We start from the raw sequence: 144,179 nt of genomic DNA on the forward strand, positions 1-144,179 counted from the left end.
GAGGTCTTTGATCAGAACTGATGTATGATGTGTCATAAGGCATTATGCCAGAAAAAAAAAAGTCACTTAAGCTTCCTTTCCAGTGGCACTGAGCAAAATGAGAGTTATGGTTCCCATGCTGTGTCTTATGCTAGCATGTCCATGCTGAAGAAATTTGGCCAAGAAGACAACTGCCGAAACTTCACAAAGTGGAAACAGGTGTTTGGTTTTCTGTTGGGGAAAATCAGCAATGCATGATATGGGTATTTTCTTAGCATAGACTTATAAAGTCTATTTATATTGCACACGTGCCTCCATGCGTGTGGTCCCACACAGACTTCCTCTTTCAAAAACTTCAGCCCAAAATTTAGTTTGTGGTTTCTGCTGCTTGCAGTAATTTCTCCATAAAGAAGTGACAACAAGCTCTTTTCTTCAAAATATGACACGCCGTTTTCACATTTAGAAAAAGCACAATTGGAATCTGATGTGCGATATTGCCATTTGGTGCTACCTATCTCATGAATACTGAAACTACCTTTGTAGGTAGCTGACTGCATTGTTGTTGAATGACTTGATTAACTGGTCTTTGTTATTCTGACATGCACTGGCAAGCCTCTTGTGACCATGCAGGGTCCTGCTGGGATAAAATGTGGACCTGCTGGGATGAGATGCCTGTATTTTAATCCCAGGGTTGGTATGCATCCAGCTGTACGACAGCACAGCATCAAAAACAGAAGGAGGAGCAAGTAATGGGCCAAACTAACTGTTGAGCTTACATTTATTCTGAGGTTCTAATTTATTTTTGAAAATCTTGCAAATAAATCAGATGATTTTCCAAATGAAGTAGTATTATATACCTGTTTATATTGCAGGACATAGTCATGTACAAACAGCAGTCTTCTGTTCAGTCTGAAAAATAACCAGGGTTTTCTATGATGCTATCTAGAAGAAAGGGGAATATTGGCAAGTGCAGCCAGATAAGGCATTTTCTGCTGTGTCTGTTTAATACCACTTAGAAACAACATAGAATTTGTAATTATTATTAGGGATTTAATCAACCCATGAAAGTGTAGAGGAAAATAATGAAATATGTGGTAATATTCCTAGTATGTACTTTAATTGCTGATTGCTTGATTACTGCTGAAACTGATGAGGCTGAGTGTGATGATATTATCAGGAAGTTAAGCCTGAGAGCAAGATATGAAAACGTAACATTTAATGTGAACATGATATACTGCAAAATAGCATGTTTGAGGGTTGAATTGTGTGACTCCCTGCAGAGATAATTTAAATGCTGTAAAGCCATATATGTAGAAATGCTACTGAATAAGAAAACAGGCAGCCTCTGAAGAAAACAGAAGTGGCTGTAATACAATAGAAGAGTTACAGAAATCGGGGTGAGTGGCTGTGGCACCATATTCAGACCAGTGGTTATGACATTATTAAAAGAGTCCCAAAGATCCAATGAGACTCAGAGTGAGGTAATTTAATACTGGCATCCCAGGAAGTTACAGGAATATAGTGTTGAAATATACATGACTCATCACGGCACTCAAAGCTGTAAAACCAGGGTTAACTTTTTCAGACATTGGACAGATATACCACACGACGCTTGGAATGACTCAGGAATGCAACACGCACAAAGCAACTGAAAGAGGTGACATCAGACTTGAGGTATGTGGTGGCAAAAGCATAAATAGCTGTTTTCAAAGGGGTTTCCTTCTGGAACTCTCATCAGTTTCTTTAAATACTTAAAAGCAGTAGGACTGAGACACAAAGCATCTCAGTCAGTAATTAACAAACTCAAAACGGTGCTTGCTAAGAATGGGGCATTGTCAGAAGTGACCTTTTGCTAGATAAGAGTAAGGACTCTCTAAAGCATTCAGGCATGTAGCTGAGAAATCCAGCTGAAGTCAAGCAATGGAAGTGAAAGAACGATTCAGACCGCTGAAACTCATGTGTTCTTAAAAGAAGAAAAAAACCCCAACCCTACAATATTCTAGGGCCTGAAACTGTTAAGAGTGAAGAAGTAACCCTAGAACGGAAATACCTTATTCAAATATTCCTTTGTATAAAATACTCACATAGATCAAATATACAATAGCTTAGAAGTGCCTGGAACCCTCCCTTATGAGCAAAACTTACTGCCAACTTGTCTGTAGAGCAGTGACTCGCTTCTCTCTCTTCCCACTCACTTGTGCTTATGTACTGCCCTCCACCGCTCTCATGGCTTTTAGGAGCAGTAGCTGGGATCTAGCTGGTATTTTGGGTAAAGTCTTTTGGCTTCCTGATTCTCATTTCTTGCAAAAGTATTAGGTGTTGGATTAAACAGAAAATGGAATGAATTTATACTGTAAAACATAGCTGATTTTGTATGACGTGTTAGAATTTGTCTGCAGGAGAGTCCTGATCCAGCCCTTACTTTCTCTCAAGAATCTTCTCAAAAACTGTCAAACAGAAGGGTGTGTAGTTGCTCTGACTCTGTGACTAGAAACGAAGGAGGGGGAGGAAAAAACCCACCACCACCCAATTGGAAATGTTAGGGCTTTTTCCTTAAAAAAAAAAAAAAAGGCAGCAGGGGGAAAATAAAATAATAATAAAACCCCAAACAAACCAGGATTAGGACCACGAGCTTGGAAATCTAAGTAAACTATAAGATTAAAACTGTCTTCCCTGGGTGATGGGGATGCGTTTCACCATGACTTATCCTCTACAATTCAGTTTGCCAGTTTAGCTCTTGGGATTGAGGTCAGACAGACCTACAGTGTTTTGACCACATATAATCATGGATTGTCTCAGTAGCAGCTGGTGAATGTTAGTGAGTGAGCTCACAGTTTTAGCATCCATACACGCTCCTGGCTACTGTTTGGTTAATGCAACAGAATTTTTGTTAGTTTATAGCTAATTCACTCTGCTGTAAGGACACGCTTACAGTACTTGCTGGAAGAGAACATTCTGATCATACAAAGTAGTATTTGCACTATGAGAAGTTCACTGGATGCATAACAGTAGGTATAAGAGAAAGTAACTGGCAAGAATACCAAGTGAGGTGATACAGGGGGACTGTGCATAACTCCAAGACTCCTCCAAAGACAGCAGTTGCAGTTGCTCTGTCCTGCGACTATTCAGTTTTTCGTCTAATTTAATCTTTAAAATCCAAGTGCGCGGGGGTTTCTGCAGAGACATTTTCAATATATTAGCAACTTCTGAGTACATAGTCTTTTGTATTATAAATATCATAATGACTTTATCTCTAACAAAGTTGATTTCTTTTGTGTGTATAGACAACCGTATTTTATTCTCCAAAGCAAAAACATTCTGTGAAGAAAATTAAATCCTTTTATTACATGGAGAACAGACTGACAGTTTCTGAATCCCAAGTCCTTTGTGAGTTGCATTTTGTTCTGGATGGAGGTAGAAATGTAACTGCCCTGGCAAGCACTTGCTATCACAGCAAATAATTGTTTCCATATGGAGACGATTTTTCTGTAAAGTGTGTATTCTGTTTTCTGGGTAGGGAAAGGCCAGATTTGGTTGTGCTGATGTCGGGCATTATGTAACCCTAAAATGCCCTAAGGTGATCTAGTGAATGACAGTCAGAAGTCTCACTGTTCCACATGTAGGGTCTCATAATTTGTCTCTTACTCTTCTGCAAACCACTCTTTTTTCAGATGGTCAGCACTGCTTTTCTAATAAATAAGAAAATCATTAAGATTGATTAGCTCTAATCTGTGATGCTGGTAGCTGGGAAGAAGAGCAGCTTCTGTGTGTTTGATGTGCAGCCATCAGCTGGCAGGCCAAGCACCGTGCTGCCGAGCATCTCCGGGTACGGTTTTTAAAGATCAGCAGTTGGTAAAGTCTCCAGTCTTCTGATCTGCAGCTGGACAACCGCTTCCCACACCACTGTGCAGTCTGTTGGTTAAAAATAGTTTAATTCCTACTTCTTATGCCTAAAGGAAAGAAGATGGAGAACCTCAGCACATTTCCAAGTGAAATCATACCAGTCAGGCAAAAGTACTAGTCTAGCTAGAAAAACATGCCCATTCTTTTTGTTAGGTATGTTGACTCTGTGGATGTGCAGTATCAAAGCAAGCAAATCTGTCTCCATGCTGCTATTTACGGGGCAGTGACCACCGGTCGCCGTGACCCCGGAGTAGATGCCCCGCAGATAAAGAGCTTGGCTGGCAGAGCAGCGTGACAGAGCAGTTGGATGCTGGCAGAAGCATCCGGGGTTGCAAGTGGAACTGCAGGAGTATGTGGACCACACATGGTCTTTGAGGTGACTCCAGACTGCAACAAAAACCCCGAGAGCCTTTTGCCATAAACACAAGTGCCAAATGCTTTGTGTCAGCGTATCGACTTTGATCACCCAGTATTTGCACAGGTTCTGCCTAGGCATGTCAGTGTAGGTGTGTAAAGGGAACAAAGGCATTCCCCAAGTCTGCAGAATTAATTTTAGAACCTGTTTTCGGGACACATGAGAAAGCGGTGTATTCGGGAGCTGATCAGCCGGTAGGATGACAGCAGCGCTCCCGCTGGCGGAGCAGCATGAGCCCCCGGGAGGGGAAATGTGGCTGACGAGCCGGGAGCTTCTTCGCTGGCAACAAATCCTGGCGGATACTTTGCGAGTTATGAAATGACTTCGCTTGCATCAGCTATACCGGGGAGTACGTTTGGTTTCTCTTTTTGCTGAAATTCGTGGGACTGTCCTCAGACAAGGACTTGAAATTGGCGTTTCTTCCAAAGGGCCACGACACCTGGCAGCGGCACTTCCCGGTAAGTTAAGAGGAGAAGAATTCGCCGGCGGGGTCACGCGCAGCGGCCGCCGTGCCCAGCTGCGTCGGGGGTCCGTGCGTGTCCCCCGGGGCCCGCGGGCAGCAGCGCGGAGCAGGGCCCGTGCCGGGGGTGCCGCGGCCCCTGCCGCCGCCCCGGGCGGGCCGGGCTGTGCCCCGCGGGAGCCGCCCCCTGCCCCCCCGCCGGGCTGTGCGGGCCGCGCGCGGGCAGCCGGGGGCGGGGCGGGCGGCGGCCGGCAGGGGGCGCCGTGGCGGCCGGCAGGGGCGGCGCTGGCCGAGGCGGGCGCGGGGCGGGCGGCCGAGCCGCAGCCGTGGCCGTGGCGTGGCGGCGGGCAGCGGCTCCAGGTCCGGCCGGGGCGCCGAGCACGGCACGGCAGGGCAGGGCAGGTGAGGCGGGGCGGGGCGGCGGCGGGGGCGTCCCCCCGGGCGGGCAGGTGGGACGGTGCCCGGGGTGCGCCGCCGGGGAGCGCCCGGGCTCGGTGCCCCGGCACGAGCCGGCTGTGTCCGCGGCGCTGCCCTCCCCCGGCCAACACCCGCGGGCCGTCGCCCGGGGGGAAAGCGGGCGCGGCGGGAGCGGCTGCCCCGCGCCCGGCTGCGACGGCCGGGCAGGATCGGGGCTGCGGCCCCCCGGCCCCGCGCCCCGGGGAGTCCTGGGGCAGCCGGAGGGCCGGGGGGCGGCGGCCTCGGCCGGGCTGCCGGAACCGGCCCGGGGGGGGGGCTGCCCCCGCGCCCCGCCTGGCCGCCTCGGCGGGGCGAACTTTGCCGCCGGGATGGGGCCCGCGGGCAGGCGCCCGCGTCTCGCTGCTCTCGGGCTTCGTTCCGCGCGTGTGAGCGGTCCGCGCGGTTCCGCGGCTCCGGGCCGTGGGCGCCTGCCCGGCCCCCCCCCCCCCCCCGTGCGGGGCAGGAGCCCGAGAGGGGCCGGCGGCCCCCCCGGAGTCCCCGGGGTGACAGAGCCGGGACGTGCCGCCGGGCCGGTACACGGTGGCTGCAGTGCCGGAACTTGAATTTATCTTTTTGATGCCTGTTGCCTTTAGTGTATTTGTAAGCAGTCCCTCTCATTGTGTATACTTTAACCTAAATGTTTTTGGAGCTTTGAACGGACTTAGTATATTTCTGCGCTGTGGGTTCCTGAAGGTTGAGCCTGAACCTTTTGACAAGCACGGACTTTTCATCAGAACTGTGTTCTGGCCCGGAGATCGTCTTGGCCTTCATGCAGAAAGTTGCCCTTAAAAAACCCCCAAAGCTATCAAAGTGGTTTTTTTTAAATGCTAGGAAGTAAAGGGCTAAACAATGTATTTCTAAATACTGTAACCTGAATTTCTGGACGAATCACTTGACACAAAAGCTGGCACCATGGAAATGACAGGGTGGGCAGAGTGTGTGCAGTGACCTTAAGTCTTTTATTTTGTCTGGCCTTATAGTCTGAGATGAGCATCTAGTTCAGACCTTAAATGTTCTCTTTTACAAATTTTAAAAATACAGTTTCTTGTGTGTGGAAAAAAAACCTACAGAGTAAGTGGCTCTATCCTTGACTAACCGCAAAAGCTGTCACATATGATAAGTTATTGTGCCAGTATTACAATAGTAATGGGATATTAAACCAACACATTTTGGCAGTAAGTAGCTGTAATACTTATGCCCTGTTTTGACGTCTGTAGAAGGAGGATTAGCTCAGACAGAATTTGTAGTGGGAGGGTGTGAGTGGGATGAAAGCAAAAGCTGCTTAATTTTAATCTTCTCAAAAAGGTAACTAAAAGTAGTGCACATGGTTCAAACACATATGTTCCTCTCTCTAATGGCTTTTAATTGTAGTCTCTTAAATATTTTATGTAAACTCAGTAGTGCTGAAACATTAATTTTTATAAGATTCAATACATGCTAAACAAGCTCCCTGTTCTGCAAAAAAAAGAAAGTGTTGAGGAATAGCAGGGACTTCAGGCCTTGTGTTACATGTTTCAGTTTTATAATTGTGAACTTGCCTTTCTTTAACAGCCTTCAATTGCTTTTGGGATTTTTTTAGTTTAAAAAGTGGGTGTCTTGGAATGAACACACACAAAAAGCAATGCTTCAGGGTGTGCAAAACTACTGTCCCCCGTGAAGATGGTTTCCTCCAGCGGTTTTACAATGGGGTGTGTATTTTTACATATTATCTTTCATCATGATCTCCTTAGATGAAACCTTAAGTGTCCTGTGAAGTTTCTTATGTAGGTCTTTGTTCATTTTCATAATCTCACAGGAGACCTTTGAAACTAGTCTTCAGTTGAATTTTTCTGGATGCTTTTTCTACTGAAGTTGCAGAATATTTAAAAAATGTATTTTTTTTAGTTGTAAAAGGCTTTTATCTTAAGTGTATTTGCATATTATTGCCTGAAAGATGAATGATGAATACATATGGTCTTAAGTGTGGCTTTTATCTGGATTTATGGTTCTAGTTGTATATTCTCTTCTCCTCCCAAAGGTTTTTATTCTCTTAATAAAAAAAAAAAAAGGCAATTAATATGCAAAAAAACCACTGTGAGATGTGTGTTGCTTACAAACATACATCAAATGAGTGTAGGAATTAAATGTTAGGCCACCTACTAACATATGCTTCATGATTTAGATATGATTAAGTTTATGGTTTGTAAGGGATGGTACAAAGGAGGTGGTGGTACCTTAATTGTTCAAGAGGGTGGAGTCTTCAAGTCTGACTCGACCAAAATGATGAAGGTGCTCTCCGGGAGTATGGCAAAGTGCACACACAGCATGCAGCTAATGCCTTAGGTGTTAAAGGAATCATTTGGTGAAGGAAGTATGAGAGGATTAAAGAAGGTAGAGTTTGATATAGGTACTACAGGAAGTTTTGGGGAGTTACTGATAAGGTGACCAAAGAGACAGCATGGCCGCTCAGCTGTGCTGGCAAGCACTTGACTAGCACACACAAATGCTGCCGGACAGCGGCCTGAAGGGCAAGGAAAGACTTGCTTAGAAAGAACCTCAGTGGTCCAAATGTTGGACAATCAGCATGGTTTGGGGCAAAGCTGTTCAAGTGGTGCGTTGCAGTTGGGAACATAGCCTTTAATCTTGACTTCCTGGGAGAGGGAGTCCGTAAGCAAGCTATGCATTGATTCACGTTTAGAAGGTTGTATTTAAAAATACTCTAGCTTGGGTGGGAAATTATATATAAAAATAAGAACTTAATTTGTGTGGCAAAAAGGTAAAGAAATGCTAAATGCCTGGGAGGAGACTTGAAATTTCAGGCAAGATTTCTACTTAGATGGGTTTTAGTGTCGTGGTAATTTTACTGGAATTGTACTGAAATATTGCAGTACCGATAAAAAGATTGTGATTTAAAATACATCTTTTTTTTTCTTCTTTGAAGTGCTTTCCAGAATGCTTTCTGTAACGAATACAGGCCAATGTGTGATATAAATTAGATAGAAATAGAAATGGAAACAGTTGATCATAAAGCTACATATAGGATGATGAAGACTGAAGGTTTATGTAGCAGCTTTCCAGAAGGATACTAGAAACATTGCACAGACCATGACACACTTCATATTCTGTTAAAATCAGGCTGCACTTTAGTGAATCCCCAATGGAGTCCCCTTAAGCAAGCATTTGGTTTTGCAAACCATTTAGGGCAGACAGTTTCGCAGATTTTATTGTCTAAAAATTGTAGCGGAAGATACAGGAGTCTTGACTTATGTCTTCGCAGGAGCATGCTTCCTTTGTCACACTGGATTTAGGTTAGAACTCAGAATGACTATCTTCTTGTCTTGAATACTGTCTTGAAAGTATTAGGTAGTTTCTGATTACAGCTGGGTGAGACATTTTCTTAATTAAGAGATGAGGAGTGGGAAGGTACACTGCGACAGTCAGTGTTAATGATTCTTTTAAAAAAATCAAATAATGTCATCTTACTGTGTTCAAATAATACCTGAATCATAAATGTAATGGTTCATCCTAAGCAGCAAAAGAGAGCATTTTTTTAATTGTGGAAGATGATGATAGGAACATTTGTCAGGAGGGCTACAAAGGTGGATGGTAACTGTGTGATTATGCTCTAAGTGGTTGTGATGACAGGCAAGGGATTCAGAGTAAGATTGACAGGCTATTTCATATTGATTAGAGATACACAGGCCATTGAAAAGCTAGCTAGCTGGCATATCTCTTAAAAATAACTGATTTTTGTAAGCTGAAATAATTAGCCTTAGTTGTTTGTGTAAAGACATTGCTCAGAAATGCTGTTTGGAAATACTAGTCAGTGACTTTTCCAGCAGTTTCATCCATAGTTGCTACTGCCACCTTAAACTTCATGTACCAAGAATGAAGTCCGTTTACCCTGGAAAGTTGTCACAGAATTCATGGCTTCCCTTGTGAAAATGAAAAAATAAACACCATAACTTTGTCTCAATGTCTGCTATAAATTCTACAATTAACTGTACTATGTTTTCCTAATGCTGATAGTCTCTGCTGATAAAGGGAGGCCCTGTGATTATCTGCTACGCTCTGTTGGTAATGATGATTTTGAAAGGACAAAGTAATGCTGACATCTGATCTTTGCCATATTTTTCATGCTTTGTTCATCTTCCTCACACCTATGCTGATGGTGTTGGTTTACTGATTGCCCCTCAAGTAGAAGTCTGAACACAGGCTTGTGTTTCTGTCTATGAAGGCTTTTGGGTACCTTCATGAGGAGTTTCTATGGGCCAATAAATTGTGAAAGCAACTCTGGAACTAAGCAACGAAAAGGTGGGCTATAGGCCTTTCAAATGAAATGCCAGGACATCGTGTTTAATGCCAGTGCTGTTTACCTAAACCTATTTTTATTTTTCCTTTTGAAGAAATAGTGACTGCGCTTGCACCTTTGTGGTCAGGTTGTTTGTAAGATGGCATGTTTCTAGAGGTTATCTTATGCTGCTGCCATGAGGATCAAGGAAAAAAAACAGGCATGACTTTTTGCCAGCAGCAGGGCAGTTCTCCCAGTATGTTGCCACTTACTCCCCATTCAGCAGTCAGGCAAGTTGGCAGTTGTATGAAGTGTTGTGGGAAGGAAAGGGCAGTAGAAAATGCTGACTGTCTGCTAATCCATCTGTGTAATCACCATTCTGGGGTTAGATTTCAGGAAGATGGCAAAATTGCTGATACAGTCTTTTTAGCCTTTTTTTTTTCCTTTCCCTCTCCAGTATGAGCTGCCAGCTGTTGGTGATGCAATGGGTAACATCATAACCTGCAGAGAGAAACAAAAGTTTTCCATTTGGAAGACAGGAAATGGAAGTGTGTATCCACCCCATAATTTTGAATCCTTGTGATTGTTTAGAGGTGGTTGAATATAGAAGTGTTGGGTGACTTGGCGTATGAGGATAAGATGGAACAGATCTCATAGCAGGGCCATAGTCAGGAGACAAAATATTTTGAAATGAGGGTCAAAATGTAGCTTGAGCACAAGGATAGAATGAAATGTCAGCTCTTCCATCCCTTTTGCACAAACACTTCTAACACCAGCCTGTTGCACTGCCATTTTTCCCAGGTATAATTTAGATAAGTTAGTAAAATGGTGTTTTACTTCATGGGGAGCTTTCAGTAATGGCCAGATCGCCAGATGCTACGTTTTAGGGTAAGCTGAAGGCATGGCTAGCTAATGGTTACAGGTGGAGTTGTGGGTGAGTTGCTGGGAGAACTTGGAGGATTCAGGCTCTAGCAGTCTTCCAGAGGGGGAGGGATAAAGGACTAGCTGAACAGAAGATGCAAGGTAGGATGACAAGTAGGCTGAAGAGCCTACAGTAATGAAGTCACTGAGCTGTTACAACTTAACTAGAATCTCCCCAAATCCATTCAATCTGAATACTGTGAGCAAATCAACCTCACCGCATGAACCCCTGAGAACTGTGGGCATGTGACCTTTCCGCCTTAGAATATATATATGTGCAGTCAGGTTATAAACAGACCTGGTATAAGATCATCTGGAATTAAAAGAGTAAGGACAGATTTGGGAGCTCAGGTCCTATTCTCAAATTCATCTAACCTGAGTGGAAGGACAGTTGTGCAGAGGAAAATACTGTTCTTCGTACTAACATCATCTCAGACGTCGGGTAGGATAAATTAGACCTGGTGTGGGAAATAAACGTTTTCCTGCATTTATGAGATTTCTTTACTGATCTGATTAATGTCAGCTAGCTTTTAGTGCATCCCTACAATGTTTGCTTTCAAAGTTAGTGCCAGAAGAAGGTATTTGCAGCAGAATACACCCCCTGACAGTGGAGCAGAGGGAGGCAGGTCTGTGTTGGAAATGCATGCAGTGGGGAGTGTTAGAGTAGGAGATGGAGTAATTCAAAAGCTGTAAAAAGTAAAAGCTTAACTATAAAAAAAGTGTCACAGTTCAAGCATATTAACTGCTTTGCCTTTGCGTGCTTTTTGGAGCTGTGATGCTATCTGATCAGGCAGTGGCTGTGACCTGTGTGTGATTAGGGTCTGTGCTCATACAGTTATGAGCATATGGTATACCGTTTTAAAATGATAAATTTAAAATAATTACATTCTGGCACTGTTTTTTAAGAATGATTTAATTGTCTGTATGTTCTGAGATGGTTTTGCTGCCAGTTGAGATTCAGTTCTGGCCTGGAGCCATCAAATAATAAGGTTTCTTTCAAGTTTCGTAATAATGTTAAAACGAGTTGCTCTGTTTCCTCTAAGGAAGTAAAAGCACTTCCTTTGTTTTTGTTTTTACTTTCCCTGCAGTTCAGAGCTGTGTGTGAGCGATCACTGCATAGGAAAAGGAGTAGGAATATGGTGACATTCTTGAAGGGGATGACAAAATTGGGCTTGTGACAGATTTCCCTAGATATTAAAATTTTCTTTCCACAGGGCCACCACAACGACATGTGGGACTGGTGAGTTGTTACAGATTTTGACTTTTTTCAAATTTCTGCAGAGTAACCTTATTTCCAACCAAAAAGAGGTAGTCACGGACAGATCAAAGCACTTCTTGGGAAGTTTATCTGAATGGAAGGATCTCTTCAGCTGAGGATTTAAATGGACCAAAAGAAACCAGAGTTAAGGACACCTACTCCTTAAAATATTTCATGCTTTCATACATTTGCTGTTCAAACAAGTAAACCTAATGAGATCCATAAAATCATCATAGTTGGAAAACCAAAGTCCAAAGCATGGAAGCTTTCAACAGTTCCTAATAGGAATATGAAAATTAAGGAAGAGGTATTGAGCTAGCAAAGGAATTGCAGGAGTCTTTTCAGTACTTATGATTTGGGTATGCCATGAGGTCTGACTTTTTAGAAAGGGGACTGGTTTGTGATCCAAAGTTACCTGAAGACTGTCTAAAGCTTTGTAATTTGACAGGTTTTTTTTACAAACTGGATTTTATTGTTAGACAACAGCACAGTGAAGCTTGTCTGTGGTTTGAAAGTAAGTAGTCAACGCTGTATCATGTTCTGTTCAAAATGTAGCTTAAAGTTCAAAACCTCATCCATCTGCAGAGTATCTGCTGCACTCTGAGAGACCTTACAGCAGTGGGACCTTACATCTGTGGGTTTCTTCCTGTTGAATGAAGTGGTCCTTCTCAGTCTTTGTTTTGATAATCTAAAATGGGTAGGTTCCTTAGAGTTGGGGACTCTTTTTTTTTTTTTTTTTTTTTTTACCTTTTTGATTTGTTTGAGTGTGTTTGTAGCAGGTGTAGTATGAGAGAAAAGGTTTGGGAAGGGAACATCGTGAGAAACTTTGGTTCTTTAAAATGTTACAAAAATGCAGGTGGCAGCAGCATGTGCTTGTTTTTAATGCTATTGGTAGTAGAACTTTCATGGGGCTTTTTTTCTTATGAAGTGCGAGGACACATTTTATCTATAGCAGAGAATCAGTCTGCAGCAAATGTGCTTCTGCATAAACCGTTCTCAAAGCAGTGGTCAAAGGTATATTAATATGTAACCTAGAAAATACAAAATTTTGTATTTTACATGCAGCTTCTCTGTATTGTCAGACAAAACAAAAATACTTGTTCAAAATACCCCAATTTGCTTCCAGTTGGTTTTTTTGTTTGCTACAGAAGGGGATGCTATTAATCAGCTTTCAGTGATGCCTTTTCCTATTATTTGATAGGCTTTATGTTCTTTTTTTATCTAACAGGAGTATAGTAAATCTTTATTATGTATTTATAATTAGGCAAACTGAAAGATACTGCACATCAAGTCTAGATTTTTGTTTCTGTTGAAGTGCACAGGTATGAAACCCAAGGGTGTATGAAGGCCTGTGTTGTGCTCTCATGTTTGTAGAAATTGATTATACATCCATTACAACTTAAAAAAAAATAACAACAGCAGTGTAAATTGATTGTAACAAGAGGTAAGGATGTATTTGGGCATTACACCTGCCTCTGTAAATTCTGAAGCAGGAAAACCTAATGGAAATTTGCTCTAGTGTGTTTTCATTCCTATGTTTTTGTGGCTTCCTGGGCAGCATACTGGTTTAGAAACAAGCCCAGCAAGATAACCCAGATACACTGAGTAGCATCACAGGATCCGTTGCCATTCCTCCCCTGGCTGTGTCCTGTGATTGCAATACTATGGATCCTATGCTGGATGCAACTAGCACTAGCAAAATTAAAACTCGAGTCATATTTAGTGCTTGCAAGCAGTTACATAAATACAGACTTAAATAAAAAATATTTTGCTGAGCAAAAGAGATTAAGATTTGTTTCCAACTTGTGCACCTACAGCAATTTTGGTGAATAACTAAGGAAAGAGAAATACTGTGTGTTACATATACCTTTGGTATAGGCGCTTGTATACATGAATTATGTGGAGGTTTTGGGGGGGGTTGTGTGTGTTTTTAAATTTTTTAAAAAATATACAGGTACTGACAGAATTAACATCATCCAAGACCTACTAGGAAGGGTGAGAAAAAGTAATCAGTTGCGTAGGTGGAACTTGAAAATATGTAGAAGACTCTGTAAAAGGGACCAGATTAAAGGGTGGAAATGGTTTGCAGTGGCAGATAAAGAATAAGTCATCCTCTTTTCCATTGGAAAACAGCAACCAGGGAAAGCACTGTGTGGCACCTATTAAAAGTAAAGGAATGCTTCTCTACAGCTGATGGCAAGCCGGACCAGCTGCCATTTGGAACCCAGAAGCCTCGTGGAAGGGCAGATGTTTGTCATTGGAGAAGTCAGTACTCAGACAGTCCTTGCCAACATAGATCTCTGCTGAAGGACTGGGGTGCACAGGTTCCCGTGGGTGCAGTGTGGAGCTTTACCTGGGTGTTTCACTTAATGCGGAGCAGAATTCAGCAGAAGTTCTTGCCTTGGCTCTGAGTCCTGCTAAGTGAAGTGATATGGCAGAGCATCAGTGACTAACAAGTGTGACTAAAAGTACTAAACAAAAGAGAGAATGCATGAGCTAACAAATGTGAATTTTGATGCTGACCATCACTCTGTCCTCTGGTCTAAACACATGTCTGAATCTGGCACAAAGTAGAACATAAAGGAGACTACAGAAGGATTGCGTTAAAACATTTCATAATTGTTTGTATGTGCAATCCTGCTTTTCCACTTTGTTTGCAGTCAGAGCTAATTTAGACTCTTGTAGGGGCAGGGGCATGTCATCTCTGTGTCCTGGCTGATGGGAACACTTGTTCTTTATAAATAGACTGGTGAAGCTGGTAGGAAGAAAAATGCCTCTGCCATCAGGATGGTGCCAGAGCCTGGGCATGAAGGCAGCAATCTGTGTCTCTAGGTTGAGTCTCTGAAGGGGAAGGTGTTGTGGGAAGAGAGGGAAAGGAGATTAAATTTAAAATGTTTTTATTTATTTATCTTTACGGGAAGGATGTGCAGGGCGTAGGAGTTATATTTGAATTGCAGCTATTCAGAACTTGTCTTGCATGTACTGATGATTTCAGGAATAGCAGAGAGACTGGAGATGGTAAAGGAGTCTAGGGCAATGGCATCGTCTCAAAGGAAACAGATGTTTGCAGTACCTTTTATTTTGGCACTATAGTTTCCTTCCTCTCTAAGTTAGTTTGTGCACTTACTTGTGTTTCTCTTACGGTTCTAGGGACTATTGATTATGTAGAAATAACAGCAGTACTGATACCCTTTAATGACTAGATGTCAAAATTACTGTGCTTTGTCTTTAAAAAAATACTGGTTTGGTGTTCAAGTGTGATTTTGAAATGTTACTGAATAAAAAGGATATTTAGAGGTCACAATTCTGGTATTTCTTTCAAAAATTCTTGTTTGAATTGTCAGAAGCATTTGCTTTTAGAAGTGGTTCCTTGCAAGGTGATTAGTGGTCGGAGTAGGGATAAGCTAATACACCTGAACGGTGTTCTGTGGAAGTGTGAAAAAGATTGAAGAATCAAACATTTAATGATCTTTTCATGCTTTTTAACAGTTCCCACACTCTGGTCCTGTCGGTGTGTCCTCCCTCACCCCCCTCCTTATCTTTGTTCAAGAAAACACGGGTATAATTTAATCAGAAAACTGATGTAAGTCCAAGGAAATTTCAGAAACAGGGAGATCTCTGGCTGCAAAGTAAGTTAACTTCCAATGCTGGGAAACCCATACAGGGTAGTTGTAATGTTATAATGTTACATTACATTAACTACAACATTAATGCGCTAAACATAACTTTAATATAGATGTTTCTGCATGACTGTTTATTTAAAGATTCATAGACTTGTAGGTTCTAATTTAAATAAAAGAAATATACTCTAAAGGACTTAGACTGACAAAAATCAAATGCAAACCTGAACTGTGTAAAAACTTGTTCAGCTTGTGTCTCTTAGCTGCTGATCTTGGAAAGAAGGCAACTCATAATGGTGATTTGAGTAGTACAGCACGGAAAAGCTGAAACTGTCCCTTGAAAGATGTAAGCTGAAGTTGCAAGCTGAAGACTGCTTTCCTAGAATTTCCAGCATAAAACTTATGAGAGTGCTGCTCAAACCTGAAAGCTGGTTAAGAGAAAGATGTTTAAAATATTCACTATGCTATCTGCTTGCCCACATTGAGATTTAAAAGCTAAGATCTCAGAGTCAAGTGGACATTTTATTTTGAGAACAGCGGATTATCTTCAAGGTGTGGTCAGATTTCAGTATGGCTAATGGTCCCTTCATCACTTCTGGCTGCTAAGCAACTCTTTACCTTTACTTATTAAATCTAGTGGTAAATTTGCTGCACAGTGAAAATAATGAGTGCTGTAAAGAGGGACAGAATTGTTTAAGAGCTCTCTTTGTTCTCGTAGCTTTAATGAAGTGAGAACTTGTGTTGGTTGCTTTGGCAGACTGGGCAATACTGCTGTGGCATTTTCAATAGCTTTTGCACATCTCAAGACCAGCTATGCCAGTATGAGGATTTTAGAACTGACTAGATAAGGAAGAAACTTGGAGTAGGAGAAAAGAGAAATTTAGATGTAGATATTTTAATGTTCTAAATACAAACTGTAATAACTTAGCTGTTAGGTTTTTGGTATCTTTTTAAAAATCAGATGCTTGCTGCTAAAATGTTAAGTAATTTGAAAATAAAATTATCTTGTCAGTAGCTATTACAGAATCACAGAATCATCTAGGCTGGAAAAGACCTTAATGATCATCTAGTCCAACCATTAACCTAACACTGTTCTCAACTCTACCATATCCCTCAGAGCTATGTCAGTGTGATTCTTAAACCCCTCCAGGGATGGGGACTCCACCACCTCCCTGGGCAGCCCAACAACCCCTTCTGTAAAGAAATGCTTCCTAATATCCAGTCTAAACCTTCCCTGGTGCAACTTGAGGCCATTCCCTCTTGTCCTATCTCTTGTTACTTGGTTAGAGACTCATCCCCAGCTCTCTGCACCCTCCTTTCAGGTAGCTGTAGAGGGCGATGAGGTCTCCCCTCAGCCTCCTCTTCTTCAGACTAAACACCCCCAGTTCCCTCAGCCACTCCTCATAAGATAGGTTCCAGACATTCACCAGCTTTATTATTAGTTTTTACATAGCATGTAAAAAGCATAGTTTCTACATAACATGTAGATATGCCCTACTGGGTAGGTGCTGCTTCCTGCTGTTTCTGTGCATGATTACCATGGAGTGGTACATGTGGCTGTCTTTAACCATGGCTTTCCTTATCTTCACTTTTTTTTTTAATGACACTGCTGACGTGTTTATACTGTCAGTCAGCTTCTGTGTTTCCTGTGGTTACAAACTTCCAGCATAAGTCATGGGGTGAGCTAACAGGAGTAACATTACTGAACAAGTTTTATTTAACTTTTTCAATGATGAGCTGGTTTTACTTTTTTAGAAATGCAGTTTTTTATGCCAAGTGATGTGACCTATTTCTTATAAATGCTTTTTTTTTAAAAAAAATAAAGCTTGTTTCTGATGGGAAAATGAAGAATTGTGATTAACCATATTGCAGATGCTAGTTTTGTTACTTTGTGATGCCATGCAAGATGTAATTTTAGTGTTGCAGGAATAATATGTCCAGTTTAAATTGCTGACATTACAGTCAGCTGCAGGGGTTTTGGAGGGTTTCCTCAACGTAAGGATTACAGGCATGAGTAACTAAGCAGGTCATGCTGACCAGAGAATTGGTTCTGCTGAGTGCTTCTCTTTCCTCTCCCTTCTAGTGTTTGCCATAGACCTTTGTAGCACTGATCAATTTAGTCAAAACCACAAGATCCCAGCCACTATTTTTCATTTGTGCAGGAAAGAGAAACAAAACCTTTGAAGCACCAAAGAAAAGGTTTGGCTTGCATGACTTGCTGACGCAACTATGTTCTGTAATTTCCAATTCAAGAGTATGAAGTTCTTCAGCTGTCTGAGGATGTCTGGATGCTGGACTTGTGGGTTTTAGGAAATGAAAAATGTACTGCCTGGTAGTCTCTTGCCAAATGGCTGGGGAATGATTGATAGAGCCTCATGGGTTAAAATGCAAGAAAGATGGAAGTCTTCATTATAATTGTATCAGGAACTGTCACCTCCATTTCAGATGTCTTCAAAACAGGTTTTGTCAGAAATAAGCCCTCAGATGTAGATGAAAGAGAAAAGATGCATCAAAAAGCAATTACAGTTAAGAACTCTGTTCTGCAGTGTAGAGACATCAGACTAGTAAGTGAGTCCCTGTGTTCTTCTGTGACTTTTTCTTAAATTATGAATGTTACTCCAAATCAACCTTATGTTGTCTGTAGGCTTTTCGCTCTGGGCTCTATAAGCTTGCTACAAAATATAGTTCTATCAGTCTTTGGCATATAATTAAGTACAGACTTAGTGCTACCTTCCTTTTTGACCAGAGTCACCATTTTTCTTTGTTTCATTGCGACCACTTTTGCTCGCTTGTATTTCAATAGACAATGTCATTTTGATGTACCACATCAGATAAATACAGTAATTTTATTAAGGCAGACTTTGAAGAGTACTATTGATTATTTATGGAGACATGCTATTTTAATCAAGCAAATTCATTTAAGCTGTCATGGTAAGTGTAATAATGTGCTTACACTTCATACTAGATAGTAGGTCTGTATTCTAGATGGGTATGGGTGATTTAGAGGATGTAACAGTGTCAGTCAGTTGGCACAGAAATTTGGCAGTTGTGGTTTAGTGTCATGTTTAACCTCACAAATGCTTTGAAAGCATTGATGTCAAGTTATTTTCAGGGCCTGACTTAAAATAATGAAAAGAAACAGCTTAGTTAGTCAACCCTGCAAAAAAATGTCGTCTTTGTTTTGCACAGGAGGAGGGGTTGCTGGGGGAGAGGTTCCATGTGGAGCACTAGCTGGCAATACCCAGCTAGCGTGGAACAAAAAGTAGGTTAGTCATGCCAGCTGGTCTGCTGGGAGCTCTGTGCTTAGCCTAGGCTCCTACCAGACATGCGTGCTCCCAGCATTTTTAGGTAATTACTGACTTTTCCAGTGAAATGGCCTAAAGCAGAGAATGTGACTTGACCAGATTTTTCCAAGAGTCTAGCAGGGGCTTGGCTAGTCTCCTGACTCCCTGGCCTGGCCTGCAGTTTTTACCCTTGCGTGAGCATGCAGCAGCCTAGCACCTTACACTGTCATGTGTTGTCACTGCCTTGTGAGATCAGGTAAGAGCTGATGGTGCTCCAAATGCTGTGAGTCACTCTGGCATGTTCTGATGAGTTGAGACATTTGGGTCATGTTTAAAAGAAAGATGTTCAGTGAGTCAGTAGGTGGGTATACTGCAAAAGGTGGCTCAGGTAGCCTTTTAATTACCTGCATTTTGATATAGGGTGCTTTATTGACTATCCTTCAGAATATCTAGACTGCTTATGTGTGTTACACTTATAATTACTGTTGGTGAAATAAGTTTAGGGTTCTGTATGTTGTCTTTATCAAGTCCTGCATTCATAGAAGCTTAGCATCATAGAATCATTTAGGTTGGAAAAGACCTTTAGAATTGTTGAGTCCCAGCTGTTAACCTAGCACTGTCAAGCCTACTAACCTACTACTAACCTGTGTCCCTAAGTGCCACATTTGTGTGTCTTCTACTTACCTCCAGGGATGGTGACTCCACGACTTCCCTGGGCAGCCTGTTCCAATGCTTGACAACCCTTTCAGTGGAGAAATTTCTAACAATCCAATCTAAACCTCCCCTGGTGCAACTTGAGGCCATTTTGGTCTTGAGCAAAAGCCCTGTTCTCAGGGGTGAGCATAAATCACTGCTTTTCTGGCACACGTCAGGAGCTGCTGCCAAAACACTGCTGCTCCCAGGGCCGAGTTCTGCCTCTTCTGCAGTGGTGTGGTGCTTACTCACCTCTAGAAGCAATAACTACTTACTTATTTCTGAGGCAAAGAACTAAGGCCCATACCTGGAGCCTAGTGAGGCGATGTGGTCAGCCGTTAATAGGATTGACCTTTGAGTGCTGAGAGCTTACAGCATGGAGGTGGCGAGGCTAGGGCATGACCTGCACTCTGGCCCATCCGCAGAGTAAACAGATAAAGATCGATATTCTCTAAATGTTATGTTAGCAGCAGACACTCTGCAACCCTGCAGCCTCTTGCTGTGTGGTAGTATATTCTGAACACCCAAAATCTGTTTTGCTATGTGGTTTTATGCTCCATCTGCATATAAAAATAGATTTGTGGGGAGATAAGGTTGGTTACCTTTTACACACACACACACACACCCCCCCCCCGGCTCATTTTTATCATTTTTAGCTTACAAACGCTCACTTCAGTGAGTGCTCACAATGCTTATTGTCCTGTCTTCACTTAATATGTGCTGGCAACGTGCTGCTTTTCCCTGGGCGTACCTTGTGTGCCAGCACAGAGGAGCAGAGACTCCCCTACTCCATCCTGCATGTGTTCACCTGATTCCTGGCAGCCTGGTGTCCAGTGGGAGCTGGTGACATTGTATGGAGAGGCTTTGCTTTAACAGCTACTCAACCTGAGCTGTTCCTATTCCTCACAAATTTTAACACAGCAACTTTTGATTTGTTAACCGGCCAAAGTATATTTAAAAGAAAAATAGACCTTGTTTATAATTTCTTGAACGTTACATTTAAAACTAAATGTTATAAAACTTCTGATCTTGCAGTTAAGGTTTAAAGCTAATTTAGATGTTTCTCTAAGACATTTTGCTAATATGAGGTCCGTATGATCTTTTTTTCCAGTCCTGTAATTTTTCCTTTTTTGTGGCATTTTTTTTATGCAGCGACAGTATTAATGAGTGTAGACTGTGCACAAGACCTCTTGTTCCTGAGAGCTTTTTAATAGATTTTACCTTCTCCTCCCTGCTAAGTCTAATTTTGCTTTTTCTTGTGGTTCCCCTTCTGTTCTTCCATCTGTTTGGTTTAACTGCTTTATTCTCTCCTGGTGTTTGTGTACACTAATCCTTATACCTTCTACCTTTCAGAGCTTTGTTTAGTTTCAGTGGTTTAATTCAGTTTAGTTTCAGCATACATTTCACTAAGATGTTCCAGGATGAGCTATGATTTTTGAAACTTAAGACTGTTAAAATCGTTTCTTCTGTCTTTTTATTTAATCTTATTACTGCTTGCACACGCCATTTATGGTGCTATTGGCATTTTGGAAAAATACTGTAATAGCTCTGGCTTCTTGCTTCTCAGAATCTCCTGTTCTTTCCATTTTTCCAGAGTTTCCAAAAGCTGTAAAGGTAATTCTGTAAGTAAAATGAGATGGAAAGACCTGCAAAATGTAGATGCATAATACATTTCACTTACTGCAAGCCCCACTGCCTTTGTTTCTGGAAGATCAGCACTTATGCTCTGGGTCCCATTGCTTCATACTATGAAAGTCACCTTGGGCCAGTTGGTCTATCCTACCACTCTTCTTAACACTATCTGCAGTAGATAAAATAAGAAATTCAGTGATTCATGAGATTTTCAAATACTAATGAGAAAATTAATTGCGGGGGGGAAAAATTCTAAATTTTGAGATAGTGATTTTATTTCTTTTATCAGCGCTCAGAGATAGAGATTAAAATCTTGCTAAGATGGTTAGTCTTTAGAACACAGAAGAGTTTTGATAAACAGGTATGTATTAATTACATGTGATTGTAAGCCTTTTTATTCTTAAAAGCGGGAAAGAAGCAAGAGAGATCTTTTTCCGTGAGTGGAAATAGCAAATAAGCACTGGGGCAAAAAGACACATTGGTGGGGAAAAACGTTATTCTGTCAACATGTTTAGATAGGCTGTCAGAGCTCAGTTCAAAGGATCTGGGAATCTCAGAAGATTTCTTTCAAGACTAACCAATTTCCTGCAACATGCTGTCAGTGCTAGGAAAAGGCATCTCTTGCACATAAGAGCAGCTGGTAGTTTAAAAAAAAAAAAAGTGTTGGTGGAAAATATCCTCCGCATCCCTTATATAGAGCCATTTTCCAATGGGAAATGTACATCTGTGAAAACAGAGCACTTGAGAAAATTCTATACACTTCAGAATGTAATTTTTGAAAAGTGTGGTTTTTACTAACAGCGCTTGCTTCTTGTTTTGGGTATTTTCAGGAGAGGGCTGGGCTTTTTTTTGTCATTTTGTGTTTGTTTTTTTTTTTTTAAAAAAAACCTTCTGCAATGAGTTACTTGAGTTCTGAAGTTTTATTAAATGCTATTGATTTGAAATATATTGTTCTGATCCTCGTCAGGAGTTGTTTAAAAATATTGTTACACAGAATTATTCCAGGTGTTAATCTTAAATCAATATACTTTTCCGTTCTCTGCAGGGGTATTTGTAATTCTTCTTACTCTTTATTCTCTTAAATAAGACTTCTGAACTTTGTATAGGTAAAAGGACTACCAGGTCTTTAGTTTTACCAATTAGAAAAACTAATTTTTAACATGGGTTTAAATGTGTGTGTGTGTACCTTTTTAACATGTTACAGGATCATTTTGTTTCTAGGGTTGATTTACCAAATTGCTCTTGAGAGCCTTTAAGTAGTAATAATCTTGTGATTTGCTTTGCACAGGGGCAAGAGACTTCTGTTAAAGAACTGTTGACCATGTTATGATGTGATCATTAACCCTGTATTAGCAGGAGAAAATTTTATGGGAAATTGCATTTTTTTATTTACTTGAAAGTTCTGTCTTGTGGAAATATAGTTAATTTCGTAACTATCATGAGGACAGTTTGTTGTTACTGTTGTTGCCAATTTGAATTGCCCTAAAAAAACAACCTGACACTGTCAAATAGGTAGTTGAATTTTCTTTGCTATAGCTGATGCTGCCACCTCTGAAATGTATTTGCCAATGTTTTGTTGTTTTCAGGAACCATTGATATATGAAGATGAAACCATGAAGAAAAAGCAGAACGAATAATAATGCTTTTCCGAAACCGTTTTCTGTTCTTGCTGGCTTTGGCAGCCTTATTAGCCTTTTTGAGCCTCAGTCTACAATTCTGTAAGTGTCCTCCCCCTTTGTTTTCTATGTATAGTAGTCTATAGGTGTGTTTAAAAATGGCCATGCTGCATGTTGTTTAAGCATTCTTTCTGTATTTAAATATTTGTTGGGTTTTTTTGGTGTGTGGTGTTTTCTTTTCAAAAATAGGAAAATAAATGTAAAAATAAAAATGGTTTTGTGTGCCATCCAGGGATTTATACAATCTAAAGACTTTACAAATCAGGCAATCTCAGAAAAAAAATAAAAAAATCTTAATTTTGTAGTGCAGTTAAGTAATTGAATGTGATTGAATCCTTCCATGAAAGCAGACAAAACACATTTGAGTAAAAACTGCTGCAGTTCGTATTTTACACTGCATCAGACCAGACCAGACAGGTTTGAGAACTGCTGTGAGAGAGCTGAGTGTTGGAACTTCTCCTTATTTGTACCTGCACATGAGGAAACTTTTAAACAGTTGAATTTGTTCATCAGAAGTGGCTGGTTTGTTTAAGAAAAGATAAATTATGTTGTGCTTCATGGGTCAATCCAGAGGGCCATGATTTACTGATGACTAAGCAGGAAGGTGGAGCTGAATGCAGGTTAGTGTATGTTGACAAATGAGCATTGTGCCATATGATGGTATCACCTGGTTCATCAGTGATAACGTTTGCTAGGTAAAGTGATGTTTGGTGTAAATCTAATACATAATAATACACACGGATGTAATTAGTTTCTGTTAGAAGGCAAGGAAATATGGCTATCTGTAGTATAGGGTAACATTCTTTGTTGTTGTTGTCTTGCATCGTGTTTTAATGTGAGAGTGTGGCCCTTCCGATCTGTGCTTTTTTTGCATAGTTTAAAAAAACCCAACGAAACCCGGAGAATTACTTTAGATTTAGAATGTGTCTTTTTCATGTGATGGACAACTTAAAATGGGGGTTGTGGGAGGAGGAAGGGGAAAGAAACTTTGTGGTTCTATGTTGTTGGTTTTTGTGTGTTTAAACCCATGTACGTGTAATACAGGGACCCGTGGCTCTGAACTGCTTTCTCGGTCTCCTATGGGTTCCTGCCAGTGGGTGTGACTGCAGCTTGTTTTGCCTCTTAGGCTCTTTATGTCTCTGCCCTTGACATTCATGGTTGGCTATGAATTGTGTATAGGGTGAAGGTCCTAGAGGAACTTTAGCGGAAATATGAAACTGAGTTGTTAACAGAAATGTGCTTTATTTAGAGATGAGGAGGTAGGCATACAGGAGAGTGAATCACATTTAATTAAAAGAGGAAGTTATTTTCCACTTAATTAGAAGATAACATTTGTGCAAGAGGAATTCTGGGAGGTAAAGATGTTTGAGGGGGTGCTTTAAAAAGCACTTAAGCTGCAGCAAGTAGCCATCATGAGACTTAGTGCCAACACCAAAATACATATAAAAAATTTTAAATGGTGAGAACTTCAATACAGACTGGCAGGAACGGAGTAGTTTGACATCCATTTAGCCTGATATTTTAATGACTACCGGCTTCAGCTTGTAGATAGCCTAGTTCAAACTCAGACCAAAGGCCATCTCCAAAGCAAAGACAAAACTTTCTTCTATCACCATATAAAACTATTATGGAAACCAGCTGGAGTTTGAAGAATTTAAAAGCCAAAGTCTAAAAGCCAAAACCCATTTTTCCCCTCTGCCTGCAAAACAATCTGCTACCTGAGTCTACAAGTGCTTGATGAGGTGCTTTCAAATTAAACACAGGTGTAAATTTTTAGTCTTCTCTTGACTAGTTTAACATTAAACTAAGAAAATACTTGATTCTGAACTTCAGCTTTTAATGAAACAAGCATGCAAAAATTTAAATAAATACTTGCAATGCAGTGTTAATGGGAGTGTAGTTTCATTACTGTCTTAGAGCAGAATCTTTGGTCAGTGTCCATGAGTAATATAAATACATGAAAATGCTGTTTTGATAGAAGTGGACCAGGTACTAGCACATGGTGAACCACAAGCTGAGTCAATAAGGCAGAAACCCCCACCTGAGAAATTGCAGAACATCCTTCAGGAAAGGTCTGTAAGTCCCTCTGACACTGCATGATACGAAGCACTGTACTGCAATAGAGCACTGAAGAACAGAAAATTTAAGTGTCCAGCTCCCCAGGAGATAGACATTATGTACTTAGTAGATCTCTGTTTACTGTTTCCTGTTGCCATGTTGAAGGTCCTTCCTTGAACTGATTCTATTCCTTTTAGCACATGACATAGTTCAGAGGCACACATCCCTTGAGATTTGATTCTCACCATTGCACAAAGTGGTAGTGATGTTTTGTTTCATGTATAAAGCTTTTTCTGAGAGCAATATGCTGCTTCTCTTTTCCTTCAGACTATAAAATTTGGTTTCCTATTTTGATCCCTTCTGAGCTGCCTGGAGAAAAATTTTGTTTACACTGCTTTATAATTTGTCATATTATAGAATATGAAAATAAGAGTTTGTACGTTTAGATTCAGGAAAATGCTCATGCCACTGAGCTGTTTTTTTCTTTTAATTTTTTTGGTTTTGTTTTGTTTGATGGGAGTTACCTCTTGAAGCATTTGAGTGCAAATGGATGTTTTATGCTGTTGTGAGATTGATTGTTAGCAAGCAGCACACAGCTTTGGAGGAGGGCTGGTGATTTTAAAACATGCTACTGCTTTTCTAAGTAGTGAATGCTGAAAATGTGTTTTCTGTGCTAAATTTATTTAGAAAAGTGAAACAGCATGAAATGCATAATTATATAAATAGTACCTATCTTCCCTTTTTATACTTCTGCTTTAGGGCAGAACATCGCTCTGTAAATGGTTGATATTTTATCCCTTCTTGTTCACACATGGAACTAAGGCAATTTGAAGCCAGACTGACGAGTTGTAGCTGATTCTAAAGTGAAGGGAATAGTGAAGGCTAAGTTCAGCTGGTTTGCCATAGGTTCTGATCCCATGTTACAAACAGCCCACGCTGGAATGGCTGACAAGATTACAGCCTGTCCCATGTTTGAGCTGTGAGGGTTCAGGAATTGCTCGCAGCAGAGTTTGCAGCCCAGTCAAGCAGAAATCGATGCTGGTTTACTTTAATAGACTGTGCTGTAAAGGGTCTGCAGCTGCTTTATGAGCAGTGATTTCTGCAGCCGCAATGAAGTGGAGGTGATGGGTGTTGTAAGTGTCAGCAGTCCTAATGTAAGTCCATCCTTCCTTGTAAGACAAGGTCCCAAGGCAATTGTTTTAGAGCTAATAGTTGTCACATCTTGGCTTTAGATACAAGCGGAGACGCTGGGGAAAACAGCCAGGATTGGACCTCAGAGTAATGTATTGGTAGGCTGGGGATGGACCCAGGACTGATAGACAACTTTGTGTCCTGTTTTGATGTTTGTTCTTGGTCCCTTTTTCTTCTATTGTGGTTTCTGAGTTCTGATCTAAACTAGTCTGCTTTCCTGTGTTGTTTTTTTCCCCCAAGGCTGGTGCTTTACATGGATACTAACACTGTTTAACTTACAGGGTAAATCACTAAGAAAATTTCCCCCAAAATCTCTCTTGGCAGTAACCAACAGCTCTGAGTGCTAAAAGTATTCTGTCCCACCAACAGTTGCAGTGGATGGACGTGGACTGGTGGCAAGGATCACTTTACCAGAGCAGAAGCTACCCTCTGCCTTGTGTCTGCAGTGCCGTGGTACCAGAGATACAGAAGGCAGCTCTGTGAAGCAGGCGGCTTACGTTTGTGAAACGTTGTGTGCTGGATTGGCTTGCTGGATCAGGTGCCAGCTGAATGTTCTTCATTTCCTTATCCTGAGAAGAGGGAGACATATAAGCAGTCTGCATTTTGCCAAACAGTTGGAGAAAGGACTTTTTTTAATTGTAATAGTCATTCTTCAAGATGATGTAGTTGCTGTGGATCCCTTAAGATACCTTCCTTCCTGCTGCTGGAGTCCTCTGTCATGTAGGTTTTGGGCAATGGGGGACTTGACCAGTTCTGCTCTTTATTCCCTTGTACAGGAGCAAAAGGCATGGGGTCTGGTCTTTTCCTATGCTGCTTCCCACTGCTTCCAGTGCCAGGCTTGTCTGCCTGGGGTGCCAGCCAGCTGCCTGGCTATTATTTCACTTGGAGCAGTAGGGTAAGGGAACCTTCTTCAAGAAGCCTTACTGAAGCTATGGTTATTTATTTACATAAGTAACGCATCAGGTTTTGTTCTGAATGTACCTGGTGGGTGATACGAGAATGAGATTTGAGAAATGTTTGAGAATTTACTAGAATATTCCAAAACCTGTTCATAGTTTTGTCAGGGATGTTTACCATTTCCAACAGGCACATAGAAGACATGTTAAAAAAAGTTTATACTTGATGAAAAAGTGAAAGTTTTAATTGTTTTGGTTATCTTTTATATAACTGTGTGGCCTGGACTTTGAAGCAAAAGACTGGGAGCCAGCTGTGTTCTCAAATTCACTTTAGCTATTGATAAATTGTACAGTGTGAAACCTGAACCAGATCAGCAATAGAGAGAAACTCTTCGGTGGCAGATGCCTTCAAATGTTTTATGTGTTTTAATTTTTAAATAGTATAGAAAACAGTGTTAAAAGTTAAAACTCAAAAAATGTTCCAATGCTGACTAAAAGCATACTATGATGTCTCTGGTGAGTAATTATAGTGAAGAGAGTTTTTGTTTGGGAAGCCCATTGGGTAGAGTGACTGGTTGACTTCCAAACCAAATATGTCTGGCAGCTTTAAGTTTTATTGGGAATTGTCTTTGTTTCCCTCTTGTTTTATGTTTGGGGCCAGATCTATGGAAAAGAGTAGAGGAGTGTTTTCCTTATAGTATTTATCACTCCACACATGTTTTTATTTCTCCCCCCTTTGTCTATTTATGTAAATGGTCGTGGTTCTAAAACAATTTAAAACTTAAGAACTAGAGACAAAAGGAGAACTGGTTTTGATAGACTTCAGTTCAAGTGTTCTAAAATGGAGTTATTTTTTCTCTTAAAAGACTTCACTGTTTTGCTTTGTCAGAAAAACTGCAGAATGGAAATATGACTTGCACTAGATTGTGGACTCTATTTCTAGTCTCTGTATATATTATCTGTAATGCTGTTGACTAAAATTAGGCCTTTATTTCTGTACAAACAGAGTGAATGCAAGTTGGGATACTTTACTCTTTTCTGACAGGGAAAAAGATTGCAGTGGTTGGGATCTTTCTTCTTACTATGTGCTGCGTAAAATGCCCAGAGCAGTGCAAATGCATTGTAAATACAGTAGTTGGAGGAGTAGTTCCTGTAGTACAGAGACGGAGGATGGCAGTGCAGCTAGATTGAAGCCTGTTGTAAAGGATGTCTCAGAATCTAGCTGTGGTCCTGCAGTCTCACACTGAGGGGAAAAGGCATTATTTAGGACCTTGTTAAAGTTAATTATCATGGTTAGCCCTTAGGTCAGCTCAGGAACAGGAGATTGCAAGGATGCCTGAAGAGCTTCTTCCTTTTTTTCCTGTAATATATGAGAACCCAATTACTGGGCAAGCACAGGCCTTCCAGTGTATTAGAACCTCTGTGTCTGTCTGCAGAAGCCTGAAGGTGGGACTCCCCACGGTGCCTCAATTATTTAACTTTTGAAATTACCTTGAATATACTAAACTAAAAGGAGATTTAAAAGTTAGCAGTTAAGATGCCATGCATAATCTCTGTAAAGTTTACTTAACAATAACTGTGTTTTTTTTGTTTTTTTAATTGAATGCATGTAAACAATTTTTTTCAACAAATTAGATACCTTTATTTCATTTTTATTTTTGTTTCTGCTTATTGAAAGCCTAAGGAAAGAAACAGTCAACAGAAGAGGACTAAAACTACAGTGGGAAAGCATCTCTTTCTACTGGCTGTTTAACCCTGTGGCAAGCATAAATTACTGACTTTGCTTTTGAGCCTGCCTCTTCCAGGCATTTTGCAGAATCATGAAGTCCCTGGCTCTCAGGCAGACCCTGCACATGGAGCTTCTCTTCATGTTTGAAGTTTCTCTCCCTAAATACTTTGATACTCTGGTCAGTGCCTCAGGCTTGTCTTTCAATAAAAATAATTTTGATATCTGCCACTGCATTTTAGGATGTCAGCTGCTCTCCTGGTAGGGTGCTGGTTTCGTGTAAGGTGTGGGGAGTTGGTTTTTTTCTCTTAAATGCTTTCTCTGCCTTCATGGTTCAGGCTTGGGTGTTGGTAATTTGGAATGTTTGGAGATGACATTTCGCTTTTCCAGTAATAATTTCCTTCTGCTTTCTGTCATCTTGTTTTGCACTGGAGGTTTTGGTTTTACAGATGAGTCATAGGAAATAGTAGTCAGGATTCTCCACAAGGCAAAGCAGTAGAGTTTTATTTTATTGGCTTGAGTGCCATGGGCAGCTCCTATTTTATGAGGATGGCCTGCAGGAGGTGATTGCGGTGTTGCTGCAGAGCCCCTCTTGGAAGCCCGTTTGCTTTAATAATGCCAGCCCCTCTGATGTGGTTGCTGCTGTTTGCATCCCTGCTTGGTGACCCAATACAGCTGTGCAAGAGCAACACTGAAGAGTCTGGGGTTTAGCTCGGTATCCTCGCCACCGCTGGCTTCAGCCCCTCGCTCCAGACGAGGTGCAGTGCTGTGGGTGCTGGGTTGGCCGGGGAGGGGGATCCGGGGACTGTGTGCCAGTGCTAAATGTGCAGCAGGGGTGTGCAGGTGGAACAGAGGTGGAAGCCAAGAGGGTGTAGCATCCCTGTTGAGCCCTTCCACTTGCGAAGCAGGATGTGTTTCCTCAACTTGCGATGCTGTAGCTGTGGTGCTGCAGAGCTGCCACCGTCCCCCTGGCTCCCCCACGAAGCAGAATTGGGGGTGAGCTGCACCTGCAGCCCCTTGCCCAGAGACTGCCAGTGGAATGTTGAGAAAAGCTGGGATATGCGAAGTCTTTGGAAAAAATGGGCAAGTTTGTTTTTTCCAGAACTTAATTTCTGAAGAAGAAGCGAGAAAAAACCCCCAGGTTGTTCAGTGAATAGATAATAGAAGCTTCGGGCTGTTTCTGGACAGAATACATACCCTTACCATCTCTCTAAGGTGAATTCCTTACCATCTCTTACTGTTCCTTACCAACAAACAGTAACTGCTCATGTTTTATGTTTTAAGAATATAATTTCTTCAGTGGAAGAAAAAAAAATAGAGTATTGCATTTTGCTGATTTATACAACTAACTATATTTAAAAAGACGCAGCTTTAGAATTCTTGATGCAGAGAGTTTGTTTTTGTCATGTGTTACCAGCATACAAAATTAAAATGAGACCAGATATCTCCCTTCCTGAATTTTGCCTTCAAGCTCATAAGCATGGCAGATTTTCCACTAATGAGAAGTCTCTCTGGGTTTTTTGAAAGTACTAATTTAATCTGAATTTAAGATTAAAGGGAAAAACAACCCACAAATAATATATCCAAGGCTGTGTACATTTTAGTGGTGGAGAAAAGTAACTGTAAATATACAGAGTTTTGTTAAAGATGCTTTTTATGTTGTTACTAGAGATTTAAATAAATTTTTGTGATTCTTGAAAGTGGTGGTATAATGTACCAGTCCAGAACTGAACCCTTGAAGAGGGAGGAGACATGATGGATACCTGAGAATGGTACTATGGGACAGTCTTAGTTTTTCCCCCCAAAATAAAAATAAAATATATCTGCTTTAAATATAGGTCAGGTTAAGTTGTTTCAGGCAGGATTTGACCAATAGAAGTTACTTGGCAGGCTACAGAACTTTATAAATCTCCTTTAAGTATGTACTTTGGGTTCATCTGTGATGGTTAATTGAACTGTATTTAAGCAGAGATTAATATGAGCTGTTAAAATATATGGTTGAAGGCTACTGTAAATAAAGCCTTATACTTTGCAGAAACTAACAGCAAGTTATTAGTTAGGCTTCTACAAATCCTTACTACAGTGTTGGGTTAAATTCTAGAGGAAAGGAAACAAGAAAATAGTAAGCATTTTAACATAATTTCTCTCAAAATCCAACTAAATCTTGGTCCTAATACCTGCAAGATAGTTTGTGAAATTTGTGCATCAGTCTTTTAATAATTGTAGTGATACATATTGCAGTTATTTTAAACATGTTCAAGGGTCAGTGACTCTTTGTAGGGACAGTCTCATAAGTATGTACCTGTCCTTAATTATTTGAGTTTTGAATGGATGGTAAACAGCAAAGGAAAATTAATATTCTCAGTAGGAAGAAAAAGGTCATGCTTGCAGTAAATACTTGTCAGTCTTTACCGAGACTAATGCATTTTTCTTAATTCTCTCTCTGTATATTTAATTTGGGAGTAAACTCTGTTTTGTTGCTAATAGTTAAGCTATCTTTGCTGGAATACCTGCACTGTAGGTAAATCCTTCCTGGTCCTGCTTCTGGCCAGAGTGGATTCTTGCACTAGTTGCAAATAATGCCACAAATAGGTTCCTCCAGAACATGACTTGTATGTTATATATAGTGATATGTTATTTAAACAAATTTGACCTACATTTCTTTCAAGAATGCGGGTAATGCCTATGTCTTACTACATACCATGGAGTCCTGCTATCTCGAGGTACTTGGGTTTATCATCAGAATGGGGCTGTAAAAGTGAATGAGGGTAAAATATTAAATGAGGAAGGATTTAAACTTTATTCATTGTGACTGTGTGAGAGACCTATAAGTTTGTTCTGTGAAGATGTGTCACACCACAAAGAAGCAACTCTTAAGCACTCTTCAGACACCAGCCCTCCCCCTGTATCTTGTTTTTGTGGAGGCCCAGAAGGTGGAATTCTCTCTAGACCTAGAGGCTCGCCAAGGAGTGGGTGTATTCCTTAGTGACCAGGACTGTTTGGGTTTTTGCAATGAGTGATGTGCCAGTGTGACTGCTAGCAGCTCTGTTGCAGTTGAACTCTTATGTGTGTAGCTAGTTTCCCTGCATGAAAGTCTGTGGAAGACTGTTGGGGAAGCTAATTGAAAATGGTTGTGCAGTGTTTTCTTCTGGTGACTCACAATTTTCTGGGTTTTTTCCTACCTCTTCAGATATTGCAATCATTTTACAGTCCTGTGAGCTTGTTTACATTGTGTTAGTCTATTATGAATTCAGTAGTGTTTTTTTGGAAACCATTGCTTGGAACTGTCTGGCATTGCAGTTGGAGATAGTTTGAGATATAGAACATAAATTAAGTAGTTCAATTTCTGTAGAGCTTTAAGAAATGCTTTTTAAAAAATATATAGAGTATACCTCTTGTTCTCTTATTCCTATGCCACTTTTTCTTCCTTTTTTTCCTTCTATGGTCTCATGAGAGCGGAGCAGAGGGGGAGAATCCCCTCCCTGCTGGCCACGCTTCTCTTGATGCAGCCCAGGACATGGTTTGCTTTCTGGGCTGCGAGCGCACATTGCTGGCTCAGTTTGCCATTCACTAATACCCTCAAGTCCTTCTCTGCAGGGCTGCTCTCAATATGCTCATCACTCAGCCAGTGTTTGTGCTTGGGATTGCCCTGACCTGTGTGCAGGACCTTGCACTAAAATAAAATATAATAACAATAGTAATAATAAAATATAATAATAATAATTCAAATGAAAAGGGGTGGACTCAAAAGAGAGAGAATTAAAACCGAAGGGGAAAAAAAACCCCAAGTGATGCACAGTGCAATTGCTCACAACCTGCTGACCGATGCCCCACCAGACCCCAAGCAGCAATTCGCTCTCCCAGCCAACTCCCCAGTTTATGTACTGAGCATGACGTCCTGTGCTGTCGACTGTCCCTTTGGCTGGCTTGGGTCAGCTGTCCTGGCCATGCTCCCTCCCGCTTCTCATGCACCTGCTTGCTGGCAGAGCATGGGAAACTGAAAAATCTAGGATCAGTGCTACTTAGCAACAAGTAAAACATCAGTGTGTTATCAGCATTATTCCCACACTAAATCCAAAACACACTGTATCAGCTACTAATGGAAAATTAACTCTATCCCAGCCAAAACTAGGACAGATCTGTAGCGGTAGATCAGGTGGATTATTTACTTATTTTTAGCAAGTTCTTTTTTTGGTTAAAATTTCAGGATGTTATCATTCTCAGCTCAACAAATGCTCATTAATCCACTTCTCTGCTGTTCCTTTTTCATAGCTCTCTAATGCTGAGTCAGGCTGCCGTATAGATCACTGCAGATGTGTTTGGATTGGCATGTCTTGTCTTTTAAAGCCAAAAATATTGTTCCTAGGATTTTTCCATAGGTTAGTTGTGTACTGACCTGAACTGTGTTTTAACACCTGTAACAGTTGTTAAATTCTGAAATTCACCTTATTTTGTTTGTAGAAATAGTAAAGAGTTTTGTTTCTCATGTGCAGATGTTACATTCTTAAAAATGTTAAATTTGGTTTGGTGATTCAAGGTTTGTTCAAGGAGGTGAAGTCTGCACCACGTAAGCCTGCAATTCTCACAAGAATGCAGCCTCTCTGCTTGGGGTTTGCATTCTAGCTCTTGCTTGGGATTTTCAGGACAACAAATTTCAGTGTTGCAGCGGGAGCTGTGTGGATCAAGTCCCCACAGCTGCTGGCAGCCAGGGCTGACTGGGAGAGGTACTTTGGGCAGTTTTAGTCTTCGCTCACCTTTGGGTGAGGTGGTGAAGGCAGAGATTGCCTGTGTCTGATTCTGCCACGTTCTTCTGCTCTCCCTGCTGTGCTTTCCTGTTTTGGCTGGTTGGGCACTGGGAAAGGATTCTTATCCCTGAGGGTTTTTTCTTTTCCATGTGCAATTTCTCAGCTGCTCATCCCCTTGCCATAGGCTGCCTTCCTTTGTACCTTTGTTTCTTTCATGTTTCATTATAGAGGTGATGGCATCAAAACAAAACCTCTGTGTCTTACACTAAGCAGGTAAAGACGGCCTTGGCGCTCTGCTTTGTTTTAGTACAAGCCCTTTGTTAATCTTTTGCTGACCAGTCTGATGTTAGACCAGTTTTCTGAGAATTCACAATCAATTCACAGATTCAGCTTTATCCCTCTTTACTTTTATCAGAGCTTTTAGGACAATGCTGATTAATAAATTGCAAATTGATTTCTCATACATTAATTGTTTGCTGTCCTTTGAGATTTGTGTTCTGTCTCTTCATCAGAGGAATGTTCTGACCCAAATCTCCTTTCCTGCCTTGTTTTGAGTGTAGACACAGAGTCTCAATTGGAGAGTACCAGGAAAATAATCTTAACGTCAGTGGGTATAATGCAGTTGTGTTCCCCTCATTTATAGGCTATTGTGTAGTCTTCAGGAAAGCATGAGTGACTATTTGAACTTTAGATTTGATGACGGGTTGTTTTTTCTGAGCTGTCCTTTATGCCTGCAAATTGTGCCCCCCGTGCTGCTGCAAATAGAGTTGAAAACCATGGGTTTTATGGATGTGCTAGTTCTTCTTCACGTATCTGTTTCAGATATACTTAATATACTTCAGATAGTTGTCGTTCATGTTTCTTCTTAGTCCTCTTAATTTTCCTCTTGCAATTTATCTTCCAGGCAGTTTTGTCTGTCTTTTATCTGTGCTTTTGCTGGGCTTTCATTGCTGAAAAGATAGAATGACTTAATCCAAAGCATGTCGTCGTTTGACTGTGAAGATTTTTGAAAAACTTACTGTGTTTTCCTGGGCTTGTGTATCTTCTGTGATTAATAAGGCTTATTAAGCTGTACTGATTTTGAAGATTCTAATGCCCGCAGGCAGTTTTTTATTGCTTTTATTTTTTAAAAAATAAGAGTAGTCTCTGATCCTGAAGTAACTTCCATTTTAAATCTTCAAAGCTCACTCACTGAGACAAATGCAGTGCTTGCATATACTAAATGGTGTTGTGGTTTATTTGTTAATGAGGTGGGGTCTAAGTAGTTTGTATTTAAAAGACTGAGGCTTTTGTGGACTTGCTGCAGTGAAATATGAAGTCTTGGAAAGTGGAAGTGATCTCCCTTTATGATTTTTGTGAGATAATTGGATTAAAAAAGATGGAAGCCCTAGGTATGTGGTGTAATTTTGGGTTTACCACCTACGCACATTAATACTGGATGAAGACAAGAAATAAGATTCACCATCTTCCTCTAAGGTGGTTTAAGGCAAATGTCCTGAAGATATCAATAATTCTCTGATCCAGAGAACAAACACTGTTACAAATTTCTGAGATAAATGACTACGTCTGTCGTTACAGGCTTCCCCAGCACAAAAATCTGTCAGGCTTTACTGTATTAAATATGTTGTTTTGGGGTTTGCTGCTAGCAAATCCATGGCAGCTTTCTGTGCCCTGGTGTTGACAAGGCCAAACAAGTGAGCTGGCGTGGGTAAGCAGTGGCATATGGTGTTGAGATCGCTTCCCTGAGCAGGTCAGTTCATGGATGGAAAACAGTTGGGATTAGATGTGAAACAGAAAGGTGCTAATTTAATGCAGTAGTTAAAATATTGATTTGAATGAGTAAGGCTTTTTATCTTGGAAGGACACTGATGTAGGGAAGTGCCAGATGTCTGTGAATTGTGTTTGACTGATGACATTAACATATTAAACAGTTTGCGTCCTGTGCCTTTGCAAAGGCTCTGGCTGAACTGTGGACATGGTGGGTTTTACTGCCTTTTGGGTGGTAGCCCTTTCAGAGAAAGAGAGATTACTGTATCTGACCCAGGTGAGCAGACACAGAGATACTGCTGAGAAGCGCAGAAAGCAGCTCTCTTGGGAGGTGACAGAAAGGCGCTTTTAACAGTGAGCAGATAATACAGAATTTTTGCAGCCCAAAAAGCTGCTGACTTGGTGTTCTGAAACCAGAGGAGCAATGCTTGTAAAGATGTAAAGGGCAAAGTCATGCTTTTAAATCCTTTTATTTATTTGGTTTTATCTGTGTATTTTGTGATTTCTATTTCAATAGCTGGATTTTCCAATATACACTCTAATAAAAGTTAACTTGAATTTCAGAGGCCATTCTGAGTATTTTGGGATGCTGTCTAAGGAGAGAGCCCTAAGGAAAAGAGGCAATGATGTGCACTTGAAGCTTTAGGTGAATATATGCTCCTATCATTTGGTCTTTTAAGTGGAGGGGGAAAAAAATTCATCTAGGATGACAGAAAACAATTGCACGCACTTCCTTTTCATATCCATGTGAGGAGTGAGAGCTTAGTAGCAAAAATTAGCAAATTCCTTAAACAATGAGTGTGGGAGAGCATGTGTGTTTCAGCAGCAGAGAGCTGGTGTCAGAGATGGAAATTGTTAGCAACAGGTTGCTGGATAACAGAAGAGGAGCAACTGCTGAAACATCTTGAATTCTACTGTACGGGGCATATTTTTGTAGCATTCTCAGCTGCTGTAGATGGGAAGATCACTGAAGCCAGAGGATTTGCAGTCCATGTTCCTAGAAAATACTTTTTGCCATGTTTTCTTCTGCTATGTTGAACACTTGGTGTAGTTGGCCTCTATGTTTGTGTTCAGTTCACATGTGAAATCTGCCAAGCATCTTTTTTCAGCCGTGATGTAATCACTGCTGCACAGCTTCTCACTCCAGTATTTGTCAGATTCAAAAAATATATAGGACAAAAAGAAAAAACAAAGGTTACAACCCCCACCCCCACATACACACACCCCCACACACCCACCCCAGGTAAATTATGGCAGTAGCATTCATATATTGTGTCCTGCAGCTACCTTTTCATGTTGACCTTTATTTTAAGACAATACTATGGAAATGGGAATAGTTGCCAACTGTTTTTAAACACAGCTGATAAAGCTGTTTTGAAAATCTATTCCAGGACAATTCCACTGGATTAGTTCATTTATCAGTCTCAGAGTTCTGTAGACAGAAGCAGAATAGAGCTTTAAGATCCTACTGTAGTGCTCATGAATCTTGTTAGATAAGTAACAATGGCTGGATCTACTGTATTTATAAAAATCATGCTTTCAGGCCATAAAAAAACCCCACTTAGTCTTGGTATACTTAAGATTTTTGCGGTGGCCCTCAGGACACTGGTTTGGTGTAGTTGAAATCATCTCACAACCTGGTAAAATGTGACAGCTATGCATATACATCGATAGGAGTGACTTATAGCATTGTGGTGCCGTTTATGTAACACTTCTCATTTGTGAATCCTAATGAGCCTGTGGTAGGCAGGGGACCAACATATCTGCTTCATCTTAAGCAGTAGTGGGGCTTTTTTTGTATCTCGTCACTAAATAACCTGGAGCATGAGCAATATCCGAGTTGATTGATGTGTTTATAGAGCAGGAAATCTGTCTGTTTGTCTAATGTATTGTAGGAACTTCCCTCACCCCCTTCAAATCAACTGGAGAGCCAACCAGTGATGTAATTAGCTGGTAAGGAAGAGCTTTATTATGTGTATAGATATCTGTTTTAAAAAAAGGAGTACATTTAATTGATGGAAATATAAATCTTTTCCATGTTAAACAATGTAGTGTTTCAGTGTAGTAAGAAAATAGAATAAAATATAGAGAGTAATTTTTCACTTTGTGAGAAGTGGAAAATGACTGCCTTCTCTAGAACTTGAAAAGGATTGGATTTGCAGTCAGCATTGCTGTGTTATTGCCGTCAAACTGAAAATCCTGGAAGCTCTTTAAGCAGTGCCATATGCCCTTCTGAATTGCCGATTGAAAAACAATGGGGGGGGGGAACCCTAAAACTACAAAGCTCTTTTCCAAGACACATCTGGACTCAATAAATGCAAGCACCCATTGGATAATTTAACATGTCTGATTAAATTTGGTCTCAAAAGCGTAACACTACAAGGCCTGCCATGTTGTGCTTTGGTGCAGAAAAGATTTTCTTAACATATTTATTTTCCTTGTGTAAATCAGATTGGGACCCTGTAAAAAAATCAACAAAGCATGAAGCTAATGCAGCTGAAAATAAGAAACGTGTTCTCAAAAATCCTGGTGTGAGTTGTTTAAAGCTGGTAGAGTTACTGTGCGTGGTGGTCGTGTATAATTGCTCTATTTATTTTTGCATGTGAATACACAGACAAGGCAATCTGGCCTTTCCCTTGAGTCTGATAAGGAATAAGGCCCTGTGTCAGTACCTGTGAGCTGTGGCTCTGTGGGCAGAATGTTAGGTTTGGCAACTGCCCCAAGATGAGGAAAAGCTTTCAAGAACTTCCCAACTTGTGACCCAGAAAATAGGCAGACAAATAGGTCTTGACCCACTTCCGGAAAGGGGTAGGGGATTTGGCTATTTCTGTCCAAGTCTGTGAAAAACAGCTAAGAAAAGCAGCCAATTTATAGTAGTTCTCAACTGATTTGCATCTCCAGTGGAAAACTTTAGGGATCTGAAAACCAAGAAGGCTGAAAACTCAGCTAGTGTTAGGCTGAAGAATAAGCTTTTGTTTGTATTTCATGCAGTAAAATTACGTCAAGAAGTTCATAAGTAAACTTAAGATGCACTTGCAAGTTGCAGCTACAATAATATTATGATTGTTTCAGGAGCAAAGAAGGGACTGTGGTGTGAGAGCTTATGCTGGAGCGCATGTATAGACTTCCATTTTGTTCAGCTAAAATTTAGCTTATCTTGAATTTGAGCTTGTGCATGGCAGGAGACCATTGTGAAGTCTTTAGGATTTTTTCCTCATAGCCTAGTATAAATGAGGTTTTCTTAAAAACATGCACATTAAAAAACCTAAACACTTCAGTGCTCAAACTTGTTCCCCCTCAATCAGATCTGGTTTCCACTAGATTAGCTGAGGTGTATCTGTAACCTCCTAGCCGCCTTGAGGTTTCCTTTTCTGTCAGTAAACCTGTGATATACAGGATGCTTCTGAAAACTTATTTTTCCTACATTTTAAACAGAGAAACAGTATTTTTGTTTACTTAATTAAAACTGGTTCAGACTTCTAGGGGGGAAATTGCCCTGTAGTACAGGTAAGTTATTGCAAAAAAAAAAATAAAATTTAAGGAACTAGAAAAAAGTAATGGAAAATAGAAAACTTTAGGTAGAATTTCTTTACATTTCTTATTTCCAGTAGATATGTCTCTCTCAGCCATGGACAGGTGGTTTTCTTTGGGTAATCAAAATAAAAACGTAGCAGGCAAACCAAAAAGGGGGGTTTGTTTTGTTTTCACTGTGAGTTGAGTAATAGAGAGTTGCTATAGCTGTTGGTCTTGTTAGTTGTATTGTCTGCTGCAGTTTTTCTTCTAACGATGTCTTTGACAGTCTTTAAAAGATAGCTGAAACATCTTTTAAGCATTTATTGACAGCAAATGTGGCTTGGGCTGATGTTTTCTAGTGGTCAAATTGATGATAAGTTAATGCTGAAGTTGAGTACTGTTAGCACAGTGATAATGCACTCCAGTGGGCAATGCAGAATTGGACGAGCTGCTGTCTAGGTTTTGCCATTCCTGGGGTGCATACTGTGCTTCCTTAGTGAGACTGCCCAGGTGACTGTGACTGCTACTTGTGTCTTGGGTCATTAAAATAAGAAGCAAGGCTTCAGGTGAAGTTTTGGGGAACAGCCAGGGGCTGCAGAATGCTTTTCTTTGCTGAAGAACAGTTGAGGCAGTGCTGAAGTTCTTTATTTGGCCATGAAAACCCAATATCTGTTTATCCTAAATTTGAATTTCCCATGAGTATTTTTCTAGTTGGAGGAGATAGGCTCCTCACATTGCCTGCCTTGCTCCCTTCCCCATCAGGTTTGGGGGTTTAAGACTGACTGTGACTGAGTTCTCCAGGTGGAGGGAGGGCACTCATGTTTCAGGCTCTGTGATGTCTGGGTCTGCAAGAGTAAAAGAAAATCCACCTCTTATCTTGTATTAAATCATAAGAAGTAATTTGGGAAGTCAGTGGGACTATAACTTCTGTGTTGTCACTGTGAAACAGAAGATGTAGTTTTAGGAACATGAGGAAATATAAACATAGCACTAAAGAACAGAATTTTAAAAGCAACACTTTCCTAATACTGACCCAAGTAATGGAAATGACCCTACAAGGATCAATGCATCAAAATGGAAAAAGCACCGACTTTGTGAATTTAATCAATTTCTTTTGGCAGGTTAGTGTTTATAGGTAAGAGTTCAAAATGTGATGTTCTGTTCCAGCAGCATTCCTCATTGTCTTCAAAAGTAACTGATATTTTTACTGTAGGAAGGGAGATGTCTATGTTTACCTCATAGGATCAATAGAACTATTCTAGTGGGCTTTAATTTCTGGTGTCAAAACATGCTGTAATGAAGGCTATTGAAGAAATCTGTGGGTCTTGCAGTATGAAGTGTGTGTATTCAAGGCTACCACAGCAAGTGCTTTTGATTAGAAGCACTGGCTTGAAAAGAACATTTATTCAATGACACCTACTACTTGGTTACCACACTTAGAAATAATTTTAATGAATTTTTTTTAAAGTCAGTCTTAGAATTTAAAACAGGGTGCTGGCAATAAAATTGTGCTGTAAGTCAACAGACTACTTGAACATTCTCTAAACTGCCATGATGTCTCTTACATGAGGAAGAACAACAGCAGCAATCCAGAAACTGAATGTTTGTCAAATAGGTGTATGTGTCTGGGCATGTCTCAGTTCATAACTCAGCACCTAGTGCTGAATGGTTGCAAATTCTTGGAAACACAGAGGAAGCGATCTGTAGTTTCTCTTCACTCTTTGCTCCCATTTGACTGCTCAGTCAATACCATGAGGTTGGAAATTCCTGTCCGGTTCTGTAATGGGGTTGATGAATTTGCACTTTGGGTCATCCATTTTAAGACCTTTGGTTTGATAACATTTGTAAGTGAGTAAGAAGACAAGTGCTTACCTCTGCTGCCCAGCTACAGTCTGAAAGCTTTACCTATGTGACCTTGAAGCACAATAGTATTGCTAGGTTGAGGTACCGTGTAGAAATTACAATCCAAGGAACCTCTTTAGTTTGTCACAGACTTGTCAAATCGGACTTGCTGTATTCTAGGTTAAACTTAAGTGTGTCCTCCCCAGCCCCTGCGGTTGTTTTTTCTGCTATCCACCTCCCCACCCCCAGTTCCTTTCACTCTTTTTTTTGATTTGGAGTGGTGCTCAAAGAAGTTAGCAGCACAGTGGGAAGGGAAGCTTGGAGCCTGCTCTGCAGTAGGAAGGGCAGCAGTTCCTTAGGGAGCTGTCTGTGGGGGAATACATCCATGCTTCAGGAGCCCCCTGCACCGCTTGCTCCTGGACAGGCAGAAGGCACAGCAGGCATGGAGAAAATGGAAGGGCAAAGGTTAGGGGAAGCGGGGATGTGGTGAAAGAAGTAGGTTCAGATGTGGACGGTTAAGGGATAGGAACTGCAGAGATCCTGAGGACTGTCACTTCTTCGTGCGTTCAGTGTGGACAGATTTTTATATAAATATAAAATTTATCATCAGGTTCCGTAGGGCAAGTGGTTTGATTTAAAATAAAAATTACTGCAGCTTTTTGTTTGATTAAACTGCACATTCTTAATAAATTAAATGACAGTGAAAATTTAAGACAAACTTATGTAGATGTTTAGTAACTCCATTTATATTTTCTATAAATAGAAAATCTGAACCTTAGAAGCTTATCTTCACAGGCTTAGAAGGCCTTCTCATACAGTTTCATGGTTGCTTTTCTTAGTAGTACTTGATAGTTTGACCAGTGCTAGGCTAGTAAATCTTTTTTGTTTTTGTGATTACTCAGCACGCAACTGCAGCGCATTAGGAATTTGGCACTGTGCATTATGGACGAAGCCCCTCACTGTTCATACAGGCTTACCTTTGAGACTTGCAAAGCCTTGATTTAGCTGTATGAAAGAATAAAGTGAGAAGGGTGGATTGTGTGTTGCATGTTTGATTTTCTCATTTTACGTTTGTAGTCCAAAGCAGAGATGTAAAGTGACCCCAGGGATGTTCTCCTCAGGTGTGGGATGGCAGGGCTCAGGCCCAGGCCTCCCTTCCAGACCACAGTGTGCACCTTCAGGCTCTTCAGCCCATGTGCACCTTACCTACTATTTCCAGATTGGTTTTCTTTCTGAACACATCGTCACCTCCCCCATCTCACTTGTTTTGAAGCATTCCTGCCTCTTTTTTGTTGTTCTTTCTTACACTTCTTCTCTAGCTTCCACTTTTTTCAGAGAGCGAGCAACTAGGAGGGAAGTCTCTGTTCATCCGATTTCAGAAGCCCAAGTGTTCTCCTCAGTGCTTGGCAGCCTTGTTAGTGCCCTGCTAGAAGCAGAAAGGGGAGGGGCGGGGGGGGGGGAAAGGTGGAAGAGGGATAAATAACTTCTTGTGCCCTCTGACATGCGCATTTGCTTTTCTTTATCCGTTAGCATAAGGTTACCTAGAGTGGGTTGGTTTTTTATTTGTTTTTCTGCTGTGTGGCTTAATTTTCATGTGACTGTTTTAAATAGTATGTTTGCATGGGACTGAAAGAACCTTCTGTTTTATAAAAGATGAAAACTTCAGGTCTCTGCTTAGTCAGAAAATTGAGACTAACATGGCTACTTGGGCTGCTGTTTTTCAGGCTGGTTGGAGCTTCAAGGGAAAACAGATGTGGAAAATGGTTTTATTGCCTATCTTTCTGGTTTTAGGTAATTTTTTTTAATGGATAAACCTTTTTCTTCTTGGTAAACAGAAAAACCTTTTGTTTTTCAAGCTGAAACTAGGACTGCAAGAGGGAGAGAGACTGGTAATGGAGTAATTTAGCATCTAATTTGGTGTTTCTTCTACGTGAACTGTACTTTGCTTTGTGTTTGTTTTTCTGCTGTACTGAGTTCTGTCAAATTCATGTCAGTTTTGTAGTCCTAATTCATATCACACTGGCTCCCTGCTTGGGCTTCTGAGTACAACAGTTGATTTGATAAACTTGACATTCTCTCAGAGAGGATTAGTTGCTATGCAGTAATTGTTACAATCATACTGAAAGCACTTTTGAATTATTGTCTCTCTTAGAAACTACTTGTCTAATATTTGTCTTTTTTGGTATATTTTCTGGCATTCAGGAACTGGGAGGGGTATGGAATTCAGGTGGAATTAGCTTGTTGCTCTTTAAGTAGGTCATTTAAAGTACACTGAGAATAAAACCATACATCATATTTCAGATGCAATTGGTTTTGTTCATAAAGACATTTCTTAATAAAACTGTTAGCTTCATTTTAAAATTTGGCCTTCAGGTTTTGTGGTTTGATTTAAAATAACATTTTTTGTTGTTTTTTTTGTTTAATTTTGTTAATTTTTTGTTTAATTAAACTTAGTGTCTGAATTTAGATTTTAGGTCCTCTGAGTTTTGTTGACTTAAAATCATAACTCGGTTTGGGCCTGAAGAATTCTTGAAGGAATGATTCTACAGCAATATTTCGCTATTCTACTGTGTGACCAGTGTCCCTCTGTCTCTCACAGGATGCCATTTGCTATTTGATTCTTTGCAGGTCTTACTTTTGTCTGATACAAGTTACTTCATGTTTCAAACAATTTTAAATTGGTGGGACACTGAGCAGAGTTGCACTGATGTCTCCCATTTTGTTGTTTCTGTAAGCCTTCTACTATTTTTCCTAGACACAGATTTTTCAAAATTAATGTTTTGTAATAGTTTCTAGATACCTTCTTTAGTTTTAAAAATAAGTTTATTAATGTTGGGAGATAAATTTTCTTCCCCTTTTTGTTGTCAAACTACCTCTATAATAAGATGTATGTATTTTTTTATATTTCTAGTGTTGGCAAAACTTTCAGCTAGATCACCAAATATGTTTCAGATCTATTGTATTAACTGCCCAGCTGTGGTATAGGCACATCAAAATCATCTGTTTAATTTCTGTTTTCAATTGTTGTACTCCTGTCATAGTAAAAAATGAGCTTTGAAAGGCACAGCAGTGTGAAAATCTTGTTCAAAAACTCCCTTAATGATTTAAGTATGACTCTATATACACTGGCAGACTTCTGTTTTGGGCAAGTGCATGTTACTGTGAACTAATAGAACAAGTCATATAAAATAGTGTGAAGCTATAAGAAGTCACGTGAAAACTGTGTAATAGAATTCAGATCTTACAATGATTTACAGAGGAAAGAGCAGAACAGAGTTTGGGTAAAAAGATTAATTTGAACTCCGTATGAGGAACTTTTTTTTTGCTTTTTTTCCCCCGTCCTTTCTCTGAGTTGTGTCTGTCCAATTCTGTTTGTAGGTTTGCTGGTTGTATATGGACCAGAAACCCCACTTGGGAGACAAAAGTGTGACTGACACTGCAGAGGTGGACTTGCAGTAGTTAAATACTTGGATACAGAGATATATTCAGCTCTTCAGAGAGCTTTAAAATTGCTCCATGTGGCATAAAGGGTACCGAAATGGAGAAACAAATTGAGACCCCTATACAGTATGAGGCATTCAGAGAAGGGCTTGGCAGCAAGTAAAAAAGATAAATGAAGACAGCAAGGGAGCATGAAGCCCAAGTTCTTGAGAAGGCAGGGAGAAAGGAGAAAACATAAATACATGAGTTGAGAGGTAACTGAGACTAGCTGTTGGTATAGGTCATTATTTGGTTTTATCTCTCTTTGGTTTTGTTTCCCCCGTCTTCTGAAATACTTGCTATTTTTATATGTATAAATTCATGGAAACTTCAGTGTACTCCCTAGACTGGTGTCCAGATCATATGATTTTTTTTGCTTTTTCTATATCACTATGTTATGAAGACCCAGTATTTGCATAGATGGTTTGGTGGTGGTTTGTTGTTTGCTCCCCCCCTCCCGTGTCATTTTGCATTGGTTGAAGTGCTTATTTGTGACAGTGCTTATTTAGGTGACTGGAGTTTTTTGACCTTCTTAGTAATTTTCTTTGGCAAACCTAGAAACAATTTTCATCTTTTAAGTTGAATCATAGAATAGTTTGTGTTGAAAGAGACTTTTTTTAAAGAATATCTAGTCCAATTCTCCTGCTGTAGGCAGGGACATTTTTCACTAGATCAGGATGCTCAAGTATGTTCAGAAATCTAGACAACATGGTTATGTCCCAGATAGGTTCAAAGTTTAAAGCTCCTTTAGCCCAGTCCCTATTTGAGATACTTAGAAGTGGTCAAGGTGACAGCAGTTTAGTGTGGAAATCCTGTGTCCCTTCTCTGGTATAAGCCAAGCTTATTCAATATGTGATAAGGGCAATATTGACCAGCTATTACTAAATAATTACTAAATATAGTTAGGGGCATTTAGAAGTTTAGGATAGTTTTTAAACTTTTTAAAATTAATGATGTGAACTATGGTTGGACTTGATGATCTTCAAGGTCTTTTTTCAACCTAGATAATTCTGTGAAACTAGTGTTATTTCTAATCTCGGAGTCCATTTCCAGTCCACAAGATAGTCTTATGTTGTACTTATAAATGCTGTGTTGACTGAAGAGTCTTCTTTAAGAGTGTTTTGAAAATGGCTTTTGTAAACTTCAACCATGTCATCTAGGTGCTATTTTTAATATTCAGTTTTATTTTAAATATTTTAAATAGACTAGATTTTTCTCTTTAAGATTTAGTGCTTTTCCTTATTCTTAAATTTGTCTGGCAGTATTAAAGTATTTCTTCAACTACTTTCATTAGAAATGAGACTTGGTATCTGTAAATAAAATGTTTGGCCCCATGATTCATAGGCAGTTGATCTTAATAAGGGTTAATAGTCTCGATAAAAAAATGTGATCTGTTCAGGTTCGGTTTGTTTTTTTTTTTTTCCAATTAAAACTGTCTTAAGCAAAGTAACCTGATTTTTTGACCTATTTGCCTTAATTTGCTAACTAAATTTTAGCACCAGAGTGTGTAGCTGTTGCTATTGGGATATAGTTTCCCTGTCTTCTGAAACACTCATGGGTCAAATCTGAATTGAGTTACATTACCTCCCTGAGTACTTAAACCAAATCTGTATGGTTTTTGTGACATTAAGTGAGCAGTAGCAATGTTGTGGGTTGTTCTGGAGAAAATGTTAACAGAAAGCTGTTACTCCTAACCTTTTCTGACTAGGAATCTTGAACAATATAACTGTTGTAACTTCTCATTTAGACTCTTCAGGCAATGACCATCTTGTAATGCTGCTTATTTGCAAAGGCCAGCAACTGTTGTAACATATTCAGAGGTTTGGGATTTATATACCGAATACAAATTTGCTGCAAGCCCCCCTTCAAGCCAGAGCTGTCAGCCTCTAATAGATATTGCCAAGGCTCTGTGTTACTGCTAGAGTTTCTTGGTCAGTGGTTTGCAATGACTCACAGTAATGTGAGTCTTAGCATGGAAGGAGCTGAAAAATGAATCTGATAGATAAATGCTGGAATGGCAGCTGAGCTCTGCAGTTTATGTGGCCAAAGTCAAAGTTAGAGTTTAATATTCTTTCCAAGCACAGTCCTGTGGGCAGTGGTATGCAAAATCTGAAACAGTTTAAGGAAAAGTTTAAAGTCACTGCGCTTTGTGGGTATTAGCCATGTCAACAACTCTAGTAAGAGTATGGAAAATGCTAGAATTCTGGTTTTGGCAGGCAAAGAGAAACCACATAAAATTATTTCAAGTGTAGCCCATTGTAGTGTAAGAATGAAGAGTCTGTATATTAATGGCTATGTGCTCTTAAAATCTTTGTGTGTTTCACTTCAGTTTGCTGTCTTCATTGGTTTGTCCGCACAACTCTATTGCGGATCAAATTCACCTCTAAAATTAGGACTGGGAATTGAGATGAAACTGAGGAACTAACCCAGAAGAATCAGTCAAATTTTGCTTCAAAATTTATTCTCTCATCTTTCATTCTTTTTTCTTTTTTTTCTCTCACCACAGAAGACTAATAGGTGTAAAAATATTAACATTTTCCCTCCTCATTTTCAACTCTAATTCTTCTCGTTCAAATACCAGAAAATACTGATGGGGGGAAAAAAGTGCATTTGTTATTACAAGTGTAGTCTTTTAAGGCTTATAAATTAACTAGTGCTTTCACATCAAGACAAGGTCAATACAACTTGTCAATACAACTCTGGTCTTAAATTTAGATATGCTTCAACATGCTTCTACATGTTGGAAGACTTAGTGGTGGTATTTCTGTTAATTTCCCTGCTGTGTGTAAGCACTAACTGCATTTCTTTGTATTTAACATTTTTTGTGGTAGTCTCGGTTATATTCCTACAAATATATTTGTGTGTGTTTTCTTCAGATAAATCGGACTATTTAAGGCTGGTAAGGTGGGGATTAGTAGGGAAAATGATGAACAATCCAGTGCCTTGAAATCTTGACTACTTTGTTTTCCCAGTAGTTTGTAGTACCATCATCATAACTGTGCTGTGTCTTTTGCTGATTTCCTTCAAGTAGTTAAGTTAAAATGATCAGAGACAGCTGGGCATGTTATGGCCCTTTTCTTCCTATTTGTGCTCTTAGAGCTTCATGAGAGACTGACAGGAAAAGCAGCTTCAAGAAGAGTGCAAAAAGCAGAGCTGTTCTACATCCACTTGTATTTCTGCAGTCTTAGCCAAGCATTGCTTTTCCTAAAGAGCATCCTGGACTTGCCTTCTTGACTATGTAAATCATGAAAAATTCACAACAAAGATCTGTACTGTAGAGTTGCATCCTTTTGTGGAAACTATAGTCTTGTGCATAATTGCTTTAAAAAAAACCCCCAAACCACCATAATCTTACATGTTTTTAAAACCTCTTAAATGTATATGGTGTATGTTTTGTATCTTTCAGTGCATTTAATCCCAGTAAACCCTGTCAGGGAAGATGGGTTGAATCCTAAGAGCCGAAAGAGAATAATGCCTGATTTGCTGACTGAGCCCCCTGCAATAGATCCTGTTTATGAAGCTCGTGTTTACTGCAATATTCCCACCGTTGCTGAACGCAGCATGGAAGGTAAGCTTTGTGAATGCAAAAAACAGTTTAGTTGCTTGTGTCTATGTGCTGTCATTGGAAATTACAACTTTGTGCATTGTCAATTCTTTGGTGCTTGGAGAAAAGGTGCAGCAAGTGCCATCTTGTTGCTGAATCACTCAACATTAAATCATTCAAAATATGCTGTTCTTCCCTTCCCTTTGTATTCTCTCTGTTGTCTTGATTTTTGGAAATGATTCTATTTCCAGTCAGTGGTCAACTGAAGGTCTAAAACTGCAAGGGATGGCAGTGATACAGATATTTAATATTTGAATTGTAATTCTTATTACAGGTGAGCTGTATTGCAGACTATTATTAACATCAGAAAAACAGTTGACTTGGTGTTCTGAAAAAAAAATCCCAGAAGTAATTAATTTTGGAACTCCAAACCATTAGATGTAGTCAGATAGAAGGCACAGTTGCATTCTTCACTCTGTAGTGGCTGCAGCAGCAAGTTAGCCTGAATGAATTCTTTCATCAGCATATCCCACTAATGCATATAAAATAAACCACTGTGGTGGGTTGACCCTGGCTGGATGCTAAGTGACCACCAAGTTGCTCTATCACTTCTCAGCTGGACAGGGGAGAGAGAAAATATGACACAAATCTTGTGGGTCAAAAGAAGGACAGGGAGAGATTACTCACCAGTTACCATCATGGGCAAACCACACTCAACTTGGGGAAATTAGTTTAATTTATTACCAATCAGATCAGACTAGGATAATTAGAAATAAAACCTAATTTTTAAAACACTTTCCCCCTACCCCTCCCTTCTTCCCTGGTTTAACTTCACTCACAATTTTTCCACCTCCTTGTCCCCAGCAGCACAGGAGGATGAAGAATGGGTGTTGAGGTCAGTTCATCACCCCTTGTCTCTGCTGCTCCTTCCTCCTCAGGGGGAGAACTCCTCACACCCGTGTCCTGTTCCGGTGTGGGGTCCCTCCCACGGGAGACAGCTCTCCATGAATTTCTCCAGTGTGAGTCCTTCCCATGGGCTGCAGTTCCTCACAAACTGCTCCAGCGTGGGTCCCCCCCCAAGCTGCAGCCCCTCAGGCACAGGCTGCTCCAGCGAGGGTCCCCCCGGGGTCACAAGTCCTGCCAGGGAACCTGCTCCAGCGCGGGCTCCTCTCTCCACGGGGCCAGGGGCCCTGCCAGGAGCCTGCTCCAGCGCGGGCTTCCCACAGGGTCGCAGCCTCCTCCGGGCACCCCCTGCTCTGGCGTGGGGTCCCCCCCGGGCTGCAGGTGGGTCTCTGCTCCCCCGCGGACCCCCCTGGGTGCGGGGCACAGCTGCCTCCCCACGGGCTGCCCCACGGGCTGCAGGGGAACCTCTGCCCCGGGCCTGGAGCGCCTCCTGCCCTCCTCCTGCACTGACCTGGGGCTCTGCAGAGCTGGTTCTCTCCATGTGCCGACTCCTCTCTCCTGGCTGCAATTGCTCAGTGGGTTTTTTCTCTCCTTAAATACATTATCCCAGAGGCGCTACCGCCGTGGCTGACGGGCTCGGCCTGGGCCAGCGGCGGGTCCGTCCTGGAGCCGGCTGGCATTGCCTCTGTGGGACATGGGGGAGGCTGCCAGCAGCTTCTCACAGAAGCCGCCCCTGTAGCCCCCTGCTACCAAACCTGGCCACGCAAACCCAGTGCAACCACAAACTGTCAAAAAGCTCCAAATTAGGCATACTGCAAAATCTGTCATTGTGATAAGGGTCTGGAAGAGAGGCATCATAAAAGCGGGGTAATCTTATTGTGGTGGCAGAGTTCAGTGCTTGAATAATGTCTTGTATGATTGTTGGACTGTAGATGTATTATGGAGAATGTGCTAAGCATCTGCATCTTTTATAAGTTGTCTTGCAGTTGAAAGTGAAATCTTCCTTGGGATGGTAAGTTATTTCTTATGAGGGTTTTCTTGCATTGAAATATCAAAGTTATCCAGCTAATTGTACCTGTTCTTTTTTCTTAAAGAAAATATGTGCAGGGGAAAGATTTAGGTGACATATATTTTACATCTTTTTCCCTATTGTTTTTATTTTATTTTTTTTTCTTTTTCCAACTTTAGGACATGCACCTCATTATTTTAAGCTAGTGTCAGTTCAAGTGTTGATTCGACATGGTGATAGGTACCCGCTATATGCCATTCCCAAGACAAAGAGACCTGATATTGACTGTATGTTGCTGCCTAGCAGGTAAAATTCTTGGCTTTGGTCATTACTAAGTGCATGTTGTGCTTGATAATTATGTTGCTCCTCTTCAGGAAATAACTTTTGCAGCTTGAAGTACATTGTGTGAATACAAAAAGGTCACTACCATTGGAAAATTGATATTTGTATTTTATATTATTATTTTTACTTTTCAGAAATAGAGGTTTTATTTGTCAGAAATATAGGCTATCAGAGTTCTCTCAGATTAATGATTTGTGTCAAAGTTAAGAAAAATAATGGTGGTTGTGCATTTAACAATTAAAATACCAATTAAACCAAGTGTACTGTTTGCTGCTTGAAAACTACCTTTTTCCTGTAGTTACATTTGCCATTTAAAACTGTGACACATAAGTTATTTATGTCTGACTGCCATTAAGATGTCATTTACATTTCTGTTTCAGTGTGCTTCTGTCTAACATCTTGTCTTTGTAGGTTGCTGATGCTTGTCTTCATACCTGAACCAGTTTGGGCTGTAGATATGGTCTGAACTGCTTCTCTTCCTGTGGAAGGACCTTTTTCTTGTTTAGAGTTTACTCATTGATAAAGTATAAGCAGTATAAACAAACCGTGGTGGTATAAATTGCCACCCTTTTGTCTTGCTTGATTACAAGTATTTTTTCTCCTTTTAAGTAGGATCTGTGGTATTTGTTTTTTTTCCGACTGAGGACTTCCAGTGTACCTACTGAATTCTTATAGTTAAAAGAAAAGGATCAAGGCAGACTATCAGATGCGTTAGGAAAACCTCGAGGCAAATCTGTACCTCTATTCTGCTGTGCACTCAGCAGTGGCTGGTGTGGAGATTTCAGTGACTGTGCACCTGCATACGTTACTCAGAAAAAGAGGCATAATAGGGCTCCTGATCTACTGGTCTACAAAACATTATAGGTATACCATAAATACCTTTTTCCAGAATAGCATGGAATTTTCTGTCTTTAAGGAAATAATATTCTTGCTTTTCTGGTGTAGAATTATTCAGAATTGACTTTAATCTGTCATGCTGAAAGTGTTAACGACACTCTGAAAGTGCATTTCTGATTTAGATATATCAAATGCGTGTTTCTTGTTTTGATAGCTTGATGGTCGTGTTCCTTAAAATTTTAGTAGCTTCCTGTCGTCATCATCATCATTTATGATTTTATCTTCTATATCTGAAATACTCTGTCCTTTCAGCTTTTCTTCAGTGGGCTTTTAACAAAAGAATCTGTCTGAAGGAGAAGATGGATTATGGTACACTCTTAGTCTTGTGATTAGCTGCTCTATGGCACTTACATTTAAGAAAATGAACCAGTTTTCATAGCTGGTCTTCTGTCAGTTTCTGGCTCAAGTATATTAAAAACGAAACACAGTAGTAATTATAGTGGTAATATTACACAGTAGGAATATTGCTAAAATATGCTGAAGTGACATGAAAGAATACCTGAAACTAATTATTAAGTATAGCTTCATCTCATGCTTATAAAGGTGATGGGAAGCTTGATTGGAGAGGCTTGCTAACTAGATACATACAGTACTGGACACAAAGGTTGACAGAAAAAAATCAGCGAATTGGATCTTTCTTGGGAAAAAGCTGAAATATGTTGCTTTTCTTTTCAGATATCTGGCTGCATAAAAGAAATTGCCCTTGTTATTGTCCTGATATTCTCAAGGTTTGCAATGCTTCAGTTGGTAGTCAGTGTTGTAATGCTATTCTGGCATGAGTAATTGAAAAGTAACAGTTATTGCTGAATCAAGCTACTGCTATGGGGTTACCCTATCAAAGTTTGAAACCATCATCAGTTTTAGCCCATCTGTGTGTCTAAATATTTGTAGGAAACAGATTTAGAGGCTCGTAAGTTATATTTAGGCTGTCCTTCTATCTTCTTACATTTTGTATGAGAATCTAAACAGAGGAAAATTCACGATTTTTCTTCCTCTAAATAGAGGAAAAATACAATATTCCACATTTATACACTTTTGTCTACAATATATACAAGTATACATACAAAAATGTAGGTATGCATTCTGTAAGAGTAAAATGGGAGGAAAACTAGACACAATGAATCTGCTTTTTATAGCTAACATGGCATTGGAATTTAGAAGATTGAAATTGCTTCAAATTTCACTGGTTTTAGAGTGCACTTACATCTTTCTTAGCTGCTTGCTAGAAGTATCAAAATCAGAAATTGAACAAAACCATATCCTCCTTTTTTGAAAGGAGACTACTGGAATGTCTGTCTATGAATACAAGCCAAAATGCGTGATTTTCTGACTATACTGAACAAGTTTTGTAAGTGATAGTTGTCTGGGACCTTTTACATAGTGCAATTTAAAAAAAAAAAAAACCAAACCAAACCACTTTCCTCTGTTCTTATATTGGCTGCTTCTTTTCTTTGTTCATACGTCAACTTCTACCAAAACGTTTGTTTTGTCAAGAAGTGACATTCAGTGGTCTTATCTAACATCCTCCAAGAGGATTTTGAATACTTTGAGAGGTGCCTAACCCCAACAGTGTTCTGTGCCTGCTGCAAGCTGTCTGGATTTCTGAAATTAGATATGCAGCCCTGAGATTGCAGACAGGAGACCAAGCTCCATCTTTGCTGTAGAGTTGAGTGGGCAATTAATTTCTTTAACAAGATGAAAAATGGATCATTTGCTAATAGCTGCCTTTAAAGGGTGAGATTATTTGCAGCATGATATACTAAGTAAAGAAATATGATCCAGATTCTTTTTGGAGTTCTTAAAGGCTCCGATCTGCTGATCTTGCTCAATACCTGTCACGTTAGAATGTATGTGAGAGAACTTTATTGCAAAGATGTTAACTGCAAGTAACAGTGTTGGATGAGTAGCTGTATTTCTCAGTATTACAGCACCACACGAGACCTTAGTTTTGTATTTGTCAGAGAAGCTTTTATAGCTATTAGCACTTCAGTTTCAGACAGGGAATACAACATGAAGGCCCTGGAGTCAGGAAAACTATCCATAAAAGGCAAGGAAGTGCAGCTTTTGACACTGCCAACAGAATGACCAAGTCAAGCGGTTAAGAGGGCATAGTGTCAGGATGTGAGGAGGCCAGCAGTTTAGATACCCTTGGCTGTTACTGATTTGTGAAGCATTAGAACATCAGTGTATAGATGATAAATCCATTACCGTTCACAGCTACTAAAAATAAATGAAGAACCAAAAAGACCTTGTCTCCTTGAGAACAAAGTTCATGTAAAATAGAATCTCCTGGCTAACTTTGAAAGGGCAGCAGAAAGGACTAAAGGAGTTGGCTCTGTTCCATTCTGTCCAGATGTGTTAAAGCTGACCTTTCTGAACAAAGCTAGAATTGTTACTGTTTCTGCCATTGTATTGAACGGAACATTTATTACTTTAACATCAGGAAGCTATTTGCTGCAATTGACTGTCAGGCTTATATTCCTTTGTGATGTAAGCTTGGTGCTCGATTGTAAACACAATGAGAGTATTACAAGGTATATAATTGCTACCTTTGAACTGAAAGTTTCTCGATGATGTGTAATTAAGCTGAGATGCCTGATTGAAAGTTTGGCTTGTTTAAGCTTTCTGGACTTTAGTGTCAGATAAGTATGCTGCTCATATTCAGTCTGTTCTTTATTTGATTGGCATTCAGCTGATGGAATTCATTAATTAAGCTACAGTCCTGTGGACTTCTAATGGGTATGCAAAATAGCCTTGAGGTCATGCTTCAGTTTTGTGAACTACAGATTGACATATAAGTGTGGAATGAATATAAGAATCTAAAACTTCAGTTAATATTACTGGATGCAAATTTCCAAAGGGAACTGAATAATATATACTTGTTTCCCCTCAAGAAAATTAATTGAATATTGTTAGAAAAATCCTTTCATCGTCATGTTTGCTTATGGGTGGAGTAAATTAATCTCTCACCTCTTTTTCCCTTTGTATCCTACATTTATAGTGTCAAAAGTAAATAAATATGCGATATTTCTTCATTGAGATTGTATGTGAGATAGAGAAGAAAGACTTTTGGAAGATGCTACAATGATTTCAGACTGCTATAATTTGATAGTATACTGAGTTAATTAGCATATGCTTTAAGGCGATTGAGAAGTGTTGATGTTAATCATAAGCAGCTTAGTAACAAATACTTGAAAAATATGCACATGTCTTGAAACTGCCAGAAAAATGAGAGAGAAAACTGTGGGAGAGGCAAGTGTCATACTGAGCTGAAGGATATGTGGATTTGACTTGGAGTAAAGTCAATGCATGACCCAGGCCAGAATTAGTTGGAGAAAGGTCTCCTGAGGCCTCTTGAGTTCTCTAAAGACTCAGAAGAGCACTAAAGTAGACTGGATCACTACAGAGTTTGTTATAAAAATGTAAAAGCTGTAAGACCTTTATGAATAAATAAGTATCAACAGTACTAATGTTTTAAGGATCTCTTGTAGACTACAATATTCTTTTGGTTTTAGTAGCTCTTTCCATTAATTTGTGTTCTAAAAAGGAAACAGTCTAGTCCTTTGATCTAACACTTTTTGTCTTCTTGAAACTTTACAAAAAACAAATGTTATTTTTGCTTGAACTTAAAATTTTTAGCTTTTAAAGTAAAGAGAAAAGGAACTTGCTTTTGGTACAGCTAACAGACAGCATCTGGTGTTACACAATTACGAAAAAGTAACGTTCACTTGTCAGAAGCTTGGTGTGTGTCTGGCGTGGTCATGTTTACTTGCGGAGTGACATACTGAGGGTTTTGCATGTCCTTGTAAGAAGTTTGGTCCTCTTGGCTTTTGCAAATTCTACATTTACTATGCATAGATAAATGCTGTTTAGGAAGCAAAAAAAAAAAATAATTCAAAAATCAATATCTCATTTGTATCAATGTCCGCCTCCAAGTTCTGTCTTGAAGGTATATAGATCTCCTGCAGAACTCTGGAGTATAGTGCTGTGAGAGGACAGCACTGTGTAGTAACAGAGGTAAGATGAGTAAAAAGTTTACCCCTCCTTAATTCTGAGAAGCAACTATAATCTGCTGTTAGGTTTCTACTTGAATTACTAACATTTATTTGAAGGCTAGAACTGAATAGTTAATCATCTCAATAATTAAAGTATTTCTTCCATCACAGTTTCTTTTTTAATCATAACCTTGACCAACATATTTTTTGTCTGCAGCATCTTATGTGGTGGTGAAGGTATGTTATTTATGCCACTCCTGAATTTTTATGAACATGTAAATTATTAAATAAACTGTAGTTGCATGTAGTCTTGTCAAGATAATGTCTTTCCACATCTGTTTCTTAAATTCCATATGTCATCTTAATTAGATTAACTTTGCAATTTTTATAGATATGTTGTCTCAGATTTGTAGGTGGTTCAAAAGAGTGTTCAGTTTAATGAATTGGCAGACAGCTTGAATGTGGTGATTTGTTGATCACCAGGTTTGCTGAAGAAACAAGGCTTACACTGTACTTCATTTTACAGTATACATAGTAGAAATAATGCAGTAGTTCAGTGGTCCAGTAGCTTTGGTAGGAAAGAATGTTAAGGGAATCTCAGCCTGTTCCTATCAAGAAATTAATTTTGATCAAAAATAATAATAAAATTAATGAACATAAGGATCAAGGGATTTTTACCAAAATTAACCTGGTTAGGTCTGATTTACAGCTAAGGTATTAAGGAGGAACAAACACTGCTCTAGATCTGATTTCTGTTTATGTTTTAATTCTTTAATAGAAACAATTTCTGCTCACAGGGAGCACTAGGGAAGAAAATGTTTCACAAATAGACAGTATAAATCATAGCAGTATTTTCCTGAGTGGTCCTGAGACAAGCAAGGATGATTTTCTTCTCGCTTTGTAAATTAGCTGTCAAGTCTATCAGTGGTCTTCATGCTGTGATTCTTTATTATTACTTTTTTTTTTTTTTTAACAAAGGCAATTAGCTCAAAGAACAAGCCTCTTACCAAAAGAGGCTTTCATGCACTCAAACAGTCAGCATCACTTTACCTGGGGGTGGAGAGCCCCACTGTCTCCCATAGCAGTTCCTAAATTCTGACACTGAAGTCTTGAATTCAGTTAGTCTCACAGGGGTGGAGTGCAAAAATGTCCTGTAACAAAGTTTCTGTGCTGCTGTGCCAGATTTGAGGCTTTGTTGTATAATATGTTTGAACTTAATGTTAGGCTGCATGACTTACCTGTAAGTAAAGGTATAAAATATAAGAGATTCAATACATGTACATTCATGCGTGTTTCTGACACAGTATTTTGTGCCATGATAGCTAAGCCATCCAAAATCTATCAGCAGATTTTCTGAGGTGTCATGTGCATATGCTCACTCAGGTACTAACTGTATTTCTCACTTTTGCTGTGCTATTTCAGAACAACCAGCAAGTTAATGTTTGCTTCTCATAAAAAAAAACCCCACAAACTAACCTCTACTTTTCTGTATCTAAACTCCTCAAAGAAAAAAGACATCTTTATTGAAGGATATCAGCTCAGTTCTGCCAGAAATCCACACATAGTTGAAGTGGTTGCACAGATTTCTTTATACGCTGGTTACAGTGTAGTGATAGAGAGATGACATTTTGATATTAAAGCTTTTTTAAGACCTTTACAAATAAGATATTTAAATATTGAATAATGATTTAAATGTTGGTCCATTTTAATGCTAGTACATGAAAACTACACTATTAAATCTGGGCATCTATTATCCCAGTGTTGTTTGTAAATAACTAAAAGATAAGCCAAAATCATTAGTTGAGGGAAAAGCAGCATCCTCAGTTTTGTTGCAGATACAAGTTATTTTGTTTTACAAAAATAAAGTAATTAAAAGCAAATTAACAGACATTAAAATGGGAAATAAATGTTCAAAATTAGGAGAAAGTATGGCTATTACTAGTGGTGTTACCACTCCATGTTGTGACAAAATTTGAAATTAATTGTATTAATACGTTTCACGAATAGTAGTAGCTAACCATCATGATGTCCAGCAAATTATGGAAGGATATCTCTTCAGTCCATTTTTATTTTCTTGTTACTTTTATGGAAATATTAAGGGTATTTCTATCTTTTCAACTGAGTAATTTTTTTTTTGCTTCCTGCTCAGGCAGTCCCAGCAGTCTTAGCTCTGTTGCCTAGATACTCCATCTCCTGCGGCATCTGTAAATTGGCCAATTCAACAGGAGGATTCATATTCTAAATAAAAGAGAAATCTTGGGGCAGGGAGGGAGAATAATTTGTTAGCTAGTAGCCTGAGTGGTGCTGCAAATTTTGCTGTTGAGAAAAGTAAGTTTTTATTTGCTCAGTTTATGGGGTTAATCAGGAGAATTGCTGGTATGTTCAGAATTTGGTTGCATATGTGAGGATTACATCCAGGATAAGAGTATATTGTAGCCTGAGCTGTCTGTCCCCTTCAGGCTGAATGGGTCTTATTTTTGTTGTTTGATTTTTATTTTTTTCTTCCCCCAGAATATATTTAATGAACAGTAAGAGTTGAATTCACATTCAGAAATATGTCTAACAGTCATATTTCATAATTCACTTCTGCAAGCATGGGCTTAACTTGTGCTCGTTTTAAAAATGAATGTAATCCAAAATTAAGTAACTTCCATCTAGATATGTGTATGAAAAGCTTTATCAATACATTGGAATATAATTTTATCAATTACCATAAATTTTATTATCTTATCTTGGATGATAGTTTATTTTGCCAGACATTTTTTAATCTTTTTATGAAGCACCGATAGATCCTTGTCTTCTTTTCTTCCTTCTCACAAGTGATTGCTGACAGTTTTATCAGTACAAGTTTGATTCCATTAGAATTCAGATATTGTAAGCAAAGCAGCAAAAGAAGCAGAATGGATAATGCAGTTCTTTTAGTTTTCTTGAACATGTATTTTCAGAACTTGCTAATTAAGTAAACGGGGTTTAAGGAAAATTGTGACTGACAATTTATTCATATTTAGAGTATTTTAAAGTGCAAAATTTAAAAAATTGGTAGTTCAGCCTGCTTCATCTGTAATAAGCTTAAAAAACTATTTGCTAATGGGTTTAATTTTCAAGTTAATTCTTCCATTTTTAGATTGCACTGCTGGGCTGTGAAAATAGTGAAACATACGAAAAGTTCTATTTGAAATTAACATCTGGAGCTGGATTAAGCTTTCTAATGTGTCCATAATACAACAGGAAACCTCCACTGCTTAAAGGAACAAAGCCCTTTTTATGTACCTCTGCTTCTTAAATACTAGTCTTTATTTGTATTGTTAAAATTCTAATATACAGAAGCAGCTGTGGATGTAAATGTCAAAAACTATCTCGTTTTCCTTTTAAATTCGAAGTAAAAATGAAAAAAATTCTTTTGATATTTTTCTCTCATTTTGCTTTTTGTCTCATTTTGCATTTTTTCTTACTGGCAGTTGTACAATAATTTATTATAACATTTTCCCCACAATATTTTTTTTCTTCTGAATTAAATACTGGAAAATTCAAGTTTGTCGTATCATTTTATAAATGAGCTCCCTTTCTGTTGACGGAGACCCTGATTCTTAAGAGACCTCCTCCTTAGCTCTGCAAGAGGTGCTTTAGCTCCCCTCTGTAAGCACGAATGTCTTTGTCCTAGGAAACTTTGATTGCAGACACTTACTCATACTTTAGTAGTGTTATTGCTCCCTCTTGTGGTTCCCGCAACTCTGGAAGCTGTTTCTAGACCTGAGGCGTTTGTATCAAAACAGTTGATCATTCTAAAGTGTAAATATGAACAATAAACCCAAAACTCAGACTTCTGTAAAAGTTCTCTGAACAAATTTATCTTTTATATATATATTTTTTTGTGTGTGTGAGCAACATAAAAAGCCCCAACGTATTCAGGCTGAAAGTCCAGTTAAAATGAAGACTGTCCAGGGCAGAGTGAGTTGCCAAACAGTTTCTGACTTAGTTCTGCACAAAAGTCGAGAGGTGACATTTGTTGAATGTTGACATTTAACAAATAAATCCCTACTTATGTAATTTATTTCTGTTGTAGAATTGTGATCATAGGGTTTTTTTTTAAAGTTTAAATCCCTTTTGATTACATTGTTTGTGGACTTTTTTTTGTATATGTAGTGTTCAGCACAGCAGTACAACAGTGGACTGAGTCTATAGTGTATTTGTAATCTACAGAACACTTTAGAACTAAGTATTCTTTCACTGACTTGAATTTTACTTCAGTGAGCTAACCTAGGATTTTTGTGTATATCTTTTACAGCTGTATTAATTACTCACGTTGTGGAGGTACTTTACCTGTTTAAGTGTCCAGCAGTGTTGGACTCTCTCTTCCTGGGTAATAGTACAATACCCAAAACAATGACTTCCAATTTTAATGGGGCCACTGAATACTACTTTCGGGGTACCACTTAATTGAGGCTACATGAGCTATTTGTTTTGAAGCCTGAAGCTATTAGAAATAAGGGCCAAGATTGTAGTCAGTATTGTACATTACAAAATGTGAGAATTCCTTCAAGATTATCTACATAAAATACTGGTGATTTGAACCCCTTTAGATTGTTAGTGCCTTTGGCTATGGTCTTAAAGTGTAATGGTATTTCAGAAACTGAAGAGAGTATTTTTTTGTTAAGGATTTTTTTTTTTCTTGAATTCACACCAGTACTAGTGACTGCGTTCAAATAAACAAAAATATTTTCAAGTTACGTACCAAAAGGTAACATAATCTTAACACAAGAAGACATCGATTTCCCTACAGGACTTTCGTAGTTAGTAAGTAGTTAGATTTCTTTTGCATACTTGTAGAAGTCCTGAGTAAGAGCAGATGTCTCAGTGGGAAATAACCTCACACCATGAAATTTCTGAGCTGACATACTTAGAATACTTGACCCTCTTGAGCTATTTTCTCATATGCTTTTGGAAGTTTTCACATTTTGGTTTACCTCTCTAGGAAACCTTCTCATCCTCAGCTTGAAGCTTTCATTAAACATATGTCCAAAGGCTCTGCAGCCCAAATGGATGGTTCCCTCAGCAGCCTGCCTCGTTACCCTAGTCATTCTTTGTGCGAAATGGGCGAGCTTACACAGACAGGTGAGTTTCCTTAGCAGCTTTATCTTTTCTGCTGCTCTGTTAAATACAGTCTGCATGAAATGGGATCTTCTATTTTTCCTTATATTGGAATAAATGCTTTTTTTATGGGAAGCTTATAATGTTGGTCATAGCCAAGGTTATGCTGGGATATGAATAGAGTATTAGACTACTGTAAAAGTGGTAACAGTTCTAGAAACCATGCTTGTCAGTTTTGTTACAGATTGATCGTGTTAGACATCTCTTTTAACTTTCTTTTAACAAGTCGGAGCACCTTTCCTTGATGTTGCTCTACACCACCAAACGGCTTTGTCACCCTGTGAAAAACATCATCACTGAATCCCTCCTGAAGATCTGGTTCTCTGTTACTGATTGGTTTGTAATTCAGAATGGCCCTGGAACTGAGGAGCACTTAGTTACCACTTTTTTACCTGTGGTGTAACTATTGTGTCATCTGCAAGAGATTCCCATGCAACAGACACATTTGATGCTTCTATTATGGAAATAGAAAAACTGTGTACATCTGGTGCTTCCCCCCTCCCTCCTCCCTGCTTTGTAATGAAGTTCCAAGAATATATTTCTGCCACAGGAAAACGAAGCTTATGTTCTTATTGCATCTGTCAGTTCTGCTGAGCTAGTTATTGGGAGGAAAGGTGGAAATAACAGCAATTAAATTCCCAACAACTCTTTTTAAAAAATGACGTTTTGAAACTTCATTGATACTACCACTGAGCGAAGGGCTGCTGAACTCTGCTAGTGAACACATTGTTTAGTTTATCTGCACCAAAAGAGTAGGGGAGATAGGAGGTAACTGGAAGTGTTGAGGTCAGGGATTTGACTATGTAGAAGAATGTATTTGAGGAGCTGGGAGTATTGTGCTGCTGGGGTCATTGGGAATATTAGAAAGAGACAAAGGGTTTGGGATCGGAGAGTGAAACTGGAGGTAGTGCTGGATTAGAACAGTGATAAAAGGGACATTTGGAAAAGATCTGGGACTGCTGTCAACAGGCAATAGAAAATATGAGGGGAACAAAAATAGAACAAGTTGCCAATTTGTAAGAAGCAGACTTCGCTGATTTCATAGCTCTTGGAATTGGGTTCTCCACCCAGAATAGTCAGCTGAAGCGATATGAACTGAAGACTGTGCTGCACTTGTCTGTGTGTGTTCATGTCAGTGCGTCAAAACCAAAAATACAGAAGTTCTTTCTCACAAACATGTGGAAACATACTGTTGCACAACTGGGTAGAAACGCGATTGTGAAAAGAGTTAGTCACATGTGGGTTTTTCGCTTCAACATCTATTAATTTAATTTGAGAATTCATAATAATATTTTTTTGTTCGGTGTCTTCTCAAATGTTAACACTGATCTATTCAATTTTATTTCTACACCTTGCTTTTAACTGTGTTGTTCTTTTTATCTTAATACTAATGACTCAAAGGGCATATCACAGTGAATCTGAGTAGTAGTGGATCTGAGTAGGTTTGGAGACTGACTGGAGAGAATGAAAAGTGTTGAACACTTGGGGAGTTAGCACCAATTTCCTCTTGTCAGCTGACTTTCAAGGAATCTCCTGTGTTTTTCTGTCCAAAACTTGCCTGTCAAATTCATGTATGTTTTGGGATCCCATCAGAAAAAATATTTGTGTTAGGCCAGTGTCAAGTCTTGCAAAGTGACATCAGGAGAAATCTAGTCAAGTTACCAGGGAACTCTTCCTAACAGAGCACGTTGCGTGTGAAACTGGATTCGTCATTGCACACGGCTTGTAACTGAGCTAGCATTTGGGACTCCTATTGCCTGTAGCAAGTTATATAGATGTTTTAATGCGTAAAGGGTTCGTGACTGTTGCTTTGCTGCTGTGGGAGGGTAACATACATAAGGTGGATTCTGGAATAAAGGTTTTGGTGTGTGAGAAGGATATTCACCCTCTTCCTTTCCAACTGGATAAAGGCAGAACATTACTGTAGAATTATCAAGCAGTTTCAGTACTTACTGAAGGAAGTTTGATGCAATTGCCATACCACTCTGCTTTGTGAGTTTACACACTAGTTTATATTCTGTGTATTCATTTCCTGACTGCTGGTAGTTTTACTAGCTGCCATAAATTGGTGTGAAGCACAGCATTCACTGTCTGAAAACCTGACTTGGGTGCAGTCTAGATCCATCTTTGTAACCACCTTACTTTTATAGTCATGTTATACTAATTCAGTCTGTGTCTCTAGACCAAAGAACTAATACTGAACCACTAAGGTTTTAAACAAATTTTATGGAACGAGCTTTTTCTAGCTATATCTCAGTTTAGCTCCTAGAGTCTGAGAGATGCTGAAGAATAGCAAGTATCTCATGTGTCATACAATTTTCTTAATAGTTAGCACAGGTGAAGTTCAGTTTTGAAGTTCATAAACTTTTAAGTGATTCTTCATTTATCAGTAAGACTGCTAGCTCGTTCCCCCCCCCCCCCCCCCCCCCCAAACCTATGAAGATTCTAATTGTGTATTGTAATTTCTTTAAAAATTCTCTTTTCAGGGGTTGTACAACACTTGCGAAATGGACAACTATTACGAGAAATTTATATAAACAAACATAAATTGCTTCTGAGTGACTGGACAGCAAAACAGCTCTACTTGGAGACAACAGGAAAAAGCCGAACCCTGCAGAGTGCGTTGGCACTGCTCTACACCTTTTTGCCAGATTTTGACTGGAAGAAAATTAACATGAGGCATCAGTGGAGCACCATTTTTTGCTCTGGAAGCTGTGACTGTCCTATGCGAAACCACTACCTAGAAGAGGAACAGCGCAGACAGTACAGTTTACGGGTGAAAAACAATGATTTGGAGAAAATATATGTGGATATGGCAAAGATTGTAGGCATTCCCACCAGGCAACTGAGAGCTTCTAACCCAATAGATTCTCTCTTGTGCTATTTTTGTCACAATGTCAGTTTCCCATGTACCAAAACTGGCTGTATTGGTATGGAACACTTCAAAGTAATTAAAAGACATCAGTTGGAGGATGAGAGAGAAAGGCAGGAAAAGAAACTTTATTTCTTGTATGCACTGTTGGCTACTCATCCTCTCCTCAACCAGACTGTTAATCGTCTGCAGCGTATTGCAGAAGGCAAGAAAGACGAAGTATTTGTTCTTTACTCTGCGCATGATGTCACGTTGTCACCTGTTCTTAGTGCCTTGGGCATTACAGAGGCCAGATTTCCTAGATTTGCTGCCAGATTAGTTTTTGAGCTGTGGCAGGATGGGAAGAGACCCAAAGAACACTTTATCCGCATCCTGTATAATGGCGTTGATGTCACATTCCAGACATCATTTTGCAAGGATTATTATAAACGTTCCATCAAGCCAATGTGCCCACTAGAAAAATTTGTCAACTTTGTCAAGAGGGATATGTTCTTAATTTTTAACAGCACTAGTTATTATGATGCATGTCGTAGAAGACCACTGTAGGGAAGGAAAGTGAAAAGGAAGCTGTGTTAACTTGTGTGTCACTGAAAGTCTGTATTCTGGTTGAAGTGCAGTTCAGTTTTGTTATTTCTTGTACTTGTATGTGTAAGTACAAAAGGGTATTGCTTGGAACATTCTTGAAATAGTTTTATTTTCATTCAGGCTGCAGGTGGTCTCCAATAGAAGAACAAATACTGAGGGAGTGTTATGTGTATGTGTATGCTCATATATGCTGTGTAATGATAAATCACATGGGCTACTGTAACCTGGACATCACTTGATAAAGAGTGAGAGAGAATACACTTTGGTTCTCTGTATTCCAGAGCAATACTTGGATACCATAAGTTTAAAACCAAAACCGTTCTTTTTTTCACTGCCATTTCACAGTCATTTTAAGCAGTTTGTATCAAGGTCTTTATGAATTCCAGGCACCTGCATTAAAACATTTCTAAGGAATTCTTGAAGCTCCCTACTCAAAAAGAAGCATTTTAATGTTTAGGGGCTGGTCTTTAAAGCAAAGTGCATGTGTGTATCTGTGCATCCTTACCTGAGCATGTACAAATGAGCATGTGCCTTTATTGACCTCACAGACCTATAAATACGCCGCTGTTGTTGCCACTGCCGGAGAAGGGTGTACTGGGAAATGGATACAAAACTCTATTCTTTGATCGCACTTTCAGCACTTTGAATAGTTCAGACACAGTCTAGAAATATGTAAAGGTCTGTTGACATTAAAATAGATAGCAAACACTAACGTTACCACTAAACCTGAGTGAGAAATTAGGGTTAGGAATCAGTTTTATGGTGAACTGTTGGGCTATTTCCCATTGTGAATGTGTTCAAGCTGCTGTGCTAGGGAGCAAATTAGTGTTTTAGGAATTTGATATAGTGATTGACTGAGACAGCTTGACTAAACACTAAGAAAATTTTGTAGTTAAGTTAGTGTTTTTATTGATTAGGAAGGTCGTATTTTGTAAGATCAGACTTGTACATATTGTGCTGTGTGTATTTATAACACAGTAGATCTTTTTACTTCTTTAGTTTGTAAAGACTTGTGAAGCTGACTTTCAGGCATTTTTTTCCCCTTGATCAGGATGTTTAGACTTAAGAATAAACTCTTTTATGGGTAGCTTGAACAATGAGTAGGTTTGAAAACTTGTACTTCAAACTGCTTTCATCTCTTTAGGAGTAGTACATTGAGAACAAATTTTTAATAGAACTCATAGAAATTTTATAATGGTGGAGGCTTTTTATACCTCTAGAAATAATTTAGTCTGTGACTTGTGATTCAATGGTGCTAGTTTATCAAAGAAAACATAACTCGGCATAAGTTCTCTGACTATTGGCATTCCACTCTCTCTGCTTTCAATGCTGCATTTGAACATGTTTCTTTAAATAAAATTTTGGGGACTCTTTGTATACTTGTGTGTTATGTTTATTCTGACTTCCTTAGCTGTTTGCAGTAACAAGGTAAGTGTGTATTGTTAAGCTGCTTGTCGCATTAGTAATTTCTGCAGTTAATATGTTCTGGTTTCCTATCTGACAAGGAGCAGGTAAACGTTTCATGAATATTGAAATAGAAATCATGATAGAAAATTTGGGGCTTTTGTACCACATTAGAATGTGTAACTTTTGGAAATGATTTCTTTCTAAGAGACTAGCTCTGTTAGTTATCATATATGTTTGTGTACTGGAGGGCAAACAGGAAGAGAGAATCTGAAAGCTGAGCTCACTTGGTGTAAATTATGTGACCTGGACCATTTGTCCAATGTAAGTACCAAATACTCCGAAGAGCTCTTGAGCTATCAGCAAAAGGAAGCTATAGCTCTTCAGTGTTATCTGTTGGAGCTTTGATGCTGTTTGGTGACCATTTGCAGGAATGATGCTGAAGTGCAGAAAACATGACCATAGGCATATTATCGGTGTTTCAAGTGTGCTATTTATAAACTTTGAACCCTTAATAGCTTCTGCAAATGCCCGTCTTCAAAAGCCTGTGCTAGAAATAGCATCTAACCTTGCATCTTCTTCTGAAGACAGACCATATAAATGCTTTATGTTGATTTCCTTTTGCAGAAAGACCCTTTTTGTCTGTCGTAGGGTTTTTGAGATGCAGCCATGAATTGGAGAGTTGTGAATTGGGAAGGATTTCTCATTTGTTGGGCGCAAAGAAGCATTGAGATCCCAAATATTAATGGGTATTGCAGCAGGTAGTCCAAACTTGCAGCTTAACTTTTTTGTAAAGCAGTAAAAATGTACTGATTTTATGGACCTTTGGTTGCTGGTCAACTAATACGCATTCTGTTTGAAGTCTCAAGTAGACCTTGGGCTTTATCCCCCTAGGTAAATCAGTTAAATTGCGTGCCAGGAAATGTGTTCATATGTGTGGTCATACATGAAGAAAAAGTGAGAGAGATGCAGAAAGATCAGATTCTGTTAGTAGCTGCAGTTCCTCAAATTGCTCCAGATGTCAAATGTTTGTCCCTTCTGAATGTCTAATCTCAATCAGTGTTGCTATGTTGAAGGCTGTCCTTAATAGTGGTGATAATGGCGAATATGAAGTATTGCTGTTCTCTAGCCAGAGTTCTTTTTATGCTTAGAGAGGTATAGGAACTGGTATTTCATTCCTCAGTTCTGTTCTGTCTTCCTCAGCCTTTGCTTCACCGTTACCTATAAACTTCTGTTGTGTTGAAGGAGGGTGGAAAAGTGGGTCTGGGAATACTTCGAGGTCTTTCTAGCACTGTTTGTGCCAACCACTCCCCCTGCTGTCACTCCTTACTGCACAGTCTCTAAATAAAGGAATGATCCTTAATGTAACGTTTTTAAGAAAGTCAGTGTGGTGTTGAGTGACTTACAAAGAACAAACAAGTATACAATATGTAAATGGAGGAGCACAGGCTGAATGTAACCCTTTTGCATAGAGAAATGTGTAAGAGGAGAGTTGTGTGGCCATAAAGGAATGTAACAAGGTGAAAGGAATGCATGTAATAGTTGTTGATGACTTGTCTTCGTCAGTTTTTCTTGTGGCATCTAGTCTATACCAGTTTGTATAATCAGGGCCATGGGCATGCAGCATAGTGACAAGGCACATTATTTTGATGGTTTCCAGTCATTGCTCTTCCTGCATGCTTTTGTCCTCTCTTCGAAGGTTATGTGAAAATTAACAAGTAACTTCCTTCTCCTGTTTCTAGGAGAAATGCACATAATTGTGGTGTATTCTTATGGCTTGCTTACGTTAAACATACTTACACTTTGCTGTTAATGAAGCTTTTCCAGAACTCCAACAAGAATTAATACCTTTGTAATATTCCAGTATCTCTGCTGCTCAGACAGCTTTTCTATATCAACAAAGGTAGAGACCCCACGACCTCCCTTAACCTATGCCAGTACTCAGTGACCCTCACAGTGTTAAACAAACAAACAAACAAAATTCCTTTATGTTCAGATGGAACCTCCTGTGTTTCTTTTTGTGCCCACTGCCTCTTGTCCTATCACTGGACACCACTGAAAATACCCCTCTTATTTACAACCTTCCTTCAGATACTTTTATACGTAGATGAGATTCCCCCTGAGTCTTCTCTTCTCTGGGCTAATCAGTCCCAGCTCTCTCAGCCTACCTCACATAAGAGATGCTCCTATCCCTCAGTCATCACAGACCTTCAGCAGGGACTCTACAGTTGCTCCATCTCTCTTGTACTGGGCATGATAAAGGGCATGATATCTGTTTCAGACAAAATAGCCTTCCACTATGGTCAGGGCAGTAGTAAAAACCTGGATTGGGGAGTTAAAGGACAATCTGGAACAAATTTCAAAGGTGCAGAAGGGTCAGATTCTTCATATCGTTTAGATGGCTGAAGATGCAGATTGACTACAACAAAAGGTATCTTTCCTTGTCTTTTCATATGTTTGTGCTAATGTCATGAATCATGTTCCTTTTTTCCTCTACCAGTCAGTGTGGAGAACTAATTTACTGTATTGGTAGCACCTGCTTGCTTGTATGTCTGAGGGTCAGTGGATGTGCATTACCAGATCTCTAAGGAAAAAAAAAAAAGCAAAGCTGATTGTTCTTCTGTATATGCATGGTTCGTTAAGGTACGCTCATCTCTTCTAAGTACATACTCAGAGGATCTGCAGCGATGAAAGACTGGATACATCTCCAGTGCCGCTCTAAGAGATAAAAAGAGCTGCAGGGCTGAGATCCTTCTTGGAAACCTCTGACTTGGCTGTGGAGACAAAATGATAAGCAAACTGCATTATCAAATGTGAGTAATTATTAGGTTTTAGAGTTTTACCTAATTTATGATTCAATTTGCAGTTATGAGTGGATTTATATTTGGACTAGACTAATAAATTTAACCGCCTGAACAATGGAAAGAGGAAGTGGTGGGAATTCTCCTAGAACTGATGAATACTCTTTTTATAGAGATGCACTGATGAATTAGACCTACCAACTGGGACACATTGACTTGTGCAGTTGCACAGTTCAAAGATAGAGCAGAAGTAAAAGCTGCTGTTTTAAGGAATGTTGTTCTGAGATCTTGTTGCCTTGAAAATGATGTAGGAGTGAAATGTTTTGTGTGCTAAACACGGTGTTTAGAAACGGATGTTTAAACGTGTTGAGTACTTGTAATGTGAGTGAAATGTTTCCTCATAAAATTCAGTTTATTTTGCAGTGCAGTGCTGATGTGCAGTCTCCCCCCGCCACTCCCCATTTGTCTCAGTTCTGATAGTTAGAATAGCTTTAGTTTAAAATGCTCCTTGATCATTATGAATGCCAAATGGCTTGGTTTGAGCTGTCATATTCTATTTTTGTATTTGGGAGTGGTTGAGAAGGCATCTAAATGCAAAATATTCGCGTGCAAAGTATACAGAAAGGAAGGTTCTCTGGCAATTCTGGGAGTAAGAGATTTGAAGAAAGAAGGAACGATGCCCTCTCGTGGCGGTTTTCTTTTGTACAAAAGTGAGTTTGTGTGAATTAAACTAAAAATATATGCCTTTGCTCTGAAATTATAACACTGTGTGTAGAGTTAAAACCATGTAAGTTGTGGATGGATTTCATCCCGCAGTCTCAGAAAGAGGCCTTCTTCTCCCTGGTTTAAGTGAATGGTTGTTTATTTTTAGAAGATGCTCAAAACCTCGTGGGTTGAAATAGGAATAATGATGACAACTATGATGTTTATTTTGAAGCAAGTTGTTCATATTGCTGAAGATGGGTGTATTCTCCAGGCCACTACAAACTTCCTACCCTCTGTATTGAATTCAGTCCTACTCTCTTCAGCAGCAATTTTTGAAGTTAAAGCCTATAGTATATGGAATTATAAAGCAGAGTATTTATTTCCTTGTCAGTTTGGCCTTGGGTAGTTTGCTTGCCTTGTGGTTTGGTTTCTTTCCCTTTTCCACCTGAAGGACCTATGCCACATGTGTGTACTATGTTGTTATACTCTGAAATCTGTTGGCTCTGAAATTTGCAAAGTTCCCTCAAATTGAAAACAAGTACCATTAAGCCCTGTGTTTCCAAAAGTCCTGGACAACCATTTTCAAAAGTAATTTAGAACTATTCTTAAGCTATTCCTTTAGGATCCTCTAACAAAAAATCAACATAAAAAACTTTCTTCCATTGAAAGTAAAAAAGCAGGGTGAGAAGAGAGTGATGTAATTTGAATGTAAAGTAGTCCAGATCTCATTCTAGGAAAAGTCTTTATGGTAGAGGAGAAAAAACCCACCACCTGTTTGTCAGTCTTTAAGATGCCGTAGAAAAATGGTTATTGGAGAATGTGAGGAGGAAAAGTTTATGAGCTGAAGCTGTTGGTGTTGAAGGTCCTTGCAAAACATCACACAAGATAAAAGAAGAAAAACAGATAACAGAAAATGTGGCCTCTGCAAATTCTTGCATGCATCTTCCCTGGAGCAGGTACAAAGAGACAGCTGTTCAAGCATACTAGCCAGGAGACTGAGGATCCAGGACCAGCTATGGAAGAGAATAAATGTCTAAGGCCAGTTGCAGAGGTATCTGTAGTGTGTGTGAGTGCTGGCAGGTACACGTGAGTGTGAGCTAACTGGAAGATTAAAGGGTCCAGGGCCAGCTACTGGATAGATTGAGTGCTGTCTTGTGGCTGGCTGGACCAGGCAGAACTGCAGCAGTCTTGCTTCTGTCAGACTGCTGGATTTGGCAGCTGGAGACAACTTTGTCATCAGAAACAGACTGATCTAAAGTGGGTTCTGCAGATTTAGATGATGGGAGGGATAACAGTAATCTGGATAAAACTGTTTCTTCCTTTGAAAAGGTTGTCCACCCCAAAAGTGGTGAGCAACTGAGAATTTCTGATGAACTGCTATTGGCTCAATGGTTGCTAATTTCATTCTTCTTTTTGAACTTGTCACATACTTATTGTTCTTCTTTGACAGTGCTAGTTATAACAGGCTTTTGACCAATTCAGTGTCTCTTTCCTAAAACCAAACCAAACCAAACAACCTTTGTAAATAACAGGCTATAGTACTTTTCTGCTGCATTCATACATGCATGGTTCAGGCATCAGAAGGATAATTAATGGCTACTGACATGCCTAGCTGTCAAGTGGGCAACAATAATGCCGTGAGAGTGTTCTTATTCCTATTTCAAGTGCCAGAAAAGTATCTTTTTGCTTTAAAGCTCTTCCATAGAGGTTTCAATGATGTCCATTACTATGTAATAGAGCTGGTGTAAGATGACATTTGTCAGCAATTATTGTGCTTTCAGCTGTGTTCCTAATCCTTTAGATGTGAACCCACAGTTAAGTAGGTTTATGGAAAGTTTTACCTGTTAATAATTTAACTACTACTTCAGTCTGGGATGTGGTAATTGGGTTTTTGGTAAGAAGGAACACTGAAATGCATCAGCTTGCAGAAGAGTGATAAAAATATTTTTGCTTTTAATAGGGGACTGGAGTCAGCCAGTCATGCTCTGAAGTGGTGGTTATAAGGAGGAAGGCAGCCAGCTTAAACACATAGAAATAGATGGGGTCTCATTAACTGTAAGGGCTTGTTTGCAACTGTGCTACTTCTGACAGTGCTTATTCTGACTGGCATAGAATGGGAGTTAATTGTCACAGCAGTATCCATGTGTCCTGATATCCGTGTGAAACTGCAGGATTTGATTGAATCTTGCCTTTTCATGAAGGACTGACTGCTTGCCCTCCTTAATTTTTGTAGAGCACTCTGTTGGGATGCAGACCTTAATTTCTGTATGTTGGGCCAGCAGCCTGCTAGGAGGAAAAATTGCTGCAATTCCTGGAATCACGTGATGGGAGGGAAAACAACGTTTCTCTGTCATTGATCACTCTTTGGCAGGGTGGTTTTCCATGCCACAGGTCTGATCTGCTACTGAAGCCATTGGAGCTGTAATCTGCAGCAGCTGCTGGGGATCTAGCCCTGCATTTCACCCGCTGAGTCCCCGCGTTCCTGTTGCCACGCTCCTGCTGGTGACAAGTTAAAATCCACCTTATTTCCTCCTGCTTATTTTTGTAACCGTTCTTTCCATTTCTGTCATTCTCTGATGTTTGCGTGGGTGCTTGAAAAATGCTACCTGTGGACTTTGTAATTGCAGCAGATGCTGACTGCTTCAGTCCTTTAAAACAGATTTTCCATTCAAACAAAGGCAATCCCAGAGCTGTTGGGTTGGGAGGCTTTGCTCTGTGCCCCTTGGCTGGCAGGGGAGAGGGATTTCTGCCTCACGGGACAGCTTGCCAGCAGCGCTGTGAGGGGACATGGCAGGCACGGCCGGGGCAGGACACAGGCCTTTTGACTGCAGGGCCCTTGCGGTGCCTGCCCGGCCTGCGGCAGGTGCACCTGCCCGATGAACCCAGAGCTGCTCGGCACCTGACGGGCAGCAGCTCGGGGCTGCCTCTGTTCTCAGGGCCTCGCGGTAATCGGGGCCTTTGGCCAGTGGGAGCTGCTGCTGACTACGGGTCAGATTCGGCCTGGGTGTAAATGGAGGCCCCTGGGCAGCCATTTGGAGCTGGTCCCCTGAAGCAGCAGCTACAGTCGAGGACTCTCCCCTTGTCCCCTTGGGTCGGGACGCCGCCCAAGGAAACTCCTCAAGGGCCCTTGGGTTGGGACGCTGCCCTGAGCAGGTCCTCGAGGCTGAGAGCCCTCACTGGTCAGGTGAGTGAGAGAACGTTTTGGGTTGCTAAACCCTAAGGAGTGGCGCTTTGTTTTGCGTTTTGGGTTGTTGTTAAACCCTAGGCAGTTGTTCTGTTCTCTCACAGACATTCAAACCTGTAAGTTACGGAGAGCTAGTTAATTGTGTTAATAATAAATTTTTTATTTTTGGTGGTTGGTTGTTTATTTGAGAGCCTCTGTAACATGGCCCCGCTGCTGGCTCTCGCCACCTTGGTTGTCACAAACCATGTCTCCCAGCCAGTACTTCAGGCCCTGCAGGTGCTGGCTTGAAAGTCCTGAGGAAACTGGAGAGGAGAGAGGGGGAAGGTGGCAACCCCCTGGTGAACCACAGCCACTGGCACCTGCCCGCCACTGCAGCAGCATGTCTGCCGGGCAGGGAGCTCCATCTGCAAGGAGACAGTGGCACTTACTTCGTGTGGAGAATGTCTGAAGAAAGTAAATATGAGAGAATAAAATGAAGTGTCCCCTCCTACTGTTTTTTTTGGTAAGGACATACAATAGGATGATGGTCAACCAAAAAGGCAAAATCACGGGGAACATGGCCAGTTGTTGCTAAAATGTGAGAGTGAAGTGGGAGGTGGACCTGAACAAATGTGCAAGTCTTCGCTGCGCCTGGCAGCGCCCCGGCACTGCTGCCATGGGCCAAGGTGAGCTGTGAGACCTCCTGGTCTGCTCTTGCCTCTCCTCTGGACGTTGAGCATCACTTAGATTGGCACGGGACTTTGAGTACCACTGCAGAGATGGACACAGCTTTGCCAAGAAACATAATTGGCAAAAAAGCAAAGGTCAACAAGTGTTGAAGTTTTAGGTACGAAAACGGTAGTGAAACAATGTCTTGATAGAGCACATCAAAAAGTTACTAGCAAAGTTGTGACAGTAAAGAAATGGAATGTGATTGTGTGAGTGAATGATGGACTAAGATGTGTGTTCCTTTCAGGTGTATTTGCAGTCCTGTGTATTTGTGGTTTTGCTCACTTACTGTGTGAGCAAAATCTTAGCAGCAATAATTTGTGATGAAATAGATAAACCAGGGATTTATCTGGTGAGAGAGGATTTCCTCTCCCTAACAGCAAATCCCCAGAAAGTATTTATTCCAAGTAACTTGAATGCTACCCCAATCAACCTTGTGTTTCATCCAGAAAATCTGGATGCAGGTTGAGTTTGTGTCCGGTGCTGATGTTGTACCCGAACTTCAAATGTGTTTGTTTTTTTTTCTTGTTGGAGAGTATTTATCCTGTATCTGTAGAGGGATTAAACCAGCACTGGCACGCTTTGACAGAAAGTCATCAGCTTTTGTACAAATGTATATTTCCCTGTAAATATGGGTATAGATTTCATTCAACTTTGGCCATCATATTTTGGTGGTTGTATGGAAGGCTTGAAACCTGTCTGATCAGTGAACAGAAATACCATTAGCATGTGAATAGGATGAGAAAGCTAGAGAATGTCAGATATTAAAAACTGGAAACAGCAGGTGCAGGGAACAGTTTGCATGAAAGCTCAAAACTGAAATATGTCATGAAATTGCTTTGAATACTTCTGGTTGTTGCACACAAATTAAAATACAAAGTTGGATTGTAGTTAATTTGTGGATGGAAAGATGATGGGTTAATAAGTTCACTGTGAATGCTTCTAACTCTGAATATACTATGAGCAATCTGCTTCTCTGGAATAGGAGATGTAGTGTTACTTTAGTTTTTTTTGAATGGCATTCTGTTTCATCAGTAAAGAATCCAGCTCATGTTTTCTCAGTCCTATGTGCTTTTAAATAATGAATATAGGTAAGATGAAACACAGCTGGATTTTCATCCTCATAAGCTTTCAATTTATCATGGAAACAATCACAATTCCTCTTCCCTCTTGAAGGTTCTGAACATATTTAAATGTATTATTTTATCAGTATGAAATGGTGTTAAAATAGGTGTTGCAATTTTTGAAGATTTCTATCATTTATATTAAAAATAACTCTAAGGATAGCTTAGACTAAGTGGTCTGCAGATTATACTAGTTAAGCCAAAATACAAATCTTTAGCAATAAAATTGACAAGGAAGGACAGTTTGGGAGGAAGAGGGGTCTTTAGCAGAGCAGGGATGGGGCTGCATTGAGGATCATGGGAGAAGGAGAACCACAGCCAAGTGATGTTACTATCTCTGAACTGCATGCGGGATAGTCAAAGGACAAAAGGATGGTATACTAAAGAAGTAGTATGGCCTACAAAATGCATGGAGTAACCCTTCCACTTTCTTAGCACTGGTGAAGCGCTTAACTCAAGTGGCATGTTCAGTTTTGGACAGAAAGCTCAAGAACAATGAAAATGCTCAAAAATATGGTTGAACTACTTAGAGTGAGAGAGACTCCAGAATACAAAAACTGAAGGGGGAGAGGATTCAATCAAATGCAAATATGGTTACTGTGAAACAGAAGGAAATAATCTCTTCTTCCATATGACTAGAACAAGAAGTAATTGCAGTAAAAAAGACTGAAGTTGGACATCTAAGAAAAAAATTGCAGGAGTAAGCCTAAAGGAATGGTGGAATGCACTGGTGGAAGGGGGACTGAAGTCACAGGCCTTCAGTGTCTTTATGAATAGGAGACACAAACATCTCCCTGGGAGTGTTTGTTAATTTTGTTTTGCAACTAGATGAACAGGTGACTTCCAAGGATCTTTCATAACTTATTTTTCTTTGCTTCTGTGGGAATATGATGTCTATTCTGATGTCTACCACGTAAAATACTGCTAACCTCTATTCAAGCTGGTTTCCTGGCAAACTACTCATGAATTTGGACATTTGGAACTTGTACACTTCTTCAAAGTCTTCAAGTCATATATGGCTACCTATATGATGCCTTCTCATCCATCAAAATGAAGCCACAGAATTTGGCAGGGCTGGGGTTTCTCTCATTTCCCACTGGTGTTGGCAAATGTAGATTTCGTTCTTGAGTTCCTGCAAAAAACCTCCTTAGGGAAAAATCTGTATCATCTTAACCTGTTACCTTTCATTACTCTTTCACCCTTGGCCCCCATTTTCTCTCTCACTAAACAGGTTGAAATATTTTTCTGTTAGATCAGTGACAGCTCAGGCAACTTCAGAATATTGGTATGTGTATAGGGGCTTCTTTTCCAGACATAGAATTTACAAAGACTTATTGCATGTCTGATCCACTATTTTTAGAAATTTTTAAATGTCTTATTTTAAACTTTGTATTTACACTTGTTGCAAAGTTTGACTTTTCCAGAATCCAAATGGTGCCTGTGAGTTCATGTGCATTTGCTTGTGTGTCGGCATATAAATAGATTTTTATAGGGGATTCTTATTAAGTACACGAGGGAAAAAGCTTTGTCTCTAGCTCTCAAGTCTGTCAAGTCAGAGTCAGGCTTGAATGGTACACTTTGCTCTGCATGCACTGTTCTCTTTCCTCAGGCCCTTCTAAATGTGAGGTGGTTTTTTTTCTTGTAATCACACCCAGCACTGGTTTAGGGAGAGGTCTCCCTTTTGTAACTTTTGAACCTGGGTTGATTTTAACGTTTGACAGAAATGTAAAAGTTGCTAAGTTCTACGGATTTTGTGACAATATATGACCAGGCAGAGGAAAGAAGTCCTCCAATTGCTCCATCTGTAGGGAAAGTTAAAGTGTGTTCTGAAGACACTGAAGTTGATCAGAGATTAGATAAAAATGCACAGGCACCAGGCTTCTTGAATCCTGAACCTACCTTTTTCTTCATTGTTCTCTATCAATAGACATTTGTCCATAAAGGTAGTGCAATTAAGCATTTCCAAATTTGTGCCTGTAGTCGCAGATAGCTGATCTGCTCTGAGGAGTGTCTGTAGAGAGAGCAGGTGGTTACATTCCAGATTATTTTTTTGACAAGCCAGTCTGCTTTCTTGGTGTCAAGAAAAGAAGCAACTTCAGACAAATCTTGCTGGAAACATTAGCATGGTGTTTGCATTAAAAAATGGTACATGCCATCCACCTGATGGACACTTAATGGTACAGACAAAAGAGCGTGGCCCCTTTACCGCTGTGAACCCAACTTTGAAAAGGCTCACCTGCACCCCAATAGAAAATCCTGAACTCACTCCAACATACAATATCTGTTGGGAAACTCTAACTGAGATTCCTTTGTGATTTTAATGACCACTGAAGTTGCCAGTTGAATGAAGAAGTGTCAATTCAAAATAAGAGTGGCTAGAGGGAAATCTTTTTATTAATTCAAGTTCTACAGACTTTTACAAGAAGTAGTGAAAGGATTTTTAACCTTAGTGTTCTGATGAAATTCCAGGCTCTGTAATTACATTGGCTCTAAACTCCACCTGCAGTTTTAATATAAAAAGCTGTTTTGCTTCAAGCTGTAGCCTGCTGTGCAGCTATGCTGCTCAGTGTCAAACAAGTGCTAGAGTTCATTGGAGAGGAAAATGATAATATAATGTATATCATTTATACAGTGCTTTGTTGCATTTTTCAAAGCCCCTTCACGATTCCTTAGGATGAAATACACAGCAGAAATGAGATATTATTTGAAGAGAAACTTTTTAGCAGCCCGGTTGATGAGCTAACTTTTTGAGGATGATAAGTTTTTATGCTTGTGTATTTTGCTAAAAATAAAAACACAAGTACACTATACATATGATAAGTATATACATGCTTCAATCCAGTGTCCTGGAATTTGACTCTCCTTGTAAAAGTAGATGAGTAAAGAGTCCTATTGATTGAACAAAGAATCTGTGCTACTCTTTTAGAAGCGATTGCTGAGTTCTGTTTGCTGGTCGGGTGTGTATGAGCTCTGAAAGGATGTGCTCCCATTGTACAATTATCTTGAATAGAAAGGCTTTAATCTTCTATAAAAAGGCAATGAAAAAAGAGGTAAGGTGCAGTTGTGTAATGTCATGCATGTGCCATCATTAGTATTTTTGTAAATGAAGGCATTACGCAATATCTACAGTTCTGTAGGTTGTGGTGTAAGAGGGCTGGTCTGCATGGTGGATTGCTGAAAATGTTGGGCTTTACCAGCTCTTTACAGGTGTTTTTGGAGGATTTTTCTTCAAGGAGCCGGTTTGTGATTTATGGTGCAGCAGAGTTAAAAGATTTGCATTACTTTCAGTAAGTGTTCACTCTTCTGTGCATAAGGATTTGCAAATTGAACACTGCTCCTAACACAGACATGCACGGGACTTCCAACATCTATAGCCTGAGTTTTGGCTTTATGTAAAACATTACAGACTGCATTAAATTCTTGTGTGTAACTGAAAAAAAATTCCTGTTGCCCTAGACTGATAGTGGTTTGGTCTGTTGGTTCTTCTCCATTAATCCAACTCACATGATCATAAGAATGGTAATTTTGAGTTTCCTACTTACGATTGCCTTTTTTAATATACCTACTTTTAGTTTTAGTCATGAGACTGGCAGATGAGATTAGATCCCACTGCCATAATGCCAGTGTGTATATTCTGGGATGACGCTTTTACCAAAATGAACTGGACAAAGTGCTTTGACTAGACAGTGAAAGAAAAACGTCTTGTCTGTCTGATCCTCACCAGAACCTCAGCCATTTCCCCTAGTGACACTTTGGTGCTATAAAGTCTGCAGTACAGCAGCATCTTTGAAGTGGTTGTATTTCATTTGCATCTTGCCTCTCTGATTCTTGCACCAGTGGTATCTCTTCATTAAGCTCCATTCTTACTGTTTATAGAGCAAACCACTTGCTCTTAGGCTAGCGCTTACACAAGGAAATGCTAAGATCTTTATTATTTATTTTTTTTAATAAACCCCAAACTGTAATTGAATGTAGAACTGTTTGAAGTGACTGGAAGGCAGCTGCTGAATTTAATCAGGACTTTAACGTATGTTACATATTAATGTAAAACTCACTCCTTCCTGAAAGTAATTCAGTATTCTGTTGATGCTTGTATAAGAAACCACAATGTTTTTTGGGCTGAGGAGGGGGAGAGTAAATGATTTGAGTAGAAGTCCTGACACTGTAAGATGCTACTCAGCATGAAATGACAGCTTCAGCCTGCAGGTGACGATTTAGTGTTGAAGTAACTTGAGGGAGGGAATATTCTTCCAGTTTGCCGTGGGCACTGAGAACCTTTGTGCTTAATGCATCTTAGAAATTCTCTCTGCAGACTTTCTAAGGGCTGCAAGGGCTTCCTAGGGGCTGCAATGCCTTACCCTTACTATTCATTCCCGCCTTGAGGTAAACAGTAACTGAGTGCTCCTTAGGCTGTGAGAAATAATTCCCCTTTGATCAGACATAGCCTGAGCAGTGTGCTACTTCTCTGTTCTTCTGCTGACTGTTTCTAAATTGAGCTGTAAACTGAGAGGTACCTGGAGTTTGATCATTTGTTTTTTATTAAAAACTTGTCATAGCACAGGAGGCTGTGGTTAGATGCTCTCCAAATGAGAGAAATTTGTTACTAATGTCAAATGAAATTCAAAATTCACATCAGTGGCCACACTGAGCTGTGACATCTTGTCTGTCTTCTCCCATTCTTTCTTGCCTTTAAATAAGATACAAATCAGCAGTGTCCAGGACAGAAACTTAACTGAGAGTGCTGTCCCTCTTTCTGCATACAGATTAGCAGCCTGCCACCTCAGGGTGCAAAAATTAATCCCCTAAGTGTTTGTTCCACAGTATCATATAAGATATTGCTGCCAGTGGAAATATGCCATGTTGGAGGCCAGGCTGCTCCTCTGGTAGCCGTGTACTTGTACAGTTCTTTCATTTTTGAAGGCTACAATCAGTCAGGAATTTATATTCTGTCACAGTTAGTCCTGGTTACTGGCACCACAAATCCCTGCTCGATTTGCCACCTTTTAAAAGACAGTTCATCCACAGGCAGTAGCATATTGATTACTATTTTCAGGTTGCCTCTTTCAGGCATCCCTTTAAGAAATTTCATGGAAGTTTCAGGTGACATTCTAAGCAAATATGAATGGATCATTGAAAATTACCATAATGCATAAAGGTGTGAAACCATGTCATCTTAAAGAAGTGAGGAGAGGAAATGTCTAGGACTCAGACTTCTAGCCAAACACAATGACCCTGTGTTTCAGTATGAGCTATTTTAATTTTTAACTTTAGGACTTAACCACCTGAAGGGTAATAGGCTGTCAGGTTCAAAGTAACATATTTTGAAATGTAGGGAGTTGGTCAACCAATGGGATCCCTCTTGTGGAAGATCTGAATTTGAGTCAATTTATTTAATGACCGATTTCATTTAGAGTCTTCTGCTGAGATTCTAACATAACCTAACACTGTTAATTGTTTAAATGTGAATTACTGATTTTTCTGAAGACTACTGTTTCTAACAGTGTCTTTGCCCGTCCTGGGAAGAATCTTATGTATATCAAGGCGAAGCCTTGTCATTATATCAAGATTTGTTGTGGCTGTTTGGCTCCAGACCCCAAGAATATCACTAGTTTCCTATTCTTAAACCAGTAGATCAGGGAAATTGTTTCTGTTTCTCCAGGAGAGGGTGTCCTATCACTGCAGGCCAGAAAGATCTTACAGGCTCAGGGCGTATACATACTTTGGTCTACTTTTCCCCATATTATCTCTCAGCTAAAAACAGCTTGGAGAAGTGCAAAGACAATAAATCTTAATGAAATAGCAATGTGTTTGAAAAGATTGATGGAAAGACTATATGTATGGCTCTTTCACTTAACTTTCAGGAACATCCATACTGGCAAGACCTGCTGATGAGCACAGAATGCAGCTTGAGTGCACTGGTGCAATTCTACCTATCACAATTATTTTTTCTTTTCTGTTTATGTAACTATCTATCCTACATGGTATATTTCATTAATTCCTTACTGAAATCTAACACCTAATTTGTGGGCTGTGTTTCTGTCCTTGTCTGATTTTGTCTTCAGAAACAAGGTGTGTTCTGTATAGCAACTACTATATTATATCCACCTACACTGTGAAGTACCTTTATTTGATTTTAGCTTCCTCTTCAAGATGAAAGCAAGATGCCTTTTCTACTCTTTTCTCTTTAAATAGTGACTCATTATTCAAATGCATGGCAACTTTAATGAACATTTGCATGAGGCTGTAGTAGTCAGTCTAGCTGATGGTTATGGAATGATTGTGTGCTAAATTTATTTGGGACTTCCAAGTTCTTTGTTATGGTTTCGGTTGTTATTGCTCTTCTAAAATCCTGGCAGCTGAAGAATGAGAAGAAGAATAAGCAGAGAGAGGATCGATAGCAGAAAATTAACTTCTAATATAAAATCACAGCTTAACAGTGAACATATTTGGCAAGAATTGCAAATGCAGCAAGGACTGGGAACCATAATCTAATTTTTTTTCTGATTCTATATAATTCTTTTATAAAATGTCTGATATGTACTAACATCACTTGTGTCATAGGAGCCTTGATATAACTGGTATTATGTTGCAAAAGCATTCTCAGGATAGTTAGAAGTGTGTCATGTTTCCTCAGTGGCATTTACAACTTTTGCAGTAGCAAATGTTAATTTGGGGGGAATCTGCAAAAGCTCTAAATCAAGGATGTCTTCTGTAATTGATTGAGTCACTTCATAAGAATAGATAATCTCAAGACTTATGCTCTTTGGTGCTCAAATATCACGGAAGTAACTTAAATTGGTATTATTAGAACTGAATCAAAGCACTAGCCCTGACTTGGCTCAGGAATTGTAGCTGCAATCAAATCCAGACTTAGATCTTCAACTCTTTTGATTTAAAGGGATAGGTGGTGGCAATGTATGTGTCATGTTCAATTTCTACATTGTGTACTTGGCAATTGTGTTTCAGTTGTTTCTCCAAATGTTGTATGCAGTGTTTGTTTTTTTTCTCTGGCTAATCCTAGCTCTGTTTACGAGACCTGATAGTTGCGTGCCCCCCCCCGCGCCCCAGGTCTTGAAGTAGCCAACACACCTTGCATCTCGTGTGAACACGGACTTTTTTTTTTTTCCTCCAGCCTTTTCTGTGTGACAGTCTCAAAGGACCACATGCAGAATGTTTCTTCCAAGTTCTTCTTCCTACAAAACAACCACTAATTCTTTCAGATATTTCTCACAACTGCAGAGCATTCATTTGAAACAAATGAACTTGATTGAAACCTAGGGAGATTAGAAGCAATAAAAAGATAAATGTTTAACCTAAATAAGGATTAAAACTAGATGTGGGTTTGTGGCATGAGCCTGTTATACATATGAAGGTTAATATTTAATAGAAAGCATGGCTGAGAGACTCACCTTGCTGTGGTATAAACACATTCCTGTGCTTACATGTGTCCAGTGGAAAAGATGACGTTTGAGGAAAACCAATGGCTGCATTCACTGAAATTTCCTAAGGGGTCTTAGTACCAGTTTTCTGAGAATGACTTGCAAATCCTGTGTATTACAATGATTCAGATCTTCACTCACAGCTAAAACAGAGCCATCAATTATAATGCTATATCTTCAGAAAACTGGTCGTTCCCTCTGCCCCCACTTGGATCTTTGGATATGGATCACAGCTCCTGTACTTGGATTTATTTTAATTTCTTTGGTTGGTGGAACTGAAAGATGATCAGCCAACTCATTATGAGAATCGTGATGGTGCCTCTTCTAGAGGTTCATTAGCACTCACTCAGCAAGGTTCCCCAGCATGCCTGTACTCTTTGGAAGTAGCAACCAGATTGCACATAGCTGTGCAGTATATGTCTGTCAGCAACATGAATCAGTCTTCAACAATTGTGATTCTTCTCTGTGAAAAATGAGTATGAGATTCCTTTACTGCTTTGTCACACACACTTTATAGCACTAACAACCCTTGCTGCACATAAGGAGTGTGCTTAGGCTCTTCTACTTTCTTAAACAGCCTGAAATGAGATAGTGATAGTGTTAGTGTGTTTGCTCATGTCCAGAATTATGCTAGTTATTGTGCCAAGTTGGAGACATGAATGTCAAGTTATTCCACAAGCCTAGAAAGGATAATAAAAGTATTTATGAATGTTACAGTTTGGACTGTTACACTTTTTAAGACCTCCACAGCCTGCACTGATTTACATCTGTTCAGCTCTTAAAAAAAAAAAAAAAAATCAAAACATATTACATACAAAAGAAATTAAGGAAGCCAGAAGCTATGCATTCAAAGAACTATCTAAAAATAAGAAGTACAGCTATAAACTTTAATATCCCACTGAGAAAAGGAGAAGGTTCTTTTTTTTTCTGGCTACAGGAGTGTGTGCAGTTTTGTTGAAATGTATTTCTCATTTTGCCTCGTACAGTCTCTGTAGTGGTGACTGCTATTTTTATTTTAGACGTGGGATTTTTAATTTCCTTATTTATGTTTTCATTCTCATCATAGGGGATGTATTGTAACTGTTCTTTGCATTCTGCATGTTTAATTCTAAACTCTGACATGCAAAGCCCTGGGTTGAGCTGTGGCAGCTGGAAATTTAGTACAACTAACGTGCAGTCCCCAAGCCTGTAAAGGAAGTTGAGCGACAAAAATACAAATTTCACAACAGAACAAATGAAAAAAAAATGTTCATAGAGACCAGTTGGTGTTGTATTATACCCACATTGTGAGTGTTCTCTGTCATTATCTGCATGCTTAGTATTTTTGTATAATTTTGGCTCTGTATTCTTAATTGGTGTGGCAAGGATTCAATGTCACAGCACAGGTGTCCAGATGTGAAAGATTCATGTTTAACTGTGGCAGTACAGGGTGGACATACAGTGCTCTCTTTCAGAAATGAAAAAAATGTGTGACACAGATGAAACACCTTTTGGTAGCCTAGAAGAACAGTCATAATGATAGAGATTCTGGAAGTCAATTAGAAGAGTAAAGCAATAGAGTGAGAAACTACTTGTTCCCCTCAAACAGTCCATGTTTTTGCTGACTCTCCTGAAGGAGTTCCCATCTTGGAGAGAAAATTCTAGATATTCCTTTAAGTTGCTACCAACAGTGTGAAGAAAAAAGAATGAAAGTTTTTCTTCTTTTCAGAAGCGTACTTTGTTAAGTGTTTCTCCTGTGTGAAGAGAAATGTGAAATTTAGTATTAATGTTCTTGGATGTAGAGTGTAGAAAGCAACTGAGTCTTTTGTCTGGCCAACATGTTCTGGTACTTTTTAAGAGGTCTGACTTTCAGAGAAAACAAAAACTGAGTTTGTTAACCACTTAAAATGAAGCATCAGAAATACAGTGAACATATGTACCACTTCAGGTTTAAATTTAGGATCCCAGTCTACAGTTTTAGCCTAATATGTGAATTAAATAACATAAATATTTATTTTAAAATGCTGTATTGACAACTTGTAAGAGATCAAATTCTTTTGATCGTCCACAGGAGATGCAGCTCTTAGAAAATACCTGTGCCTTTTTTTTTTTTTTTAAACATACGTTCTTCCTAAGGTGACTTGAGTAGCTTAAGGCAAGTTGTTTCATAAACAGAGCCTGAGATCTGGATAGCTTTATGCTGCTATCATACAGATCATACATGCAGAGAGATAGCAGTGTGACAGTTTGTTAATTGTCTTCTGGAACCAGCTTCAAGCTCTGTCAGTGCCAGATTTCAGCCTTTGGTCAGGGAAGATGGTAGGAAAAAAGGAGTTAAAATATTAGCCTCTAATCAAATCTGTTGGAGTTCTATTTCTAGCATTGCTTTGTACTTGTCATGTGTCCCAAAGCAAGTATGTGGGTCTCTTGGAGAGAGGTATTGTAAGCAATGCTCTGCAGCACCCTGATGGTGTTCCAGTGGGAATCAATGGAACAGTTGTGGACTTTCTTCAGAAACATTGACCAAACTCTGTTTCTAGAACACTCTCATGTCCAAGGTGTGCATGAACAAATAAAGTGAGGTGTGCCCAGAAAAACACCATGGAAATGATGTATTTGAAATGCTTAGGTAATTCAATGGTAAATCCTATATAAAAACTGTGTGTGTAACTAGGAAAGAACACAAGGTAATATATAGACTTACTGCTTTAAGGTATTTCCAAAGGCTAACTACATTTCATGTTCTCCTCATTAGTCAAAATTTCCATGGTCTCCTTTCATCTCTGTTATTCCATCTGTCACATGCAGCAATAGAAATCTGAGACTGGTTTTCAAACATAATTCTAGGAAAATGTCTCCCCTCTAGCCTGTGCCATGAAATAAAGCACAAAAGAACATTTTTAATGAGACATCAATTATAGAATAGGTGCAAAAAATTAAATACCATAGACCTTATGGAGTGGGCTTGCAGACATCTGTTATTTAAAGGGAAGTTCCCTTGTCTCTTAAAGGGAAGAGACAAGACCCCAAGTTGGCAAAAGCTTTGAGAGAAACATGCCAGGATGTTCTCTCATAATCTTCTCTTCCCAAACAAAAACAAAGGCTAACAACAAAAAAACCCAAGTTCTATTACAAAATAAGCTATGATACTTAACTTTTAAAACAACAAAAAAAATTATAATGTCCAAGTCAGCCAGGATGTAAATAAAAGAGGTTTGTTTAAACAGTCATGTTCTTCACTCCTTGCCCCTTTCCACTTCTGCCATGGTGGTAGAAGGTAGATCCTTGCTTCTATGCTTATTTTAACTCATTTCGGTTGCAAAAAACCTCTCTACCAGTCCCCCTAGGTCTCTCAGATTTATAAATTATTTCTTAATTTCTTTCAGTGTGCATTTATTTGCTTCCTGTTTGAGTTTAAGCTTTCCAGCTCAGTGCTGTGACTTTTTCATGAAGTAGTTCACAAGGACACGGCTAAGTGGTTGTTGTGCTGCATAAGTGGTGTCTGAACTGGTAGGATGCTCATGGAGAAGTGATTCTCACCCTGTGGGCCTTCATACAGCTTTTCCCTGGCAATGTGGTAGGAAAATGCTGCACTGGAGGGATGGGTGTAGGTAGCTCCAGTTGCTTTGATCTTTTAGAAACCCTGTTCATATCTGTGGTTATGCCCATCACTGTCTTTGCAATATTTTTATTGCTGTTTATTCCATAGCATAACCAGAACATAACTGAGTATTCCACAGTAAAAGTTAATGGTAACTGATGCAATGTGCTATATTTTTAGTACTCCTATCCCTACCATCCTTTAGCCAGCCTCAAGTTTGCTTTCTTAAACACTCATGCCCATTGCAGAGGTATTCATCAATACATCGGTGTTTGGTTTTTGTTTCCTTCCTGAGTGGTTACAGTTACTTTAAAACCCAGTAATTTCTGTTCATATGTTGAACTGTATTAAGCAAGTGCAGGCTTCTAAAACATTCAGTTCAGAAAACTACCCCTCAGAAATGTAAATGGCACTCTTAAACCCCTTCTCCCCCATTCCTGCAAACTATTGGTAGTCTCCTCTGGAGAAGGCAACAAGATTAAAACCATATGAATGCTCTGAAGAGGGGAAAGGCACTAAGCCACTCAGAACTGAATTTAAAGCATCATTTAGGGCTCATTCAAAATGCTGATTATCAGTGAAAGCTGAGCCTTGTACCAACTTGCTAAAGATACTTTTAAGCCATTAACACATCATCATAATTCTGTAGGAGTCTGAAAGGGAGAAAATAAACCACAAAAATAGTTTTCCTTAACTGTAACTTGATCTGGTGAATGACGATATGTTCTGAATGCTGTTTGTGTAGCTCTCATTATGATTGTGGACTTAGATAATTAGTTAATTAACAAGGCTATGACAAAGCCTGTGTCACTACTTTCATCATAAGCTGCAAGTATTTCAGAGGTCAAGAATGAATGGCAGAGTCAGTGAGGTCTCTTTGAACTCATTTGCCCCTTACTTCTTCTATGATCTTTAAATCTGCATTCCATTACCTACAAAACATTTGCTCAACATGACTGTATCTCAGTTAAGACGCACATTTCTGGGTTCAAATAACCTCTGCTGCCCTCTCTTCCTCTCTTTGGCCTCCACTGGGTTCCACTTCAATGCATTTCGAACTCTCCAAGATGTGGTAGCTATTTGTGGAAGTGAAATCATGCTATTTCTTCTTTTGTGATAATGGCTGGCTTCTTGAGTGTTTTCTGTCAGGTCTTTTAGCCTGTCTGTGGTCTTGATTTTCCTCATTCAGTTTTCCTGGTATTGATGGGTTTCTTTTTTCAATTCTTAATATGAAAGAACCGCTTTGATTTTATTCTTCTGTCTTGACAAATTCTGTTCAATTCAGTGAAACTATTGACACAAGTAAAACAGAAATGACAGACAGAACTTCTGCATGATGTTATGGTCAGTGTTTGGAGTTTGATCTGCAATATTCATTCATTATACTCTTTTCTTAACCTGATGATAAGTGATTATGTAGTGTTGACATTACCTCTAGATCGATCTCCTTTTTTCCATGACCACGTGGTATTTTCCATGGCTTTTTAATGAGAAATTTTTGTTTCCTGGTAGTTTGAGGGATTTTCTTCTTTTCTACATTTGGGAATTGGAACTAAATGGGTTCTCAATGTCTCTCACTCACTCTGTTCCTTGGTCATTCTTAGACTAAGACTGTGTTGTGGTTTTCATCTCTTGGTCCTCCTCCTATGTGTTGTTAGTCTCTGTGTGTCGGCATTTCATTCTCCTCCTCCTTGGATTTTCATTTGTCATCATTCCCATTTGTGTCATATTGTCTGGTGACTGTCCTGTTGTTGCACTCCAGCTACATCTCTAGCTGCCTCTTTAAGAGTTATTTCTTCGTCCTGTCTGCAGAACCCTCTCTTTCTTTGCACCTTTCCAGCGAATAATCTTGTCCCTGGTTAATTTTATTGGTACAAACAGAATCGAGTGACTATCTCTGCTGAAGACTGTTAATTGGCCCATTTCAAATCGGATTCCATAGGCTCAAATTAAATCTTCGTCTGGTCTCTTAGATCTTGTGGATACCTAAGTCCATCACCTCAGTCTCAAGAGCTCTGTTCTGTGTTTGTATGTGGGGAGAATCTGCCTCACCTTTTCATGTCTTACCTGACTGCTAACAAAGCAAGGCCTGTGCAGGTAACTGAAGTTGTCCGTGTTGCTTCTCTTTTTTCATTGTTTTCTTGGATTCTCATGTTTGTTACAAGCACTGTTTCTGCCTGTTAGTTCCATTAGTTAGGGTGTTCTTGTGTGAACCTTGAAAGGGATCTCTGTGGAGTCAATTGTATTTGTGCTGGATTTTGTACAAATTTTTAATGTGTTTTTCTCATGTCCTTTGTACTCTGCAAGACATAATCCATTGTATTGTAGTCTCTGGGACTAAGTAACATGAGCTTAGGGAGTGTTCCTTTATGACACTTCTGCTAAGAAAACAACAATCCTCCAATTTTCCAGTACTTTCATTCTCCTCAAAAGATCAGTTGCTGGATTTTGACTTATCCAACTTCCTTTTTAGCCCTTTAATACTGACGATATTGGTAGAAAATATGAGTTTTTTCATCTTACTTAAACTAATTTTACACCTGTATATTCCCACTAGCATTGCTTTAATTTACTGTGAAGTGAATGAAATCAGAATCAGGACCACTGAATGTATAAAACATACTTGGATTTGCAGGTATGATTAGCTGTGAAAAGCTTCATGGTAATTTTGAGTGCAAGATGGTATACAATGACATACTGTTTCATACTCTGGGAGAGCCAGGGTTGCAGAGCCCACAGGAGACAGGCAATAGAGCACTGTAAAATGACAGAGATGACAGAACAGCAAGTGAGAAGAAGAGAGAGAATGTGAGGATGGATAGAAGAACGTGTAAATGGACTGATGAATGATGAGAGAATGTGTAGCTGAATTAAAAAATGTGTGAGCTGATAGATGGGAGATTGGGCAAGCAAACAGCAGAACCAAGTGCATTTAGGGTATTAATAAATGTTCCAAAGTATTATAAAGGAGGAGACTGAGATTAAAGTGTTCAAAAAACAAAGGCATTCACAGCTAGGCTGGTAAATGTTATAGTGAGAGGACCCTTTGCAGGAGAATGTTACAGAGCAAGTCAGGAAAGGAGAAAGACAGCAATGGTTTATATGAAAAGGCTTGAAGGAAACTTCTAAGTGATACCAGTGTGACAGGGCACATCTTTTAATTGAGCTTTGAATTGCCATCTAGACAAGCTGGTTTTTCTTTTGGGATTGTCCAAGGTGTTTTTTCAGGCTATATATGGCCTCTAGTCTGTGCATGTTAACTTGGATGGATGTACATGTATATTCCTTACAACTCTGACTTTAGGGCCTGAGTTGGGAGCCTACCTATTCTATATGGGTACAGAATCTCAAGAGCTCATTGTATGCTCATGTATTCATGTTCTCTGAAATAACTTTGGAGGCTTACGAACAGCTTGGGGGGGTTAAGCTCTTAACTCTGGCACTGAAATCAGTTACCTTAGACAGTGTAGAATCTCCAGGTCATGAGATGCAACATCCTCAGAGCATGGAGCTGGAAGTGATCTCTTCTGTACAGCTTTAGAGATATTATTTAGATTCAGTACAGGGGACAGGGACCACTCTAATGAACAGGATCAGCATCATTTTTTCTCTGTTCCTTGTCTGCTTCCTTCCCTTAGAAAGCCTTAGCTCATGAGAAATGTTTGTAAGAACTGTCTGTGTATTCTTGATATGATTTGTCTAGGAGAAGACTAAGGCTGTCATTTCATATGCACTCTTAACCGGAGTTTCCACTGAAACTAGTCTGAGTTAAAATTAAGTGCTCTTTTTGACTGGTCAGTTCTTATTCTGCATCTGTTACCCAGTCTGTTTTGCCATGGTGCTGTACAAATGATTTTGCTGGGATGAGAAATGGGGTGGTGAGGGACAGGAAGAAGCAGCTGTTGAGTAAGACTGCTTTTTGTGAGGGCAGTGCTGCCTTTAAAGTGTCTCCTTACTTATAGTGGTTTTTGTTAAACTGATGTTCATCACTGGAGGAAGGAGGAGGGCAGGCTCTTCTTGGACTGCTGTCATGCGGCATGTGACAGTATAAAACAGTAAGGAGACAGATATATGTTGGTGAGTGACTACTGCCTGGCTTCGTTATCTTTTACTGCGTGGTAGGTGCAGGATGTAACTCATTCTTCTTACTATTTGATTCCCAAAGGGAAAATGTTACTGTATTAACACAGAAAAATACACATTGTGAAACAATGCACCCACAATACTCTAAGGTTTGCAATCAGTGTACATTTATTTATCTTTATAATTGATGAGTGTTGTTTGGCCAGAGTAAATGATCTTTTTCGAGTTCTGAAGCCATCCTATGTGATTGCTGAAACTAATCAATATCATTAAAAACATGAACATATGACAGTGATCATTCATAAAGGCCTATTTCCTGCAGGTATTTTTCCAGTAGGCAGCAAAGCTGTAAATGTTGATGCACTTTGAAAACAAATTTTAGGGTAAAAAAACAGTAAGAAATTCACACCCTACTATAAGAATTCTAAGAAAATGGTTTTCAAAATATATCCCTAAAAATTCTATTCATCCCTGTTACATGTATTTACTATCTAAATGTCTGTGAAGAGCTTTGTCAAACAGAACTTCCTCTTCACCTGTGCATGAGTACATACACCCACATATGCACTACTAGAAGACAGTCTAAGCTGTTGAATGTCTCTGTTGAGGACTCTGTGAAGCTTTCTGGGTTTGATTTTCAATGGAGTGAGATAAAGTTTTAGGCTATTTTAATTTTCCTGGATTAATAGTCTTCAAAAGATTCCATGTAAAAATGAAACATGAGTGAAACCCATGCTATTTTATTAATTTTTCCTCACTGTTAGGATGTTAAATAGGCTTTGATCATTTCACCTAGGAACTGGAGGTGGCAATCAACAAATATATCATCTTGGTTCAGAATAAGCATGGTGAACAAACTGTGCTTCAGGGAGATGCATGACTTGAATTATGGAAATGCTGTAGAGGTCACACATGAGATATGTTAGTGAAGGTGATTTGTTTTGGTACAGTTCTTAGTATTAAGTTCACTTGTAAGTAGAAAATATAGAAATATTATTTTAATAAACTTTAAGATGGAAAGAAGTCTTAAAGACTGGTAATGTCACACCTGTGACTTCTGAAAAGTGTCTGTAAAATAGCTGAAATAAATTAGAAAAAAATCACTGCTGAGTAGTTGGTTGTCCTTGCTGATCTGGTTAGGGTTGGGGGGCAAGATGTTAGAGGCATTCTGATTAAGAATCTGTACATCTCACTACTCATGCAAACCTCTATGGTCATGAAAGATTAAAGGTTCTGACAAGGTTAATAATGGTACCAGGTCCTCCAGTTTTTATTCAGTATGTTGACTGAGAAGGATTTGTTAAGGGGTACACTAACAAAATTACAAGTCAATACAACTCTAACTGTAGAGTTAAATGATGGGGAAAAAGCAGTATGAACTCAAACACTCCACATATTTTTCTCAAAGAGCAGAAGTTAATGCTATCTGTTGGCCCTAGTTTAGGATTTTATACAAAATAAAATGGCAGAGATAGGTGGATGTCTTTTATTGTTTATTCCTGTTAATTCTTTTATGAATATTTCTCTGTAGTGCTTTTAATGGGGCTGGCCTTTTATGCTTAGCCATGTCAGTTACAGAGAATCTGGTGAGACTTTCACCCTTTTTCTGATCCATTAAAACTGAGTAAGCTGCCCCTTAATCCATAGGCTACAAGTTTTAATGGTTGGTGGGGTATTTAGTGAAGTGTTCCAGAGAAGACCACAGTTTAAATGCTGTCTGAAAACTCTTTCCAGGTTCTGAGCACAAGAAATGCACTGATGCTACTACTTCAGAGCAAAGCTCTGCAGAAGTCCTGAGAAACTTCGCAGGTCACAGAATAAGCTAAGGAAGCCAGTGACTCAAGGCTGATTATGCCACATATTATAACTTTCATGCTATGTCTGCACTGTGTGCTACAAGACAAAGCAGGAAGCCAATGATAGAACCCACAGAGTCAGAATAGTCACCGAGAAGCAAATGGGCTCAAGGTAAATCAGGACATCTCCTAGAGTACTCTGCTGGGAACAGCAAGTTCAGCAGACATCCCTCTTTCCAGAAGCTGTGGTAGGCTCATCAATATATTTTACCTCTGTCTCCCAGCTGCGGTGGTATCTGGCCTTGCTCACCAGGACTTAATGTTCAGGACTGTACTGCAGTACAGTTCCACACCGGTACAGTACCTCTGTCCTTTTTTATTACCCACTTGCCCCCTGCAGCAATAAGAATAACCTAACCTTGTACCCTGGGGATGGATATAATTTTCCTATATGTGCTGAGAATCCTTGAGTCAGGTCTAGAGGCAGGTTAATTAGTCAGAGCACTGCACCATGTTGACACAGACTGACTGCTGCTGGGAGCAAAAATGAAATCTGTGTGTTGCACTACAGACACATGAGCTCTCATAGAGCTAGAGTGTGTATCTGTGCAGTGAAGAAGCATTACACCGTGCCGTTATTCCCTATCAGGCACTGTGCTTGAGCTTTGGGTTAGCACAATTCCAGCCAGGCAACAGTCAAATAAATTTGGTTATCGTGAAAACAACCTAATTGTCTGTTAGGAACTATGCATTTCTCTTCTGGACTCTGTGCATTACTGTGTGTTGTTTATGTTAGATTTTGCCAATAAGACTTCCTTTAAATACTGCTCCCCATCAAGATAAATGTAAAATTAACTCATTTGGTAGGCCTGTGTTTCTTCTACACACCTGCAAAGCAGGGCAATAGTCAGTAGCTAAGAAAATTATGATGGATAGCAGCAATTATAAACCAATAATATACGGGAAACAGAAAAGATTGCAAAGAATTTCCTGCCATATGTATTTAGGAGGCATCTGGACTACATCTGGGAAAGCACACGCTTGGGGAACAGCAGCTTGCTGGAGGTGCATGTCTGTGCTATCAGGAATAATGATAAAATGGTGCTATTCATGTTTACTTCTTTGTGTTGAGGGGAGGTAAGGAATACTCAATCCAAAGCGTTTCTCCAAACAGATGGAGTACAATACAGCATTAATTGGCTGAGAAGTAGGGGAGATCACCTTGTGAGCTGCTTGCTCACTTGATTGCTTAATCATATTCAAGATGATTGATAACATCCCTTAAAGAGTAAGGTACTGGGATTGCTATTAGCATAAGTGGTGACATGTAAATATGACCGACCTTAACATTTACATTTTGGCTTATTGACCATAGGGACAAGCTGATGTGTAGGAATGCATATTGCTAATGAGTCATTAAAAAAGAAGAGGAATGGAACCCATCTGAAATGTGTGCCTGCTGATACACCAGAGCAGAGTAATTTCTAAAAAGGATTTGGATGCCTGCTGGGAGAAGTGTGGAAGGAGGGAAAAAATTGTTTCTTACAGAGTATTTTCTAATGTGTGGAAAGTTTTTAGGTCGTTGTTTGGGGTTTCTTGTTGTTGTTTGTTCCATTTGTTTGTCTCCCCTTTCCCCCTGATGAAATGGAAACCGTTAGGATTACTGAGCTGATGTTTTTAAGGGCTACTGAAAGGTTTGGGACAACTAGTCTCTTTAGTTTATATGCATATTCCCATAAAGATTGAAACAACTGATAGTTGTCTATATGGATATTTCAAAAGGGGGAAAAAAATAGCCAGGGTTCCTAATCCTATTGAAATAAATTCAGACAAGCTGTTTTCCACTAGTAGACAATGGTGTTTTATCCTGACCCAATTTTGCTGTCTATCAAAAACAGAAACTTGAAAATCACTTGATGCTAAACTACCAGTAAGAATTTCAAAATTTCAATGCATCTGACTTATGTTTGCCTCGAGGGTCATGGTAAGGAGCTTCTCGTACAGCCTTTAAAGTTCTAACCTTCAGCTAATAAATTTGACTTCATGAGTGTAGTGGGGGGACAATCATGACTTGGCTTGTATCTTTTGCACAGGCCCTAGGCTGATTCTTTGTTCCATCAAAAACTTATCTGTTCTGGAGGTTACTGTAAAATATATTACTGTTTGATCTTCCAAGGCTTACTATTACTCTCATATTTTCTTTTGTGTGTATAACTGTACAGACTGATGCATGTATAAAAAAAAAATGCTTGTTTGAAAGCAGATTTATTTTATTGGAGATGAGCAATATTATGTATCTGATAGATGTGTTACATGATGGGTTATTCCAGAACTTCAGACATACCTTGTGAGGGTCTAAAATGCATATATGAGATTGAGGGCAAAATGCTGTGTGCTGCAGTTAATCCACACCTGCCAAGGAATAACAGTGACTACACAGCACAGGTCAACTGCTGGATCCTTTAATAACTGAGGTGTTACATCAGTACTAATTATATCCAATCCTTTCTACTCTGTAAGTGTCCATCCCTGGAAGGGATTTAGGATAATTACGGACCCAAGAACTATTTTGAAGCTGAAATTGAAAGACTTTCTACTATAAAAGCAATTTTTTTACTAGGTCTCCCTCAGGAAAAAATATCTTTTACATCTGAAATCTTTCTTTTATGGTTTAGAAGACTGAGTTACCATTTTTTTCCTTGCCAAACTAACTCCCAAACATAACTTGTTTTCAGTCAAGCTGTCAGGCTTGATACTGCTTTTCAGTTGTAGCTTGCCTGTGGGGTAGCATGGTTAAGTGGACTGGTAGATCTGCCTTATTACAAACCTCTGTGGTTCTTGGGAAAAGGTAATCAGTTTGAAAGTCTTTTTCTTCTTTTTTTTTTTTTTCCCCCATGCTTCTCTCTGTGTTACCATTTGTTAGACTGTTTGCAGGATTCTGTAGCCAGTTCCTACTGAGTGCTCAACTGCACCTGAATATAGGCCAGGAAAGTATTCACTTATCCTGCCTCTCCAAATGGGTAGGTAGCTGGACAAAAATATTTTCCTTCTGTCCTACTCCTCTGTTGGGGGAACGCTTGAAAAGCTGGGTGTAGTACCACAGGCATTAGAGGTGCCTGGAGATTTATGTAAGGTCCATGACTAGCTTTGCTCCCTACTGACTTGACACTGTTCTGGAGACTAAACTGGAAGTTGGTGACTACAGATGTTGCAAGTCTCTCTGATGCATTCAATTCTCAGTGGACTTTTTTCAGAGGCATCTGCAGATTCTAAGGGAAAATGTTCTCCCACAGATGTAATCAGCTGCCCTTAAAAAAGAAGGTGGCTGGTTATATCTACACACAGATCTCAAGGTAACACTTTCCATAGGGCTCAGAGAATTACACGAAAGAGGAGGAATCATTGCTTAAAATAAATGTAAATATTATTAAAAAATTTTTCTAATTAAAATTATCAGCACAATGGGATAGGCATAGTGACCTAGATAGCAGATGACTTATTATCATCGTGTATCAGTATGCAATAGAATTAATTTTTTCCCTTTCTTATCTTTGAGCCTGCTGATTCTTGTGTACATGACTCCATACAGACTTGCTTTCAAGTGAAGTAAAACAATTAAAGAAATGAACGATGTTGATGTTTGATTATTTCCTTTCAAGGCTTTTCCAACTTTTTCGATTGTGGTTTTGTTTTGTTGGTTTTTTTTTCCTTTTTTTTTCTTTATGACCACATTCTGGTGTCTTTCAGCTGTTGGCCAGATACATGAGCAGCTGTCATTGATTAGTGAAGTCTCCCAGTCTTTCAATTTTGTTCTAAGTCCCATACATTGCTATAGGCAAGATCTGACACTGTAGGTGGCAGTGCCATCAAGTAGGCTGAAAAACTGGAAATTACTCATGGGCAACTTGGCTCATCTAGCCATTTCTTCACTGTATTTTACAGCAGCTTAACAAATACCATTCACACTGAACTTGGGAAACAAAAGAATTGCTTATTAATGTCTAAACATTTTCAATGGAAGAGTTATAGTGAAGCAGTTTTAACAATGAGACACAAGAAGAAGCTGTAGCTTTTCCTCTCATGCATACTAGTGTGATGATGACAGTTTTTTCCATGCAGAATTCCTTCAAGGGAGAACAAATCTTCTCATTAACTACTGATATCTAAAATGAGGCAATCAATAAACAGGGAAAAATTTTATTTGCCTGCTTTTTTTGTTAAAAAAGATGATGTTATAACCTAATCATTCTCACAGGCATGGCATTTAAAAAAAGTGAAGTAAAAGACAGTCTTTGATTACCATGTACTTTTAATCAAAACACGGAATTAGAGTGACTTACTAGCTAGTCTTCCATTTAAAATTGCAGCCACCAACATAAAGCACATTCACCTCTTCTCTGTGTTGAATGATTTAATTCCTATCACAGCTGTCCATTGTGTTCCGTGAGTACATTTGTTGAAAAATCACAAATTTCTGTGATGGCGGTGCGCAGAAGTAATTAATATTGTTTTCTCAGGTATTCAAAATTACTATTACAGTCTGTATTGGGGCAATGGAGACTGTTGCTTGCAACGGTAACATCTAGAATCAAAGTATATATTAATTGCCCTGGACTGTATGACACTGTAATGGCCTCACTTTGGCTTTCATGCTAGAGTGCTGTGCACCATCTCCTAAGAGCAGAGGAGTGCCTAAGTCAAGTACTCATCCTCTGGCACTCTGTCCTTGCAGGCCAAAGAAGGCAGTGACTAGTCTAACTAGCAGTAAGTCTGACAAATGTCAGTTGTTGCATTATATAATACAATAAGATTTTGTGCAGATCTAGGTCTTTCAGACTTCCTTGATTCTTGTGGGGTTTTTTGGATGGCATATTTTTCTATCAGAAATTCACTTGCAAGTTCTTTCATTGTGTAATTATTATCCTTATTTCAACTTTGTTAGCAAAAGAATATTTGAGATGCCATGTTATCTCATTGTCTTCCATTCCTGCTACTAATAGGTTTTTATGTCCTGGTCCTAAACATATCTTAGTGGTTTTTAAGATCAAATGTAATCTGTGTCTGAGCTAAATAGTGAGGGTTGATGTCTTGGCCTTGCAGAGATAAAATAATGATAAGAAAAAGAAAGTAAACAACAAAACAGTAATATTTTGTATGACTATTTGTGTGCCTGTCTATTAAAGGTGTTCTTTAGCTAGTTATGGCATTCCCATGAAGAGAGAGAAATAACTGCCTTAAGGAAGGAATCACAAACAGGTAAGAGTATGTATGGGTTTCTGTAGTGTTGGGAGAATGAATTGTTAAGAGTTAAAATTGAATCTTTTGGAAGAATTCCATCTCTAGTTCAGGCAGTTGATTAATTACTGTTTTGGGGAGTTTCTGATACATCTGTGGACAATATTTAATGGAATTCTTTTGTGAGACTTGTGTGAAAATGTAGACATTTGGCAGAAGGATCCAGAAAATGAATGTTCTTGAAGAATGTTTGTGAAGGCAATTTCTGTGTGCCTGTTGGATATCACATACAAAAGTAACTTCATCATATATTAATATGCATATTTTTCCAAAAAGAAAGGAACTGAAAAACATAGCTTGGTCCTAGAGTGAGACTTAAGGCTGATGCGTGTAATTATCATGCGTTAAATAAACTCTAAATAAGAAGAGCAACTCTTCTATAAATGAATTTCTTTTCTTTCCACATTTTTTCAAGTTTGGGGATAAGTTTCTGAAGGGCAGCATTCACAGACCCTAAATATGAAGCCATTGAGTGAGAGGAGTGCAAAAGCGAGTCAGTGTCCTCTGTTAGCCTACAAGATTGAGTCTCTGAATGATACAGCAAGCACTGAACTCATTCTGGATACTTAACAAATGAAGGAAATGTGTCAGGCAGAGCAAGGGCAGAAAATTTTTAGCCCAAGATCAGATTTAGAAACAGATATGCAAATGAAATTGACATATGAGAAGTGGTAGGAGGGCCTAACTGTAGCTATTAATACCATTTCTGCTAACAAAGACAAAAAAAAAAAAAAAGAAAAAATCTCAAAGCCAAAACCTGATTATTTTTCTTAAGTGAAATTACCAAATCTATAGGTGACAGTATTACATCAGGAGACGCAATGGTTAAGAACACTGTGCTTTCAGTTTTTATTCTACTTTGAAGGAAAAAAGTGTTCATTTGTTTTGTTTTTTATCATAAGCTGTTTGTGACCTGTAAGTATCTTTTTATGTTGTGCACAGGATTTCTGATAGCTCCACTACTTGGGCATGTAGCAGTCTTCTGGTGATTCTTCCTTTGCAAGTTTGAGTTCCTAGTCACTTCCCTCTATCACCCAGAAATGGCTCAGCCTGTGAATTCTGAGCTGTCAGCCACAATAAAAGTAAAAAAGAAGAAGAGATATCAGCTCCAAGTGTGTAGAAAAAAAACCCCTGGTCAAATGGAAGAGAAATCCAAAGCTGGGTAGCTATTGCCTCGCAACCACTTTGATGAAACCACAGAAGGGAAAAGCTGACTGTAATAAGCAGTCATGCTTACTGCATGAAAAAAGGTGTCAAGTGAAGAGAAGCGAAGTGTGCGAATGGGCACATCCTCCAGAAATGCTTGAGGTGCTCTTCTTTGTTTCATATGGGTTTTTCTTTTATTTTTTTTTTCTCATGTTCTAGTTGGTAGCTATTGTAAAAGCTATCTACATTTGCAGAAATTTACTTAGTATTATAGCTTTGAGCACACAAAGCTGATGAGATTCCAAATTCAGATGATCCTCTGAAATGAGGGAGGCAAACAGCATAAAACAGAAATTTGAAACATTTGAAAACTGGCAAGCCACCCCCGCCCTATTCATTCTCACCGTAAAGGCAGGCATGCCTTCAGACATTAATTTCATGTGGGCTCTCACAGAACGCTGTTAGAATTTGAACAACCTAAGTGACATTAAAAATTGTGAAATGCTGTGGTATGATATTTCAAAGGGTGCAGAGGTGGTGTAACAGTATTTGAGAGTATTTAAAATGTTGCCTGCTTTGTATCTCTTTGAAAGCTCAAAGATGGAAAAATATCAATTACATCTTTTGCTGTTACTGAAAGTTAATTGCAGGTATTTTCAGCCATCTTTCTGCATGCAAGCATGTCTGTGGAACACAGAGAATAGGGAATGGGAATAGAAAGGCAACACTCTTTTGCTTTTGCTTAGTTTCACAACTTCAAGCAAATACAATTTCCTTGTCTCTAGGCTTTAGTTCGCGCACACACACCCACACCCACACACACCCCCACCACCCCTCCCCCAAGTTGTGCAGGGACTCTTTCACCAAATGATTGTATTTGTTAGCATATTGACTCAACAGAACAGGTTCCCCATTACTTTGGAGATCTCTAGATGCACTTTCATTACAGTAATAACATCCCAGTTGCATTGATTTTTTTTTTTTTTTTTTTTTTTTTCCTCCCGTAAGTCAGTTTTAGGAGGTTCTTAAGGCCTGATCTTCTATAAAAGTTTACAGTCAGCCTAGGCATGGTTGAATTTTGTTGTCTCAGATTTTACCCTTGCAATAACACATCCCTTGGGCTATATCCCATTTTCCCAAATCAAACAGCTAAGTTTCAGTGTTTAAATGGACATTTTGTTATAATTGAATTTAACAAAAGTTTAAAGCATCAAAACATGTCACAGTGATTTTTTCATCTTTTGGTTAGCTCTGTTTTTAATAACCCCAGTGGTGCTAGAAATGTAAACCTGTATAATAACTGAGCTACTGAGCTGCAATGTGTATTTATGAATTATCAAATAAACCTTTCATAGTAAGTGGAAGACTCTTTATCGCCACAGTAGAAGTAGCTTGTTTCTTGGTGGTTTCCTAGTTCCTGGTACACTGTTGCATTACAGGCCGTCCAAGCAGAGTCCTTTCTGTTTTAGGCAAGCCTTCAGGTGCTTTTTCAGTAATGTGTGCCTTTGATCTAGTTTTGTCTCGCTACAGCTTTCTCTTCCAGCAGCTAATTTCTAATCATGTTTTCCCCAGTTCTTCCTTTCTATATATTGAGGATATGATTCATCCTCCTCACTCTGCTCCCTGTTGGACAAATGGCTAGATCAAAACAAACCGCTGCTAGAACTGGCCTAGTAGAAAGCCTTGATGGCTGCATAGGATGGAGGACAATGGAAACCCATGATCCTTTTAGAAATGACCACCCATCAATAGAGCAAACGAGCATGAAGCAAGCTCGTTCCATTCAAGTTCCTCATAGCAGTTACTATAGCAGCATACCTTGTGAGCGTTTTCAGGCCTGACTCATTTCTCATTCCTGTTGCTTTTCTGAATGATATTTACTACTGTTTCCACTCCATGTTGCAGTGGTATTTTTCTGTCACAGTGTTTCTGTGACATTTTTTGTTTTCATTAAGGGCAAGGGGGCTGTTTCTGTTGCCATTAGCCATTCTGAGTTGTCAGACACGTTGTAAGGAGCTCAGTCCTAACCTAAAGAGTATGGTCACTCCAATAAGCAAACCTAGCAATATGTTTTCAGACCAGGAAGGACATGATTTATTGTTCCACTACATTTCCTAAATCTCCTGCTGTCTTAAATATTCCATGGTATTGATTTCCTATCCTATATCTCTTTACACTGATGAACTAAAGTAATGCTGGCCATGAAGCCTGGATTTCTTGAAGTCTGTCCAAAACCCTGTACTGATCTCAGTGGATCCAGGCTATCGCCATATTTTTTTATTTGGAATTAGAAAATATTAGAATAAGCATTCACAAAATGCATATTTTGCAGTCCTGTATTGTACTCCCAGTGTTCCAGTCCCAACAGTCCTCTCTGCCAGTATGAGAAAGAGCACGTCAGCAATCTCAGCTGGGTTTCATGGCTCTGCGGGGCGATACCAGCCACACCTTCAGCAGCACAGCCAGCAGAGCAGACTGGAGCTGTTATGCATTTTTAAAAGAATGTGTAAACAGAACCAGCGGGTAGCTATGCAGTGTTTTTTGTGGTCTGTCATGAAACCATAAAGAGGTCTACTGCTTTGCCTTGACCCTGCAGAAGTCTCAGAGCCTGGGCCAAGAAGCTGTCTAAAGCTATAGTTAATGTGGTAACATAAGGGTTTAAACCAAAACAAAGCTAAAGATTCAATCAGTGGAGAATGTACACTGTGGAGAGTGGCTTGCAATTGATGAGATCAGAAGGGCCCGATGTCCCTGTCTTTTAAAAAACTTTTCAGCAAATAACATATGCTTCAAGCAGGTGTTGCTGTGCAACAAATGTGAGAAACGTTATGGATTTTACAACTTTAAGACTATTCCCCTTCTTCCTTCAAAAGTACTAAAATTATTCATGTCAGCTTCTGAATACACTGAAGCAGAACTTGGACTGTTCTGTTTTCTTTTGAGGCTCTGGTTTTGTTTTCTCTGAAGCCAAAATGTTTAGTGGAGAAGTTGCCAGCTGTCTGATTTAGCCTAAACCCCATCAGTTTCCCTGCACAGAGAGGCACGGCTGTGCAGGCTTCTCTCTCGGATTATTGTTCTTGCAAGTTGCTGATCAAATTGCTACCTGAGTTTTGAACTTGTGACTGTCACTTCAGGAAGTGTTGTCCTGAAGTAGTAGTTGCAAGCTCAGAACATTTTTCAAAATGCCTTTGAATATGAATATAGTTCAGAAAGACACCTAATTGCTTTATGGGCCAGCAGAGATTGCATTTTAGGGGAAGCCTCTGCTGGTTGGTTCAACTGTAGTGTACACCAGTCTGCTTCCCACACCTTGAGTTCTGCCGCACTTTTCTTCATTTTGTTGTGAAGTCAGAGGGGTTTTGTTCTGTTGTTAAACTTTACTTTTGATGGAAAAAAACCCCAACCAAACCAGGAAAGAAGTGGGGACATCTGTGTGGACATCACATGTAAGGCCACTCTGACAGAGGTGTTTGTTTTGTTTAAGAAACATATTGATTTACCATAGTCATCTGTTATTTCATGCTCTTAGTAAGTAGATATTGTATGAAGACTCCTGCTCTTTGCTTCTGCCCACTCTTAGACCTGATTTATCTTAGCCAAAGGAGCATTTTTTTGTGACTGCTTTCTAGCATTCAAATTATTTTTGTAGATTATAAATTAGGGAATAATCAAGCACACATGGAACATGAAAAGTCTCTTAGAATGATAGAATGCTTTGGATTGGAAGGGACCTTTAAAGGGTATCTAGTCCAGTCTCCTGAAATGAGCAGGGACATCTTGAACTAGGTCAGGTTGCTCAGAATTTTGTCCAACCTGACCTTGAATGTTTCCAGAGGTGGGGCATCTACCACCTCTCTGGGCAATCTGTTCCAGTGTTTCACCACCCTTATAAAAAAATTTCTTCCTTATGCCTAGTTTGAACCTACTGTCTTAGTTTAAAACCATTACCCCTTGTCCCATCACAAGCAGCCCTACTAAAAAGTCTGTTTCCATCTTTTTATAAGCCCCCTTCAAGTAATGGAAGGCCACTAGAAGGTCCCCCTGGAGCCTTCTCTTCTCCAGGCTGAACACCCCCAACTCTCCCAGCCTGTCCTCACAGGGGAGCTGCCCCAGCCCCTGATCATTATCGTGGCCTCCTCTGGACCCGCTCAAGCAGGTCTGTGTCCTGATGTTGGTGCCCCCAGAGCTGGACACAGCACTGCGGGGGGGGGGCTCATGGGAGCAGACTAGAGTGGGAAAATCCCCTTCCTTGACCTGCTTGGTCACACTTCTTGGCAGTGAAGTTAGGAATCTATATTACAGGAGGCCTTGGGAAGCAACGGTGCTGAGATAACTCATGGTTTAGACTGTATTTTCATGAACAGAGAGTAAAGGCATCCAGAAGCTATAATGTATTGGTGGGGTAGAAGGGATGAATGCTCAATGTTTAGGTTTCCTGAAATGTGCAGCTAGTTGGGTTTTATTGCTCTAAAATGAAATCTGCCACTTCATGGAAGCCCTTGATTTGAAGTATCAATATTTTGATCTGTAAAAAATTATTTTGTAATTCACTCTACTTCTCTCCCACCTAATTGTTTTCTTCTTTTGCATTGCTGTGATAGTACATTGAAACACCTGCAAACACACTAAACTGATACAGTCCTAGTGAAACTACAGGCTCAGTTCCACCATGTTTTTTCACTGGATTTGCAGTACAGTTGCTTCTTATTTAAATTCCTAGATAAAGTTCACACCATATTGCAGAACTGGCTGCCTGGGAGGAAGTGTAGCCAGGAGTTGCACTGAGAGCACAACATTGTGAAGTGTTTCACAGTACTGGGTGAAGACAAGAGAGCAAGTGTTGAGTGTGATCTCCAACATTGGTCTGATATGCAGGTGACTTCATTCACCTTTCCTGAACTAAAAGCAGTCAGAATGGAACTGGAACCCTCCCTGCTTCTCAGTGAGTGTTGTGCCAGGATCTCAGGTGGCAATGACTTAATGTGCTGTGTCAGCAGCTCTTACTGTTCCAGGCATTCCAGACTCTGTCTTGTGCGTTTGTCAGGTGATGCAGGATTTTTCAGCCACTTACCGGAATACAATGTAGAGAGGTTTTTGTGTGTTGTGTGCTTTTTTTGTTGTTGGTTTTGTTTTGGGTTTTTTAACATTTTGGCACTAAGAAGCTTCAAAAATTTGCCAGAGGCAAGGTATGCAGTACCCCATATCTGAAATGTAGAACTGCAACTGCCTGGACAGTAAAAGCTTGATTTCTGAAATCCCTGAAGTGCGTTGTCTTTAGGAATAAGGTATCACCAGTCAGCTAGTCAGCAGTGCCTCGGTCTCTATAAAGAAGAAGTTCCTAGTCCCAGCAAGTCAGAATAATTACAACAGTGTTTCCAGAAACCTGTAATACCTACAACAGCTCCAGCACTGCACAAATGAGTTACCTGAACAGTCTAGTAGCAAAACATCCAAATAGCCTTTAGAAGCGTCCCTTCATCTTTGGGACAGATTGTGAAACCACCCAGGATAAAATTTTATTAAACACAAGTCTGGCTTTTATCTGAAGGCTACAACCACATTCAGTGATTGGGATCCACGTTTGGCTGGGTCAGCGCAGGGTTTCTAGCACCTCCTTTAGAAGTATAGCAGGAGTGCAGATGTAAGGAGTAAGATTCCTTCTGTGTTCACTGGTATCAGCTCTGGCTAGTCTTGTGTGCTGAGTGTATGGGAAGAAATTGATCTCAGCATTTCTGCTCGGCTAAAATTTAGATGGTTTTCTTCTCACTGTTCCCCCCATCCTACATATATTATGATTAGCACTGATTTTCCTTTAACGAATTCCAGTTTAATCCATTTCTGATATCTCTACATGCCTTTATTTATGTCATGTCCTGAAATCAACCTGTGATGCTTCTCATAGGACATCATCTGCCAAGGATACCTGACTAAGTTTTATACGCTCTGTTCTACTTGGAGGCAGGTATGAAGAAGTGAGTGTGGGCCAGGAGTTTTGGAAGTTTTTTTGCTGTTGCTGATAGTGATGACAATGGTAGTGAACAAACTCAGAAATGCAGTTGAATGTATAATCCTGTATAATCATAGTGTTCTATTCCCAACTACAAAACTACTGGTTATTTTCTAACTTCTCTGAAAGAATTACAATATAAGGAAGTAAAAAGCAATAAAAATATAATGTATGCAACAGAACTTTATGTAATGTGTGACAGGGTTCTTAAGTGTAGCCTCCATATATTTCGATTTTTGGTATGAATACTGAAATAGAGAAAATGTATCGTGATTTTTAGTAAGTGGTTGATATGTTGCACTATTTATGCCAAATTTCAGCTTGGCATGGTGCTGACATTACATGTTAAACTTTGGAGAACACAGAAGACAAATGTTTCTCTCTTGCCCTCTGCCCATGTTTCCTTCTGTCCCTCTTTTTTTTTTTTTTTTTTTCCTTTTTCCTTGTTCCAGATTGAGAGTTTGGTAGATTGGATTCTGGCCAGAATTTGGGAATGAATTGTAATACTTAAGCTTAAATTCTAGTTTCTGCTCTAGTATTATCAGAAAATTTTTATTCTTAAAAGGTGAGAACATGGTTGTAGGTACCACCACATCTGCTGAAAATTATGGGAGAGTGGTAGAATGAATATGTCTTTATATCTACCTGATGAGAGAATTTTAGAAAAGGATGAAGTTTTCAACATTTATTGATTTCCTATATATAAAATGTGATCTGACTAGATCTAAGACTCTTCAGCAAATTGTATGGAAATAAAGTAAATCCTCTGTGCATTAATAAATACCTGAATAATAAAACTATTAAAGTTACACAATTCCACATTTAAAAAACGTTATCCAGCCTATTTTGTCAGATTGGGTGTTAACTTTGTGTGGTTTCTGTGACAAGACACATGTTTTCTGTCACTTCCTCCCTGCAGAATCACTATGTTCCTTCTCTTTCTGTCCATATTGCCTCTGCAAACCAGCCATCCCCTCGCTAAGGAGTGGAGGGGCTGCATTCCTGCTGTGCTGCTTTCACTCCCTTGAAATTGAAGCTCATCACTCTGCTCATGATGTAAACATGATGTAACACTTACTCATGATGTAAAAACATGAGGCGCTTCCTTTCAGTGAAAGCAGAATCAAGCAAGAAGTCCTTTGAATAGGACATCCATTAGCAATGTCTTTCTTCAGATACTGAAAACGAGTATATTATATGCTATGATGTTAGTTGTTTTCTCCTATACTGGAAGATGTCTGCATCTGTGTTTGAGGTGGTCACTTTGGTACAGATGTCCAACCTTCCTAACAGTTAATAAAACTTTGAGAAAAAATCCTTTGGAAGTTCAGGAGAGTCTTATGTTAGTTTTGTTGCAAAATTCTGCGTTTAATATCTTGCATTTGAAGCAAGCAGGCGTTCATTTCTAGAAGGAGCCTGAGCGCATCTGATACCAGTGTGCTCCATTTACCAGGTTCCTCGAGTCAACTGGAGCATCTTAAGTCTCAGCTGTCGGTTACTGGCTATCTGTGCTCAGAGATTTTCTGTTGATAAGTGTACAATTCACTAAAAGTAACTGCTGCTGAAGTAGTAGTAGTAGTTACTGCTTGATTCATCAGCTTGGTTGGTATTTGCATGCAACATTCTCATTCACGTCTCTGAGCCTGCAGGGGTGCCTCAGAGTGCTGTCGTGCCTGCCTGTGCATGGCTCAGACAGCTGGATCCCAAGTGCTGCCATGGAATACACTGTCATGCCCAAAGCGTGAAGAAGTTGTTCACACAAGTAAGAGTGCAGGCAAAACAGTTCCTGTGAACTGCAGAACTGATGAAACCTGATTTTCTGAAGATTTATGTCCTGCATTGGGACCACTGCGGTAGAGTACCTGATATCTAATAGCAGGCTGTGATTCCTTTTGTAGTCTTTTTCTCCCAGAACACTGTATCTATCATCTCTCCTCATTCCATGTTTTTTTGATGTAATTTTAAGAAATTAACAGTAGTTGGATTCCTACTTTTTAGTCAAATTGTAAACTGGCCACTTACTAGTATCAGCACTTATTAGTGGAGAGACAGGTAGACCATTATATCTATAATATGAGCATAGAAACCTTATTTTTTTTTAGGAAACTGGTCTAAGAATTGTTTGTGCTTTGAATGAACCAGAACTGTTCAACACAGGAAGCTTTGTAATGGGATTTGCCTTAGATGTCATTATAAACAAATGTGTCAAGAGGAGGTAGAACTACAGAAACTCAAAATGGAGAAGGAAAAAAGCCCCTTATATTACCAACTGCAGCTGTCACTTCCACAAAGTCGATGATTTTGAGTTGTAGTTGTGTATTACATTATTACAAAAGAGCACAATTACGTGGAAGGTGATTTGAGATTAAACTTGCTTTTCTGAATTGCCTGCAAGTAAGGCATAAGGCGGGGCACTTCTCTGCAGGGTAAAAGGATGCTTGCTTCTGGGTTTGGTTTATGATTTTGCAGGGTACTGAACTGTGGCATTCAGTTTAATGATGTTATATTTCTGGAAGTAGCTTAGAAGAACATTTTTGAGCACAGTTTTTTACCCGTGTTTGTCCTGTCTCTTTAGACTTTGGGAAATATATATTTATGTTTATGCATGTAGATAAAAATGTTTTTTATGCTATTCACAGCAAATAAAAAAGTCTAACTTTGCTTATAAAACCTCTTTTATGGCAGAAAGCACCTTCAGGTGAACTAATTTTATCAGTGAACAAAAGCTCATGGCAGCTAGCATTATGCTAACATTGCAATGCAGCTCTAAAATGACTGAATCTTTTGATTTGAGACTATTGTTTATAGAATAGAAAATATTTTCCTCCCATCGTCCAAACAAGTAGTAATAATGAAAGACTGAAGTGATCAGTTTGCTTGTTCCGTTTGTTTTTTTTTTTGTTGTTGTTGTTGGTGTGTGTGCATTCAAACATTGCCTGGTGTGTTTCTGAAATTCCCATACAAACAGCAAAATTAAATTGCTAATATTGGCCAAGACCATGTAGCTTCTATGCAGATTAATTCAGTTCTAGAAGGTAGAAAATGCGAGGTCCTTTCTGTATGTGTTGTTGTTTTTTTTTTTTTTTTTTTTTCCTGTGGTGATTTTTTAGATCCTTTCTGTTGCTTTCAAGGTTTGTCTAAAGAAGGTTTCTGCAATAGTAACAGAAACTGTATATTTCACTGTGTTGGTATTTGCTTTAAGCTGCATGCTGACCTTGCTTTCTGTGAGTGATGATCTTATTCATAGGGTTTTAATTCCAATCTAATCCTAACATGTGCCTGAGTAGACTTCTTTGGGTGAAATCTGCTGTCCCCTTCTTGCACCTGATTCTTTTACTTGCATCTTTTAATTTTCAATTAAGATTTCTTTAGAGAATAACGACCTGGAATAAAGCCAGTTTAAAGCCATTGAAAGTCTTTTCACTGACTGCAGTGGGCTTTGGATCAGACTGTAAGTGTATTGAGAAATATTTAACACAGTCATCTAACACAATAAAACCAGTGGTCACCTAGTCCAAATGAGACTGAAATCTGCATTACTAACCAGAAGGAAGCTCAGCTGGCTTGCAGGAAATATTTTTGCTTTTGTAGTATATCCTCAAGCAGAGAAAGCTTTTCTTGTTAACATCAATGTAGCCTGGTAAATATCGAAACATCGTATTAGCAGTTTAATTACCTTGGCACACCAGAAACTTTATCCACGAGTACTCATCACAGGAAGATACCCATTGAAAGGAGACACTTCTGCCTGCATCAGACAATTTGCTATAATACATTGCTGGGTAATGCTTAAATTACTACCTGTCACAAGGTGAAATCTGTTAAACCTCTTGTAAATCAAATGGTAAATTACAATAATAAGTTTACCTGTTTAGGGAAAAGATATATTAATCTACAACATGGTGGAACCTTTTTTTTTGTGGGTTTTATGAAAAATAAACGTATAGAAGATAAAGATTTTAAAGAAATCACACTGGTTGCTAGTTCTTCAGATGTCTCTGGTTGTTTGGTAAGAAGCATGTTATTCTGTGCGTGATTCACTAGATGGCAGAACAAGATAACCTTGCTCAGAAATGCTGTAAGGGAATAGGATAATTTTTAGGGATTGAAACAAAAAACTGGAGTAACAGTGAAATTGAACAATTTGGGGTAAAAGGAATAAGAAACTGGAAAAGAGACAGAAAGTTTGCTTCCCCTTGATAAAATAATTTAACAAATTTAGATTCTTAAACTGCCATTCCAACAAGTACAATACAGTAATGGCTAAATTGCAGATGGGAGTGTAGAAAAGTGGTGTCTTTATTTCTGAGACACAATGGAACACATTATAAAGCAAATAGCTTGACAGTAATTTCTCCTTGTCTGTTTTTAGTGAAGACCCATATGTTTGAATAAGAACTTTCTTCATTGTCTCTTTCAGATAACTCACTGTGTTCATAACCTTAAATCTCTGTTGCAAGAAAATGGATCACAAGAAAGAGAGATGGAAATGGCCCTTGGGGTCATATTTTTATCTCAGCAACACTAGTGTTAATCCAAAGTAAGTGTGAGCAGAATCCACACCATTATGTAATACAGATCTCTCCCTTGTTGATAGAGGATCATTTCCTGTAGTGAATTTTCTAGCCACTTGTCTAGCATACCTTTAAAAGTCACTAAATAACTTGTTTTCTGGCACTTCCTCTGGAAGACCAGTCTACAGACAAAGAAAATGTCAGTGACATCTGTGACTTCAGGATCAAGTACCAGTACAATGTGCTTTCTACATAACTTGATTTTCCTCTCGGTCCATGAACATACCATTGCATCTGTATCCCACTCCACCTCGTTATCAGAACTGCTGAGGGGAACGCAACTGTCTAAACAGCAAAGAGCTTAACTGTATCAGTATTGCAAAACATACCAGAGCACACAACTCCAGACTCAGACAATGATACTAGAAGGTGTCTTTGGCTTTTTGAAATTGAAAAATTAACTACTTCACAAGATTTCCATAGAAATTCTGAATAAGTTTTATTCTGCACTCTGACAAAACTGTGACGTCCTGCAGTCCAGTCTGGTTCCACATAAGAAAAGTGGGTAGAAAATTAGAGAGGATCTTTGCTTAAACAGTCTTAAGGTAGTAGAACCAAGATAGAAAATATATCAGTTAAACCATAAGATATGAAGGTATACCTGTCAAACTGTTTATGTACTGTGAAGCTCTTGGGCCAATAACCTACATTTAGTAGCTTTTGTGTTCCTGAAACATCTGTGTGTAAGGTAGAATTTGTGACACTGCATAGGAGATTTGAATTCTTGATTCCCACAAAAAGGAAAGGGAAGTCAGGTATTACCATTCTTTGCCAAACACTTTTAAAAGTTGTCTGTAATGTTGAGTTTCACCCTGTTTCTGAATGATTCTGTTCTAGTTGGAAGTGTGACGTTTATGGTTTAGATTTGTTTATTTTTTTACAGGTAAACAGTATGGGAAGAAAGGTAAAAAAAAAAATAATCATAATTTCTAAGTAGGCTTTTATCTACATATAGCTATAAAATACTGTTCTGTTTGTGAAAATCTCCTTTGTCTTCATACACTAATGCTACCACATAATTTACATGGAAAAAGCAGGAGATTTGCATATAAATTGCTACTTTTCATAATACACTCAATTCTTCTGGGCCATACATAGACTAAGATTTAGACCGTAAGTAGGAAAGCAAGCAGTTCAGAGAAAAAGATTCTGCATTCTGAAAGAACAAGATGATTTTAAAGTAACAATTGAAGTAAATATTTCTGGAGACATTTTCCTCCAAAGTGGCTTGTAACTGTTCTTACAGTTCAACCTGTCTGGTTTGAATCCCTGAAGGACCAAGCTACCCAGCAGGATTGTACTGAGGGCTGACAAATGTAGCTTCATTCTTCCACTGGCTAAAATAGCCTTTTCCATTCTAGTAATTCATGGATGTCCTCAGTTTTGCAATGGTAAATAATTACATTCAGTAATTCAGCTTCTGGTTAAGTGTTCTTAATACCTTGCAAACCTGTTAGTCTGGTAGAGGAATTGTAAGCATTCGTGCAGATCTGTTTTATAGGCTGTAACCTCTGAAAAGATACTTCTGTTCATTAAACTTCATTGTTTGGCTATCAAATACTTGTAGAAAACACCATAAAAGACATAAATGCCCTGGAATAATCCAGTGCTGTGACTGAAAAAAAATAAATGGTTGTTAGTCATTCGAGAGAATCTCATGAGACAATGGCAATCCAGGCCTGAATTTAGACAGGTAAAAAAGAAATTTGTAACCTTTCTACTAGTCTGATGCATGGGGTGTACTAATGGAGTGGTGGGATTTTATCATGCCTGCTCTCCTGCAAAGCAAATGTGTGTAAAATTTGTTGCCAATGCAAGGAATAGACTTGTAGAGGAGTTGAAGCAGAAAAGAAAAACTAGAACACTTCTGAAGTGAAAACTTTGCATGTCCCATTTGAATTTCAAATACCAAGACTGTACTTAAGCCACAGGTTTAACGGCGTGTGTCAGAGTGAAAGGAGGCTTTCTCACCTACATGTACTTAATGTTTATTTATAGTCAAATGGTTAAGTGGAAGTCAGAATTTGAGTTCAGAATATTGACCCTGTAGGAGTAGTTATTATTTTTACACAAAAGCACCAGTTGCTTCTATTTCTCTTATGTATGTGCATCTGAAAACAGTTCTGGTAACTTCATCTTTGTCAGGAGACTGCCATACCATTTCTAATAGAAAACAATGCTTAACACACCCTTGCTTTAATTTGAGAATAATTCTATGATAACTATACTATCATCCTCTTTTTGCAGTATTTTCTTGGATGTTTGTGGTATTACTGTTTATAGATAAATGTGAATGTCAGAATGACATATATTAATGTTTAGGACTAGGCATGTTTCAGCAAGTTATTCCATTCATTTAGATACGTAGCTTCAAGGGCAATGGGCAATTTTTAAGAGTTAATAGAAAACAGTCAGAAGTACTAAAAATAGCTCCAGTGTTGTATGATAATTGACAGAAGCTATAGGAGAAACTATATGGAGTATTTCTTACAAAATGCATCATTATGTGAGATTGTGTGCTACATTATGTTGCCATTCAGAAGTAGTTTATTTTTGTCCATAGGCCTGCAAATGTTTCAGCTTCCTCAGCTTGAACAGGGGCTACTTTTTAACATACCGGGGAGTTCAGATTTTGTTCCACAATTTTAGTAATAGACTTTTTTGTTGAATCTGACTTATGGAAATGACAACAGAGATCTGACATATTAATATCTGTCTTTTTTAAAAGAAGATATAATTTGGGAACTCTTGGTCAAATTAAGACTGAATTTTTATAATACTGAAGGCCTAATCCCTGATATGGAAGGGCATTTCCAAAGATAATTTAAAAAAATTCCTGAAATGTTGGGAGTAAATTCTCCTATAACTACCAAAAAGTAAAAGCTTTAAAACTTTATTTCTTTGAAAACTTAAAATCTGATCAAATACTTATTTTAATTTGATGAGTTAGTTGTTTTATGATAAGAAAATAACCAAATGTAGCTAATAGCTGTTATTTTTATTGCTATGCACCTACATGGATTTCAGAATGCTTTGAAACATCAGTTCCAAACTGAGAATCTGCTGCATTTTCAGATAGGATGACACTATTCTATCTGCTTGAAATACAAACTTGTGTATACAGTGAGCTACAGGAAATTGAAGATTAATGAACATAAAAAAATAATTATTTTCTTTTTATATATTTCTGTTATCTTTCTTCTGCAAGTTCTGCCTGCTGCCATATCTGGCAGGGTCTTTAGTGACAGGACTCTTCTGGTTCTAACTCTCCCCTATCTGGGACCACAAGAGCTATGGGAATGTAATTACCTTCGAAACTTCCACACCTTTTCTATATTTGGTTTAAATTAGCTAGCAGATTCAAAGACTATTAGCAGGAATAGACAGCACAATCACACAGGTTCTATTTCATTAAGAAGTCAGGCTCAAAAAAAGTAGCGAATTGACTTAAACTAGTTTAAGAATGTAACCAAAAAAACCCGTGTATAGGTCTTAGAGAATTTAAAACCTTAATCCTTTTTACTTGTTCTATTTGTCCAAATTTTTTCTTAATAAAACTTCTTTGTAGCTTGCCCTAGAGATTAACATTAAGTTACCTCTGCTAGGATGTATTTGGCAACATGATCTAGCAGGAAGACGGAATATCTGGTTCCAGTTCCCCTCTGCTACGAGCAAGTCACTTTACCTCATTTTCTTCATTTGTAAAATGGTGATAATGGTTGTGATGTCTTTTGTAAATATTTTGTTTATGACAAGGCCTTTATAAGCATCAAATATTAATGTATTGCTCGCAAAGAAGGCTATGGATCTCCATCCAACAATCCAACAGTATCTGTAGTTTTTGAGAGGTTGAGACATGTTGTATGAATATGGGCGCTGAGAAAATCCTGAAGCTCCTTCTAAACTTTCTGTGAATGATTTTGTGATTTGAAGGCAAAAAAAAAAAAAAGCCTGAGAGACCAAATCTGGTAAATGCAGACATCTGTCCTCCTGGGGATTACAGACTCAGATTCTCTTGTTCTGGCTGGGTCAGGAATTCACTGCCTTACTTTTTCTGTCTTAAAGTTCCAAAAGGCCACACTCCATCACCGGTGTCCAAGAACTCTTCTACTTGAAGTCATATAAAAGGAAAAATACAAGCTGCTGAAATGGCTTTCTTCATCGTGTAGTACATTGCAGTTGTTCACAGTCGGGTGATAGATTTGCTGTTTCCCCACCAGGGAAACTTCACAGTCTGACTCCCTTAGACACACTGGCTTCCAGATGGGCGAAGAAGTGGGACACTATTTCCCTCTTTGCAACCCTTCAGTAGTTTCCGATTCCCTTTTTGTCTTCTCTCCAGGAGGTCACACAGTTGGAAAGAGAGTTTGCCACACAGCTCTATTTAGACCTAAGCCTGGTTAGTAGAAATAGCATTCCTCACAGTTGCAGGGTAATGTAACATCATAAATAGAGCTATCAAGATTGTCAGGCAGCCTTTGTGGCTGTCAGAGCAGTGATGTTAAAAGAAAAGGGGTTTTTTTGTTGTGTGTGTGGTGGTTTTTCTTTTTTTTTTCCTAAGTAGCTTTCTTCAAACTGTCAGGAGAGCACCTGGTGAAATGAAGCCTTGCTTTTGCTGTGTAGCTTTTGTTCTCAGAGATGGTTTAAGTAATAAATATGATGAAATAATTACATAGAAAAATAACAACTTCATTTCCATCAGAACACTAAGGCGTGGTTGTGATTCTTCAAAATGTCTTGAATACTTGAGGAAATAATTACAGCTGGGCTACAGCTGAAATACTCAGTGCGGTATCCCAATATCTGTGGATAGTAGAGGCTGTGTGGTACCTGAAAAAGCGGGGGAGTGAAAGTTAGATCCTCATGCTAATTACTCTGGAAATGGTTGATGGGGAATGAATCACCTCTCATCTCATTAGCATTCAACAGCACAACTGCTGGATAAAAAGGAAACAAACACTTGGAACTGCAAGGACAGGCAAAAAGGGCCGTTTTTTTCTGTTGATGTAAATCAGGGTGGTTTTACAAGGAATTCACTGGAGCTCGGAATGCTTTATGCCTGCTGAGGACCTGGCCTTAAGGAGGCAGCTGAAACAAAAGTTAGTTCTTAAAGGGGCTGTGAGGTGTCCCTGGAATCTGCAAAATCAAGCAGTGGGTTTCTGGCTGCCAGGAGCCTCTCCACATCTGTGTATGATTTATCAGTAAACAGATCATTTGGTTATTGTGCTCTACAAATGTGAGGGAAGAAGACCATAAGACTCTTACATCACTTACCTTACTGGCTTTACTGTTAAATCCCCAATCCTAGAACCAGAGCTTTTTGTTCTTAATTCTCCCCACAGGAGGTGGCTGTGGCCAGAGAAACAGTAAGGGTAGAAACATGGTCCTTAATCTAATCACTAACCAGCTGTTTTGTGCTTTATTATCACTACTGCAGGTTTTACAGTTTACGAGGATGATTCTTGCCCCCTCCACCCTTGTATGCTACCTCCTTCCTACTAGCCACAGGATGTCATGGGAATGCAAAGCTAGTGGGGATTTCAAGATCAGACGAGGTACTTCTTTGCCCTCTCCCCTTCGTATGTGTACAGAGGCCAGAAAAAAGGGTCTTGCTTTGTGGCTGGTTGTGCCTGCTACTGTGTGTAGCAATGAATGGACCTCTTGCTGTGACCTGCTGTTCTTAGGCACAGTTTGGTGTGATCCAAAGAATTTTAGTATGCCAGAAGCAAGATAAATCTCCACAGTTTCTTTTTAATATTATTCGGTGGTATTTCTTCATTTTCTTAAACTGACTCAGCAGTGAAGCCTTCTGGAAGTGTGTTTTGAGTAACTTGGAGTAGTTTTCTAGTTCCATAACAGCTATTCTCAACAGGCTAAAGACTAAGACAGAATGTTTGTGGATATTGTACACCATAGGGTGTTGCTGTTGGCATAAGATACAGCAGTGACATGTCTGTTTTACAGCATAAAAGGTTGTAGTGAAGGACACAGAAGTATGGCAGGCATCATTACTGTCACAGGAGAAGTCTGTCTCTGCAAAATATATGTTGGTCAAGGTTTCATTAGCAAAATATGGAATGCTTACTATACCAGATTAAGACAATGAATTTTTATGAATGGTTTCTTGCTAAGGAGAGAGTTATGATATATGTGTACGCTTCTGGGGTAATGGTGTTCTCGTTTCACGAGTTCCAGATAGTTTGTGTGACTAACAGAAAAGAGACTGTTCCGCTCTCTTATGTGAACTATGACAATGTCAAGAACTCACAATCTCAAGACTCAAATATGCTTGTAGACCAGCTGCTAGCCTCTGAAGAGGGCAGTAGCCCACAAACTGTTGAGTTACAAGACAGGTGACAGCAGTTCAGTGCTTTGCATATTGAACAGATAATGTGGAGCCCAAAAGCTTTTAATTGGGCTTTCTTATTTTCTTTACAGTTAAAAATAGGCTTTTGTTGCTGTCCCAATTCCACAGCATCAATCCTTCCTTTCTTTGAAAAGTACAGCTAATCGTTAGAGATTTATAAGGTTAGTAGCATTGTTGAAGACTAACACAAAAATGCCAGGAACTTAATAGCAGACTTGTGATATGACCATTGAAATGCACAGCAACATCCTAAATAGAAATTATTTAATTGGTAGAAAGATAAATTCAATTAATTCAGGTGTCAACTGATATTCCATGTTTATGATGTTAAGTTTTTATGAAGAGTAACTAGCTGTAATTTAGTATAATGCACCAAAGTGAAATTAATCAGATATGATGGATTCTTTCCATCCTTTCAACATCCTTCATGCTGAGGTCAGTAAAGCTAGTGAGTTTGCAATTATGGCAGGGAGGTATAGCTGTGAAAACACTGAGGTCATATTGATGTTTTGTTACTAATTAGATGAATTAAAGATCTTTCTTAAAGAGCATGAAATCCTTTCATGAGGATATATGTTCTTAATACAGGAGAAGTATTGGGACACTTTCCTCATTTCTCCACTTCTTTTTCTCATCTCCTCATTCCCCTGCCAAGTTCTTTCATGCCTTCATTTTGTCTGAAAGTGACTTCCTCTTAATTCAAAATATCTCTTTGCTGAATAATCGTTGATGCCAATATAACCTTGATTTCCACCATTTGCGTTAGTTAACTTTTTAGAAGGGAATGAGAATTTGAAGATGAGGGAAGAATTTTAACTGGGCAGAAAAAGAGGAATCAGTTTTAAGGGATTTCAGAAGGAGATTGAGCTGGTTTTGCAGTTCAAAACACCTCCCACTTCATGCCTTAATGGCATGAAAAAGATGTGTTTCAGAGGAATACTACCTACTTGACTACTGTGGAGGTTTTGGTTGCTGTTTGTAGAAATTACGTATTTGGGTTTGGGTGCTGCCCAGACATAGTCTTCCTTTCAGTTACTGTCACTGCAGCTGTAGAGCATTTGTGTTTTTCATCTGTGGCCTCAGAACAAATGTTTCTTCTGATATGTGTATGCAAGAGGAAGATGATTACCTTACCATCAGGTACATCCACCTGTTGTTTGATGCACAAGTGTGTGCTTTCTTCAGAGATGTATTTGCAAATATGTATTTGCATGAGGATCACTTCTTTCCTTGGATGATATTTTTGTCCCATTTTATTTCTTGTCTGTGGGAATGGACATGCACCATGTTTATGGACAGGTGAAGTAACTAGCATAAGTGAAGGAGAAGGGGTCTGAGTTATTCGTGTTGGAAGTGTTTAAACATATGTCATGTGAATCTGGAGAATAACATCGAACCATTTGCATGTCACATGTACAAATAAGCAATATGTGAGGCAACACAGCAACCCATGCATGAGAACTCAAAAAACTAAAATGCTCTTTTAAAATGAAGTGGGTCGAGCTGTCTCCAAGACTGTTCTCACAGAAGTGGCTAAAAATGTCAGATAAATTGTTCAATGAAAAAGTTTTTCCCACTCTAGCCTTCTTTCCTTGAGCATGTAACTCCCATTAAAGAATTTTTATGAAAACTTAATACACATTTATAAATGAACATATTGCTCATACTGACATACTGTCAGTTCTGGCCAGCTAACTCTGCCCTCTTCTCACTATAAAAAAAAAATTCTTCTCATTCCTTTATTTAATAATCTGCAAATTACATTCTGGTACAATACTGTCACTCATTCAACAATGGGAAGCAAAGGGGAAAAAAAAAAAGTTGACTGCAAATGGTGTTATTTTATTGACAGGGAAGCAGCAACTTGGATTCCAAACACCTGCTATCATTTTTTTTTTTTTTCTTTTCCCTTGTGTCTGTATGTAACATCTACTGCTCCTTTAAGCTCCACAGGGGAAATGATGAATGGTGGATATGGAATTCATGCTGGATACATGCTGGGTCATGAAATAATGGAATGGTGGTGGTATGAATAGGACATCAGGGTGAAGATAGGGAGATTGAAAGGGGTTGGTCTGCTTTTGAGCTTGCACAGAAGGTATGTGCTGTAATCGGTAAGGTTTAGTACCTCGGGTTTTTAGGCACTATTGTTTTATAGTGGAGACAGCTAATGTTTTAGCTGTGGTATGTAAAGTACGTCGCAGTGCTGAAACCAGGAATTAGCAAATTTGTGCCTGGTCAGTAGCCTGGGTCTGGTCTAGTCAGTAGGCTCCAAGTTAGTAAAGTAAATATACACATATTCTTTCCCTGGTATGGTTAAATACTGTAAATAGTTAAATAGCAGAGGGAAACTCAGTCCCTGTCACCCAGGTGCAATTACATTACAAGTTGTGAAGCACATAATCTATTTTTTTTTGTTTTTTTTGTTTTTTTTTTTTTTTTTGTTAGAACAGTTTACCGTTGTAATTAAAACTGCAAAGATAGAAAGCAAAATATTGTAATTTTGCAAACATGGAAAACTAGAAACATTAGAACATTTCACAGTTTAAGTCACTGTGAAGTGACTCAGTATTCGTTGCTCATGGATTTTGCTGAGCTTGTCAGACAGAAAGAAATGATGTTTAAAACCTTAATGGTGAAGCAGCTGGAAATTGCTAGGCAACATAGTAGTTTCATACATACAGTGTCACAGCACTTTAATTTTTTTTTTTTTAAATCAGAAATATCTTTTCAGAGTTCACCAAACCAATTTTGGAGTCCCAAATACAAACTTGATATCTGGCAAGGTCATCTTTTATTGTTATTGCTCTGATTCCAAAGAATCTTACTTTCTATGTTTTAAATTAGCACTGCATATCATTAGTGAATATATTATGGGGAAGAAGGTATCCTTTGCTTTTTTCCATTAAAAGGAGGAAGTGACTCTGCTTACGATATTTTTTTTATTTTTGGTTTTGTTTATTTTTTTTGGGGGTGGGGTGCTAATAAAACATCAGACTTGATAAATTTCATAGGAGAATAAAAACTAGGCACTGAATGCAGCAAATTTTATGCTGCACTTGAAGAAACATTTAATGACTCTTGAGAAGGATGTGAAATGAAGCATGCTTGGGTGGTTAGCTCAAAGGACTGAGTCAGGACTCCAGCCTCTATTTCAGAGTGACAGTGACTTTCTCTCTGACCTTGGACCATTTGCTTGTGTGCATGAAAATAGGTACTTGGATACTCTAATCCTTCAAGTTCATGCATATTGACTGACTCCTGCAGTCACACAGGGCCCCACAGATGTCAGTCCTCGTGGCAAAAATGTGCAGAAAGGTGTGTATTTCACAGTGTTTCTTACTATGTGACAATCTCCTTCCTATGAGTCAGTGCTACCCAATGTCTACATTACATTTTCAGCAGTGGGCAGTGAAATAAGTAGACAGCATCACAGAAAATTGGGAGAAAGCATTAATACTGAGTTATAATAAGCTCAATGTCCTAAAACTTGCATAATTAAAAATCTGTTTTCAATATATACATATACCATGTATGTTTTATAGTTTCTGGGTTGGACTGAAAACCACTGGACTCAATTTGGAAGGAAAAAAATTGAATGAAATTCCTTTCATTAACTTTGGAAGGCTTCACAGACTGATTCACAGAGAAGATACCTTTTATGCTCTTGTATCTGATCTGGGATTTTTGAAAACAGTTCAGTCTTCCCATTACTTTCAGGGAGAAGGGCTGAAGCCTGATATGCAAGCTGGGATAGCTGTTGGTGCAAATAAAACAATAGCAAGCTTGTGGATCCTAGTCTTGTTGGTTCACCATTAACTAAAATCTTGTAGACCTGGAAGGAAATGGCACAACAGCAGTAAACTAACATCTCTGGCTTGATGAGCTCCACATTTTACAGAAGTGGATCCCAAGCTAAAAGTCACACCAGTTACTTCAGAGAGAAAGGTATGAGAATTAGGCCAGAGGTAGGTGCTAAGAGGACAAGTTCTGGCATAGAATGACTACAGGCTGCCCTCTGAAAATGTAGCAAATCATAGGGCTGAGAGCACCACACTGCCCAATTCCCAGTGTGTGTGCAGGGGGGCAAAATGAAAGTGAGAGAAGAGAGACTGCTGAGAATTGGGAGGTACTGCATTTTCATCCTTTTGGTAGGGCGTTTGGAAATTATGTCAAAGCCCAGCAAAGACTGACGGGTATTGATAGTAACTTGCAATAGCATCACCACCAAGCTTTCAGTTCTGACTCAAATGCTATCATAACTGCAACTCTTCCCAAGTCATAAGAAATGTGTAAAATATATGCATGGAAGGCCAGCATTTGAAAACACATACAGAGAGCACCATAATTATCTGAAGATAAACTGCCAGGTATTGTGATGGAGTGTTTTAAGCAAACTGAATTCCTGAACTGACAAGCCAAGGTTGCTGATCCCATTTACATGAGCATAAAATCTGAATGACTGTCTCCTGTCCAAATTTACACATGAAGGATTTTATTATTTCAGAAATGTGCTGTAAGGTCCCCCAGGAAGGAACATGATTAAACTTTGTCCTGGGATAAAACACAAACCATTATCATCTCCTCTTTGAAAGGTTCCACTAATCTCAAGACTTTAGCATGGAGCTAAATTTAGAAAGTCTGGATGCCAGTGAAGGCAGTTCATGTTTTCTATAGACAGTGACAGTCTATTCTCAATCACTCAGGCCAGAGTTCAGCTTTCATCCTTGCTTCTGGTCAGAGGCTGGATGACATCCAACAACTGGCTCCTTGTGGTTTATGATGCCAACTGACAGTGGAGTAGTTTATTATATGATCTGCAGCCTTTAATTGTCTGGACAGACATGGAGTTGACAACATTTGGTAAGCCATTCATGATAAAAGAATAACTGCTACACAGAAATGGAGCTGAAGAGGTGGCAACACAGGACACAAATAGATGTTGTGTTTATTCTGAGTGCTCTAACTGTTTTTTAAGTCTGACCTGGAGGTACATGGGCTCTGCTAAAAGTAAACCCAGCTTTTCTGTGCTTTTAGGGAAAAGCACTGTTCTGAAATGGAATGTTTAGGGTATTATCTTATTAATTAACTTTCCTAGTATGAGAAAGCATATATGTGTGTGTATATAAATCAGTAAAGAGAATCAGCATTTGCATAGTATATTACAAGCGTGAACTAAAGCTAGTAGCTTCGTAAAGTGAAAACTAGGGCAAATATACTAAATGTCTACTCCTCATTTACATCAAGGGCAGCTTCCTGTCCCAGGAGTACTGATGTAAAAATTAGTGCCAAACAACTTGTTTTCAGTTTCCTTTGTAGTGTCCTTGACTTTCTTGTTATTCAGTTTGCCCCCTTTATAGCAAGAGGCTATACTGACTGCTCAGGAGACAGACTAAACATCCACAGGCCAGCAAAGATCTTGCAGTAATTGTAACAACAGACACAGCAGTCCCTGAGACACTTTTGCTATACTTGACACAAATTGGACTTCAGCTGTATGAAACTTGAGACTTTCATCAGTTGCTTGATAAGTTCAGAGGGCAGACATTTAACCAGAGGACTTTTACTATCAAAGAAATGCTGTGAGAAATTTTCAGACTTTATGGTGTTCTGGGCTAACCTAGTTTTGTAGGGGAATCCCTAAAAATATTATTTAAAAATGAAATATTACCTGTAAAAGTAAAATATTCCTGAAAGTTGACAAATGATTGTGAGGACAGAAAGACAGGTCTGTGTCCTTCTGTTGCATAAGAGAGGAGTTAGATTTTCACTGGTAAAATATTAGTTCTTAACTGTAAATCCTCCGCAGGTGTTTCAGAGATGCCTTTCCCCACTTTTAGGTATTACCCAATGGCTCTGACCCCCCATTGGGAAATCCAGCTACAAAGCAGAGATGTGGAATGAGATCTGACTGGTAGCGCTTTCTGATTTACAACTTGTCCACATTAAGAGTGCTTTGGGCAGGAAGGATCGTAGCAGAAGAGAAAGAATTCTGCCATTCACTGCAAGTATTGCTGAAGAATATCTCTGAGAGAAAATGGAGATTTTTAGCAATGATTTTATGTGTCAGATTAGCAGGATTTAAAGCAATGTCATTACCTAAAGTGACCCTGAACGTGGTTTCTTTGAAATGAGGTTTTATTGTTGCCTTGAGTTGGATGAAAATTATTATATAGAAGAGCTGTGAAGGAGAAAGGAGAATTTGCAGCTGAAGCTGTTCAGTGTGAATTAAGATTTCTGTCCCATTAGCCCTCTCTTTAGCAAAATGTGGATTTCATTGCATTGTTTGTGCAATATCAGTGAAGCAGGGTGAAATCCTGCTTTTTTCCAGTAACACTTACAAGACTTTCAGAATGAACTATATCCTTTTATCTACAGTTGAACTACCACTGAGGTCTAGGGACCAAAAATACACAATATATGGACCAAAATAAATAAGTGGTGATGAACACATTCTTAAATTCTGTGTTTGGATAATTATTGTTTCCTCTAGATCTGAAGATATATGTGTTTGAACACAGATCAAAAGTCAAATTTTTTTAAAGTAGTAAATAATGTGGAACAATGAGAATCATCACCCAAATTTTGGCTCTTTTTGTCATAACTGGTGGGAAAGAAGGGCTCTGTAAACCTCAGACTCACTTAAGCTCTCATGCAGATGCTGCATAACATAACATGGCTGTGTTCCAAGAGGTGCCTTCCCTTGCTCAGCGTGTGTGCATGGGGAGAGCAAGACCTTGCTTCAGAAGGTGTAACTTTCACAGGAGTAAGTAATGCTGTTATTCTGGGAAATCCTCCTTTCCTGGACATCCGAAAGACACTGTTGTAACTGAAGGCTGAAGGAGTCTTTCCAGCTTCTGGATCACCAATAACCAATGTTAAAACATCTGTCTGCACAATCTTCTTCAGACAGATGCAAGCTTACTCTGCCAGGAAGCCATTTAACGGCATTAACCTGGGCCTGGTATTAAGCTAATAAGAGAAACTGCTGAGAGGTAGCTTTATTAATGAGAGATTTAGTGCAATAGCACTGCGTAACTTCTGTCAGGCTTAGGGATGGATGAAACAACTTCACCTTTTTCTTCCAAAGCTACCTTTCCTCACTTAACTTCTGGGCAATAAACTGACCTGTATCTCTTACTTTATATAACCGAAAAGTGTATCAGCTGGTGTGTGTGTCCTGAGCTCCTCTGGGCATTCCTGTTGACTTTTCATCTCTGAGTAAGTAGTTTTCCCTGTGTGTTTGTTTCTACCACCTCCCCACCCCCACTTTCAGTTGTTTGCAATCTGAGAACTTTGTTTAAAATTGTAGCCAAGATCTTCAGATTTTGAATTGCTGCATGAACAAACCTCAGGGACACTTCTCCGTGCTTGGAGGGGCTGGTTTTGTATGTGTTTGTGTTTTTTGAAAAATAAGAGAAAAAAGCAAACAAAACCAATGGGATTCAGGGCAAAACTAAAAACACATTCGCCCTCTGAGAATATGAAGAATAAATTTAAAGCAGTGTGATGTGCAGTTCAAGATCATGGCAATCTTTTAGCCACCTAGAAAACATTTCTAGCCAATGTTTGAGCCGAGTACTTATAATGTTAGTTGCACTCTTTCCCCCAGTGAATTTAAAAATATTTCACAAAGGTAGGGAAGTGTTATTCCTATTTTCTACCTGAGTAAGCTGATGCAGAGAGGTGAAGGCTGAGTTTTTTCGAACTTGGGTGTCCAATGGGAAATCTCCTGTGAGAGCTGTAGATACTTACCATTTCCAATTGCTTCAGATGATGTTCATGACAAAAACTGCTAACTTGCTTGAGCATTAGAGCAGGTCTTTACTTGGGTGCTTCATAAATACACAGTGGAATAATTTGATCGAAGTTTTGCCATTCCAGTTCAACCACCTCCTCAAGTGAGCCTCATTCTTTCCTAGCAATGGCAAGGTATTGTCATTATTGAACTACAAAAGGCTTTATATGCCATCAGACTTAAAGTCGGTAAAATAGAAGATGCTTACATTAATGAAAATCACCTGGTAGCAATTAAAACAATACTTTCTAAGCAGAATAGCTGAACATGCCATTGATTTAATGATCCTTGGCAGTGACTGTTTAGCTGGATTTACAGGAAGCTTCACATGACATTTCATTAGTATCACAGTGAATTAACTTTATAGTGGTGTAGTGTTTAATCCAATTTAGGCTTGGTATTATTAATGATACTACTAGGGAAATAGTTTTTAAGGCAATTAAACAGCAGTATGTAATGTTGCCAAGCATCACTACTGATATCAGATGGCATCACAAAATAACACATTTTAAAAGGGAATTGAAAACGGAAAGATAGCACTTCCTGGTGATTTAATCCTTTGCACTTGGAAGGCTACCAAACCACATAAAAATCCATTCTAGAAGATCAACTTTTGAGGGGAGTGTAAGTAAATACATTCATCCTTCTGCTTGCTAGCAGCTTGAGCCACATGCAGTGCATGTGTTAGCTCCGGCAAATGTTTCTTTGTTTAAAAAACAGGGTGGGGGTGTGTGTGGGGGGGAAGTGCTCTTGACTCCAGAGTCAAATATAATGACAGATTAGGAAAAATCAAAGCTGTACAAACTGAACATCTTTAAATATTAGAACACCTAGGCTCAAGCTCATGCTGGTGTAGGCTGCTGAAATCTCACAGTATTTGTGTAATGACTGCATACCTGTAGATATCTGAAGTCCAAAATGATTAAATGCAGGAGGAATAAAGCTTCATTAGCAGAATGTATGGATCATGTAAGGCTCTGATTCATGATTCCTGGAGAGTCACATTGCAGGAATATAAGAGGTTACCGTTCATGTCTTTACACACTTTCCCTTTCACGAACTTTGCTCTCCCTACAAAAAAGGCTGTAGTAAGGATAAGATCTCTGTTCAGCAAGTACAGTTCACTGCTGGTATTAAGATGAGCAGAACTGATGCTTATTTCAGTTGAAATGCTAAACAGTGGAATTAAGTACATGAGGATGCTGACACGTTTTACCATTTTGCTGTCTCACTTTTTCAGCAATGGCAGTACCTGAAAGCAGATGGGTTGGGCAATAGTTAGGACCAAGAGCTTCTTTAAGCACCCCATCTGAATTAAGAATTGAAGGCCACAGTTTGATCTCCCTCCGCCACTTGTTTTCAACTGTCTCATTCCTCTTTTTTCAGTTGGTTCAACAGTTCGATCATCTTAAATCACAACACTGGACAGCTAAATGCACTGAAGTGTCACCTGCTTCCCACATAAACTGGGTTCATAATATTTATTTTCTCTGTTTCCCTCCCCTCCATATCCCATTTTGTCCATGGAGATAACTGTAAATCTCTTTCAAACTTGGAAGTAAGTAAGATTTCAGGAGAATATCTTTGGAATAAAACATTGGCTTCTTTATTTGTATCTATTAGCATTGTTCAGCAGAAGGTGCCAGTACAGGGGCTAGGCCCAAAATCACTGAAGCTGACCGAAAACCTTGCTGCTGATGTGAATTCCTTGGCGTCAGGAACGGGAACAAGTGTTTAAGGGGGTTTTGGGTTTGTCTTTTCCTTTTAAATAATTCAAGCATTGATTTATATGAAGTAAAACAGGACATGAAACTACAGGTTCCCTTTGATCAAAATACCTGCTCACATGAATTGTAATTTTGCCTAATATAGGACAGCACCCATAATTATCTGTAACAGCAAGGAACGATGAATTGGACCAAGTGAAGTGACAAGTGCATTTTAAGAGATCGTAAAATTCGCATTTCTAGGCATCGTTGTGCTAATACTCCATGACCAATAACCCACATCATCAAATACAAAAGCATTATTAAGCTATAATTTACAAGGAAGGCTGTATTGTATGGTGGTCTCGCTAAGAGATCCTTCGTTGGTATGTTACAATGTGTTGGTTATGGTCTTTAATTTTGCTCACTGCTTCGGACTATTTTTTTTAAGTTCCAGGAAAACCACTCTAAAATATGATGGGTAAATGTGTAAGATACTTTAATGTCACAGTTTTAGAGCAACAAGCTGTGGGTTCTCTTGAGACAGCTTCTTTTATCATCTGGCTGGGTTTAGGTTTGATTCAAACTCTGTTCCCTGTTTGACATACAGCATGCTACAGATATGTGTGATACATTAGTTCCAAAGATGATTCTTCTGCTGATCCAATTGTTTCTCTCCTTGGTATTTATAGTAATGACAAAGTGCCTTTCATTTTATTTTATGGCACCAAAATATAGTAGGGAAAGGAAATAATGTTGCACCCTTTATACTGTAGTGTTTTACTACCTACACTGATATGCCAAGGACATGTACTGTGTCACATAATTTAATTTCCATACAGTGATTTTCTATATCACAAGAGAGTGTGCCCTTCTGCCTGTTGGATTTTGTGTAGGCACACTAAATTGTGAGTGTGGTTTTGTTTTGTCTTGCTTATTTGTTTGTTTTACATTAAGGAACAGAAGTTGCTTTTATTATTTAACATCAATAGATCACCTCCTGCGCTGTACTAACAGGAACTTATATAACTAACTGAAGTGACAAGTTCAAAACAGTGAGAGTTATTCCCATCATGTGATGTTAGACTGTGGCACTCCCTACTGAAAGATTTAGTGACTACACAAAAACTTGCATGGTTTAAAAAGGAGACTGACTACAATCATGGAAGAAAAATCTCTCAAGAACAACCAAAGGCAAAGAAAGTGTCTCAGACTCGAGAGTCCTTGCACAAATCACTGAGTATTAAAGGATGTTTCGATACATGTTTTTCCTTTTTCTGTGCTGTTTTGTAGGCATCTATCATGTTTTGGACTGATCCAATCTGTCAGCTCATGTGACCTTACAGTTTTTATCATGTAGCTAGGCTGAAGAGGGAGAAATATATTTAAGATAAAATGAACCTAACTTACTGCTGGAGACTGCTTTCAGACTGCTTTTTTTTTTTTTTTTTTTTTTTTTTTTTAGTTTCTCCCCTTCTTAGTTAAAAGGCCCTCTGAATTCTGGTATAGGCTTTGTTTACCCTTGTATGTACACCACTGTATAAGCAAGTATGAAGTACAGTTATTTGAAGATTGTTGTGGTCTGTGCTCACTTGCACTATTGTAACTGATGACATAAGCTCTAGACCTTAATAATGAAGTCCTGAGGAGATTAAGTGAAGTACTTGGGGGTGGAGTTTCTGCTCATGAAGCAATTATTAAGGAGAGTTGATTTATGTAAACACTCTCAAGCAAGGGATTCTGGGAGGGTCTACTTAAACTCTGGACCTATAGATGCTCTCTTCTACCCCCAGCATACTGTGCGTGTTAATGTGGAGTTTGTTGTGGAGGGGTTATTTTGGAGAGAGAATCGGGGGAACCTAACAAACCCCTGTAACCAAAGGCATCCTAAGAGCCCATAAGCTGTGTTAAACAACCTCTTCTTATGCATTGGCTGGGCGTAACCTTCTACATAAAGGGGCAGAATTTTACTTTCTAATGTCCCTTTCCTCAGATGAGCAAATGTCTACACAGCAAAGGGTAATCACAATTCCATAATGCGTTCTGTTAAATGTCATGCTTTCCTTTGTATCTCTGAAAACACAGCTCTTTTGAATCCTTGAGTGAAGTTAGATAAATATTTCATTAATAATGGTGAATTAATATATCAGTTGGAGCACAATAACTGTATCTGATTTTATATCAAAGAAACATCACTTCTCTTCTTTGTAAAATGCTTCTTTTCTTTGAAAGCTGGAACTTTCATGTTGAAGTATTGACAGATATGCTGAACCTAAACTGTGCTGTTACACTCCTTATATATGTTTTGGTGTCACTGGAGGTACATGGGATGAATCTGAGGACTTGGACTGAGCAAATTATCCTTCTTGTAAGTTTAGTTCTCAGGTACACTAATTCCTCTGTACTTTTCCCAGGGAGGTCTGTGGTCTGTAGTTGATTTAAGGGTGGGAAATTGTTGCAGCCTGTTGCCAATTTGGCCAAGGAATTTATGAAAATGGAATCCCTGAACAGTTAAAGAATCCTAGAAATTACAGATGGAAAGGGACTATGAAGTATCATTTGAATGCACATGCCAAAATACGATTGTTTTGTGTACTTAATTCTCCAGTGTTTTGTCCAGACATGTTTTGAAAAGCTGTTCACAGTCAGTGCTAGGGAGTATTGTATTCCTTGACACTTAAGTACATGCTTCTTGAAACTTGTGAAAAGGCATGTATTCAGAGACACATATATTTATCATATGGATGAGCCATTTTCCTTCAGAAAAAAATAAGCACTTTCCAATATTAACGGATTTCTCCCAGGTACCAGTTGTAGGCTGTGGAGGTTAAATGGTATTTGAAACCGAGAGCCTTGGAATCTATTGACACTCAAATGATCATTTTCCTAGAGTATTTTTGGGAGTAGGAATAAAATTTCAGGGGAATACTCTTGTAGCTATAATTCTATCTGAACTCCATCTTTCCCTTCAAGTTTTGTATGCCTAAATGTGACTTGGATTTAACATTCTCTTTCTGAAGTTGATAGTGCAAGACTCACTAGTCTTGCTTTTGGTACAAAGATCAGGAACTTCCTTCACCTAGAGAGTATTGTTCGTCTGCCATGAAAAGAGGAGATGCAACTTTTTTTCTGGAATATATGCATTCTTTTTCCTATTCACAAAAGTTTGATTTTTCTTTGTGAGTTTCAGACTTCAACCTGTCTTGTTATGGTAAAACTCTTCTTAGCAGGTAAAATGTTTTGCAAAGTAGCAGAAAAACTTTTTTAATTCTCTTCTTTTCTAAAGCCAAATGTCAGTGCTCAAATATTGATCTTTTTCATATGCCAGTTTGTTATGAGTTTCTGCTTCACATGAGTTGTCTAATCTCTCTAGTTATTCAGTTAACACAGGAATTGCAGGTGCTGTACATGGAATGAGTAACTGAATATGAAATTCAGTCTTAAGTAATTAAATTCCATTGTCTTCAACTAGATTTTAGTTGGCTAATGGCTAAATGAGTACACATAGCTGAACCCAAATATTTGATCAGGTAATGTTGGTAAGGTCACAGTCCCACAAAATAAGCATCATATTTCTGCATTGTCCATGGAATACCTGAATTACTGACTTCTGTGGTTTCAACTAGACTTGCAATATATAAGCCAGACATATTTTTATTGAATCAGTCAGTAGATATTTCAATGGAAGTGTGGCCTTTCTAAGGAAGCTTCAGTTTGTGAGTATCTTAGAGGATGAATTTGGTATAAAAAGTGTCATATATTAAATAGCTGGAATAATACATGTACATCTTTGTGCTATATAGGACTGCATAAAGATAAATCCAAGACAATGAGTCTTGGCAGACTATATGAGGTGTTTCTTGCAGTGACAGCATGATTTCCTCATGCTATTTTTCACTCTTGCTGTTGACTGCCGTACATTCAAAAGCAGACCCAAAAGTAATTATACAAGCACCTGTTCCTTTAAGATTCACAAGACTGTTTATATTGTTCCATGTATGAGAGATACAAATTGTCTCAAACATTTCAAAGACAATTTAGAAGAGGAAAGGATGGCTCTAGGGAACAGTTAGTAACTAGGTAAGGAAAGTAATTTTTTGAGGACTTTAAGACAGGAAAAGTTGCAAAATAGTTATTGTACTTTTTTGATTGACTCAGGCTCTTTTCTGATTTAGGCTGATTTAAGAGGGATTAAGGTAGTGATTCGCTTCTTGCATGCTGTTCCTAGGAAGATGTTAGTACCTAGTCCTTTGGGAAAATTCAAGGAGGACAAGCAAACTGGAACTCCTGAAGCAACTGAACACTTGAGAACAGTGAGCCTGAAGATAGAATTGGTAGGAGTTCTTATAGTTTAGAGAAGTACTGAACTGAAGAGGCCGAGAGCAGAAAGAAAACATGAAAGCCTAGATAAACACACTAAGTTCCTGACCTAAATGGAGAACACCTACTTCAGCAGTTCCACTGATCTCTAGAAATCCCAGGACATGGAAAATAGAAAAGAAATAATGAAAAGGGATTGCAATATTTTCCAGGAGAGGTGGAATTTGCTTTGCAGTCTCTAGGGTATCTGTCATGGCCCAGGAAGCCAAGGCCCAGGCAGATTGTGTGGATGTAGGATCATTCCTGGGCATAATATGGCCTGAGGCAACATTTATTCCTGTGAAGACATCCAAGCATATTTTTCTTTAGTATGGAAGGAATGATATAAGTACATAGTGAGATGCATCATGTAAAAGAAATTTGTTGTCTCAACCCTTTGTCCCTTGCCACCCTGTTTGCACTATAGGATGTTCAGAAAGCAAATCTGAGGCAAAATTCCCACCAATCTCTCCACAGTAGTATAGGATCACTTTACTCAAGACTCAGACCCTTTGCATGGAGTTAGAAGTAAAACATGAATTGTGTTTTGTAGACCTGTTGGTCTCCTTGGATTCAGTAAGCTCCCGTTTGGAGAAGAGAAGCTCTCAAAAATAACAGCATCCTCTTACCTCTCATGTATCTAACATTCTTTCAAGAAGTAGGAACTAAACTGAGCCTGACTGTGAACATATACAGTCCATACATCTTCTGAGATCACCCCAAACTGTAAATTTTTTGACCTAAACATCAGGCCTGGTGAACAGTGTAGAGAGACGAGTTTCAGAATCTGTTTTATTTCTATGCCTCCTAATATCTAGTCTAAACCTTCCCTGGTGCAACTTGAGGCCATTACCTCTTGTCCTATCGCTTGTTACTTGGATAAACAGGCTCATCCCCAGCTCTCTGCACCCTCCTTTCAGGTAGCTGTAGAGGGCGATGAGGTCTCCCCTCAGCCTCCTCTTCTCCAGACTAAGCAACCCCAGTTCCCTCAGCCACTCCCCGTACAACCTGTACTCCAGAGCCTGCACCAGCTCCGTTGCCCTTCTCTGGACACGCTCGAGTCATTCAATGTCCTTTTTCGAGTGAGGGGCCCAAAACTGAACACAGGAATCGAGGTGTGGCCTCACCAGTGCCGAGTACAGGGGTAAGATCCCTTCCCTGTCCCTGCTGGCCACGCTATTACTGACACAAGCCAGGATGCCATTGGCCTTCTTGGCCCCCTGGGCACACTGCTGGCTCCTGTTCAGCCAGCTGTCAATCAACCCCCCCAGGTCCCTCTCTGACTGGCAGCTCTCCAGCCACTCCTCCCCAAGCCTGTAGCGCTGCTGGGGGTTGTTGTGGCCCAAGGGCAGCCCCCGGCATTTGGCCTTATGGAAACTCCTCCAGTTGGGCTCAGCCCATGGCTCCAGCCTGTCCAGGTCTCTCTGCAGAGCCTCCCCACCCTCGAGCAGATCAACACTCCCACCCAACTGGGTGTCATCTGAAAACTGACTGAGGGTGCACTCGATCCCCTCATCCAGATCATCAACAAAGATGTTAAACAGGAGTGGCCCCAGCATTGAGCCCTGGGGGACTTGTGACCGGCCAACAACCGGATTTAACTCCGTTCACCACAACTCTCTGGGCCCAGTCATCCAGCCAGTTTTTTACCCAGTGAAGCATGAGATCATCCAAGCCTTGAGCAGCCAGTTTCACCAGGAGAATGCTGTGGGAAATGGTGTCAAAGGCCTTACTGAAGTCAATGTAAACAACATCCACAGACTTTCCCTCATCCAATAAGAAAGTCACCCTGTCATAGAAGGAGATCAGGTTTGTCAGGCAGGACCTGCCTTTCATAAACCCATGTTGACTGGGCCTGATCCCCTGCTTGTCCTGCATGTGTTGTGTGATGGTTACTCAGGATGAGTTGCTCCATCAGCTTCCTGGGCACCGAAGTCAAACTGACAGGCCTGTAATTTCGTGGATCATCCTTCTGACCGTTATTATATATGGGCGTCACATTGGCCAGTCTCCAATCAGTCGGGACCTCCCCGCTCAGCCAGGACTGCTGGTAAATGAGGGAAAGCAGCTTGGCGAGCACCCCAGCCAGCTCCTTCAGCACCTTCGGGTGTATCCCATACAGTCCCATTGATTTGTGTATGTCTGTGTGATGCAGCAGGTCACTGACTGTCTCCTCCTGGATCGCAGGGGGGTCGTTCTCCCAGTCTCTGTATTCTGGCTGAGGAGGCTGGATTCCCCCAGTACAACTGGTCTTGTTATTAAAGACTGAGGCAAAGAAGGCATTAAGCACCGCAGCCTTCTCCTCATCACTTGTTACCATGTTTCCTCCTGTGTCTGTCAGGAGATGGAGACTCTCCCTGGTCTTTCTTTTGCTTTTGACATACTTACAAAAACATTTCTTGTTGTCCGTGATTGCTGAAGTCAGATTAATTTCCAGCTGGGCTTTAGACCTCCTGATTTCCACCCTGCATAGCCTCACAGCCTCTTTGTAATCACCGTGAGTGGCTAGCCCCTTCTTCCAAAGGCTGTAACGATGTAAACTTTGTGCCTGGTTAGCTGTGCTGAAGAAGACATGTTTATAACTTAATCCATTTCAATTTCATGCTTTTCTGTTTTCTGGGTTCTACCAGTAAAATAGGCTTTTAGTTAAGGTAACGAAGTGGAGGTTGTTAAAGTGAGATTGTGTATATTGAACCCCGCTGCAAAGGTCATAGGGCACAGAAGGTATTACAGGAAGAGAACAAGTTTATTTCATGATTTGGGATGCCTTGAGGTTAGAGCTAACCTTTACTCAGCTTGTTGGAGGGCACTGGAGAATTTTTTGTGGTATATAAGGGATCATGGAAAAGAGATTCCATAGACTACACTTGGCTAAAAGTGGCCAGCATGGCTGCATGTGCTCAATGGTCTTTGCTCCAGTGAAAGAGTAGCTGGTCATGGGTGGAAAAGGTTGCCTTTAGTTTTCAGGCAGTTTTGAAAAAAGGCTGCTTCCAAGGTGTGGCTCTTGGAAGAACCCAATGGTTTGGGTAGTGCTAGTTTAAGGCACATTTCCTTTACAGTGGAAGTTCATAAGAGTTGTTTGCACACCGTATCAATTGGTTATCTAGTAAGGTCTTGATACAGCTTAAAGAGAAAGAAACAAAGCAGAAACATTTCTGGTTTCTATACTCCTGGGAAGTCAGAATGATTTACAGAAAGAGAGAAGTACAGTTAATTTGCAGGCTAACTTGCACATACCCCACAGAAGCTTCCAAGAGGCTGGAAAGGAAGTACTAACTTTGCTGAAATAAATAGCAGTGCTCCCATGGAGTTCAGCAGGACCAGTGTTTTACCCAAAGAAAGCATAAAATAAGCAAGAGTATTGCCCATGACTGAAAGAGAGGCAGGAAAATTAGTTCTATTCCTATTCAGGTTCCCAAACTCTAATTCTTTATTTATCAAAAACAAACAAAAGGAACAATACAGAATGCTGTTTCTAGTTATTCGAAGAACGTTTCTATTCAGGGGATTTGCTAGTTTCACAATATTTACTCCTAAACATAGTTCTTCTAGGCTTAAAAAACAAATGTCTGACTAAAAAGAAAAAGAAAAATAATGGCAATAGAGATCTGGTTTTGCTGAAGACTGGAAAATATGCATATGCAGACGTGCAAATCTAAGAATCCCTCAACATAGTTCTGTAACATTCATGAGAAAGGAGATTTTCAGAATTCCTGAAGAGATTTTAATTAACTCCTTCCTAGGACCCTGTCTGGTTCTCAAAAAATTCAATGTCAAAACTCCCACTGACTTGAACAATACAGTTCAAAGTCCTTTGAGATTACTGTTATTTGAGAGAACTGAAAATGTCTTACCTTGCAAGGCAAGTTCAGGGCCTCACACTCCTCTGATTTCCCTAGAATAGCTGGTGACATAAATAACACCTGAAACAGCTCTGAGCTGCATTCCTCTGAGTGCTTTAGGTGTTAGGGAAGTCATCAAATACAATAGGCAACACCAAGTCCCTGTAGTTCAGGTCTGGCAGATAAGCAAAGGAGGCAAAGGATTTTTCAGACTAAGTATGTCAGTTTTTCCTCCACCCTGCCCCCCACTCTCTTTTGCTTTAAATAATACACATTTTCTGTTAAAGATGTGAGATCTTGACAGACTATTTAGCATTAATTATTCCTTATTATATTGCAGACAACACAGAAGTATGCATGGTGGTATAAACACAAAAATGAGAGAACTCCATTGGAAGGTTTTTAATTCTCAAAGTAGGATTTAGGTATCTAATCTAATTTTTGGAATTCAATCCATTTCATTTTTAGACCCAAATGTGTGACAGAAAGAGGTGCAGACTGTAAGTGTTTGGGAGTGTTTTGGAAGAAGTGCTCCTGGGAGCAAACTGAGGGTCTGGGTCTAAAGGGTGAAAGACTGGTAAGGGTGAGTGTCACCAGAATAAGCGTGGTAACCCTTCTCATGGGAACGCTGATGGGTCCCTTCCACTTCAGATCTGCTGGTTGCCCAGCTGCTACAGGTGCCATAGACCCTTATTCACCTCTGGTTTTGGTGAGTGTGCTGTTGGTGGCTGCACTGTACTCTTTTTGGCTTTTGAGGATTTATGTCTCTGTTACAACAGTACTCAGTTACGGCTGGTTATCTGAAGGGATGTGAGCTTGCTCTTCTCATATGTTTTCATACCAACACTAGGACAGACAGGGTGGGGAAAAAAAAGGGGGTGGGAGGAGAAAAAAAGAGGAGTGAAAAGAAGACAAGCATAGACAGGACCATGGAACCTGCGGGTTCCTAGAAAATAAAATGATAATTTTATTTATTTTTCAAGAAAATTTGTTTTGTTTCACAGCTAATCTTTCTACCTGTTATGGACAAACACAGGGAATACATATAACACATACTTTGGTTCCTTCATGTGAAAAGTTTAAATCAGAAAGATATTGGAAAGAGATGACAGCTCATTAGCTGTCACCTCCATCTGCAAATGAAATACCGAATATATAGAAGCTAAATCCTTCTTTCAGCATGTAAATTCTAGGAACAGTTTGCGCATTCCACTGGTCTAGCCACAAAGACTGGGGATACCACATCCAACCACTCACTTATACTCCATTGGCAGAGTCTCCAGTTTCATTGCAGATGGGAATAGGAAATGGAAAACAGTTTGTCTCAAACAGAGGCATTTTTTAATATGCAGCTGGTGACAAAACTAAGTTCTAGTAATAGTAAGTTTCTTTTGGAAGACAGATCTACAATGGATTCTGGTAGAAAAAAAGTGTTAACTTATGGTATTTTGCTAAGGTTTTAGAAAAAGTCCTGAGGGAAGGTCAAGCACCTGGATTATCTAATCTATTTCTATGGCTGGTTGAAGATTTTAAATTATCAATAAATGACTGATTTTGCAAAATACCTTCTGACCAAGAAGTGAAATCACAAAAACAGCTGCATCGTGTTTCATTTGGATTGCTCTACTGCAAAGCCCTGATTTTTTCCTGCACTGTTTTTAGACTAATATACAATATCCTTAGAGGAAAATAAAATATACCTCTTGTCTTCTCTTTGTAAAAGACTAGTATCTCACCGTGGTAATTTCTCTGGCTGCCATCCAGTGTGAATTCTGCTGTGTCTTCATTGCTCTAGGTAGTATTTCTGTTCTGATCGGTGCTCTCTGTAGTTGGCATTTCCAAGAATATGATGCATCCCAGGCCCTTTGCTTTGGCTTGCACAGTTAAAACATGAATGCTGTCAGGACTTAAATGATAGCCAGACTGATGGAAACTGATTCTTTGTGGCTAGCTGATCTTTCTGTGTGCTTTTTAGGCAGAATCCTCTTCAAAAGCTGGCAGTCAGGAGAGGATCCTGGCTGCAGACCTTAGTTCCAAATATGACAGATTCCTTGTCTTCCAGCATTAAAACCCAGAACATTGATTCATGAGGACCCTGAAGTACAGACCTGTAAGCAATAGAGAATAAAAGAAAAGAGGAAAAAAACATCAGTATTCAAAGCTGTTCTTCCTGACCAACATGACGAGAAGGATTGAGAGCAGTGTGATTAGTCTAAAATGGGTTATAGATGGATGGCCAGCAATCTTTATTTGGAGCATTTTTGAAGCGTGTGATTTCCTGTCAGCCAACCTCTGTTCTACCATCAAAGTTAAAATACTGTGTCTGTAAATTTTTGTGCCTTTAACCTACAAATGAGCACAGTTTCATTTTATGTTTCTGTTCTTCCATTGTGTACTGCTGAACTGGTGAGGGAATATGCCTGTCTATTATGTCTGAGGTGAAAGGATATCTTGACACTTTGTTTCTTCCATTTGTTGTGGGATTTGACTTGTGGTCTGTTGACCCTCCCTGGATCCTGTTACCTTTCATAAATTAAACTCCTAGGCTGAGTTGCAATTCTGTATTACAGTCTAAAAAATACATGTAGTACATGCATGTTAGCAACTTTTATCAAATTACTGCCTGTAATAAATAAGCAATAACTAGTAATAATTAGTGATAACATCTTGCATTTTGTCTATTACTGATTTCAAAGCATATCTGCAAAAGATAGGCAAATATTCTGCCAGATGAGGCTTGGCAAAAACTATGGTAGAGATAGGTATATATGGGTATTTTTCAAGCTTTTGCTAGTTTCAGTGAGTTAGTTTTCAATAACCCAGTATCTGCAGCCCATGTGAGGCTCATTATAGTACTTGAAAGTGGCACAGTGGTTGCTACTGGCCAGTCTGTTTTGTTTTTTGTTTTTTTTTTTCTTCTTTTTTCTTCTTCTTCAGGAATCTTATAAGGTGTAGAAGACAGCTGCTATTTATTCCTTACACATGTAAGTTGTAAGAAGAGGCTCAGTATACCGAACAAAGCAAAGGAAGAGTCTCCAGAATGTATTTCAGAGACAGGAAGATAATTTATTTGTTCTGACTTGGCCTCCAGAAAAACCTGCCTTTTTCCCTTGAGAGCACAGTGAAGCAGACTGCCTGACCTGGTTTCCTAAATCATATGCCTGAAAGCACATAGGTGAATACTGCTATCCCACATAGTGATAAGGTTGGGATAAAGTTCAGCCTATATCCCATCTCCCAACTTTTACCCATAAAATTGAGAGTTCAATCTTTTTCATTGTTTAAAGAAAAGAAAAAACCCAAACCAGTCTCCTTCAGATTTAACCCCTCAAAATGCCAGCTCTTCTGCTTTTTACTACCTTCTGAAAGATAGTCCTGACAGTCATCTATGAACAACATAACTGGCTGTTGTGACGTGCTGTTTGGTGAAAGTTTTTAGTTATAGATCTCCTAGAGGGTATAATACCCATTTAATTGAATTACATTAGTTAGTACTAGCCAAGGATGTGACTCTGTTGTGCGTTCTCAGTTTTATTGTAATGTAAATCATTTTTTCCACATGTGGATTGTTCCATGATTTCCTCCACATCTAGTAATATGGGGAGGCAGGATGGTTTTATCACAGCTCCTGATCATAAACCCTGTGAGACTGGAGACCCTGGCTGGAAAGTCTAAGCCATGGTCTCCTCCTGGGTAGAAGTGTCCAGAGCAAACCAAAGGGGTCAGAGGCTTAGGAGACTATGCTAATCAGGTCATCATTGCATGATCTGTGAGTACAAACAAGTGATTCCAACCCTGTTACTTAAAAGCCACAGGGCATTTTGTGGAAAAGAAACAGTGAAGTCTGAGCACAGATTTCGGTAAGTAATCATACAGTAAAGAGAGCTGCCTTGAGGTCTACTTTACAATTCAGGGATACCGATGTTTCAGCAAATATATTTTCTGGTTCCCTGGCCATCCCCTTTGCTGTTATATCTGTGGATGGAATAGGCTGGATGGATAGATTTGTGACTACCTACAATTTGTTTTGCTTGCTGCAAATCAAATAAAATTTTTTTGGCGAATTTCCTATGCAGCGTAACTGGTCACTAACCACAAACATGCACACATTCACACACACACAGAGGAAGTTGCTATGTATGACTCTATAGTCAAGAGCTTTTAAAAAGTAAGGCAGAAAACTCATCTATAGTTTTCATCAAATTAGTTCTTTTAAAAACAACAGCTGTTTTGGAACATCTGCAGCCATATCATGTCAGCTGATTGAGTCACTGAAGAGGAGAATAGCTTTGGCTTGACTGTCAGCAGCAGGCTTCCAGACAACATTAATAACATCTGGAGTAGAGTAGAATCAATGTTTCCATTGTGATGAGATTTGGCAACTTTCTGCTAATCGTGGTCTGATGCTTGTTAAGCCTAAATATGGTGCTTTGAGAGCTTTCATGTTTGCATCATTGCTATTTGATAAATTGCACTAATTTAGTCAACCTAAGCACATTCATTAGAAGAATCCTGATAATAATGAGGAAAAACATGGATGCTTTGTTCATAAATAACCTATTGATCTTCTTTCCAATGGTTGCATGTATGTATGCCACCTACTGTCACAAACCCTTTGAACAATTCAGTAGCTGGAGGGTCTTCAGGTATGCATTTATCCAACTTTGCCAACAGGAAAAGTGTGTCTTCAGACAACGAGGCCATACAAAAAGAATGGTCTTATGAGACTTGTGCTTGGGCTCTCTAGACACAGTACATTTACCATAATCCAGCTGAAGAAATTAGAGGAATTTAACAAGTGGAAATTCAAGGAAGAAGAAAATAAATTGATGCAGGGCTCCCTCAAGTAAAAAATTTTATTTCTTATTAAGGTGGGAAACGGGTAAGTGACAGATTTCTCTGTTTTGTGTGTAAGCGGAGCAGTTTATATGGGTTAGAGCTATTGGTGGTTTTGGCTGGGTGCAAATTCAGGCAAGTGTTGTTGTGCTGTTTTACCCTAAATTCCAAGAAGCAGATGGGAGAATTGCAGTTTCCTTGAAATGTACTCCTGCTTGTTTTAGAATGTTTTGTGACAAATGGTCTGAAATTACTAATTAAAGGAAGGGGTTTTGTTCAATGTTGTTTACATAAAGTGAAAATAAGCCTTTTGAGCAAAACAGAATGTAATGATACCTTGCTTATATTTATTTCTCATGTGACTGAATTTATTCCCTGTGTTTGAATGTTACTGTCCTCTCAGCTCAGTAAATCTGACTTCAGGACTTCCCTGTGTTCCTCAAATGTAATTGGCTTCTGGCAGAAATGCTTAAAGGGGATGAAGATGTAATTAGAAACGTGTACTCACAGGGTTTTGTTGCCGTGATGGGTTTAGCCACTCCTTTGCTTCTCATAGGTGCTGTGATGTTTGATTTTTTAAAAATTGTTACAGGCCTAGTTGATACCTTTTGCATAGAGACACAGGATCCTTGATAGCTAATTCATTATTCCAGATTGGGAACCCTGCCCTCAATAAATACATTAAATAACAATGTCTCTTGGTCATATGCATGTCTGGCCCATCTGCTTGAATGGCATGGTGCCTGGTCCTTAGGGCACAGGGTCTAAGTGATGATGGGTTTAATTTGGCATGGTCTGTGACAGTGTAAATACCATCAACTCAAGAGGTACTTCATGTGAGCGATACCATCTTATCAGGTCACTGAAACCACTTTAGAAGTTATTAGACCTGTTGATACCTCATTCAGACTCTCTTGTAATAGGACTGGGAAAAGAAGAGACAAAATTCGAAGCCATTTATTTAGGTTCATGATAATATTGTATTGATTATTTTTGTAGATGTAATTTAAACGAAGTTCTCACAGAATATGAAAATGCCAGGCACTTAATATAACAAGAATATCCATATCTGATCATGACCTCAGGGGATAGAACTGGCCTGGATAAATCCAGCAGTCTTCACCACTACAAAATATGGTAGCTGCTTGTCTGTTACAGCCATTACTTAGTGACTAAATTTGTTTCTTCTGAGTTGTCAGCACTATGGCATACATTACACCTGCCTGTATTTTGAAAGTATATAGATTATGCTTGATTTGACTAGGTATCATCTCTGAAGGCTGGATTGGGGAACAGTAGTCAACTTCATGTATTTACTCAATTCAAAATTCTAATCAGCACTTTGCCGATGAAGTCACTATTTCAGAAGATATGTCCTTTCTTGATAATTTCATTATAGGAATGAGATTTCAAGATGTTGGGAAAAGTGTAAGTAATGTACCACCCAACAGTGGTGACAGTATTTAGGAGATGTTAGAAACACATTCAGAATTGGGTCGGAATTCCTGGTGCAAATGTCGACACGGATTCTGTTTCAGATTGTTTCTTGTATGATTTCAAATGTCACTGGTGAGCTTTATGCACATGAAATCAGGATCTCTGATTTAGCTCTTTTGACTGGATTGTCCTCTATAATAAAGGGACAATACCCTTTCCTTCCATATGTCTGTCCTGGCAGTAAGTATTCTGTCCTGTGCTTGTGACCACTAAGTATCTCAGAGTGTGCCCAATGTCCTAAGTAAAGTGGGCAGGGTTACACAGTTCCCTATACCCAAATAACAAGCAGAGCTGCTATGAACTAGGTGTCCAAATTACCATGGCAACTTTGCACATTCCATCTGTGACACATATTGATAAAAGTGACAAGGGGTACCTGTGTTTTGGTTGTTTGCAGCTTATTGTCTGTGGATACTCTATGTCTGTTCCTCTGGCTGGGCCAGAAGGAGAAAGGCTGCCTGTCTGGTGACGTGCTTTGGCTTTTTGTGGAGCTGTTGGGGCAGAGAGGAGGAAAGACTGTGCCATCCTAGTGAGCAGCTGGGTATGCTTGGTGAAGGAACCTGCTGGAGCACAGGCTGGGGAGCTGGGCCCATTGATGGGAGTGGAACAGGCAGAGTCAAGAGAAGAGCAGGGGACAGATGCAGAGACTCAGAGGTGTGTGAGGCAGAGGGGTTAGTGTGGAGTTTGTGCACCTTGGGAATTGCTGCCCTCCTCTGAGAGGCAACAGTGGAGATTTATTTGCAAACCTTTTATCTGTTGGTCATCCAGCAGAACAGAATTTTCTGTTTTAAAAATGTTTTTACATTAATTTCCATCTGAATAAAACAGAACTTTTGATAGTGGAAAAACTGTAGGGCATTTCTGATGTAGCTGCTTAAACGGAAAAGTGCTAGCAAATCTTCAAACTCTAGTCAGCTCAAACTCCCCTTATGGTAACTTCACAAAGTCAGATGCACACTTGACCTTTTGTCCCATTTAATCATCGTGGTACATTAGTTCAGGCATTAGTTGGCTTTCTCCCACACAGAAATGTTTTGTGATTCTTGGTTTTACTGGTTTTCTCAGTATTTAGTATGTAAAATATTTTAAAATCTATGGAATTTTTTAAAGAAGTGATAAAATTTATGTTGCAGGACATAAATTTACTGGGCCCATGTGTGTTACGCTGAAAATTGTGAACCCACTGTTTCTTTGGGTCCTATGTATTTTTTTTTTTTATTTAAGCCTTTTGAAAAAGTTAACAAAAATCTTCAGAGAGAAAAAAAACCTGATCTGAAGGGAAGGAAATCATGGGTGAGATATAAAACCTCAGACAATAAATTGGTTGTCAGTGATTTAGCAACAGGTTAGTGTTTCTGTCTTCTCGGTACTCCTTAATTAGTCTTTGAAAATTGATAACATTTTAACGTAATTTTGATTGCCTTATTCTGGAGGTCAGTCTAATATTGAATTGCATGATGCCAAATTACTCTTCTCACAGTTAGGGGAATATAATTAAAAGCACAAGCACACTGGTTTTGATTAAGGGAGCTGAAAAGAGTTTATTTTCTGGCTAAGAAAAATTGAGTTTCATGGAAATAATTTTGGGTTTTTAGTTATGCTGTTTCTTAACCTTTTATTTGCCATTAAACTACTTGTGTGTGACTGCTTGGAACAAAAAAGGTATCAGCAGAGCAGATACATATGCTCTTTCATCTAGGGGCCTTTTTAACATCTTTCCCAGGAAATATATTATGATCATAATATATGAAATATATGAAATATGTAAAATATATGAAATATATTATGATTCTAGGACTCAACTGGTAACGTCAATCATCTGGGGACTTTACAAAATCTCTGCTTCTGTTTCTGGCAGAATTAGGTGATAAGTTCATCATTTCTATTCATAGTAATGCAGTAATTTTACACAATTAAAACTTGTGTTGAAATACAAATAGGCAAAGAAACAAGAAGCTTGATTATTTCTGTAAGGATGTATTTCCCCAACACTCATTGTCTTGTTCCATTATTTTGTTTTTTCAAACAGCAGAGATGAGTGCTGGATCAAAGTCTAAGCAGAGCTTTCCTCTCCCAAGCCTCCACTTTTTGATCACTGGCAATTAGTATCTTTGCCATGGTCCCAGCCCTTGGAGTGTGTGATTGCAGGAGAATCTCAACTTTCAGTGAAAAAGTAAAATAAAGGAAAAATCTTTTTAGCTGATATTGCTGTAGGGGAAATGTAGCTTGAAATGTGATCCAAGTGGCTTAAGTACACATGGGGAAATAACAGGAAATCCATACTACTTTAATTTTGTAAAATTCATGGCTCTTAAGCCCTGTTTAAAATTCCTGGGGATCTGGCTCATGATTTGTGAATGTGTCAAGCTGGCAGTACTATGCTGTTTTAAGTAACCCAGATCTCAGTTATTCACACAATGTAGTTGTGTGTCACAGAGGGCTGTTCTCCTGTTCTGTTTTCTCTTCTTTTGAGTTCTGATCTGGAGCTGGATTAACCTCACATTTTCCAGCAAAATAAGCACTTCGCATCTTGGGGTGGCAAAGTTACTAATAAAGTACATTTTAAATGTAAAAAAAATGAGCTAAATTTTCTATCTGTATATACTTAAATGAGCACTGTTGTAAAAATTATTGCAATGCCATGACGTATAATATCCTATGTCTCAAATAGGTGTACGATGAATTTTCAATTTTGAATAATATTTGTAATTGCAGGAGATATTTGAACTGCTTCACATCAACTCCTTTGGAGCAGGGGGAAGCATCTCCTTTGTTTCAGGAACCATCAGATGGGGCTATCAGTCTCAATATTTTTTCCTCTCACTGATAATAGTTTTCCCATGCAACTGAGATATTCCTCACTGTTAAGCAGCAATTGGTGAGATCAGTGTTGAGATGGTCAGGTTTCTTCCTCTGCACATGCCAGGAAGGATCGTGGATGGATGTATGCCAGAGCACAGCAGCTCTGAGTGTTTGTTGGTCTCAGCACATGGGGTGTTTCAAACTTGCCAAGCCGTATAAAAATGAAGTAGGTCAGCCAGCATCTCTGAACTGTGGTTTGAAGGTTAAAAAAGACTTTAAAATGCTTTCCTGGGTGCAGAAATAGTATAGTCTGTTTTGCTGCTGAAGTAGGTTTGGAGGGCAGCCAAAAAAAATCCCTGTGGCTATAGACTGTATATGATTTGAGTTCAAAAGAGAGATCACTTGTTCTTGTGGACTGACAGGTATTTTCAATTTTTTGCAGCACAATTTCATTACTCATAGTTACCCAGATTTATTTTGTCCTGCTGGAGGCACTTATTTGGCACAGGGGTAGATTTAATTTTAATGGAGGTTTGGACCTGGCTGTAGTTATAGTACTATTAGTCTGAAGTAGAGAAGGGAAATCAAACTTGGACTGTTGATTTGCCTCTTGGCTGAGAGCTTATCAAGAGGGAAATAAATTTGCAGTAATAAAAGCTGCTCTTGACATTCCCTTATGCAGAGGAGGCAAAGGTGATGATTAAATGGAGGTTACACATTAAAGCTTCATAGCCAGAGGAGAGGAGGAAGGGCAGAGCAGGTTGACTATCTGTCCCATTGGATGCTGCAGGTTTCTGGTATTTAGCCTTATTATGGACTCCAAAGAGTTCTAAGATCATCTTTCAGCTTCTAATGGGTAGGATATGTGGTATCAATTTAAATTATTTATAGGTTTTGATGATTAGTTCAGTTGTGAAATTATGAAGACATCCATGATTAGCCTTTATGTTCTGATTTGGATTTCTTTCCAGTCACTCAGGTTAAACAAGACAGTAATATCAAATAAAGATCTAGAACTGACTAAATTTTCCACTCGTTCTTGTGCTGTAGAGAAGAAAGTTTTCTTAGAAACCTTTTAATTTGCATCCAGACTTTTTTTTTTTTTCTTTCCTTCTCACATGAAGTTTTTTAGGGTAATGAATGCAAACCTAGGCTGGTTTAAAAGGGAAATAAGAACTGTGATTACGCACAAATATAATTAATAGTTTTGTTTTCATAAAGACTACCACAAATACTTTAAAGAAAAATGAGCCTTACTGTGACCATCCAGTGCAGTGTCATGTTTTGATTATCAGTAGAGTAACACTAAGGGTTCTTTGACTTCATTTTCTCTACTGCCTGAATCAGGCCATGATAAACCGGTATAGAAGCTGGTGAAGAATATGTAGTACACGTGAGATACAACTGGCCTGGAAAAGAAGCGAATGGAATTCCTATTGTAGTAATGGCCCAGAAGAGGGGAACAAGGTCTTTCGCAACAAAGAGTGCATTTCTGTACACTTTTTGCTTGCACAGAAGAGTTCTGTATCTTTTGTTTTACAAGGCTGCATTTCTGTGCTTTTTGCATTTCCAAGTTCTTTGTGCTATGTAATCCATTAAATATAAATTGATTAGGATACTTCTTGATGTATCTGACAAAGTTATATGAATTTAACAGGAATATTGATGAAAAGATGGAACCTTAGGAAATAATACAATTCAAGGAGGTGCCCAATGAACTGTGTACTGCTTCAGTTGTTTGCCTAAACTCTCTTTAAAGATTACCAGTGATGGAGAGACTCTGTAAACTTCTGAAACAATGTGCTGTTCTGTCCCTGTGTTTAGAAATCTTTGCCTTATGTCTAATCCTTTTACTTACTGTTTTATACACAAACCACATGGAAAGTAGCATATTCCCTTCTGTTTAACAGCCCTTTTTCTGTACTTGGTGGTGATTGTCACAAAGCTCCTTCACGCTCTCCTCTAGAATAATCAGCTCTGGTTTTTCAACCATCCCTTGTAAGTAATATTTTCTAGAAGTTAAAAGACAATGCACTATCTTGATGGGCCACATGGGAGGAGGAGGCTGCTGAGTGAAATTCTGTGAGAAATTATTCATACTTCAAGATGTGCTAATGAAATTTTTCATAACTTCATTAATACAAATGCGAGCGTGAGATCTTTTTAGATCCATGAAAGTTTGCATTCCTTCAGTGTGCTTGCAAGTGAAGTTGTTAAGTTTGTTTTACTGAGAATGAGTGTTGTAATGTAAATTAAAAGAAATAGACTGGAAATGTATGGTCTAGATGTAGCCATAACTGTGCCAGCAAACAGCAGTACATGTGGCAATGGCTCAGTGTTAAGCTCACCAGGGCACCTGGGTCTGCAAGCTGTAGAATATCCAGGTTCTACTGATATTAGAAATGCTAGTATCTCATTTTATCTTAATCTCCACCCAAAGCCTATCTTTCTCATTGCAACCCTGTTGATGCCACTGGTGATGCTAGGTTTTAAGTGTTAACCGTCCCTTTAGAAGGCAAATGAGACCACTTGAGATGTTCTGTTAGAGGCAACTCATCGCTTCAAATATTTTTTCATTAGCAGCTTGACTCAGACATATTGGTCTCCCGTCCTCTCCCTCCTCACAAGGTTTTTTCCAGTGTTATCGGTTATGTTTATGATACAACATATGTCTAAGTCCTTTATTTGTTCTTACCCTTGGAGCGTAGAGTAAGATTGAGATTTTCAGCATAACATGAAAATAAGAAACATTATATTTGTTCCCATCTGCTCTTTTGTCTCAGTGCTTCCTTTCCCTCATCTTCCTTTCCCTCTTTTTCCTGTTTCTTTTCTTAACCACTTGTGATTGTTGTAGAGCCCTCAGGGAATGGCCTGCATTTGAGAGGGATTTGACAGTCTTTCAACATGAGATTGTCTGCCAGAGATGTATCAAGGCCTCTTTTTCACCCCTTGAGACAGACAGAAGGACCAACAGGAATAAAATTTGATCTCTTCAGAGAAATGGAAGTGGATGAGCTGTTGCTGCATGAAACTTTTTTCCTTTTACTTCTTTTGCATTTCCTCATCCCACATGCCATATGTAGCTGGTAGGTAGAGCAGGACCTCGGTATTTTCTGAGCCAAGAAGCAGCTGTCTCTATAGTTCATTTCGTAAATCCTTGATGCTTCCAGAGAGGGAGTGGAGAGTCTGGGAGAGGCATGGAGACATTTCCTTCTGATAAAGAAATGCTCACTGTTATACTCTTCAAGGGTTGGGCCAAGGGGCTGGTCTGTTAGCAGATGCTTATCAGATACAATCAGATTTCTTCATGTCTCTGAGTATAGGACTTTGTATTAACATTTTATGTCCCTGTGCCTGGTAAATCTGGAAGAAGCCTGCAAAGCTGGCTTCACGGGCAGAAGTACTCTAATGTCTGAGGTGTCTCTTGCCCCTCTTTATCATGCAGCCCACATCTATTCTGCTTAAAAGAATGCCTTTATTGTTTTTGCTGACAGGGTTGAACAGTCTGCTTTCCTTTTGGAAAAGGCTTTGCTATCGTCAAGGCTCTTGGTCAAATAGTGACTGTCAAATGTAGGACTGGCCACAGAGCTCTGGTACTGTGCTTGGTGCAGGTTTCTCCCACGTAGCAGTGATGTACATGGCCAATACAGCTGTCATGCTCAGAGAAGCCTGATGCTGTGTTTCAAGCTTGTTACTGACTGCTGTTGTTTGCACAATGCGATGCGTTTGACTTGTCCCTCCTACATCTCTCTTAAAGAGAACTTAGAGTAAGAAAAATGGTCCAAACTATTTGAATCTTGTTCCCAGTGGAATATATATGTTAATTCCTATTAAACTATGCAGAGGCAACAGACAAAAGAATTAGGAGCACATAAGGAGGCTGATATAGAGCTATGTAGCTGTTCCTGTTATAATTGATTTAGAATAATTGAATCATTTTCCTGTAGAAATCTCTTCTTCCACAGAACACTATTATATTCTGCAATACCTTTTGTTCCTTTAGTTAATAGAGCTATATAACAAATGCATATCTGCACTGGCAAATG

The 144,179-nt window shown here is 39.3% G+C and overlaps 1 protein-coding gene across 7 annotated transcripts; it reads left to right on the top strand.

The window, feature by feature from the left end:
• Positions 1 to 4,632: 4,632 nt before the first annotated feature.
• Positions 4,633 to 64,441, top strand: PXYLP1 (2-phosphoxylose phosphatase 1). 7 transcript variants are annotated; one of them, XM_074912282.1, is made up of 7 exons: positions 4,633 to 4,755; positions 22,478 to 22,609; positions 26,186 to 26,536; positions 47,192 to 47,353; positions 49,421 to 49,547; positions 59,448 to 59,587; positions 62,110 to 64,441. In XM_074912282.1, exons 2-7 carry the CDS (start codon positions 22,531 to 22,533, stop codon positions 63,039 to 63,041), a joined length of 1,791 nt encoding a protein of 596 aa, XP_074768383.1. In that variant the 5' UTR covers positions 4,633 to 4,755; positions 22,478 to 22,530; the 3' UTR covers positions 63,042 to 64,441. The 7 variants fall into 7 exon arrangements, with proteins under 7 accessions (XP_074768383.1, XP_074768382.1, XP_074768381.1 ...); XM_074912281.1 differs by lacking the exon at positions 4,633 to 4,755 and adding an exon at positions 5,046 to 5,150; XM_074912280.1 differs by lacking the exon at positions 4,633 to 4,755 and adding an exon at positions 5,047 to 5,159.
• The last annotated feature ends 79,738 nt before the right edge of the window (positions 64,442 to 144,179 follow it).

This window comes from Athene noctua, chromosome 8 (genome assembly GCF_965140245.1).
Source record: "Athene noctua chromosome 8, bAthNoc1.hap1.1, whole genome shotgun sequence".
NCBI classification, from domain to species: Eukaryota; Metazoa; Chordata; class Aves; order Strigiformes; family Strigidae; genus Athene; species Athene noctua.

Coding starts and splice junctions, on each gene's coding strand:
- PXYLP1 (XM_074912282.1), top strand. CDS start 22,531: ATGCTTTTCCGAAACCGTTTTCTGTTCTTGCTGGCTTTGGCAGCCTTA. Junction 26,537..47,191: donor CTGCTGGAGTCCTCTGTCAT/GTAGGTTTTGGG, acceptor TGTATCTTTCAG/TGCATTTAATCCCAGTAAAC. Junction 49,548..59,447: donor TGTATGTTGCTGCCTAGCAG/GTAAAATTCTTG, acceptor TTACCTCTCTAG/GAAACCTTCTCATCCTCAGC.